The 143,528-nt window shown below is 37.1% G+C and overlaps 4 protein-coding genes and 1 long non-coding RNA gene across 5 annotated transcripts in view; 2 read left to right on the top strand and 3 right to left on the bottom strand.

Moving 5' to 3' along the window:
* Positions 1-23,884: 23,884 nt before the first annotated feature.
* Positions 23,885-42,254, bottom strand: LOC139740863 (dihydroxyacetone phosphate acyltransferase-like). The gene is made up of 15 exons (XM_071651446.1): positions 42,236-42,254; positions 41,300-41,490; positions 40,717-40,893; positions 39,916-40,045; positions 36,701-36,904; positions 34,324-34,475; positions 32,812-32,939; positions 32,160-32,380; positions 30,869-31,132; positions 30,048-30,127; positions 29,142-29,282; positions 28,451-28,556; positions 26,404-26,497; positions 24,527-24,588; positions 23,885-24,204 (listed from the first exon to the last, which is right to left on the bottom strand). Exons 2-15 carry the CDS (start codon positions 41,480-41,482, stop codon positions 24,134-24,136), a joined length of 2,013 nt encoding a protein of 670 aa, XP_071507547.1. The 5' UTR covers positions 41,483-41,490; positions 42,236-42,254; the 3' UTR covers positions 23,885-24,133.
* Positions 42,255-47,028: 4,774 nt separating this feature from the next.
* Positions 47,029-54,396, top strand: LOC139740883 (uncharacterized). The gene is made up of 7 exons (XM_071651467.1): positions 47,029-47,288; positions 48,878-49,761; positions 50,168-50,341; positions 51,259-51,339; positions 52,201-52,274; positions 52,978-53,134; positions 53,851-54,396. The coding sequence occupies exons 2-7, from the start codon at positions 49,003-49,005 to the stop codon at positions 54,394-54,396; spliced, it is 1,791 nt and encodes a 596-aa protein (XP_071507568.1). The 5' UTR covers positions 47,029-47,288; positions 48,878-49,002.
* Positions 54,397-57,965: 3,569 nt separating this feature from the next.
* LOC139740881 (kinetochore-associated protein 1-like) lies at positions 57,966-119,550 on the bottom strand. Its single transcript, XM_071651466.1, has 60 exons — positions 119,236-119,550; positions 114,332-114,452; positions 113,892-114,007; positions 113,198-113,273; positions 112,167-112,247; positions 110,903-110,937; positions 108,045-108,155; positions 106,303-106,387; positions 105,752-105,810; positions 105,026-105,123; positions 104,473-104,623; positions 103,793-104,006; positions 102,541-102,746; positions 100,769-100,828; positions 100,267-100,328; positions 98,550-98,658; positions 97,277-97,420; positions 94,435-94,491; positions 93,923-94,033; positions 92,836-92,958; positions 91,792-91,935; positions 90,799-90,897; positions 90,311-90,414; positions 89,483-89,585; positions 88,557-88,697; positions 87,856-87,981; positions 87,374-87,517; positions 86,819-86,941; positions 86,100-86,164; positions 84,065-84,166; positions 83,275-83,450; positions 83,002-83,099; positions 82,322-82,526; positions 81,721-81,927; positions 80,452-80,540; positions 79,030-79,158; positions 78,334-78,450; positions 78,039-78,145; positions 77,639-77,837; positions 77,095-77,190; positions 76,305-76,400; positions 75,345-75,435; positions 74,813-74,871; positions 73,916-73,997; positions 73,309-73,455; positions 73,060-73,133; positions 72,461-72,668; positions 71,461-71,579; positions 69,761-69,828; positions 69,343-69,412; positions 68,432-68,547; positions 67,959-68,094; positions 67,394-67,489; positions 66,150-66,261; positions 65,548-65,611; positions 61,526-61,655; positions 60,179-60,265; positions 59,569-59,714; positions 58,898-59,006; positions 57,966-58,046 (listed from the first exon to the last, which is right to left on the bottom strand). Exons 1-60 carry the CDS (start codon positions 119,371-119,373, stop codon positions 57,966-57,968), a joined length of 6,822 nt encoding a protein of 2,273 aa, XP_071507567.1. The 5' UTR covers positions 119,374-119,550.
* Positions 119,551-121,127: 1,577 nt separating this feature from the next.
* Positions 121,128-127,520, top strand: LOC139740862 (uncharacterized). The gene is made up of 3 exons (XR_011711593.1): positions 121,128-121,294; positions 126,867-126,898; positions 127,457-127,520. It is a non-coding gene; the product is annotated as an uncharacterized lncRNA (long non-coding RNA).
* Positions 127,521-136,106: 8,586 nt separating this feature from the next.
* The window catches only part of LOC139740861 (radial spoke head protein 9 homolog), a 9,814-nt gene continuing 2,392 nt past the window's right edge, over positions 136,107-143,528 (bottom strand). The window contains exons 2-5 of the mRNA XM_071651445.1: positions 142,996-143,161; positions 142,222-142,351; positions 139,319-139,465; positions 136,107-136,521 (exon numbers count right to left, since the gene is read on the bottom strand). Coding sequence (XP_071507546.1) covers positions 136,361-136,521; positions 139,319-139,465; positions 142,222-142,351; positions 142,996-143,161 — 604 coding nt within the window. The 3' untranslated portion in view covers positions 136,107-136,360. The remainder of the gene's footprint in view (positions 136,522-139,318; positions 139,466-142,221; positions 142,352-142,995; positions 143,162-143,528) is intronic.

Here is a 143,528-nt window from a genome sequence, read left to right as displayed (position 1 = left end):
GTGATTGCGTCATGACCAATCACCCACTAGTATTTATGTTGACCATTTCCATACAGTATGCATATATATATATATATATATATATATATATATGTATGTATATATATATATATATATATGTATATATATATATATATATATATATATATATATATATATATGTATATATACATATATATCTTCAGATTGTATACACGTGTGTGTGCTCATTCATCAGTGATGACTAACGTGTGAATCTATTTTACCACTATAGATACAGTGTTGGCAGAGACAATTCAGAACTTCTTTTTTCTTTTTAGCGCTGTACACGTGAACTGCATTTGCGTTGCTTCGTCTGTTACCATAGCAGCCACACGTCCTGTAAATGTTCAAAGAACTATCAAATCAAAAATGATTCCAAGGGTCCAGACAAATTTGCCTAAAGCAAGGGATTTACCACGTCCTTGATCACTGTTTAAATACGTCTCATGAATAATGAGCGATTTTAACGTTGGGAAATGAAGGAAGTATATTAAAAGTGATGGTTTAATGGCCAGTGTAAGGATTGCGTTGTCACCATGAGACACTTGAGAGAGCAGCACGTTGCTCATGCCGCGAAAGCAGAGGTTAATACGTGAAGCAACTTGTAAATAGGCGAATGCGATGAAATCTCTTCCTCATTTTTGATCACTCAAGTTTGCAAATGCCGAGTGCGATGGCAAGAGATTGATTTGCGTGTCTAACTTCTTAAACATAAAGATTTAAAAAAATACTAATATACTAAGTGATGCACTGTTGAGCCCGTAACACTATTTCATCCGTCATTGTTCAGAGTATTCTAGGATTGGTAAAGAGTGACCAGGTGATGACATCTCCATCTCATGTTACCAGTAAACTATAATCACTGTGATGAAGTACCTCATTCATTCTGAAAGTTTGACCCCCCTAACATCTCTGTAAATCCACTCTTCTCCTTCTTTTTTTAGATAATCTCTATTTGATTTCTATAATTTTACATGACAAAACATTCATCTTGAATATAGACCTACGCAAACTATATACAATCAACAGCAATAATCAAACGAAAAACAATCAATCGGTATGTGACCCACGATACATAATTTATATTCATCTCTCTTTCTCTCACAAACACACACACACACACACACACACACACACACACACACACATACGCACACACACACACACACACACACACACACACAAGCTCTCTCTCTCTGTCTCCTCTTGACACACGCTGGAGGGATAGGATGTCAATTGTTTTACTTCGACCTTTTCCTTTCATCTTTTTTTTTTCCAAGTCAGCGCACGGGAGTGGGCATAACTGCCAGGTATAACAGTTTATCAACACGACATGTTTCCCTTGCAATAAACTTCAACTTCATCTTCGTCAACCTGAGGAAGCAGTTTGTGTCATCGTTTATCCACTCTTTTCGACTCTAAGCAGATTCTGAGGAGCTTGAGATGAAGTGCCAGTCCAGGATCAAGTTGAGTAGAGACATTAGAAACAGAATAACAGAAGTTTTGTTACCATGTGAAAGGACGTAAAATGAGAACATTGTATACTATTTGCTGTTACAGCCCTTTTTTTTTTACCAAACAGAATATTTGTCGACGATAAAGGAAAAACTGAAAATCTGTGGTTGATTGATTTAACGTCTGAATAGTCTTGTATATGTATGATTATATCTATCGATATAATCATATTAAAACATTGCAAAAATCTTCGAGAGGGAAGGGTTCTTAGAAAACGTTTTATTGCACATGGATAATTAATGTTCATTCATAGCTAGAAAATCGCCTAAGAAGGCCTAATTTGTCTATGGCATATAGAAACCATGTATGATCCAATGGACAATGTGTTGCTTCAGAAGGTCGCCAGATTCGCAGTGTGCGAGCAACTTATCTGAAGTCAGGGTTTGTCTGTTCTGTTCTGTTTTGTTTTGTTTTGTCGTGGGTTTTTCTTTGTTGGAAATAAAACGATATTTCAAAAGAGAAATGAATGACGGTAATGATTCTTAGAGAATTAATGAGCGCGTTTACGATAATACAATGAAATCATCCAGAGAGGTCCGCGGGAATTTCTATCACTGATGTAATCATGTCCATCATGATGAGATAACTAACCTGAGTTTCTATCCGGCGTTCGCTACAAAAGGACAACTCTGATACTTTGTAGATGTCATTATATGTATGAGTTCATCAAATAATGTTCGCTGCATTTATTGACGAAAAGCCGCTAAAAGACTTATGAAGTCCAGCTCAAAGCTGTCAAAGATTAGAATCTGCGCGGACGCAAAATAATACTGTTTAGTAGGGTGTATACCTATGACAGTATGTATAGAGGCCTGACGTGGTGGTAGCTATGGTAACGGTCGTACATAGGGAGGGTCTTCAAAACGGCGACATGGGATATGAAATTAGCTCTTCAGTGAAGTTTAACGGACAAAGCTACAGCTCTTTATCTTGGTGGTGACAAGGCAGTCCGAAGTCCAGAGGAGTCTCCAAGGGGTCAGTCACAGCAATGACACGTGTCATTAGTTTTCAATTTGATTGCTCCATGTGATGCTGAAAAATGTTTGACCCAGATCCTGAAAGATGTTATACCATTTGAGTAAGAGAGAGAAAGAAAGAGGAAGGGGGGGGGGGGGGGGTAGGGAAGAAAGAGGAAGAGAGGGAAAGAGAGAAGATGTGCAAAGTAAAGATGAGGTTGAATATAAAACAATGAAAGTGATTTCTTGTTATAGGTTTCACTAAACACCGGCATGCGCACAAGTACATATTCAACAAATTATAGTGATACACATGGGCTTTGAATAGGCACACATTTATAAAATCATTGTGAAAAACATATCTCTATTAATGGTAAAGAGAGAATTCTATTTGAGTGATTAAGGAGATGTTTTGGAAGAAGTGATATTATATATATATATATATATATATATGACTGATTTGTGTATATAGAGGTAATATTTCAGAAGATTGGCATTATATGATATTGCATTATATATTGTTACACATCAGGTTGTTTAGATAATAACTATTCGGTTGGTAGATCCTGATGAAGGCCTGATGACAGGTCGAAAGCTCGACTGATTAAAAGGGCGAACAAGATCGAGAGCAACGTCCGCCTCAGTCTATTTTATGTATGTATATATATATATATATATATATATATATATATATTTATATTCATAACGTCAGGAGTGGCGATAAACGATACCAGGTGAAAACGATATCAGGAGTATGACCGTCCCTGTGTCAGTTACTTGGATATAGGCCTACATTCTTTTCTGCCGGACTATTCATGTTATTGGTTACAAACAGTGATTTTTGTGGAGATGAACGGTGATGATGTTCGTGCCTCGTATTGGAAGATGGTCATAGTTTTGTTTGTTTGTTTGTTTATTTGTTTTTATAATAAAGCGTTTGTTGGCTGTTGTGATGATGTCTGACAAGATCGGGTCGAAAGCTAGGAAGTCTGAACCTCGTGGGACAAAAAAAAAAAAAGTTACGTTCACACGACGTTCCCAATCTTTCAAACTTTGATGATTAACTCGTAGTTTAGCCCCAAGTAAGACGCACTCGAAAGATAACAATCTTTAGATTTAAGACTTTAGGACGACTTCACTATCTATTAAGGAATCTTCAGAGGCAACTCATGGTGACTTGCTTGAGATGTTTGCCATGTAGTCTGCAGACAGTCTGACTGGCAATTCTGCTACAAACTTCGCTCTTAACCTTCATAATAGTGGTGATGCTGATCCTTTTCCGCTCGCAATAACGCAATATTTTTGCAATCCTTAGCGTCGATGTGAGCTATGTATATCACCGTGCAAAGGAGGCAGTGTGGAGCTGGGTGTACATCTTTCCTCGGGAAGACCTGTACATCCCTCAGGTTTCTTGCTGTTGCTTGCAAGCCCGAAGTCGCCCCAAGCTGAGCAGCACCGATTATTCCACATTTCGGACTCGGTGGTGGTATTCAAGGCACTGTCAGCTTTAAGAAGGAGGCTTCACCTCGACTCTTGAGACCGTCTGTCGTTTACCTTGGGTTCCGGAATTAGTTCTGAATCTTACTTCAGACCTTTCGTCGCAGTCGTGGAAAGTAATCATTAGCATGGCAGACAGTATCATTATACTATAATAGTGATCGTTGAAGACTGTAGATGCCAGACAATGATAAAAACACAAACTATGGTCAACTCAATGAAAACATTTGAAGCCAATCAAACCCTTGATATCAAAAAATACCAGTACAGAACAGTCGTGTGGAGTATTTTTACATGATGTAAGTCTTATGAACTAATCGTTAAAAGGGAGATAACATGTATACTTAAATATTTTTCCTATGAACTCAATTACTAATCTATATAATTCCCATATTCAAAACAAGGGAGCTGATTCAATACCAGAGTGATTTTTACCGCAGTCATAATCATGTTCAATGGAATAAGTACTTACGATTGAAATCACAAAAGGTTATTGATGATATAGGGTCAATATTAGGCAAGCCGGCTGTAATAGGCAATACAGTAATATCAAGACTTTTCAGGTAAGATAAGATAAGATAATACAAACAACAAAATAGATAATCAGGAAGGTTCTTGACATTCATATACCAATCTAGAAAAGACATGTCATTTTTCGGCCAAGCAATACAACACACTCTCAGGGGTAGTAATCGAAGTTCAAAGGGTTAAAGCACCCCAATCCTGCGTGCCTATTTGAAAACGTCTCTCTTCATATAACTTTCCTGCATCGCTTTTCGACAAGTCAGCGTTGCATATAACAGGTGATTATTGCCGTGATTGCCCTCCCTTCAAACCTGATGTTACTGATTTAGGTGCATCGAGTCTTGTTAGGGTCTCGGCTACTCAGAGTACCTAATGGATTATTAACCAATCGCATAGCGTCACATCCAATTTGTAGTCACGTTTACATTTTGTATGATTTTTGTTTACTAGAAATACGGATTTAATAAAAATACTCTAATCTGTTCATTCCTTCATTTGCATTCTCTGCAAGTATACTTTTCTGTCATATTCATAATCTGCGTTGGTTGCGATGGTTTTCAAAGTCAAGGGAACTTTAAAGATAAACAAATATGTTGTTATAATATTTGTGTAAGTAGTATAGATTAGTGAACCTCTTCCAATGTTCCTATTGGCTGACTGATGTATCGTCTGTCTGTTTACCACTCTATGCAATTTTGTTGATTTCTAATCGGAATTATATATACAATGGATATCTGAATAAACATCACACACCTTACAGCACTGGAAAGAGACGTGGTGTTGAAGGCAGGCAAAGACAGTCGATCGGAGCCAGGGGTGGTGGATTGTGTAGGCCTATGTGATGTTTACATACCAGCAGCAGTGAATAGATAATGTTGTAGCTGTATTTGTATAAAGACTCAACTTTTGAATTATACAGTAATCTGCTTAATTCGCTGTTTTTTCTCTATACATTTCTCTTTTTTTAACAATATCAAACAAGTACCATTTCTACATAGCATATTGTTGAAGGTGGTGCAATACCATATGGGTTTTAAAAAAAATCTTTTTACAAAACTCTCACCGGCCAAAAGTACAATTTCTTCCTAATGATGATAATAGTAGTAATAATGATAATAATAATACAGTTATGATAATAGGAATGATCACATAATTAAGAGACAAGTGACATGTCCAGCAAACGAAAACATCATTACTCTAAAATTAGGCTTGTATAGTATAGATGCTTCAAAGTGAGAACTGTGGCACTCTTTAATAACTGATAATAAATTTTGAAGAACATGCGTACGATCATGTCATTCAACTGAAACATATTTCTGTATCATTTCTCTTACACTTTCACATGGCCTTAAACAAACAATGCACTCAAACGGTAAAACGAGATAAAACGCATTGCTTCAGTCTATGACATTATTAAAATTATGTGGTGTGATCAGTGGACATCAAGATACAATGTTGTACCTTTCCAAAACGGCGTGAAGGAAAAAGGCAATCCGTATTAGACCTGCCGCCCCCACCCCCCCCCCCCCCAAAAAAAAAAGACGGGAAAGTATAAGGCAAAAGGTATATCATGATGACACAGAGTGACCATATAATGTTGCCCTTATAATTACGTAGTTGTATTCTTAGCATAGGAAATATCTTTACTAATGACGTCAAAGGTTGTATAATCAGTGTATGCAGGGCTCGAAACTAACGGTGGCCCGGTGGCCCGGGGCCACCAAAAATGAAAGTCGGGCCACCAAATTTCAAAAAATGGCAAAAAGGCCATGTCAATAAATTTTTAACTTTTTGCGCAGAAATTAGCTGTTAGATTTGTTTGAAGGATGGATAAAAAGGACTAAATGAGTGCCTGAGAGTGAGTGTTGCGACTTTGTTGAAGTTTATTTATGAGTAGATATGTCCAACTTCCAGTTCTTACTATGATAAAACTTATTGACTCATTAAAAAAAAACAGGACTTTTGATTTTTTTTTATTTGTTTTTTTTTCGGGCCACCAAATTTTTCTCTCGGGCAACCAAAACTTTGAAATTGAGACTTTTGGTGGCCCCATCGGGCCACCAAACAAAGAAGTTAGTATGGAGCCCTGGTGTGTGGATACTTGAACTATTCATGGCAAACGGGTGAATATATCTGTGACATTTGGCTAGTTTGGACAACGCATTCTATTGAATTTTTCACACAAAAAAGTGTTTGTATGTGAGTGCGTGTAACAGCCAAGCAGCACACAGCGATCGTCATAAATTGGGAAGTTTTCGTCACTAAAGGTCCCCTCACTTGCTTGACGTTGGCAGAATGTATCTTCTCCAACTCGGTCATTAAGTTCCTGATTCGAATATAATGTATGCTGCCAGCTGCGGCTGTGCTCCTATAGTAGAGGTCATTATTTCTTAATTGAGTTTTTAACATCTTCAATGTGTTTTTGATGATATTTGCCCCTACATCATATCGTCGGCCGTTTCACGAACCGACGTAAGTGATAAATTTTGAGCAAATTTTCACTTTTGAGTTTTTCATATATTCTTGATATACATACCAAGATCTACATATGAAGTCAATTTGGTAACATAAAAACACCGGGAAATATGAAAAATCGTTTACGTCTCTTTGAAAAAGAGGCCCTAACCTCCCTGGTCGAAGTGAGTGTTTCACGAACTGACGCAAAGCAATGCGTCTATGGGAAATAAGCGTGCGGCATAACTTCGCGCACAGCGAAACGACGTGGACGATGTTTAGCATAAGGCCCTCAAACCCTGACACGTCGAGGCGGCAAAATAATAACTCTACGGCTGACAGTGTGTACAGTTGCTATGCAATCGATGAATAAAAATTCCGTCCGCCAATGCATGATAAATGTCCGCATTATATTGCACACAATCACGTGTTTCGCGCTGTACAACTCGAGTTCCACATAATATTCAGAATGATAATCAAAATTGCTTCATACATTTGAAGAAAAGAGGAACTGAAGAGCTCTTTTTCGCAACATCCGTAAACAGGCATAGGCCTACGTTTAGATAAAATCACTGTTAAATCATTTTTCTGTTAGATGTAATTGGATTAACGGTGCTAAAGATTGTTCTTGTGAATCTAGTTTTAAACACACCGCACAGGAAGAAAGTGAACACTTTTCTTTGTTTTTACTTTCAAGTTTATATTTTTACTGAAATCAGTACCAACCAAATATAGCTTAATAATCATATCAAATTTTAGCACACGTTATACTCTTTTTTGTAGGCCGAGACAGTAAGATGAAATTAGATTTTTTTATGCATTATTGATTTTTCCTCTATAAGGTACAAAAGCAAAGAGTGGGGAAACGGACAATCTGTCATTGCTGTATATACCATCAAATGTAAAAATGGAAACAAAGGATCAAGGTGGAACAATGGCTCGATCTTTGAGTGAGATGCAGATTTCATTGAACTGCAGAATTGAACCTCCGGACTTCAAGAAAAAAAGATCTGTTAATTTACTGCACTGATTGAAAATGATGGTGGCCCAACAAGACATTTAGTTTTAAAGAGAAACGAAAATTATTAAGATAGAAATATGCTGAGTCTAAGAAAACAGGCACCGTAAGTGTCAGTCATAATTTTTTTCTTTTTTCAAAGTGCAACAAAGCATGCAAAGTTTTATCATGCGATTTTTTTTCAACTAACCATGTAATTATTTTTCTTTTGTGTTTAGCTTTTAGTATGAAGATCAAGGTGACCAATCTCGACTAGCTCTTGTGCTAACTTTTGGTTCCCTTGTTAACAACAACAACTTTGTAGAATTATGCTACACGTATCATATTTAAATATAAATCTCTAATGTCATCATTTAATTATGTTATTGTAAAGGAGTAATAGATAAGTATTTTTTTCACATATGTATGTAATTATACAATAATGTTATGATTGAAAATGTACATGTTCAATTGTTGTTGCTAATAAAACTTCAAACTTCAAACTTCAAACTTCAAACGTGTGACAAAACTGCTTTCCAATTTGTTAGGCTTTAGTGTGCATTTAGTGATTTTATTTTTTCTTTTACAAATTCTGTGGAATACAAAAAAGGAATGTGTTCTCTCATACGTTTAGCTTGAATTTGTTTAAAGGCAACTGCATTTCATTTAGATATGATTTATCAATCTCCATTAAAGGACAAGTTCACCCTCATAAACATAAGGATTGAGAGAATGTAGCAATATTAGTAGAACACGTCATTGAAAGTTTGAGGAAAATCAGACAAACCGTTCAAAAGTTATGAATTTTTGAAGTTTTTGTGCAGTACCCGCTGGATGAGAAGACTACTGCAGTGTATGAATAACTTAGATGTCACATGCGTACAACAATATAAGGAAAATATAAAGAGAATTTCACAAAATTCCATCTTTTGAAAAAAGTACACATTCCCCTGACTCGTTACCGATAAATGTTATGGGTAATATTATTCCCCCTGCCTTTAGAAAGAGGCAAGTCAATTGCTCTTTTATTATGCGAAAAAAGTGAAAATATGTTGAATTTTCTTTTATATTTCCTTTATACTGTTGTACGCATATAACTCACAAGCTGTAGTAGTCTCCTCATCCAGCGGTTCCAACACAAAAATTTAAAAAATTCATAACTTTTGCATCGATTGTCCAATTTTCCTCAAACTTTCACTGATGTGTTCTACTAATATTGTTGCATTTTCTCAATCCTTATGTTTATGAAGGTGAACTTGTCCTTTAAGGTCGCCACTATGTGACGTAGATCTATAAGATCTACATAGCATCTGTAATTGTACAGTGAAATAAAAAATAAGAATGCTGCTCATACCTTTAGTTTTCATGTATGTGTGCCTATTCAGATCTATTATTATGTTGACAGGTCTATTTTTTTTTTTGCACTTATCCAAATATAATTGCACATTGAAGGGTTGTAAAGCTTCTAAAAGGGACACTTGAAAATTATGCCCTTTGGGTTTTTTTTTTTTCAAAAATAAATCTTGCAGTGTTGATTAGTTCTTCATAAGATAGATGCAGGCAGTTATCCTTGATTAAGGGGATGTCATCATCACCTTATTGCCTGCAAAGTACTGTAAAAGACTTTGATTTATCAAACATATTAACTTCATGAATTCTGAGCTGTTTTTCAGTGGTAGCCAAAACAAAGAAATACATTAAAATGGTACCACAATCACTCAAAGTTGTGTGATACTGATGACTACTAATGTACTAAGATCTAGTACCACAAGAACATAATAAGAAAACAAATTGTAGTCAAGTAGAGTTGGGGGGGGGGGGGGGCAAGGAGGGGGGGGGGGGGGGGGGGGAGGAAGGGATTTGACAGAATAGATCAACATAAACCAGCAGAGCTTTTATGGGATGAATACTTCCCATTGACTTGTGTGCATTACATGCATACTTTATAGGGCTCACACAGGTAAATAATTCCTCATAGAGACGTGTGTTAAAATTCAAAATTCAAAAAATTCTGTAAAATAGCTGGGAAAAATGAGGTGTTTCATCTCCCCTAACCTGAATAAGTGAGATATACCCTTGCATCCATCAAATTTCCAAGGCGGGTTCTTCAGCTCAAACTTTGTCCAAGGGTCCGCAAAGCCAGACTACGAGTTCTTTTCACTAAAAAAAGAAAATCACCTATTTTCTGTACTTGCACCCAAATGTATAGTCCCTCCAAATTCCATGAGGAAAGCTTTCATCTTCCAACCAAAATGCAGTTTGTAGAGGAATTCATGCTCAATATCTGCAGCTGTTCAGTTTTTTTTTTTCAAACTGCATCATTGATTTTTGATAACTTTTTTTCTTCATTTATTTTGGTATCTTTGGTACGATTTTGTGAAGGGGTATGGGACATTCCATTTTATTTACAGGTGTGAGTCCTATATTGTATATACTGGCCGTCCCGTAAGGGCTCCCCCTTTATCAGCTTTCCTTTTAACATTTAAGTGATTCCTTTGTGCATGTATATTTATGTCCACGTAAAACGAATACAAATACACACGCGCACACACAAATCAAACATCAATAATAGGATTCTCGCAAATACCGTTACATTCACACGTGCTAATGACAAAATATGATGTGACTCGTACCTCAAGGTTTTGTTGGTAAAATATAATTTTCAAATTGACTGAACCATGGACCTATCCTACAACATGACTGAATTTACCTTCACTCTTCAATGTGTTCTTGGCCGGGGTTCCTGGCCATTGAACTGTATGTATTCAATGTTAGTATCATTTGAGCTATTCGTAAATGGATAAAGCTTAACTCTCCGTTGAAAGTGGGTAAGTGATAATTAATATTCTAACAATTAGTTGAATACAAATGATGCAACATAATTTAAGACATTCCCGACACAGAATATGGGTTGAACTAGCCTCGAATGGCTGAAATTTCAAAGGCTGGCCAGATATTCATCACCCGTCGATTAGTTTGTTTGAGTTACATGGAGCCTACATGGCATTCTTTCTGTTCGTTATAGAGTTGAGAAGGGTAAAGAGTATGTGTTAAGCTGTAATATAGGCTCATGTATCAATCAGATATCTACGGGTGAAGTGTTTTAGTTGATTGTATGTGAGTATAGTAAACAGTAATTAATAACGACAAACAAACTTTGATAACTTTTGTTATGACTACTTGTCTGATGTGAAAATCTTATTGACACATCTTTCATGTGCACTATACGAGTTGAGGATGGTGGCACTTACTTTTTTCCCCTTTCAAATCGTCTTTACTATACATTATCGGCGATTGGCTAGTCTATAATCTGGGTTTCATTTAAAAAAAAGTCTTGGGAGAAACTGGAAATGACGAATGTGAATCCTGAGTGCGATTTCACAGATAGAAGAGGGAAATTTCCACATGAGTAGATCTGTGAATTTATGTCGTGAAGAAATAACGACAGCGGAAAATCTCGCAATATGGATTTCATTCTCCTTGCCGTGCAGATGGAAAACATTGATATTCCTCGTATTCTTCTCCCGAGGACACTGGCAGAGGATTCTCATAAATTAGGACGGAGACGAATTTCAGAATTCATCACTTTCAATCAGACCCACTCCAGTCCCGTGCCAGCCCCCCCCCCATCCTCTGTCTTCCCCTCTTACACCCACACACACATACGCGCGCACACACGCACACACACACGCACACGCACACACCCTCTCCCCCTCTCTCCCCCCTCTCTCTCCATCACCCGGTAAACCAAATCTAATTACAGCGTAGGTTTGTCGTTCTTAACTCTTCTTGCGCCTTATTAAAAATCCATGAAATGTTTTGGGATTCATCCTCGTCTGAAAGAAATATTTTACGGTAAGCTGATATCATTGAAGTTTCAAATTTCCCATCCCAAGGCAAACCACTAATTAACAAACAAATAAATCATCTTCATAACAAAAATAACAACTGTGTAGGCCTTCCTTGCTCCCTGGGATCGTATACTTTTGGGACCTAACTTCAGGTTTCCTTGAGAAACCTCTTATAAAACATCAATGAGCATGCAATTCCAAGAGGGATTAAACGTTTATTTGATGAAAATTGGTTTTGAAATGGATGGGATATCCAAAACAGAGCAGTTCTCAAAAGGTGGGACTCACCGTTTATTAGGATCGCATTGTTTTGCTTTGTTTTTGGATGTCTCAGCCATTTCAAAACCGATTTTTATCTTATGAACTTTGAGTTCCTCTAGAATTAATGGTATGCTCTGTATTTCATGGATGGTTTCTTGGGATCTCACAGAAACTCAACTCCACTAATACTATACCATCCCTTTAATATTCCTTTCAGCTCTGTTCTTTACCTCTGATGGGTAAGAATGATTGGCAACATGCTGGAAAATAAGAGGGCAGTCATACAATGCACAATACTAAAAACCATATCAAATCTATTTACACCATTGTCATTGTCAAGACTCCTGAAGAAGGCGGAGGCCGCTGAAAACTCGAGTCGAATAAACTCATATTGGCAAAAAAAAATGCATTACCAGTTTATTTCTTCATTTCTTTATATATATATATATATATATATATATATATATATATATATATGTGTGTGTGTGTGTGTGTGTGTGTGTGTGTGTGTGTGTGTGTGTGTGTGTGTATAGGCCTATATATATATATAATACATACATACATACATAGAAAGGTGTTAACAAAGAGTCTATTCCTGTATCTTTGCGTGTACTACATGCATTGTATGTTTAATTATGTGTGTATGTATGAGTGAGGAAGGAAAGCAAGTGAAAAGAAATATGCATACACTCATATCTTCTAAAGATCGCTCGGCTCAGCACAGTAACATTTATCCATATTGGGTTTAGAACAGGGGAAGGAATACCGATGACTCGTTAAAGAGGGGAAGAGCAATTGGCTAGACGTGTTTATAATTATTTGCGTTTGGGCGTGTGTCTCTCTGTCTGTCTGACGGTGGAGGAGGCTTCGATGGAAGGTATGACAAGTAAGGGACAAATAATGGGACATCTGGACCCATATGGGATGCCGGTCATGCATGGCCAGGCCCTTACTTCGCATCGCTTCCTCTTACACACATCGTTGCGAGGATGATTGCATTCGTCACCATGGTAACCCAAATTTGGCGCGCTCGGCAATATAGGATGAAAGTGAAGAGAACATGATAGAGGTAGCATATGGGTTTGCTATAACATGGTCCAAGTGGCACCATCAGTTCATTTGTCTGCACTGAATGACCGGACTCATTTTAGAGGAGTTCGCTTGGCTCTATATGGTCACAGGGTAGTACCAAATAAATATATTTACAATTAAGGCATACTGAACAACGTAACGTCAGTAGTTGACATGGAAATTATCATATTCGCAGCAATCATTTTAAGCGAATTAAAGACATACTTTTGATACACCGAAATAAACATGATAGATTATGGTTAATCAGAACCAGACACATTTTTTTTTTTATAATTACTTAATCAGCATTAAATCAGTAGTGTTATGAATGATTGCGCATAACTTCCGTCTCTTTGAGAATACACTGAAATCCGCCTCTGTGATTTGAAATATGACTCGGGATATTGATGATATGATATATCAATCAGCATCTCCCCTGTAGTCACAACAAGAAACAAACGTGCTGATTCTAGGAATGAACCAGGTGGTATCTATCATTCTCTCTTTTTGAAATGGGAATGGATGGAGATAGTATAGAGGTTACATTCTTAATGTATCAGACAAAAGTTTGATAATTATACAAGTCTTAATTGTAGAATTAACATACAAATGCTCGATCTGTGCAATTGCGTAAATTGGTTGGAAACAAGTAACAAAGCTGCTTGTTTTCTGAACAGGACAATAATGAGACATGAATGATTTTGTATCACCAAAAGTAGTTTACTCATGATAACATGAACCTAATCATCAGCTAATGTTGCAATCACGAACATTCTGCCCTCGGGCTAAAAGGCATGATGGTCACTAATTTCATTTCGTCGGGAAAACTTTGAATTGTCTCAAAAGGCGTGGCAGATTGGAATTCACACCCTTTCGAATTTTAAATGGTCATCTATAGCAGACAAGACGACGCTCACTCATTTTTAAAGACCTTCGAGCTAGCGTGGAAGCTAATTTGAATATTTCACACTCTCACACCATTTTCTTCACGCTTGCGGAATATCTGATGAGACCAATAAGAATCATTCAGTCTGTTTCCACTATGGGATGTCAGTTTTCGTCCCGGGTCGACGTAGCTGCAGGGTCTGACGGATAATTCGAACCAGTGTGCTTCGTAAGGGGATTAATCCGCTGGACTCGTGACTGCAACGCGGCCTATAATCAGGTTGGACACACGCAGAAAAAAAAAGTAAATGAGAAAGAGGTTTAGTGGTAAATGAAAATGACTAAGCGTGAAAAGTATGAATAACAATGCTCTCTCGATTATCAAAAGACAGGATATTTCGTCTCAAATTAGGAAAAAGATAAAGAAGACTTGGATTACAAAAGAGGACATGTACATATGGATGTAATTTCACGGTATCACAATTCATTGACGTTTGCCTGAGATTCCCACAAGTTAAACGAGTCTGAGAACAATGTATTACATGTCAATAGTTTCACCTCCACTCCTCTCTAATAACATTATTCAAATGAAGTTATACAACACACACCCTGAGAGTCTTTTCTATTGTGCATACTGCATTTCCAGGCGGAAACTATACCGAGGGCAGGCTGAATTTCATTTATAATTTCGAGTAAGATCTTTTTTCTTTTTCTGTATGACGATGTATGACAGACATTCAAGTTGTCATTACGAATTACGAATGTTAATGTTATATCTATACTCCTGGCAGTTCAGTCACATTACAGTAAATTTTGTGTAAACCTGCACTTATCATAATCGCGTTCAAATTGTGAAACAATCAGTATAGTAAGCCACCTTCATAGGACGCTATGAGTTTAGCGATGAAGTATGCCGTTGTCAAAAATATAAAACACCCCAAATTGGATTCGATGTTAATATCAAACTAATTATTATCATTACTGACCTGCTGATGAGCAGCTTCTAAAAAATGTCGGATTTCGTGTTATTTCTTTCCTACACACTCACTTCCAGTCTTCGTGCTACGATTCGGTATGCAACGTGTGTGACTGAGAGGATGGGATGTCGTGAAACTTGTCTAAAAACAGTTGAAATGTCATTTAAATCTTTTGGTCTTACTGTATTCTTGATCTTGATAGACAGTATATCTTATATGTTTCATAGTTCCACTTTTAATTAAATGCTACGTGACTTACTTACTGCATATTGATCACTGTGACAGTCTCCATCTGTATCTTAAAAGGGCAGATTTCAAAATCTTGTACACCAATGTAATTATATACTGGTCTATTAAGAAACGTGTAGCTGATTAACATCGTCGCGACATTCCGAGTCTATGAAGCAATGTCATGATTCCGATAGGGGGCGCTAGATAATGTCAGTAACGCAGTACTCGTGGTTGGGAAGCTTTTTTTTTTCTGAGGCAGTAGGACAAGGAGAGATTATTCCATAGCTTTGCCGCAGGAACTGTGAAGGTCCTATTGCTGCCAAGATTTCGGTCTAATAGTTATTCGAGGATCGAAGTTTCCACCAGGGGTTTATAAGGTTAAGCATTCAGATCTTAAAGCCTGGTTGTCGAGAGATTTATATTACAATCATGTACCATACAGAAATAGTTTAAAGGTACCATGCTGTTGAATATAGATAGGTATAGCCAGAGAAAGGCGTATGAATTAGAGACCGAGAAGAATGACACTTTTCCCAACCTCGAACACGAGACGCACTGTCTAATTCTGTAGGCACTGTAGACATACATGAGACTTCAGAACAACAACAACAACAACAACAACAACAACAACAACAACAACAACAACAACAACAACAACATACAAAAAACAACAGCAACAACAAACCCAGGAGCTATACCAGCCTTTGTTTGTTTGTTTTTGTTTGTATGTAATTCCATTCCCGACGATAAACAAAATGATCCAATGACGTTTATTGTCATGATTTGCGTTCATGGCCATATATCGTGAAAATAAATACAATGATGAACATGCGGCTCGCGTATGCGGTTATTCCGAAGGTTCGTTGATCCGAAAATGAAATAAGGTTCGTTATAATTCCGACGTTCATTAATCCGAAAATGAAACAGTTCGTTAATCCGAAACCGAAAAAAATGGTTTGTTACCCGAAGATTCGTTGATCCGAAAATCAGTTAAGGTGCGTAATATTCCGAAAATGAAATAAACCTCATTCACTGACAAAATACGGTGCTGTTATAGTCTAGAAATGGGAGGATATCTCGCAATGAAGACACGAGCACACACATCCATACACGCACTGACATGTATTAATACGCACACAAATACTATCAGTAAACACGCACATGCAACATATATAATTATACTTATTGACGAACTGGAATACAAACGTTATTTGTAATGATTATTGGTGAAAAAGAAGTACAGTGTATTTTCCACTTTCTCCTCTGTGTGGCACCCTTCCCCTCTTCCTTATTATCATAAGGATGAACCACGCATGACGTAGAAACAATGTTATAAGAGGTCAGTCAAAGGGATAACACGCCACAAATTATTCAATCTTGGGATTAATGAACCTTATTTTTTATTTTCTGATCAACGAACCTTATTTCATTTCCAGATTAACGAATCTTCGGAATAGCGGACCTTATTTCGTTTTAGGATAACGAAACTTTGGAATAACGAACCTTCGGAATACCGACTCTTATTTCATTTTGGGATTAACGAACCTACGGAATGTCGAACATCATCCTATTTCTTTAAGGAATGACCTAAATAATGAAGACAATGCATAACCGAACATACCGTCTTCGTACAACAAAAGTAAATAAACACAAATACTATGACATGCTTTTCAAATAATATAAAACATTATTTACAATCTCCATTTCGAGGACAATAAATCAAATTCCATTGTTAAAGTGAAAGGATAGTTGATAGAATATCTTGCGCCCAGTAGGTACATTTCGTGTGTGTTTGTTGGTCCATTTTTAAAGCTATTCAGTACCGTTTTAATGTCAAAAATTCAAACGACAACAATTAACTAATTAACATATTTGATCTACCAGCTCATTATCTCTAGAGAAAAAAGTCATCAAGAAGTTGGTTGCCTATAAAATCTCCACAAAAGATTCTCCATTGAGCTTTCTATAATTAGGTACTCAAAGTGATGCACTTTGATCGCTAAATATCGTTTTTACTACTAAACAAATGAACTTACAATTTATTTCACGAGATTGTATTGATAGTATGGTGTGTCAGGTCGCTGCCTTACTTCTGTGAGCTCAGGTGGACAACCAGTTGATATGAAGTAACCTGTTTGAGTAGGTTGGTAACATCGTTGCTCGAAACAGTGGTGAAAAAAAAAATGATTTCTCCGATCATTAACAATAAATTGTACACTTTTTAGCTTGATGGATAACGAGGAAAAGAAGAGGAAGAAACTGGTTTGTGAAAAGTGAAAATTATTTCTTTGCTTGAATCAGTGAAAGTGGTCGTACATCTTAGACCCATTCATGGAAATGCAGGCAAATCAATCTTGCGTCCTCTTTACCCTTTCTGGGCGCGGACTTCACTAATCGTCTCCCATGACGATCTAAAGTCAATATTGGTAGCGGACGACTCGTACATTATCGACTTTCTCAGTTTGTTGTATTTGGATATTCCCTCGTGGAATCACAAACGAAACGACTTATTTTTCTTTTTTCTTTTTCAATCTCCCACCTCCCTTTCCTTTCACTCCTCTTTTTATCTATGTCAAATAAACCCTTCTTTCCCTCCAGTGCCGCCATCTTGTCTCTATCCATATTTTTATGCACTGTCCCCTTTGTTATTTCCTCCGACGAAGTAGGACATGTACTAATTTTACCCGGAGCAAACAACGAAACTAGGAACAGGACACCATTGCGCAACTTAGTTCTCTCTAAATTGATAATAGTTACGATCTCATGCAGATGGATTGCATGTCTCATGGAATGTTTTCAGTGGGCAAATACATAGAAGAGAATTATTGCAGTTTGAATAACATAAATGTGTATAGAATTATTCTCATCATTTCTTTTTCGTCTCATGCAACTAATTAATTTAAAGCTTATACGTGAAGGAACGGTGCGCAGTATCAGTCCTCATTCCATCTAAATAATGATTACTAGTACGCGCTAAGTTCGAAAAAGTTAGGGACCGGTCACATGGCCAAGAGCAAACGAGACCGAAACAATCAAACGGGCAATTACAAAAAAACCACGACAAAACTTCGTCACTAGAGGGCGCTGGTCACATTTGACAGATGATCTACTATGACGAGACGATCGCAAGTTGAAGGAAAATCGGCTGCGACGTCTGACGTTAGCAAGGCCTCATCGTTGAATAAGTGTACCATTGCTATTTGCTCCATACTACATTTTGGAAGACTTTTGTATGGAGATGTATTCCCACATCCGAGGTAGAATTAACACTTGTGGAACTGTGGCTTGTATTGCATAGAAGACTAATGTATTCTGACCTGGAATAAACAGCCAAACGAATATTTTTCCCCTCCAACACACGCACACTGTCAATTCGACAAACTGATCACATCATTCAAGTTTTTCATTATAGCAACAGCCTTAGTTAACAGCGTGTGCACTGGTGTGAATGACAGTTACAAAGAACCACATACATTCCCATTCAAAATGTCACATTACAATGTGCTATGTAATGTTTGGAAAAGAAAGATTTTGTGGTTAATGTCATATACATTGCAGGGGCGGATCAAATTCCGTAAAGGGGAGGCGCCTTTGAAAATTAAAGGGGTGCATGCGCACCCCCCCCCCCATTTTTACTTTTTATTTCTTTTGTTTTAACCAAAAATAAAGAGGGGGCTCGCGCTCGGTGCGCCTCCCTCTGGATACGCCACTGCATTGTAGTATGATTCTCTTGTTCAGTGAAAGATTTCCTGTTACATGTACATGCTTTGACAAACCCAATAAAACCAAATTAAACACTCCCACTGAAGTCAATCAACAGAAATTTTGGAGGGTTCTTTGAGAAGACAATGATTTAAAAATTTAGAGTAATTTGCCCTGTCACTGGCATTAGAAGTTTTGTCTTTTCTGAGTTCTGTTTTAAACTGGATGATGAATTCACTGAATGCATGGATATTGTACATTTTACAAGGTGACACACAGCAATGCTTCACACACTATTTTGATAGGAACATGTACATACATGCATATTTATTCCACGAGAGCAACTTTTTAAATTGCTGCACTGAATTATTTGATACATAACCACGATACAAAGATACATACACCTGTAGTTTTAAAATCATTTTCACTGTCATAAATACTGACGAATGTACTGCACAGAGATGCAACATAAAAATGAAATAAAGAAAACATTCTAGAAATTAGAATGTTTTCTTGCATTCCTATATCAAACAAGTGTACATCAAACAAGAGCACTTTGTCATCTGTATTTGTGACTGTGCATCACAAAACCAACAAAAAGTCACACGCCCTGATTTTACGCCAGGACTCAAAATAGGAGAAATGGGTCAACCTATTCAATCTTGAGTTTCTCATGTTGTTTGAAAGAACAATTCTTTTTCTACATTATTCTAAAGGTTGGAATCATAAAATGAGTGGAAAATTGTGTTTTTAGCAGTTTTTCTTGAACACTTATTTTGTAGAATAGTTGATTAGGTATATCTTACAGGCTCTTTTTCATTTCTTCAAAATATATGCATACTCTTCACTTTCAACTCCAACAATTCTTAAAAGAAACATGCTACTGCTTTGAAAGTTGGGTACTAGTAATGGATAGAATGTGTTAATAGTGCATGCTCAATATCAGTTTAATCTGGTAATACCTTCACTGTTGTTGCTATGGTGTTTGACATCCTGTGTTTGTCCCTTTCATCCCATAGCCAGCACGGCTTTCTATTATTAAGTGCTTTAATAGACCCTATACTCAGGAGCCTCTTTTCTCAGTACACAGTTTTCCAGTATATAGATAGGAGAGTCAATTTCATTTGATTTATACATCATTTTAAAGCTAGAAGTCTGCTCTTTCAGAATCTGTTCTTAACTTAAAATACAGATCTGGCAATTTTTTGTTGGTTTTGTGATGCAAGGTCACATTTGACTGCAATTACACTTTTACACATTGAAATATCATGATTTACATTATAATCATATTTGAGATATAAATTAAAAAATACTTCAAAGGAGTTTAATACTGTGTCTGCACAATTTGTTGAGTCATCTGTCTATGTCTGGAAACATTCTTGGCATCCCAATACAGCAAAGTACACAGACGAACGACACACTCACGTTTTAATCCAGATTATAGATGTTATCACAAAAACAAGGAAATAGTCTGAACTTGATGCAGTCACATTGGTACTTCAAGACATGTCCAATTACAAACTAAACTTTAAAGTTTGTATAAAAAAAGATGTATGATCACAAACTACAGTACAGCTATCTCCTATATTGACTTCCTCAAGCCCGAATGATATTCGCTAGAAATATATCTGAGTTTTCTTTGATGTAGTTGCTACCTGGTATACATTTAGTTTTCTTAGGAAAACCAAGATGACAAACCAAACATGAAAAGGATTGTATAATGAAACATCCTCATTTTGAAGTCAAATACATTCAGAGTGGTGTTCTTAATCTGCATCTTTAGTTACCTGACAGGTAATCATGGATCAACAAGAAAAACTGCCCACAGATTGGCAGAAGTAGCATTTCAACATCGTGCTTCCCTCACCTCAGTGTAAAAACTTATAAAACTGAAACAACATCATGTGAAAAATAATAAAAGCAATGTCACTGTCACAACACAGACATACATATCTCAAGAGTTTGTCCATACATCATTTGCACAATACATATCTCTTGCATTTGACTTATTACTGTCCAGAAAAACAAAGATAGAATGACTTCTGCAACTTTTCCTTTCCACATTATTCAATAAGATATAATGACAGAATACATATTTTGAACAAGTGATTCCCCATAGGTCCTAATTCCAGGAGAAGATGTCAAACTAGTCAATAAATAAGAAAGTGAGTGGCTGCATTGCATGGCGAGGCAAACAGTCTTACACATGCTTGTGGCCTTCAAATTTCTCTTCATCTGGTTTTCTTCAAACAGCTTGCAAGTCTCACATTTGTGTGAAAGGTTACATTAATTACGCACACAAAGCTCTACCAGCTCAAGTTGTAAACTTGGCACACACACAAACAATTGCAAAGAGAAGTGGTTGAACTTACACACGTTTGTATACTCTGTCTATGTCTGTATTTACACCCACAGAAATAGACATAGACACACACATAATAAATACGCACACACAAGCACATTAAGAAGGAATAAAGTAACATTCACTTCTTAATACTGTACCCTCACTCCACTGGGACTATTTTGAGATGTATATTAAACAACTCTGCTTTTTTTTTTTGGGGGGGGGGGGGTAAAAGGGCCTCAGTGTGAAAAAAGTATATACATTTGTATTTTATTATTACTATTTTTTAATCTAGGTTTTTAAGGCTGAATTTATCTATCTAATTCTTACATATAAGCGAGCTTTTGTTGTCAAGATACTTATAAAGGGCTATTTCTAACCTTTTTAGCAATTTTATTCCTCTTGATTTGGCAAGAAGGTATATCTTTCGATACACTCCTAAATTTGGAAGAAGGGTGTCTATAAAGATACACCCTTTTGCCAAGTTTATCAATACATGTGTAGAGTGCTTGAGAACTTGGCAGAAGGGCATACCTCTTGGTATGCCCTTTGTCAAATATAGCGGAATAGACAGGGAAGGGTTTGAAAATTTGGCAGAAGGGCCCATCTCTCACAAGATATGCCTATCTGCTATATCAATCACTTGCACGTTGCCACTGATTTGGCAGAAAGGCATATCTGTAACTAGATAAACCGTTCTGGCGAGACAATCTCGTGTACATTGCCAATTCATTAATTTGACAGACAGGTGTATCTCTACAAACACCCTTCTGCTGAATAAAATGGGTTGCAGTACTTGTAAATATAGCTAGGCAAATAAAGTGTATGTGAATAAAGCCACTGATTCAAAAATATTTTGGGTAGTTTGAGACAAGAAAATTATCAGATAATGAAATTTGAAGTACAATAAACATTCTACAAGATAACTGACTGCCAACATGAAGTTTAATGACTTCTACAGTTAATCAAAATACCAAAACTTCAAGACCAATTTTCTCTGTTTTTCAGCTATCGTAAGGTTTAGAGAGGCCCTTTTACCAAAACATGGCCCAGCTGGAAAAGAAGTTGTATATACTGTACATACCATATATTTAGCGAGTCTATCTTTCATGAATTGGGACTTCCCAACCATTTCTTAAGTGGTTAAATTCTGATTGTGGATTACCATAGTGAATGCAAAATGTATGTGTGCACGTCACATTCATGTCAGGTTTAGACTCAATATTTTCGTGTGTTTTTAAATTTGCGAGTAGCACCTGACTAGCAAAATTTGCAAAAATAGAAACATTGCAAAATATTTGCTGTATACAGTACCAAGTATGCAATGATTCAGGCCAAAGTGATGTAAATGCTTTCTCAAATATACATTGGACCTGTCTTTCACAGACTCTCAAACTTTGCTTCAAATTTGTAAATTGTGTGTTTGTCTGCATGATTATAAAATTCTCACTATTATTCCAGGACATTAACAAGTCTTATGTTTGTGAAAAAAAAAAAACCCAAAACGTTTTGTATGACTACCTGTAGTCACTCCCTTACCCACATCTTATACTTTCTACAAGTTCACTAGTCAGTAATATTTCCTCTTCACATGAGTGTGAAGTGGATTATGCCACAATGATCAACACATATACAGGTCTGCTGTCAATCTCTGTCTCAAAGCATAGAGTCCTACACTTTACCTACATGTACCATGGAGAGCACACACAAATCTACAGACCAATTCATGTGCCCTTTGAATGACATTTAGTTCACAGTGACGATGAGGTATGTAGGCATTTCTTGCCTGTTGACTGGAGCCTCATACATGCAGTAAATAACTGGTCATCCGCTACCATGCTTTGATATCTAGTGTATACACCATATCGTAATCACTTTTGCTCTTACAACTACAAAGCTTAGCTATATTGCACAATATCTATTCATTTGTGAGCAATTCTCTGATATTGGTACAACTTACCTATTCATACTTTTATGATCATAAAAACCTTAGGGGAAGAACCTCCCTCATAAATACAAGAGAAGAAAACAATTGCTGCTATGTATTTCACTTCTGGAACAATATTCATATTGTGAATCAAATCATATACTAGAAAAATATCATATGAGCAGTAACCTCATAACTGGAGTAAATTCTGCCATTGCTGGAATCATTACTTTCTCCTTTAAACTAAAAACATAATTACACATTGTATACATTGTTTAAAAAAATACATGCATTTCTTGACTCAAGCAAAAGGAATTTTGTTCCCTTGGTTACCACGTACAGCTTACACCAAATATACCAGGAATGGTACAGATTGAGAAGCTATAGTCCCTTACACCAAATATACCAGGAATGGTACAGATTGAGAAGCTATAGTCCCATGTATAATATATCATGAAATTTTGGCTACTGGTAGCATTATGTAATTTTATGCATAATACATTCAAATACAAACCCAGACACAGTACAATACAAACAAGCCCAATGGATGTTTGAGAAAAATATAAATTTGTAAATGTGGCAAGGGACTGCCTAGATATACCTTTTATGCTCCAAATGACAAAGAAATTTGGTTTTCCAGTTGCAGAAAGGATCCTGTTACAGTGGCAAAATACATGTTTGGTAATATTTTCACTCAATACCACCTGGTATAATCCTGTCTCACATAGACAGTGGACATACATGCACTGAACATTTGTGACTTTGCCTTTGTCTGTTTGAATGACATGATTGTTTTCTCTCTACCTCAGGAAAAAGACACATATGGTGATGAAAGCATGAGAGATCAGCTACCATTCCTTCTAATGTGACATTTTACCCTGCAAACGATGAATAGACTGTAATAGATGATGGTGAAGGACTAGAGTTTGGCTGGCACAGACATATCTCCAACACTCAATGGGACACCAACTGGTACCTGGATGAACTCCCCTGTACCAAGGAAGGAAACATGAGAGACAAATGGGAGACAAGGATAAGAGATAATCACTCTTCTCAGTCTTCTGCCACAAATCTTGTACAGGAGTAGAAATGAAAGCAAATATTTTCCATTATGCACAAAAGCAATACTTATTCCTTCAGAAAATTCAAAACTTTATACATACGTGTATGGTGAAAGTCAGTGAATAATAACACAATTTCTATATCGTGGTTTGTTTTACAATTTTTTTTTGGATACTTATTGCACAATATGTCAAGAGAGACAGGAGAGAAAAAAACCAAAACAAACCACAAAAGAAAAGGAAAATCTCACCAATCTTATCTGCCACTCTTGAGACTGCATCTGTAGTCCATGAAATTATTGCTCCATTGGTGCTAAATTGAAGAAAAAAAAATCTACTGAGTGCATAGGAAGGGTAAATATATAAACAGAATGCTATGACAGTGCATCACAAATCCAAATAAACTTGCACATGTTGTTTTTGCAGTAGTCCCCAAAATTTGTGTAGACTTATTTTTTTTTTCTTTTGGGGTATAATCTGAAAGAGTAACCTTTCTATCTTTATCTGAAGCTAGGAATAGCGAAGGAATTAAGGTAGAGTTTGTACATATCTTTCAACTTTCCATTCTCCATTTTCTACCCATATGTTGCATATTGTACATGAAAATCCTTAAAAAAGAAATAGATAAAATGAAAAAAAAAACCCTCTAAAGAACAGCCAGCACTGATTGTTATCATGCTTAGAACATAGGATTTGCTTGTGCATAAGCATGCCAAGTTGTTGTTGTTTTAAATCCATCATTTTTTCTTTTTTTGGTCCCATGTATTACAAGGAGTCAGTCAATGCACTTCAATAGATTCTCAGCTTCAGTCCTTTCTCCTTACAGTAACTTTCCTTGTGGCTGGATTGTCACCTCTTGTTTCAGTGGGTTAAGGACATCAAATTTGGACAGACTATATATCATGCTATGGCAGAGAGTCTCTCTTTATTTGACTGCCACTTGACTTTTTGTTGGTTTTGTGATGCAAAGTAATATTTCACAATGCAGAGACACATCATTCCTCCACAATCAATGTAAGAATGCATGGAATGTATCTTCTCTTCTCATTAGTATTCACACTGAGTGTGAAGAAACTTTGTCTGTCTTCAAACCTTATCTTTTCATATTTATGAAAGATATTTCTAATCATGTGAGAGTTATAAACTGTTTGGGTACTCCTCACTGACTTCAAACTCCAAATAACATTCAATACAATAAGCCAGTTTAGGGTTCCACTTTGCACATGGGCAGAAAAGGATCATTCATACCAACAAGGCACATTGGTTTTTAAACGCACTGAGGTAAGCATTTGTGATGTAATGATTATTCAAGTAATCCTTATAATTGGTGCTCACCAGCACAACCACCTGACAGCAGAAGTACTATTTGGCAATATCAACAGAAAAATATTGTTGATACATTCAATGCAAAAGAATAAAAACAGATGTTTCCAAAGTCTTGATTGATGGACCAATCAGGGGCCTGTCTTATAAAGACTTGTGATAGAAATCAATCACAAGTTTCTTGTGAGCTGCAATGCAAGTTGCGATCGATTTAGGGACTTGTGATTGATTTGAAGGCTTTATAAGACGGGGGCCAGGTCACCTGGTCCATGCAAATTTATCCGTTGTTTGAACATGACTGGTGAATTTCATTAACTGCTACATCGGGCAAGCTCATTCAATTTGTCACTTTGAAAACAAGTGAAGTGCCTAACCAAGTGGGAAAAAAGAAAAGTCATTTGTACCCACGTACACATAAGCTACTCTGAACTGGCTTATATATGTGTGATAGCTCCTTGACAAGTCAATCTAAAAAGCAGCTCTCAACAAACATTCACACTGGATTATGCACACATTTAAAGGAGAAATACTTTGTCATGGAAGTGAATACACATCAAGCTTAGTTGTTATTGGGCAAATTTGATTTGAAAAATATAGATGGACAAACATGATAATGGTTTGCTTTTGGGAAGGCAAAAATAGGCTCCATTAGCTATATGTTCTTGTAAACACATTGAAAAATGAGATAAAATGGCCATCTGAAAGGCCTCATGGTGTATTTACACACAACTTCTAAATCTAAGCAGCTGGTGTATTCACTTGTCAGTCATGGTGATTGTACAAAAAATGACAGAATTCCACTCACCTCTTTTCCCTCAGGACAACACCCATTTGGATGAGAGCGGTCAAGGCATTGGTCAATAGATTGAGGGACAACACCTCATAATGATGAAGCTTTCCTATGAATGTAGATCATCAAGTTTGAATGTGTAAGCTTGTAGCTGAAGCTTCCATGCCTTAACTGAATTCTTTACACTTTATCTTTGAAACTGCATGTAAAGAATATATTTTGTGCAGATACTTTTAGCATGCAAATAAATTTATCATTTACATCATTGAGTTGAGTGTAAGTGAAAATACTGGGAAAGTAACATACTTGCTCTATAACCTCTGTACAGATAGATGAATAGATTAATGGATTACTGGTATACAGGGGAATCCCGTTATAACGAGATCGTCGGTTTCGGGTGATGTTTCTCGTTATATCTGGATTCTCGTTGTATCCGAACACTTGTGGAATGCACACTTTATATAAACATGCTCTGTTTAAATTGGGTTACATGCATTAAATGATATGATGACGTCATATCGATGAACAGAAAAACAACAAATGCGACAGGAAAATGCGAGAGCATTCTCGCGATAATTACAATAATTTTTTTTTCTTGACGCTTGTTATCGAATGTTTCAGATGGGCCTGCCTTTTGTTATCCCCATGCTGATCAATCTGCACATCTGAGAAGAGAGATGAAGCAAAATTTATGCAACTAAAGGTAATGTAATCGCGCTATCAATGTTGCGTTTAGCGTAACTCCCGTGGATGAATAAGCTGTGAGTAAAATCTGAATTTATCTTTCATTCTATGACAAATTATTGATATAAACCACGCACCACAATTTATACTCTTGTTTTTCATTTCCTCCAGGGAAACCGTGCCCAACATCCTATTTATTCTCTCGCTATTACTGTACAGTGCGATGAGCGAAAAGTGAACTAATTTTACTGCGAGAGCGCCAAGTGCTTCCAGCTTGTTGTGATGCATCAGGTTGAATGTGTGCTTTGCGTGAATGTTTTACCCGATGAGATTGACGGGTGAATGCCGTTTACGAAAACAAGAACCAGTACCGGGTAACTGTGGATTGCAAAATTGACTGAAATAGCACTTGTATTTCGATAAGCTAAGAGTTGAGTTAGTTCAAATTTTAGCATACGACCCCGTCGTATTTTAATTTGGACATCTAATTCAATTTATCTTATAATAAAAGTTACGTGAATGGGTATCTAACTGAGCGGCTAATGTTTGCGAAAGCAACGAATAATAGCAGATTCTAACTTTCTTTAGGGTTCGGTAACAGTTGCGATCAAACTCAAAAACAGTTTTCATTTTTACAACCAGTTTTTCTTAATGGAAAGGATATTTGAACATGTTCAAAATTTCTCCCAAAACATACAATTCGCTGTGTTCGCCGCTCACAGTTAGATACTTCCGTTACGTATCTCTGGAAACATTTCGGATACGTAAATACATGTTAACCATTTTTTCTTGTTTAAGCCATTAAAGAATGTTAATTCGAATTGTAGTGTTTGTGATAACATTTCGGCATAAATAGCGAAGGCTACAGCTTCTAAATATTCTGATGTTGTTCCATCACGTCCCTTGGAAAGAGACTTTATGAACTTGCGGCACGTTACCTTGACTGCGTTCTGTTTGGCACTAGCAGATGGTAGTCTCTGCTTGCACGCAATGATAATTCAGACAATTCGCGGAGAATTAACCTTTTCTGGTTTTGAAATAAAGCGTGATTTTGCCCGTTGTTAAGTTCGGTTTAAAAAAAAAAAGTTGTCGTTATATCGGCACAAATTCGTCTTTGTTTTTAGGCCCGAAAATTATCTCGCAGTGATTCTCGTTGTATCCAATCTCGTTATAATGGGATTCCCCTATATTGAATTTTGATTATTTCGTCTGCATCACTACATTTTTTTATGAAACACAGAATCATAAAACTTAGATAATATGACTTGGAGACTTGAATCTTTAAATCTAATATGATTCAGTTCCGTAATAAATCGTCTCTTTAGAAGTAAAGTACAAACAATACAATGACAGTAAATAATCATGATCTTAGATTTACCTTGTGAAACAATGGTTGCTATGGTAAGCTGGATGTCTTTTGCTGTCTGCTTCAGCGATACACCTTGTGGTGGTGAGGGATGGGCCATAAGATGCTGACAAACCAGCTACAGCCACATGACAAAAAGACACAAGATTCAGTCTGGAAAATATGGACATACTGTCAACAGAGACAATAAACAAATATATACATTATAAAGGGAGAAAGATTGCACAAGCATCCTTTGACCTTCACCCAATTTATCTCAGATAGACTACAAATTAACCTTGTCTAACCCATTGAGGACGAGTCCCGAGTATACTTGGGCAAGTGTCTATGGGAAATGTGTGTTGTAGCAAAATCAGCCCATCCTCAACAGGTTAACATACATTTTGAGGCAAGTTTGATGCCCTTTCAGTCAAGTGCTTCAAAAGTTTCTCCATGATTGGCTGGTTTGTTCATCCTTAGACTTGGACTTCACAATGTCAACTTTAAATGGTAACAACCTACCACACTATTGGTGTGTGGCAAAACTCACTTCATGTATATAAACACATTTCAAAGAATACCTGTTGTCATTTTCACAAGTTATGATGTCCATAATAGTTATTTCATATGACAGACTATCAAAACCATGCTGCCTCATCCATCAAATACTGGTGCAGGAGAGAGAGAGAAAAAAAAAGGGGGGGGGGGGAGAGAAAAGTCTTACCCAGTATCCAAGGAGGAAAGGAGACATCAAACCAGTAAGAAATGCCATCTCTCTCTCTCCCTTTGCTGTTATCCTGATGTCATCTCTACTCACATCCACTGCTCCACTGGCCACAAGCTTGGCAAGCACACTCTCAAATCTCTGTCAATTGAGATGGTAGTGACATGTTACTTCATTGATTCAGTGTTACTTGAATACTGACAGGGACCAAAAAGCATATTTCTAAAGGCCAAGCATCAATATGCATTATGTTATTTTACTTTCAAGATCCACAGGTCTGTATATCACAGTTGCTTTCTCCCTGACTACACCAAAAGGCTACACAGGACTGAGATGCAGAAATGTCAATGTAATCAATGTCCACGTAGAATTACAAAATATAATCACATGAAGGAAAGTAGAGCAGTTTCATTTGTCCAACTCCTTGCATGTATCAAACAGATGTGAAAACCACCCACATGTTTGTTTACTCATTTCAACAACATTGTTCTCCCATAAAAACAAATTGTGTCTTGTCTGGGATACATTTTGTATAGAATGAAATGTTTGGCTAAAAAAAAAAGAAGGTCATGCTGCATTCTGGACAATTCAAGTAAACAGAGCACTTTTAAATAATAATAATAACATGGTCTTCTTTATCCAGGGTAGCCTCTTCATTGTTGCCACTGCTCTACCAGAGGGCCCTGCCATTATTATCACCCTAGCATTGTCAGGTACCCATTTACACACCTGGGTCAAGAGGAACATGGTGGGTAAAAAATCTTGTCCAAGGATGGAGGCACTGGGCACACTTTTGACATATTCCATCAATATACAAGCCCCAAAATACTTTTAACGACACTTTTTTTTCCAATGTATGTGACACTGATACTTGAAAGATGATGAAGAAGAAAGTTGTAACCACACCTGGTGACTGCCTTTAGGCTGTGATGGGAATTCCTCAGACAGCAGTGCAGCCATGAATTCATACTGTGCAAAGAGTTCATCTACAACATAAACAAAGTTCAAATTAATAGCTAGACTTATGAATGATAAACAAGTGTATGATTCACTTTAAGTCAAAACGAACTCATTATCAACAGAGTGAATTTGTCACTTCATCTACTATGAACAATCACTCATGCATTAATCAATTCTTGAAATGGTGAAGGAGTCAAAGAATTTAGTCTGAAAACAGTGCTGCTTCCAAAGAATCATCAAGGAGGGTCCAGACAATACTAGTATGCCAAAATTTAGGCTAAAATTAGTGTGCCTAGAGTTAGGTTAGAATCATGTTTCCAGTATGTAGAGGGTCAGAGTATCTGTCTCCTCTCCTCCCTGCCCCACCCTGAGGGCTACCCATCTTCTTCTCCTCCCTGCCCCGCCCTGAGGGCTACCCATCTTCTTCTCCTCCCTGCCCCGCCCTGAGGGCTACCCATCTACTTCTCCTCCCTGCCCCGCCCTGAGGGCTACCCATCTTCTTCTCTTTGGGCCAATTTCTCTCACTTCTCGTCCTTTGCCCTATCCTAAAGGCCTTGTAATCTTTTTCCTTGTGGGCTAGTCATCCTCACCTCTCTGGGATAGTCATCTTCTCCTCTCTTGGCTAGTAATTCTCACCTCTTTTCTCTTACTCTGGCCCTTGAGGGCTAGCCATTCTCAAATCTTAGTCCCTACCCTGCCCTTAGGGCTAGTCATCCTTACCTTTCAGTCCCTACCGTGCCCCTAGGGTTACCGGTAGTCATCCTTACCTTTCCTGCACTGCTCCAGACCACAAAAGGCCAGTGATAACATCCCATACACAGCCATGGATGCTGCCAGGTAGTTTCGATACATGGCAACATTGACGTGAACGGCTGCATGTGTCAAGACACCCTCTATAGTTGAGGTGTCCACGCTGCCACTGTTGTCATAGAGAGACCTGTTAAAGGTGAGTCTGCCGTCCCTGTGATGTCTAACCAGAGTCTGATGAACACCCAGGTTGGTTTGGATGGTCAGCAGAGCTTCTGAACCTCCTGACACAATCAAGCAAAGATAATCATGGTATCATCATTGTCACTGCAATATTGAGTTAGTACTGTTACAATAAAACAGCCTTGGTACCAACTACTCAGCTGTATGTAAACAATAATTTTTTCATTTTATTTTTTGATTTAAGTGATTATCCCCTGACAAGACAATTGCTCATGTACACAGCAGAAAACACTTGGATTTAACAACCCTGATGCTTGTCATGAACATGTAAACTACTACATATTATGCTCTATCTATCTTTGGGTATTGATTTATAATGTATAGTTCTTTTTTTTAACAATTAATCAGTCCATTATCGTGCTGTACTGTGCTTATGGACAAACTTGACAAAATTAAAGTTACATATGGTCACTGTCAGAATGTGAAATTATATTCATGATATCTTACATACAATGTAGAAATTGCATTAAAGTGTCGACCATTCATACTACATATATATGAATTTGAAGATGATGTGCCTATTTTTCATGTTATTTACAACTGTATAACATTAAGTGCTTAATTTCAGAGTTTTACATTTAATCTTAACCCCCTGATCTTCCCAAGACACCCTTAAAAATGAAAAATTAATAGCCCCAAACTACATATGGACCTACATAAATTCATACTTCTATGTTTTTTCCACCAGTTGTGAAAATGAAATATGAAGGATGGCAAGCTTCAGATGAAATAGCCCTGGCAATAATTGATATAATAGTCTAAAACAACATCAAATTCATAAACGACATGCAGTGAAAACACAATGCTACAGATTCTCTCTTAATCAAGCTCCTTAGATTAGCCTTAAAGTTTGAATTCATCAGCTTTCAAGGCTTGCAAATATCAAGGTAGCATTCAGGTGTTTATTGTTAAACTTCCAATCAAAACATTGTGGACAAAATGAAAGATCATATTCTTCTCCTTCTAATACTGTGCAGACCCTCCTTGGAGCATACTTGCATACCCCCCCTTTTTTTTTTTTTTAATATGAAATCTAAATAGTGCTGGGGTTGAAGGTTTAAATCCTACCTGGCCAACGTACTTGGACCCCGTACTGAGAGACCATGTCCCTCAGCCATACTACCTCTCTGGTCAGCTCAGTGATAACATACATGTCAGGACGCTGCATGAGGCAGGCAGCACACAGTGTCCATGGTGACAAGATTATGTGATCTCGCTGAATCTGTTGAACTTCATGTGCAATGTTTTCTATTGCTTGCTGCTCCTCAGGTACCAATGAGAACAGGAATCTAAGATTTGAAAAGGAATCATATCAAACATTTCAATATTTTCTTGCATTGAGTACTACTGAACTTGTCATTTGTAGTCAAATCATTACTATCATAAGTTATTCTATTATTTCTAATATCATTGTCATTATTATTGCCATATCCAGTCTAATCATAACTAAACAGCCATCAGCGATACAATCACTATCACTCTCAGAGCCTTTGTCATTACACAAATCAAAACTCATTTCATAAAATTCACGAACACTAGTGAAATTGTCATCTGTTCCATAACTACAAGCTGTCAAACTAAAGATGATATGTAAGGCATAGAAGACATTGGTATGAAATTCAACCAGTTAAGTTACAAGTCTTTCACGCGATATTTCAATCCTGCAAACTAGTTATATATTCTATAACATCTGGATGTTTTTCAGGGAGAGTTGACCCACCGGGGAGAGAGGTTGTGGGCTGATCGGTCTAAGGATGACAGATGATCTCTCAGAGAAATTGGATCACAGAAGTGAACTGTTATATTGCCAAAGTCTTCCTGGAAAATCTTTCTAGCTTTCACCAGACCCTGGGAAAGAATATAATACAGAGAGACAGACAAGACTGAACTTTAGAGAAGTGAAATATCTACATGTATCAGAACACAAGCCATGTATCATTGGACATATCATGTACACTTCATATGGATTTATGACAGTATGACATTTAATCATGATGAAAGTTTGACAAATGCTTTATACTAAAACATTATAAAGAGTAATATGATAGAGGAACATTGAACTCATACTTAGTAAACTCAGGAGAAAGATTTGTTATAATGTAGGAGCTCACTGTATGCTACATGTCAGGAAGATATTCTTCTAAGTTCTATCACCTAAATATTGGTATGTTTCAACAACAATTACAGTATATACAGTGAAGCTGTATTAGCATTTCAAATGGAACAAAAATACAGCATATGGTAAAGAATACAAGACTTTTAACAGCTTAAAGGGACTGTACAGTTCTGGTTGAAATGAAGATTTAGCTTTTAACGTTTTGCGAGATATTCAAAAACCACTCTATGAGATGTCAGAGAGCATGCAATTCTAAGGGGAATCAAAAGTTTATTTGATGAAAATCGGTTTTGAAATGGCTGAGATATCCAAAAACAAGGTGAAACAAAGAGATCCTAATAAACGGCGTGGCCTGTCGCCTTTTATTATTATCACTTTTTTGGATATCTCAGCCATTTGAAAACCAATTTTCATCAAATAAATGTTGAATCCTTCTTAAAATTACATGCTCTTTATATTTCATAAAAGATTTCTCATTATCTCACTTAGGAATGTTATAAACCTGTGTAAATCCTCACCTTAACCCAGTACTGTACAGTCCCTTTAAGAATAATCTTGTTATCCTGTAAATAAATTGTCATTTTGATTCTAATACTATGACACAATGTGGCAGACAACATGAAATACACTCATAAGGATGATTATCAGATTGATATCACAGTATGACTGCATAGTTGATGTTCGCTGGCTGGTGTGTCACAATAGGTACAGTACCAGTTAACAATTCACTTGGCTCTCATCCAATCGATACTAATACAGTTTAAATCATATTACTGGTAACTATCATATAACAAGGTACGCTGTAACCAAAAACCTCTGTTGACCATCTGAACTTGTGTCCCATTTTGGGGATGTAACTTCATAAGGCTCTCATGTACAGACTTACAGTGTTGAATATTCAAGCCCTTTTTTCTCGTTGCTGGTGGTCATTTTTTTTTTTTTCTCTCCTTTTTTCATAAGGAGACATTATCTATGAGGAAAATACCTGTGGTCCTCTTGAACATGAACACGGTTCACCAGTAGCCATGTTTACAAGATGAATGTCTTGTTGGATCAAAAGCGTATGACTTATTGTGAACAGGAAAGTGATTTCAAACAATTATCTGCAATGATTACCGAGGTAGACTCCTTTGGCTTGGGTGTTCCAAGCATTTCCTGAGCGTGGAGCTTCTCTTCTACAATCCTGTCATAGCTGATACTAATGGGAACCAGTGTCACATCTGTCACTTTGCCCTTCAGAAATGGCTCCACAACAACAGAGAGTAGGCCTAGGCAAACAGGAGATAAGATATCAGTCATTCTCAAAGGACACAACTAGCAAGGGGCAGATGAGTGGTCAGGGCAGGTGAACATTGTGTCCAATTTCTATTCTCTGTATTGTACAACGATGAATGATTCTCTGTGAATTTCAGACATACTGAAGACCCTCAGTTATAGCTGACATAGACATTAGCATAAAAAAGTACCTACATTGAAATAGTCTATATATGGTTTCACAGCTCATCATTACTTGCAACAACTGTTCACAGAAATTCCCTGTTTCTTTATTTCACTAGCTGTACCGTAAGAACTTTCATTTTGGGAAGTATTCAATGCATTCCATATATTTTGGTGTGAGAATATTTTATGCTATACATGGAAATTGCCCACGAGTTACAATTCTGGTAAAGTTTCAAATCTACTTGCATTGCTCACAGAAAACAAAAAATGCCTCATTGTGCAGAGTTTAAAGAAAACACGGCCTCAGTAATTTGTTAGTTTTCATTTCTCTGATAACTGCAGAAGTTATGTTTTCTCTACAAAAAATACAAAGAAGAGGGTTGACAAAAAAATCAATTAGATGTGACTTCCCACAAGAAATTCTGAAAAAAAAAACCCTACTTGGTTGCAGTGAGGATATCAAAGTGCCTTTGAACGGTGTAATCTGTATAATCAACACATTTCTTCCAAGGGACCACAATCAGATAGGGCATATTGACATAAACTGTGGTAAGGACACACAAATGACAAAGACATGACAAATCAATACACTGTCTATATAAGGCTAAGTCTTTTCGCATTTCAAGCCTATCAGAGGTATGATGATGTACAATGTCAATGGTGTTTCATGAATACAGTCTTTGGAGGGTTAAGCAACAATCCACACTCTTCAGAACAGCTTAAACTCGTGTTGACATTTCTACACTGTAAGTTCTCTGAGAGTTCATTGACAAGTGATGTATGTAATGTATTATGCTGAAGTAGATTAAGCACCACATGCATCACATCATTTCTTTAAAATCCAGTCAAACCTGCCTTAGCAGTCACCTATCTGTAACAGCCACTAAAAAGAAAATATCTTCTTAGAAAAAAGAAGAAGCTATGTTAAAGAATCTGTCTGCAATGGCCATCTGTCAATAGCAACCACTACATGTACTTTTTTTTTTTTTTTTTTTTTGGGGGGGGGGGGGGGGTCTCCCTTGGGTGGCCGCTAAGATAGACAGGTTTGGCTGTATATGACACTGATGTGGAACAGACAATGGTACACAATAGACTGAGATTCATGTATAATGTGCAAAGTTATCACACTTCTATAAATTGCCACTAATGTCATATCTTGCATAAAGGAAGCAAAGGATAAACTATACTTCTCTTTCAAACAGATTGACACATGAAGAACTTGAATGGTTTTCTGCCCCTGCTCCAGAAAACACATACTGACACACACACACATACTGTACTGACATAGGAAAAATGTATCCAGTGCCCATTCAAGCTATAACCATAACATAACAAATATTCAGACCTAATTCATGCAAAGAATGAAGAGGTGTGATAGATAATAGCAAAGATTTATAGGTCACCAATCATTTTCGCTTTTCTTTGAAAAAATATAAGACGATTAATTGACTCTCTGCTACAAGATGTTCACAGGGTACCCTACTATACCGCTCAGTATCTATATACCGGTACTATCTCACTATGAATACCAGCTTATTTTACTGACAATGTATGAACAACTTGATAGATTTAAGCATTGTTTTTACATGTCCTGTATTCACAATATTCAGATCCCTCCCTTGCACTACATGTATGTACAGAGTCAAAATGACTTAATTTCCTATAGGAGGTTAAACCTGCTTTTACTGGCAAAGAATAGATTACTTTAGGCATAAAAACATTCTTATCTTTTGTTTTATAATATCAACACACACACACATGTAAATGATAGGACAACCCCCCCCCCCCTCCACACACACACACAATACAACCATAACATCATACTGTATATTCACAAGATTTTTGCAGTCAGTTCTATGCCTTTGAAGAAGACTGCATTGAGCTAACAGTGACATCAATCAAAACCGAAATTGAATCATTGCATATGGTACATGTATCATCAAAATAGTCCATGATATGAATACTGTACATTCACAGTGCTGGATAAGAAAGAGTTCTCAACCTCTTTGTATGATTGCATCAGCCTGAGGGAAAGAAGATGATTTTTCCTTACCCAACTTTGGAGAGAGAAACTTTCCAATTCGACTTCGTGTCCCCTCAACAAAGAATTCAATAGGAGCTTCACCATTGACAAGGGTAACCTGCGTGTATTCTGTGAATATTGCCCAGTAGAGTTTGTCCGAACCAAATGACCTTCGGATGTAGAAAGCACCAGCTCTTCTCAAGATCTCTCCAACAAACTTCATGTGCATAAAATCTGTTAAATCAGAAGAAGAGAAGTGCTGCATAACCAGTGGATACAATGTACAGTTGTTTGTGCAAATTATCTCATATGTCTATAGACAAAACATACTTTTCAGATTCTCTTTAATCTTCATTTAGGTACACTTCTACCATGTAATGGACCAATCCTAAACAGGTTTATTTTGCTCAGGTTATACTTTACTAACTTTTGAATATCAAAATCAATTTTCTGATAAATTTGGTAAATACAAAGTAGGAAAGTACATGCTAAAATGATAATTGATTTAATATCATCTTATTACAGATTGAATTCACTCATGAAGAAAAAAGCACCAAAACAGCAATGACAATGAAAGATAACTAAAGCATTTTGGCTAGCTTAGAAGTTCACAAGGGATTTGCTGAAAAAACAACTATGTTAATGTTTGGATATGCAATGTACAATTGTAAAGGGAATTCCAATCAGAAATAAAATTGTTATAAACAAAACAAGGCAAGTGCCATATTGTGCACGCCAATTCGCATAGAAAAAAATTAATGTTTTTCTAACTCGCAGAAGTTCATTGACCCACCTACGACCTTGGACCTTGTGGTGACCTTCAACTCCCCAATGGACATTTACCATCCAAGTTTGGTCACAAACGGACAAAGGATCAAAAGTTATGAGCTATAATCGAAACGCGCCATAAAAACTTAACAATGGGCCCTAACAGTTCGTTGACCCCTGTCTGTGACCTTTGACCTTGTGATGACCTTCAACTCCCCAAGGGATATCTACCATCCAGGTTTAGTCACAAACGGACATAGGAATTAAAACTTATGAGCCATAATCGAAACGCGCCGTAAAAACTTAACATTGGGCCCTAACAGTTCGTTGACCCCTGTCTGTGACCTTTGACCTTGTGGTGACCTTCAACTCCCCAAGGGACATCTACCATCCAAGTTTGGGCACAAATGGACATAGGTATCAAAAGTTATGAGCCATAATTGAAATGCACCGTAAAAACTTAACATTGGGCCCTAAAAGTTCATTGACCCCTGTCTGTGACCTTTAATCTTCTGGTGACCTTCAACTCCCCAAGGGACATTTAACATCCAAGTTTGGTCACAAACGGACAAAGGGATCAAAAGTTATGAGCCATAATCAAAACAAGCCGTAAAAACATAACATTGGGCCTTAAAAGTTCGTTGACACCTGTCTGTGACCTTTGACCTTGTGGTGACCTTCAACTCCCAAAGGGACATCTAACATCCAAGTTTGGTCACAAACGGACCTAGACCCCGTTTACAGTGTGAGGCTCGGCCGCGGCTCAGCTGCTACCTTCATTTCAGTGTAAACGCGCAAAAGGCCAATGCGAGGCCCAAATTGGCCTCGCATTTGGCCATGCTCTGGAGGTGGTCTCGGCCGCGGCCAAGCCGCGGCCAAGCCCGGCCTTTTCTCAGCGTAAACTGGGCCAAATGCGCGGCCAATTTTAGTCTGGCTTCCAAACCCTCTGCCTGTATTATTTCGCTATTCAGGATATTAACCCCCTCAACATCAAAAACTAGTATAGTTTAAGTTGGTTTTGTCCTGCAAAGGATCTTTTCCCTCGGCAAAGGCCTTTGCCAGAACGGCGACTTCGTCACCACGGAATTCAGTTGGCACAGGGTCTGAAATACCAAATTGCATTTGTTTACAAGCAGAGCGCCACTATGACAAAATATTGAAAGGTTTGAATCAAAAGTGCGGCTGAGCCTGGCAGTGTAAACGGACAAAATTGAGGCTGGGCTCGTCCGCGGCTCGGCTGCTGCTTGGCCCAGCCCCGCACTGTAAACGGGGTCCTATACATCAAAAGTTACACCAGGCCTCGAATTTCGCCAGTTTTAGGGACAGGCAATTTTTGGTTTTAGGGGCACTCTCTCTCAAAATTTTCTAAGGGCAGCAAGGTCCAAAAGTTGCAGTAAGCACGGTAATTTTGAGAGAGGCACTGCGGCAAGTAGATAGGGCAGTGCGGCAAATTGCCTTCTGCCTCCCGGGTAATTCGAGGCCTGTTACACTTGTATGAGCCATAATTGAAACGCGCTGTAAAAACTTAACATTGGGCCCTAAAGTTCATTGACCTCTGCCTGTGACCTTTGACCTTGAGGTGACCTTCATGTTTGGTAAAATGTGTAACTTTGTATAACCACTCTTCCCTCCAAGTTTGATTGAAATTGAAGTCCTCAGTAGAGAGTTATTCAAGTTTTTGTAGCATTACGGATGGACGGACGGACAGACGCCGCAGGCGATCCCTTAGTCTCCCCACACCTCCAGAGGGCTCAACAACAAAACAGCATAAAAAGGCACCCAACAAGTGACACATATACTCAGTCCCATATCCAAGTTTATGTTTAGATTAAGTAACATTTTTTTTTGCCTGATATATTTAAATTATTTTACTTGGAATTGTTCATTTCATAATCACAACACTAGAATACCTGTAATATCCATCCTCCTTTCAATCACATTTATTAAAATGTTATAATCTTCCATTCTTTTTTTAAGATAATGGTCCAATCCTTTGGAATAATTAAATTCAGTCAAAGGTAGTAAGTCCTTAAAACAATTAATGAGACTTTATTAAAAAGATTGTTTGGATAAACTTGAAACTCAGTGTAATTTATGAGACTGATAGTAGGTATTCCTTCTTTTCCTTCTCTTGCACCCTTCGTATTTGGAATGTATTTTTTGTACTTTTGTGTGTGTATCACCAATGTTTTAATGTCTGATAAGGAAATAACCTCAATTCAATTCAATTCAATTCTTAGAGGCAAAAATCAGCAGAAACTTGCTGTAATGATCATACCAGATTACAAGTTTTGTTTTTTAGCGTGCCATGTTAGATCATACAATGTTGACCTATCTCATGAATAATACAGTCACATCACGCAGTCATATATTCTTCACATCAAGTCAAATTAATGCTACAAGTGTATATCACATCACAATATATCAAATACAAACTGACATCACATCATCTGAAGTCAAAACCTGACTTTACTCACCAGCCCCAGCAGCGATGACTGGAAGTGGAAGATGGTAGTGAAATAAGATGTAGGACATGAGAAGGAAGTCGAGGTAGCTCCGATGAGTTGGAAGAAGGACAACTGGCGTCTCTCTCATTCTTGTCTTCATCTGAAATAAAAGAACTAAAATCATGAAGTACAAAAAACCTATACTTCTGATTAAAAACAAACTATCAAACAAACAACCCCCCCCCCCAAAAAAAAAAAACCCACAAAAAACAAAAACCCAACAAAACAAAACAAAACAAAAAATCAATAATGAATTTGCTTGGAGTTACATAGGGCCTACTTGTACCACATTGTTCTGACTGGTCTTTTCAGACAAAGAATCAACTGCTGATACTAGGTATTACATTGTTTATAACAAGTCTTTATGAAAGGAAATCATCAAATGTCATTCAGAGCAGGTATTGGACATATTTGACGTCATAATTGTTTTGCTTTTAAAATCTGATTCTATCACTGTATCTTTGTGTTTGCAAAGGTGATAATTCTCTGACTTGATATTAGGTCATCACAACTGAGACTGAGAGTCACTACCTTTATCACATCAAATTTACACATGTTTACAGGAAAGAACTTTATTAGCATTCTAACCAGGTATCATTCAAGAAAATTATACACCACCCATATGACCATTAACAATTCAGCAAAAATGTAAGGAAAAATAACTACAACTTTTAAAGAATGACCACACATGCACTAATGTTGGAAAAATTTACAAGTGAGAACAAGTTCATAATCCATAAATCTTGCACACAAATAGAGAGTGAACCTAACCTTTTGAACGCCAGCTGGGTTGACATAGACATGTTGAAAGAGTTGTTGGAAGACTTTTGAGAAGATGACTGCCAGACATCGCAGGTTGGTCATGTTGAGATTGTGACCCATCTCTACAAGGATGGCATCTGCTTCCTTGTACACCACCTCTGGCTCCACTCCCTTCTCAGAGACAAGCTAGATGACAGAGAAGATGCAAGCATGGAGAACAGAGCTGGAGAAAACATCACACTGAAGGTATGAGTCATGGGCTGTAGAACCAGGAACAGGATGAAAACCCTTTATGGACTGGTCAGCCTTCTAAATAACAATGTTCTGTGGACCCTGCATGTAATCTTACTGAACTGGGACAAATGTACCAGTAATATCCATAAGGGCCTACTTGGTATCATCAATGCCTCCAAATGTCACTAATTTCTGTCTGATGGCCCTTAGCATAATACTGGCTATAGACATTTTGGAGGGAAATAGCAGCAATTCAACATGTGTTATGACATTGTTTATTAATGACAGCAATATACATATATACACAAATAGAAGTTAAGAAATTAGATGGGGAAAAGAAATTGAGATAACTTCTTACCTCTTCAATGACATGTCTTAGTCGCTGTGACTTCAAGACATGTTCTTTCACTTCATGAGGAGTCTGTTTCTTCATGTGCCTGTATTCTGGCACACCTCGTAATGTCTGCAACCCAAACCTGATGTCCGAGCCAACCCTCCTAGGCTCCAGGATGTCATCATATTCACATCTCAGTCTTGCCATTTCTCCTCCTGGCATGCAAGTAAAGATCAAAGCAAATGTCTTTACAAGCTGCAAATATGTTGAAGTGTATAATTGTGGTACTCAGTTCAGGTGACATTCACATGTTCAGGTTACTCTCTGCTGAACTTGCACATTAATATGCTCAAAATGAAGAAAATAAACTTAGTTATATCATAGAGCCAAAATACAGGTGGAAATTACCTTAAAAGCCTGCTTCAAGGATCTATGTCCCATGCCACAATTTGACCACACGCAGAAGCATAGATTCGTAATACAAGAAGTTAGTTGGTGGTCAAAGTTTGGACGGCATCATGGGTGGCTTGCTTTATCTGGCATCTTGGGTTTGTGGAGGCTATCGATGAGAATACCATTCTTTAAATTAAAATATCAATGTAAATTAGATCTACATCCTGCAGTTTATGGCCGTAAAAGTAACTGCAATTGGTCCCTGATCTAGTCATCTGACGAAATCAACATGGACACACATGTCCAAATACACATTCTAGCAGAGTGTTTAGTCAAGGAGTCCAGGCCGGTAGAGTCGGCTTGGAGCTTCCTTCACGTCCCGCTGGCGCTGATTATTGCCAGCTGTCGAATAAAATGTAACAGTTATATCTAATTACGGACGGCCGACAGGTACGTATGTCAGTCCGGCGATTCTTAAACTATAATTTCCAAAGAGGTAGAGATCTAACAAGAGTCAGTGTTGGATATTTCACGAGAATCGCTAACCCTTAAATTTCCAAGCCTTACCTTTCTTTACTTACTTTTATTTCTCAACAAGCTGCAGTGCGAAGAACGGTCCACAGCCACTTCATCCGAGGCCGTCACTTTCGTATCACAGCGAGGGTCGTCAGCCAAGCGACCCTGCACCACCCTGGCCTGCGTGCCCGTCGTAATAGCTCCATGCATACATTGACAAAGGAACGTAGAATCGTACGATCTTCGCTCACGCATAGTCTTGGATACCAGAAGATTTCATAAATTGGTTGATAGCTCATGTCTGGAGTACATAAGCGTCAAAGCGACGATGTAGTGAAGGAATTTGCTGCTATGTTACATACAAGTACTAGTAATCAATTGACTGGTACATAAGACTCAGGAAGGGGTGTGACACCTGCACGTGGAATTGCTATCGCCATGTGAATGACTGGGTTCATGGACTGAGAATAATTGCCAGGAGGGAGATTCCTGAGGGAGAGACCGTAGACGAATTATGTTATTTCTATGATGAGAGAAATCGACCTCGACGGAGATTGTTTTCACCACCAATTCAAACTCATGAAATGCTTTGATAAAAATATGAATAAAACAAACATTTGATGTCGTGGCGAAGCATGCAGTGAAAGCAAAAATCCTGCTAATAGCTATGTGCTCGTTGTAAATGTACTGTGGTATTACTTTGCCCCTTCTTTTTCTTATTGTTTTATCTTTTTCTATTTTTTTTTAAATGTGTGTCATTCTTGTTTTTTTTTAACACTGTGATATATATCACATCAGGCATTCAAAGACAAGTTACGATTTGTGTAACTGCTCGAGAATTTCTCTCCTTATCATATCACCGTTTGTTAGCTATGCTCCATGTATACTCTTGTTGGATTGATCTGATTGGAATACGTGTTGATTGATTGAATGAATTGAATGAAAATGTGAACAGATTATTCTGACGTTGAATGTAGGTCTAACAATCTGTTTCAGTGAAGTGCATATTATTTCATATTGATTCCAGATTCCGCGGCTTATACAGACCTACCACTGAACTATTAAACGCATAAAGAATGATAAGTCTACAAGCAAAGAAGCAAAGAAGCAATCAAAACAGACGTAAAACACTGACAATCAACAATAGTTGCAAAATAAATTCTGATTGCTAACAAACACCCAAACAAACAAACAAACAAACAAAACCCGCGTAACAATTATGGACTTGCTGCCCTTATCGCATTTTCTGGACTAAAGGTAAAATTATGGTCCCTGTCCCTATTCTCTCCAACCTTCTATATCATCATCTCCCTCGTCGCCGTTTTAATCATCTTCATCCGATCATTACCATGACAATATCATTCTTATAATCATCATCATTATCAGAACACATCAGAAATAAAAGCATAGGGTATACAGTCGTTCGCTTTCCAAGATTTGTTTCCAGAAGATAAATACTCACTCAGGATAGCCTCTCAGAGTAACTTACCACTGAGTCCAGCACAGGACCCCGCCATTATTAGTACTCTATAATAGCGTTGTCAGGTGTATCTCATTTATGCACCTGGGGAGTGGGTTGAGAGGAGCAGACCAGTGAGTACCTCTAAAGGTGTTCACTGGTCTGAAAGGTGCAATATTGCACCCGTTAAGGTGCTCCAATTGTGTCACATGTATAGGTGCACAGATGAACATAATTTCTTTGAGTGTAGGCCCACTGTTCACTAGAATGATATCCTCACTTGCTGTTTTGGAATGGCATCGCACTCCTAAAGCTGGTCCTCAATCGTGGAGATCGTCTTAATGCGGTCTGGTTACCATGGTTACAGTACCTTCGAACGGCTCAGCTAAGTTTATCCCACAAATGCTCTATGGGATCAAAGAGTCGAATAAAATCTAAAATCTAAAATCTGAAAATTTAGGTCGTCTGCATGCTATTCCATGATATAAGGTTGGTCTTTTCCGGCCGACGACATCTATAACACTAACACCAATCACACACACCATCAAAGGGAGTTGTATGCCAGTGGTGACGCAAGAATCGACAAATCGGTATAATCGGCATCACGTGGTACTGTCGGATAGAAGATTCTTAAACTTAAGATGATACCACAAATGGTGACTGCTATTCTAATACATGTACTGCAGAAATATAATAAATCAAAGTAGTGTTTCCCTGCTTTTTGTTCTGCACGATGCATGCATATATTATTGACTGACTAAGAGGTAGCAATCTACAATTAACTTTGTTGCGAAGTCATAGCAATTTGCGTTGGTCACTGTGTTCACTGGAGCTCGTCATGACGGAAAGGAAAAGAGAAAAGAAATCAAATTAGTCACTCAGCCGACATTAGTTTTCACTGCATGTTCAAGTTTGCGTCAGATAAAATTCAAATTCTGACACACTGAATGGAAGAAATTCATTAAAATAGGACTTTATAAGGAAATGTACGGAAAATGTCGCATTTTTTCAAAGGATGTGTGAGTGATACCAGTAGTACATGTCACAAAGCAACGTCAACGTATCGTGAAACAAACATTACTTTCTTATCTCGCATGTACGTAAAAAAAAATAACAAAACTGCAACTCATAATGTTTCATTGGCAAATCGTGCAGTGGATCTATTGATACGTCAGAAAAAATCTGATAGATGAATTCTGGACAATATTACACGACTTCATTGATGCAAGACAATTTGAATATGGTGTGGAATGGTAATTGAATATATGTGTGACTCTAAACTATAGCCGCTACGCTATGTCGTATTGTGCCGTATCCGTTGATAGAACCGGGATCACGGAAGGCGGGCCATACGGGAAACATCATTTGCATTGCTGTCGCTGCGCAGGGACGAATCTATGCTAAGGGGGTTGAACCAATGACGATGGGTCATGAGAAGCGAAAGGAGGAGAGAAGAAGAAGAATATGGTGCAAAAATGTTATATCACACAATTATCCAATCTCATTTTGATTATTGTTCTTGTGTATGAACCAAAGCTAATAAGTCCCATCTGAATATGCTTTTCATTCCACAGAAAAGAGCTCTGAGAATTATTCCAAATGCTGATATGTTTGCACGAAGTGATGAATTAACAACCAGTCAGGAATCGAACCTCTTCAAAGGAGATGGAAAAGAATGAATCTTATTCTTCTGTTTGAATGTGTCTATCACACTGCGCTTGAATACCTTGCCAATCGAATATCCATGCAAACTCCACAATATTCTCTTCGAAATACTTTATGTAAAATATTTTTGCCAAAACCAAACACAAATTTTAAACGGAACAGTTTTTTATATTCTAGTGCAATATCATTTAATAATCTACCGTATGACATTCGATCGAGTGATACAATCTGTATTTTCAAACAGAATATTAGAAGACACGATTCGTTTTGAGGCTGCGTTTTAAATATACATATCTTTTGTTGTTACATTGATTAATACTCATATCATGACTGATTATTTGCATACTCTGGCATAGAATTCAATTTATCTAGGGACACTTTCCATGCTTTTGAAGTGAAAAAGTATACATATATTTATTATGTTGAGTACTTTTATTCTTGTTTGTTTTGTTGTATATAGTTATTTATGTAATTTGTATTTGTTGTTTTACCCTGTACACCATTGTATTTTTACGTGGACCCCTTTGAAAATCAGCCTCGTACTGAAAGGGCTATCCACCCTGTGAATGGAAATAAATAAATAAATAAATAAATGAATAAATAAATAAATAAATAAATAAATAAATGAATAAATAAATAAATAAATAAATAAATAAATGAATGAATAAATAAAGAAGAAGAACAAGAAGAAGAACAGACTGAGAAAAAAAAGTGGTCTTCACATTTTTTTCTGCCACCTCTCTCCCCAAATCAGCTGACGAGCAAAAATAAATAAATGGATAGATAGCTAAATGAATGAATGAATAAATAAATCAATAAATGAAATAAAATAGCGGGGGGGGGGAGGGGCGGAGATTTATAACTTCCTCAACCTCCCACCCAAAAAAAGAGAGCCTTGAGGGGAGGGGGGGGGGGATGTTACAACCCCTAACAACCACCCCCTTAGATCCGCCACTGCTGTCAACATATTACATGGCTCATGCACTTTAAAACAAGCTAATCAATTTTAATAGGAATCATAATATGGGGACTTACAAAGTTTCCATATTCACAATCTATTCAAATTTTGAATGGGTTCTGTATATAGATTCCTATCATATTTGAATAAAATGTAATCAAAATTTGAGCAGATTAAAAGTAGAAATCTCGAGAGTCCCCATTTTAAACGATTCTTATATCTAAACTGATCTATATATAATTATGTTCCTGTCGAATTAATTTTTTCTCTCACAGAAAGGAAAATATGCAAAGACATTCAACATTCATCAGCTATGTACTTTAAAGTAACCCTCACTCTGATGTAGGTCATTCTAAGTATTTTTGCTATAACCACTTTATTTTCTACAACCACGACGCACCTATACGCTATCTATACATGTATCTACTTGGCAAGATGTCGAGATTCTGCGTGTGTGCATTTAACTTATTTAGTCCTTAGGGCGATGACGCATAAAAGCATTAGTAATTAGGCGTTGCACTTCGCACAGGGGTCATTGAACATTATAGTATACAAACGGACAGTCTCATATCACTCGGTGACCATTGCATTGAAATAGGCAACAAAGGGGATTTGGACAAGTTTTCGACCTCAATACACAGTCATAGAACAGGGTCACACACCAGTAACTCCCCAAGCCTCACTACATAGCAACCAGCCTCAGTCATGCTAATTACTTGCTATAGCGTCCGTTCCTGTCCACAGAATGGGTCCCACTACATTGCTGCAGGACACTTACTCAAATGTATCAGCTGAAAACGGTCTTCGCTGTTGTCTGTCGGAGGTAAACTTATGATAATTTAATCTGCATTGCAATCAGCGTTATGAAACATGACCTTTTGCGCCAAATTCAGTAACGATTGCTGTTAAAAACAGACGCGTTAAAGTGCGGAAGTCTAAAAATCTGTCACAGTGGGTCTGTACGCCAGAAGACACATTGTGCAAGCCGATGTGAAATGGGATTTAATCTTACTGTATACAAGGTACGTATACTTAGTTTCTAATTTGATCAAAATCGTTCCTGAGATATAGCTTTAACTCGCAAAATTTGACGAATTTGTGTATTCCACTGCAGGATAAATGTTGTAGCGATGATTACCTTCGTGCTTTCAATCTTCAACCCAAATTGTCTTCGTTTATGTACATGTATATAGTTCTCAGCACTCGATGCCCCCACGTATTCATGTCATGATAAATAACTATTCATAGCATGGATGGAGATGTCAAATATCATAGAATTAAAGCGTATGTTTTCTAGCGTAAGAAAAAGGAACTTAATTTTACGATATGATGTGTGAAACATTTGTTACCCTGAACACACACTGCTTGTGTGTGTGTGTTATCTGTATTATCTATGTAAAATACGCGTGAATTATAGGTACAAATTATAATCGAATCATGAGTGGCCTGTGTTCATGCAATTACTGAGAAAGCCCTCCTCTATGTTTTTCGCCCATTTATTCATTTAAACTTAAGAAGACAGTGTAATGCTTCGAGGAAGATAATTTGCAGATCCCTCTTACATGGATTAAATACTGACATCAACCGTCCATAAAGCTCTCTGGTTATATTCCCATAACCGCATAAGGGCCTACAACAATGTCTTGTCTCCATCGTGGATTTTAAGCAGAGAGAAAGAAATATAATGCTGACCGACTTCAACATTTATTTTCTCAAATTCAGTAATTTAAAAATCGATTCAGCTTTCGTCTAAATTTCATATTCTGAATTCATGCTTTAGCTGCTATAACATGTATAGGCCCAACATCAGACAAACTACTACTCTTTCGTTGGACAATTCATTCACGATAGAACACGGCATTCAGTTGATTTTCTGCTACTGGGATTAAACACGAAATCATAGTATTTACATTTCTCTTATGATTGCAAATAATGTGGGACCTACCAGTTTTCGCGTCAAGGAGCAAAGGTTGTATTTGCATGCTGGTATGGTGCTTGAGCGAAATCCTTTGTGTTTACATGTATTATTACCAACCACCTTCCATGGTCGCAAGCCTACGTGCGGATATCATCTAAAATTCACAATTTAATGGATTAATTCATGAAGGGACCATAACTCCCGTGTTTCAGCGGTGGTTGTAGTCAAATGCGATACTCATGTACGCGCCTCTAATGAATTAGGCTCCGTCTATTATCAAGGCGTTTTCTGTCATTATATCAGACATGATATAGATCTGACTCCCACTTTCTGAACCAACATTACTCATATTTCTCTTCAAGACAAAAGAAATAAAAATGTCATGTTATATCGATGTACATTCAGTTACGTTAACACGCGCTGAAAAATGGGGTGAATGTACTTTAATACAGTATACACGAACCAATAATAATCCACCATTGTTACATTTATTACAATATTCTCTCTTTCATTCCATGCTATTGTATTCTTATTGCAAATTAATATTTCAAAATTGGAGGACAAATGTTAGGCTGTTAAGCATTCATTTTATCTCAGTACAGGAGAGCGAACAGGATATTGCAGCGCTGAATGTTATGTATTATCGACATGTTGCACAACGTTGACGATTATTTTCTATCTCTTCTCACTCAGATCTTGCGGACATGAATCACTGTCGCCAGAGCAGTCAGCGAACCAAGTCTTTTTTGACGATTTTGAAGGAAACTGTTCTTGTTTTATGGAATACGATGTCATAGCTAAGACGAAATATCACAAAGATGGCTGATCATAGTGAAACTAATGCAGAAAACAAGATTAAAGAAAAACATAGTGAGGGAAAAATGGCAGAAAACGAGACAGCTTCTCTTGAAGCAGACCTAAGCAAAGAAAAAAGTGGACATCGCCATCGGAAGAAGAAACGACATCGGCATAGAAGCAGGGGTAACACCGACTCTTTCCAAGAGTCTGGTGGTCATGAGGGTGCCGTCCATACGGATGATGATGTTGGTGATGAGAGGAGCGAAGATAATGAAAATATTGTCATGTCTTCGTCCATCAGGAGGAAAAGATCAAAAAGTTCGTCGAGGAAATCTAAGGACGCTGAGTTGGGACATGACTCGGGACTCAGTTTGGGAAACTCTCTCAGCGAAGCGTCGCCAGTAGAAGCTGCCGCTGATCCCGCTGAAGTTAAGACAAATGCCGCGGAGAAGGGAGAAAACAATGAGGCAAAAGCCGCATCCATTATTGAGTCCAAGGAAGGTGATATCACCGACAGTGCAGTTGAAAAACAAACATCTTCGTCCTCGCAAAGAATACATCACTCGAAAGTATCCGATGGTTGTGATGAGGTGACAAACGATGAAGACCAGCATCGTGCCTCTAAAGAGGAAGAACCCCACGACGCAATGGATGTTGAGGAAACACGGAAAGCGAATCGGATACATAGGAGGCTAGAAAGACAAAAGACTCAATATAAACTGGAGAAACAAGCCCTGAAGAAGCGACTTGATGACACTAAGGCTAAATTTGAAAAAGAGGTAAATATCAAATGAATGGTCCAAAATCTCTAGAACAGGTTTATTCACGTTTTGTCGTTCAGTCGTACGGAAATTAAAGGGGTGTAAATCTTACTCTGAAATTAAAATCAAGCAAAGACATTTCTGATTTGTTGAAGGGCATGATAGTGAATATAAATCCTTGTAGAATTGGAAGGATATTTACCTCGTATATCAGAAGTTATCATTATTATTATTATCTTTTAATGTTTTCTCCAATTGTCTTTTTGAGGTAGCAGAGAGCATAGTAGTGTACTGAAGGCAGTAAACTGGATTACATCAAAAGACTTGATATGAAGTGATAATATAAAATGTGTGTTTGTGTCTGCAAGACTGAACACAAATGTGTATAGTCGATCGTGTAATCGTTGTTGAAAATTTTCCTTAGATTTCGAGATACGAGCAGGACCTGACGGAGCAGCGACACCAGTTTCTGGAGCAGCTGAGTACGCTTCGTCTTCAGGAGCAATATGAGAGCCTCAGTGGGCGGATCCACGATTTGGGTGAACTCGAGACCGAGTTGAATGACCGATTCAGAGAATGCCAAGAACAAGAGACCGATGTAAATATACGCTTCGCCTTTTAATGTCACAGGAGTAAAACTAAATTATACGAAAACCTGGCGAGTTTGGTTTGGATTGTACAGTATAAGTTTAAAAATATTGATTGCTGATTAGACAAATACAAGTAAAATTCTGGAATTGCAGGTGATTTCGTCAGCATGTCGACTTTATCCACACACGATATCTGTACAGTCTTCCCAATTTCCCCGTTGTTTCAATCTATATCAAGGAGTATAGAATACTGACTTTTTACATAAAGCGTTAGTGGTTAATTCACTTCCGGCCCTCCCAGTTGAGGACTACTTAAGTATGAGAGTGGTAAATGAAATTTGTTTCCAAGTGGGACACATGATAGTTAGCATCAGATGCCTCCATAAAATAATGTGACTAACTTTGAAGCTGACCATGATATGAGGCTTGATGTTTGTCATTACTGACCTGAAAACGTTTTGAGAAAAATCCCCGACATGATACATCTCGTAATCTCACGGAAATTTTCTGCCCAATCGAATATAAAGTAACTACAAATTACATCAGTGTACTGTATAAGTTATATAACGGCGAAGATCACTTTTAGAGAGTGCCTGTTTTAAAAGAATCTAAACCTGAAACAAAATTGAAGAGGCCCCCTCACATCAACAATTCCCTCCGAGAGAGAAAAAAAACCTGTTATAGACACTGTCTATAGCGGCCATCTGTCTACAACGGCCACTTTTTCGTCTCCCTTGAATGGCCGCTGTTATAGACAGGCTTGACTGTACATGAACACCGCCACTGCTGGAGTTTTATTCTTTATCGTATATTGTACATGTAGGCCAATTTTAATTCGTAGTTGTACGTGATGTCAATGAATGCAGAATTTCAAAGTATGGAGTGATATTGTGAGCTGAAGAAAGTTACTTTCTTGTGTTTGTAGATCGAGGAAGTGGAAAGGTTCCTCAACCTCCGAGAAGAGTTGTGCAAAAGCAAAGAAAGGGATCTCAGTAAACTGGACGACGTAAGTATTGTTAGGTATTTATCATTTTGGTTTCATGAATGTAACTTCGTTTGACTATTGTTGAGGCAGATTGTCCTATACTAAATATGAAACGTGAATCATGTCCAGTTACGTAGAAACAATTTCAAGCAACACTGGGTTTACGTGTATTTAGCTGAGGTGAAAGTGAAGATCATAAAGAGGGGAAAGGACGCATACTTTAATGATGCCGCCAAAGTCAATCGTGTTGAGCTTTTTTTTTCACTACTGTATTGTGTATGACATTATTTTATCTTACTCAAACTAAAAACACCAATGCCATATAGTCGGCACCAGGACATCGACAAATGTGATTCTTTCGTCCCTCTAATCGTGCTAATCGTCAAAACTATGTGATGCGCATGTGGTCATAGGAACTATTCTGCAATGCTTCATCCCGCATGATCCAGACATGGATAACATCCGCCACCTTTTGTTCTTTAACCAAAGTGACTGAAGCATTCCATATAATCCTGGAAATATGCTCTAAGGATTGCAATCTTACAAATTGTCATTGAGCATTTATATGTTGAAGATTTCTACATGAAATGCATTTCTGTAAGTTCGTACTCACGTTGGTTTCGTTGCATTCTCTTCGGCATTCCGAAATGCTACCTCAATCTCTGATAACCAACAGCATATGCCTACTAAGTCAATTGCTATTAACAAAAATTTACTACTGTACTGGGCCATTGAATATGAACGTAAAAAAAAAAAAAACAAAAAAAAAAAAAAAAACAACAACAACAAAAAAAACACAAAACAAAACAAAACAAAACAAAGCAAGAAAGACATGTCTAAGAGGGAAGTGTATCGCCGATGTCTCATTGTTCCATGTTTCAGGAACTAGATGCTTGGCGGACAGAGCTGGATATTAAGAAGCGACAACTGGAAATGGAGGACCCTTACAGGAAGAGGTAGGCTACCAAATGTTTGCGGTCCTAAGCAGATTCTCCGTCTTTCAAACATAATCTATTAGAACGGATTGTTTTTGTTTCTCTTCAGTTCTTGTCAATCGATGAATACACTGTCAATGTACGAGTGACGCACTTACTGTAAGGGGGTTGGGCAATGTGATCGCCGATAGGGAGTATATTATCAGTGCTAAACACTAACCCCTTCTTCTCTCTCTCTCTCTCCTTCTTTTGGTCTGGTGGCTAAAAACTTTAGATCTGAAGTTTTGGTGGCCCGAAAAAAAAAAACCCAACAAAAACAAAAGTAACAATCCATTTTGAATGTAACCCTAATCGAATCGGGCCACCAAAAAGTACGTTTTTAGTGGTCCCGGGTCACTGGTGGTGGTCACGACAAAAGTGCAGTGGAAGGTGTTCATGAGCTGTGAGTGATTGTGAAATCACGTTGCATCGTTCCAACCTGTGTATTATGCCTGTCCAAGTTGCCTCATGATGACTTCTCTAGTGAAAATTTCACATATTAAGTGGCGTATACCACCGAGTCACGATATGCTATTTATCTAACGAGACACGAAATGTGAAAAGACCTATTTTGCCCATCTTTTTACATGCCAAAATATATAATGTTGATAGATATTACTGTATCACTTTGTGTAGTCTTTTCATATGTCATACATAAAGCCCTTCTATCGTTTGTTCGACACAGAAATGAATCCATGGGTAACACAAGCTACTCTAAACCAACAACGGAAGAAGAAGACTACATTCTGAAGAAGAATCTGATCAAATGTCAGGCTGATTTATCGCAGTCACAGGAAGAAAACACTGCTTTGCGGAATGAGATGATGTCTATGAAGAAACAGGTATCATTCAAGGTTATTCTTTAAGCACGACACGAATGACAAAACAGACGGCAATTCAACAAAAAACTTCCAAAACAAGTCAATCTTACAGGGGAAGCCTCCTTACATTGGAATTTATCTAAAATGAAACAAATCCTACTGAGCCACACACGGGTAAAAGATCACGCACTGTAAGATCTTATATCGTTATACTGTACCTGAAAATGATTTTACTGTATCATGATTATATGATCTTACCAAAGAATATAATGAAAAATTGAAATCGTTTCTTCTCAACCCATCCCATCTCTTCCCCCAAACCCTAAAACAAACTTAAGTTGCTGACCACAATTACCAGCTTCCCGCTCGTCAAAACTTGTCCCCAGTACATATATGTACAACCAGTACAGTGTATCTGAATAAAAGGATCGTATAGAAATTCCTTGAATATGTTCTTCCAGTAACAGGTGACATCGTAAGTTTTTAAAGTACTGTACATGTATATCACCATAAAAAAATTGAAGGTATGACTCGAGTTTGGCAATTCAACTGATTTCAGCATGCCGATGTACTGTAATATAAAGTCATTAATCTCTTTCCATCTACATGTATTTTACTTAGTGTATCTGCACTGAATACTAGTATGTATAAAAGTTATCTACACAATGACTTAAGCAGACTCATGTTGACGTTACCCACTTACACTATTTGATTCCCCTAATTTTTTTTTTTTTTAGCTGGAGGAGAGTCAACTCCAGAGACGAAACCAGGAGAAGAAGATCAAACAACTCGAGAGTCAGCTGGCCATCACTGTGAGCCAACTCAATCATAAATCCAGTGGCTTTCGACGGGATTCGCTCCCACCAATCAGCGACCATCATTCTCAGCGTGACACGAATAGAATCGAAGAGCTGCGGCGGGAGAGGGAAAGCGCAAGATCACACATGATGTTACAGCGACTCAACAACACGTCGGGCGATCAGCAGCTGAGTATTAACCAACAAGCAGCACTACGGAGAAAACTGGCAGGGAAAGACGGGGGTACTACACGCTCAGCATCAAGTACACGTGTGTCTAGTAGACTGAATCCACATGATGATGGGCTAGGACTGGCCAGAAAGACATCGGCAAGTGCAGGGAGTTCGCGATCTACCGAAGAAGGTACATGTAGTGGTGCCGGACAAAATAATCCTGAAGATTTAGAAAGCAGAAAAAACTCTTCCATGTCGTTGCCCAAACCGTCAACAGAGGGCAAGTCGTCGACGGTTTGTGTCATCATGTAGACTGTCTTGTTGGAAACCATGGTTTGTGTAAGCATGTTTCAGTGGGAACCAACAACCCATGCTTGGTGTTTTGAAGTAGGCATGTCTCACTAAGAACCAAACAACCTGTGGTTGGTGTCATCATGTAGGCATGTATCAGGGGAACCAACAAATATTGGGAATACCTGCCTGATACTTGGGTACAGTCTATTGCTGAATTAGATTTCATCTTGCAAGAACTGTGTATCACATCACATCTCGCTTAAGGTTTTAGCCACAACAATCAACCCACATATCATACCTCAATACATCAAAACAGTTGTAATTTATGCTCAGAACACGATCAACATGTTTAATGGTATTACATTTTATTGAGATTACCTATGCATCATTTCCTGTATAGCATGAAATGGCACCTTAGTACTTATTCTATAACTTCATTTGATCTCAGGGTCGCACCCATGGAATACACAAAATGTTGCTGCTGTTGAAATGTTGCCATGTCATGGAAAAAATGTACATGTATTCTGAACTTGGAACTTTTATATGAACAATGATTTTATATTTTCAGTGGTAGTTATGATCAACATTGCCATTACGTCCTATAACTTTCCTAATAGGGATAAACATGTTTCACAGTTTAGGAAAAAAATTGATCTTCCTCATAATGTGATAATTTCATGAATGCAAAATGTAAGGTCTATTGTGAGGAATACTTTTACCCCTCCAAGGCAAAAGAGCCACTGAAAAGAAATTAAATCTCATATGCATGACAAGAAATTCCAATGCAGCTTTGTATCACATATAAGTGTATGTGCGCTATCAAAATATTTTGTCTGTGTGCTCTGAGCAATTTCATACTTAATCACAGTAATGTAAATTGATATATGATCAGTACATTGTGTGCAACTTAATAAAGTATTTAATCATACAACAAAATATTTGAAGTGTTATCTTCCTTATTGTTAAACTATCATTGTTGGAACTAGAAATGTCGCTATGGCGACTGGTATGCCTCTGCCATAATGCATAATTCTCCGAATAGGTCTATAGTACAATGTCTTGACAATGTGTGAGAACAGCTTCACACAAATGGCAAAATATTAAAATGACAGGTTTCTCACAAATGCATTGACTATTCACTATCCTTGAACAAGGTTTATTTCGAACGGCTATACTGTCTAAGAGTGCAGGTATTTGGGGATTTGAGGATTTTCGTACCCAACTTTTGACCCTTTTATAAGTTTAAAGAAGAAGTGAAATTTAGCACTTTCACTTGACATTTGACATTTTGACCTTTGACCTTTAGGCAAGAAACTTCCAAGAAAATCTGTATTGGGTAATATATGCATGGTAAGTTTCAAGAAAAAATCCTGCAGGCATTGCATAGATAAGAGAGAAATAATGACATTTTGATGAGTTGACCTTGACCTTTCACCCTTGACCTTTGACCCATGACCCCTAAATTCCCTACATGATCACTGCCAGTCAGTACATGCATAGATACTAAGTTTCATGAAGATACCTTGAAATATTTGTGAGACATGGAGAAAAATGTACAATTTTAACATTTTCACTTGACCTTTGACCCTTGACCTTTGACCTCATGACCTAAAGCTCTCTCTGGGGAATCGTTGTTTGGTAGTTCTTGTATACACCGAGTTTCAAGAAAATATCTCCTGGCATTGCATAGATATAGGGGAAATAGTGAAATTTTGAGCATTTGACCTTGACCTTTTGACCTTTGACCTTGAGCATGTGCACCCAAAAGTTGATTGGCACAACTTCGCCTACTCATACATGTACATGCCAAGTTTCATTAGGATACCTCTGACAGTTTTTTAGATATGCTATCCACAAAATAACATTATGGACGGAAGGACGGACGGACGGACAACCCGAAAACATAATGCCTCCGGCGACACTTCGTGGCGGAGGCATAATAAAAAAGAGAGTAAAGAGTCACAAATGATTTCAGCAGAATTTGGACATAACTGGATATTCTTGTACCTAGTCTAGCAAAAGTCCTTTTTTTTTGTTTACCTGTACATTATCCTATAAACTTCTTTGTGTTATGCAATTGACTGACATTTTCAGATGTCTCATAGCTCTGATACTCCTATTACAAGAAGAAGAAGTGCACTGGTTCAACATGGTAGGGACCAAGGTTGTACAAAAAGATGTAAACAGAGCTGATCTTCTGTATTGGCCTGTGAATACTTCAATCTACTTTTTGTGGCTGTGGCTGAATTTGCCTTCCTATCTATTTCAAAGGTCATATCATCTTACAACCATGTCAAAGGTCATATCATCTTACAACCATGTCAAAGGTCATATCATCTTACAACCATGTCAAAGGTCATATCATCTTACAACCATGTTCATCCACAACAAACAAGGACTGAAGAATCCACATGGGTACTGTAAAAGTGGATATTTTTGCGCAACTAATTTTCACGCTCAGGCGGGTAAGAAGAGTTTCGCGTGTTTTTAATTCCGTGGAATCAAGACATCAACTACTGGAACATACGGCAAGCAAAAATATTCGCTTGCTTTTATTTTCGCGCTAGTTTCTGGTTGCGCGAAAATTTCCACTTCTACAGTATATAACTCTTACACAGATTATACAGTATATACATGTACAGATTTTCTAAGGTCTCATGTTTGTGGACTTACATGTACACGATGTATGCTAGGTTTACTCTATACTTCGACAGCTTTACATGCAAAACAATGTACATACATGTATATGTGTACATTTTGTAACATAGAGAAATGTAGTCAGGCACTTCTCAACCTCCCTTCTTCCTCTCAACAAGAAGCTCTAGATTTTGATGACATGAATCCCAGTACAACAAGAAATAGTTTGGAAAATGTAGAATAGGTATTTACATGTACATGAGTAAAGGCACTTCATTTGGTTGATGTATTGTGACAGGCACATAAAGTTTTGCACCACATACTGAGCAATCTCTTCTTGGTTCTCATAAACATAATCACTATTCTAACTGACCAGGGACACATAATATACATGTAGGTCAACACTTGATTCTTAGTTTGGAATTTGATAAGACTAAGCTTTTTATTTGATTCTAACAATGACCTTAAATCTTCGCTCACTTTCTTGAACCCATAAACCAAACCAGCAAAATCCTCAAGTTGCATGTAATGACCTTGATATCCTGGTTTAACAATACTGTAAAACAAGAAATGTTCGCGTGCATTTTAATTTCGCGAACTTCGCGAGCGCCAAGATTCGCGAAATTAAAATGCACGCGAAATTTCTTATCTACACTATATGCATTGAACGCAAGAGGCAATTCGCGAAAATTTCTTGCCACGAAAAAGGCCGTCGGCTCCAATTCGCGAAAATTCGTGCCGCGAATATATCATGTTTTACAGTACTCGTGTGGTACTCCATGAACAGGCACTTAACTGGATGCTGTATCAATAAACCATGGAGAAACTGTTCGCTGGGTTGTTATATGGACTAATAAATCTACAACTGTACATATGAGATACAATAAATAAAATTCAAATAGGTCACATGACCATGACAAATCACAAGGGGAATTCCGTTCCTGACCATCCTACAATTCTGGTTCTGATGATTCCACAAGATTTTCCAAGTTCCTGGCCTCCTCTTCAAGACCATGAGCTCTAAGGTAGGCCTGGATTTGGGAAAGACAAAGACAAGCTAAGACATGAAGGCTATATTTAAACACAGTGCATTCTTAGGTACTTCTGCATCAACTGGAAAAACAGAATATGAACACCACAAATGGTCACAGTTCATTGAAATCTGTGGAGATATGCATTCTTTTTTTAGGGCTATGAGAGAATTTTGATGGCTAATAGCAGGATGGTAAAAGAGAGAATTTGATAGAAAAATTCTAAAGTGATGTACCGTACACAAAGGACAAATGCATGCAGTGTAATTACAACTTAAATACAAAAGGAGAAAGAAAAATCAGACATTTAGATTACCATACTTTCCAATGATAGGTATTCAATAATCCATTTATTAGACCCCACATTTCATTTGCAAACATATTAAAGGAAAGATTGCCAAAATTGTCTTTATCTTTGTTGACTGTTCTTAACCAGAAATATAACACTCCCTAACATTCTCTGCATAATCCACTAGTTACACAAAGTTTGATACAGCCCTCATCATTCTCAAAGTTCAGCAAATCTCACACAGCTGATTTTGAATACCTATAAGTAACATAAATACAATGTATGTTTGGAGATTGGCTGCAAAACTTTCCTCCCTTCTTCAAACTGCTGGGGAGGGGGAGGGGGTAGGGTGTAGTGCTTATGGTTTGTAAGGTCAGAGGTCAATGTTCCCTCATCTTAGAGTGGAATCCTTGAGTTTCATTTATTTTTTTCCCAAAGAGCCAAAATTGTGAGGCTGCAGTCCCCCCCCCCCCCCCCCCCCCCCCCCCCCCCCCCCCCCCCCCCCCCCCGCCCCAAGAGGAACCACAACCCAGTTTAAATATACAAAACCAAAATGACTCACATGCAGAAGTTCAACGTCGGCTGACCTGTTGGTGTGGACACTCTGAATGGCAGGCGATTGTGGGTAGTAGCAGTGAAATACGTTCACCAACTTCACAGCATCAGATATACTTTGATAAAACAAAGAAGAATGATTTTATACACTAGTTTTTATTACTCTTTGAGATATTTTTGCAGGTGGTTAATAACCAATCACTCTAATTCATGACACATGGTTCATACATGCCCATTTATAAGAACTAGTTTTAAATGAGTACACTCATGGTTAATAATAATTACACTTACAGACATTTATTACTGGCTTTCGTTTACATGTACTTCATGTACTGAATACTAGGATTAAATACTAATTCACTTCAGACAGACTATTCACTTTTTATTTTTCAATGAAACATATTGGCAAAGGGACAGGCGGATAGCAAATAAAGTGAATGCAATGAAATCTCTGCTTTGTGAGAAGAAGATTTTGCTCATAATTTGAAATTTGCCTGATTACACCTTGACTCATGATGTTTACTGCCAAGTCCTACACTTCTACTCCTTTCAATGGCCAGCATATAAACCAGAGTTATTTTCATCTTTTTATAAAGACAAACACTGAGCAATAAGATCAAAGAGTATGGAAATAATGTAATGCAGAGATCAAAAAGTGCACTTAAAGACAAATCCTACCGATCGGATTCTAGTGTCTCCCTGACGAGACCTTCAAGCTGATCCTGTTTGGCCAGAAAATGGACCAGGCTCAAGAAGTGAGGTGTACCAAGCAGCAGCTCATAACACTCAGTCCCTGCTATGTGTCTGTACACCGCTGACAGTACCTGTCAACACAGAATGACACAATACTTAGATTAGTGACAATGTCAAAACAATCGTATTGTTTTTTATCTAAACATGCCATAGGATAAGAATTGTATGAAAATTGAAATGAGATCAGTTAGGTCAGGAAGACAAGACCAAAGTACTGTATTAAAGATCTCCCTTAAATACATGATGACTCCACAAAAGCAGTCAACCTTGCTCAAGTCAACCAACCTTGCATAAGTCAAATAATCGCCTTAGTTCAGGGTCTTTTCAAGTCCTCTTCTCTTAACATTTTGATTTGAATCCCTCATAAGTCACATTTTCTATTAGTCAAAGCCATTTCTTTAGTCCAAAATAGATGCGACTTGGGCAATGTTGACTGTCTCAATTAAACTCTTGTTAGCCATGATACTGAGTGATCTTCATGGAGCCTTGTAGAGAACTGAAATGAAGAGAACCAATGACCTTGATCCCTCTTTACCTGATCATGTTCATGAAGTGGTTCTTTCCTCTCCTTCAGTGCCATCAGAGAGTTAAGGATTGTTACCAAGTGGGAGTCCAACAAGGTCTGAATAATAAACACATATACCATTAACTTCACTAGATTGCACATACAAACTTTTATATGATACAAAAGCAATCAAAGCTTGTCTTTTTCTTCTTTTAGTTAGATAGAGAATGAGAAGCTTCTGACAAGAATAAGATTTGAACTACTCAGGAAACTGTCAAAATGGTGAATTAAACTGTCCAAGATCACAGATCAAAACAGTGTATTAATAGTAAACTGCATATTAAAGGACAAGTTCACCTTCATAGACATGTGGGTTTAGTGAATGCAGCAATATTAGTAGAACACATTGAGAGTTTGAGGAAAATCGGACAATCCGTTCAAAAGTTATGAATTTTTGAAGTTTCTGCTCACTCAAGGCTGGATGAGAAGACTACTATAGCTTGTGATGTCACATGAGTACAACGATACGAAGAAAGAATAAAGAAAATTCAACATATTTTCACTTTTCTCGCATAACAAAAGAACATGTGATTTCTCTCTTTCAGAAGGCAGGGGGAATGATATTACCCTTAACATATGTCAGTAACAAGTCGAAGAAATGTGCACTTTATTCAAAAAGTAAAGTTTTGTGAAATTCTCTTTTTATTTTCCTTATATGGTTGTACGCATATGACATCATACACTGTAGTAGTCTTCTCATCCAGCACTGACTACGCAGATACTTCAAAAATTCATAACTTTTGAACGGATTGTCCGATTTTCCCCAAAGTTTCACTGATGTGTTCTACTAATATTGCTGCATTCACTCAATCCACATGTATATGAAGGTGGACTTGTCCTTTAAACAAGTTGAGGTCTAATGAAATCAGAATTATATCCTCAACAAAGACTACACTAGCAAATATGAAGAAAATCAATATGGGGGGGGGGGGGGGGGGCTTTTCTAAACATGAATAATAATCACTTGAGGAGAACATGCTCAGGTAAAATGCCTGGGTGGATTTAATGGGTACGCTTCATGTACCACAAAATGTTGATAATCTTATAATAAGCACATTTGGTGTAATCCACAAAATCAATTTAGGAGAATTCAAACCAATTCTGTGGCAAATCCTCATACCCAATCTAATCAAGCAATTGTTGTTTACATTGCATGATACAGGATTTAGTAATCAGTCAAAATATGTGTTGATAATGATCAGAAGCACGGTTTACAATTCTTTTTTTGTACAATTGCCTGTTTGTTGTTGTTTTTGTTTTTGTTTTTGTCTAAGAAAAGTCTTGGTATGTGTATGCACACTACAAGCAGAATTCTACCTTGATTTGGGACTCTCTCTTAGTTTTGTCCAAGGTGTGAAGAAGGCATGCCAGAGCCTCGGCATACATCTCCACCCGAATAAACTGGCAGCTAAGACGGACTAAGTCTAGATCAAACAGCACTGGACATCTGTTTAAAATGGAAGAAAAATCTACATTCAGAAGTGTGATGCTTCAACCATTCATGAATGCATTGTAAAAGTGGAAATTTTCACATATTTTGCGCAACCCGAAACTAGTGCAAAAATAAAAGCATGCGAATATGTACGCTTGCCATATGTTCTAGTAGTTGATGTCTTGATTCAGCAGAATTAAAAACATGCAAAACTCTTCTCATACCACCGAGCGCAAAAAATTAGTCGCGCGAAAATATCCACTTTTACAGTATACTATAAGCCACTGCACATTTGGTACAGTATGCCGGCATCACATTTCACGTATGGGCTACAGTTATATTGTGTGTCACTGCTAAATGAGTGGAAATTCTTTATCCTTCAGATGAGCTGTGTGAATAATTGATGCCATACTTTAGACATACATCATAGCTGGCTTCCAACAAGTGACTGGTTTTCCACTTAGTCTAATCAATGTATAAATGTTACATCATTTTTGGGGGCTTACTGACAGGAATGAATAGGCAGCTCAAACAATGATAGTATTAGTCATCTATAACAATACTGTAGCCTGGAGAGTTATGAGCATCCAATGTGTATCCAATAGATATCAGCTATAATTAATATAAATCAAATCTATTTATATCGCAAGTTTGGTGGAAAAGAAGAATACACACTGAAATTCTTGTGTGCACAGCAAATATCAGAATTTTGCCGTAACTTCCATGTCAATTAAATATTTCAAAAATCTTTCCAGTGCATTTTCTTAATACACTTCATTACAGACATGCACTAGGCAAAACTAGCATATCTGCAAATCATGAAGCATGATAAAGATAAACAAATTAGAATGAATTTGGCTAAATATATATCTCATCAATCTCCCATATTTCAATAATACTAGATGTTCATAGAACAGGAACTAAAGAAGCAACTTCTTAAAAAAATAAAAGAAAAATGCTCCCTACTGAGTACAAAAAAACAAAACAGAAAAATTTGACCATGACTTCAATGCCTGCACCCATATATATGTGTGTGTGTGTGTGTGTGTATACATATATACACATATATATATATATTCTTTTTTTTTAAACCAAATTGGTAGATTGAATATAAGCTTCAGGAATTCCAATAAAATTCTGAAAAACTGCACAAGGTTTCATACATCAAATGAAATAAAATGTGGGAGAAATGACATTTAAATGGATGGAAAGAAAACAACAAACAAACTTTTATATGGTATCCTTGGGGCTGAAGCACAAAGAGAATCATAAAACAAGTAAAATATGATGTCATAATAATATACCTAACATGGTAGGTAGAGTGAAAACTTGGTATGTCGAGTGAAAACTTGGTAGGTAGAGTGAAAACTTGGTAAGTTGAGTGAAAACTTGGTAAGTAGAGTGAAAACTTGGTAGGTAGAGTGAAAACTTGGTAGGTCGAGTGAAAACTTGGTAGGTAGAGTGAAAACTTGGTAAGTTGAGTGAAAACTTGGTAAGTAGAGTGAAAACTTGGTAGGTAGAGTGAAAACTTGGTAGGTCGAGTGAAAACTTGGTAGGTAGAGTGAAAACTTGGTAGGTAGAGTGAAAACTTGGTAAGTTGAGTGAAAACTTGGTAAGTAGAGTGAAAACTTGGTAGGTAGAGTGAAAACTTGGTAGGTCGAGTGAAAACTTGGTAGGTAGAGTGAAAACTTGGTAAGTTGAGTGAAAACTTGGTAAGTAGAGTGAAAACTTGGTAGGTAGAGTGAAAACTTGGTAGGTAGAGTGAAAAACTTGGTAAGTAGAGTGAAAACTTGGTAGGTAGAGTGAAAACTTGGTAGGTAGAGTGAAAACTTGGTAGGTAGAGTGAAAACTTGGTAGGTAGAGTGAAAACTTGGTAAGTAGAGTGAAAACTTGGTAGGTAGAGTGAAAACTTGGTAGGTAGAGTGAAAACTTGGTAGGTAGAGTGAAAACTTGGTAGGTAGAGTGAAAAACTTGGTAAGTAGAGTGAAAACTTGGTAGGTAGAGTGAAAAACTTGGTAGGTAGAGTGAAAACTTGGTAGGTAGAGTGAAAACTTGGTAGGTAGAGTGAAAACTTGGTAAGTAGAGTGAAAACTTGGTAGGTAGAGTGAAAACTTGGTAGGTAGAGTGAAAACTTGGTAGGTAGAGTGAAAACTTGGTAGGTAGAGTGAAAACTTGGTAAGTAGAATGAAAACTTGGTAGGTAGAGTGAAAACTTGGTAGGTAGAGTGAAAACTTGGTAGGTAGAGTGAAAACTTGGTAAGTAGAGTGAAAACTTGGTAGGTCGAGTGAAAACTTGGTAGGTAGAGTGAAAACTTGGTAGGTAGAGTGAAAACTTGGTAGGTAGAGTGAATACTTGGTAGGTAGAGTGAAAACTTGGTAGGTAGAGTGAAAACTTGGTAGGTAGAGTGAAAACTTGGTAGGTAGAGTGAAAAACTTGGTAAGTAGAGTGAAAACTTGGTAGGTAGAGTGAAAAACTTGGTAGGTAGAGTGAAAACTTGGTAAGTAGAGTGAAAACTTGGTAGGTAGAGTGAAAACTTGGTAGGTAGAGTGAAAACTTGGTAGGTAGAGTGAAAACTTGGTAGGTAGAGTGAAAAACTTGGTAAGTAGAGTGAAAACTTGGTAGGTAGAGTGAAAAACTTGGTAGGTAGAGTGAAAACTTGGTAGTTAGAGTGAAAACTTGGTAGGTAGAGTGAAAACTTGGTAAGTAGAGTGAAAACTTGGTAGGTAGAGTGAAAACTTGGTAGGTAGAGTGAAAACTTGGTAGGTAGAGTGAAAACTTGGTAGTTAGAGTGAAAACTTGGTAGGTAGAGTGAAAACTTAGTAGGTAGAGTGAAAAACTTGGTAGGTAGAGTGAAAACTTGGTAGGTAGAGTGAAAAACTTGGTAAGTAGAGTGAAAACTTGGTAGGTAGAGTGAAAACTTGGTAGGTAGAGTGAAAACTTGGTAGGTACGATTTGTAGAGTCAAAACTTGGTAAGTAGAGTGAAAACTTGGTAGGTAGAGTGAAAACTTGGTAGGTAGAGTGAAAACTTGGTAAGTAGAGTGAAAACTTGGTAAGTAGAGTGAAAACTTGGTAGTTAGAGTGAAAACTAGGTAGGTAGAGTGAAAACTTGGTAGGTAGAGTGAAAACTTGGTAAGTAGAGTGAAAACTTGGTAGGTAGAGTGAAAACTTGGTAGGTAGAGTGAAAACTTGGTAGGTAGAGTGAAAACTTGGTAGTTAGAGTGAAAACTTGGTAGGTAGAGTGAAAACTTAGTAGGTAGAGTGAAAAACTTGGTAGGTAGAGTGAAAACTTGGTAGGTAGAGTGAAAAACTTGGTAAGTAGAGTGAAAACTTGGTAGGTAGAGTGAAAACTTGGTAGGTAGAGTGAAAACTTGGTAGGTACGATTTGTAGAGTCAAAACTTGGTAAGTAGAGTGAAAACTTGGTAGGTAGAGTGAAAACTTGGTAGGTAGAGTGAAAACTTGGTAGGTAGAGTGAAAACTTGGTAAGTAGAGTGAAAACTTGGTAGTTAGAGTGAAAACTAGGTAGGTAGAGTGAAAACTTGGTAGGTAGAGTGAAAACTTGGTAGGTAGAGTGAAAACTTGGTAGGTAGAGTGAAAACTTGGTAGGTAGAGTGAAAACTTGGTAAGTAGAGTGAAAACTTGGTAGGTCGAGTGAAAACTGGGTAGGTAGAGTGAAAACTTGGTAGGTAGAGTGAAAACTTGGTAGGTAGAGTGAATACTTGGTAGGTAGAGTGAAAACTTGGTAGGTAGAGTGACAACTTGGTAGGTAGAGTGAAAACTTGGTAGGTAGAGTGAAAAACTTGGTAAGTAGAGTGAAAACTTGGTAGGTAGAGTGAAAAACTTGGTAGGTAGAGTGAAAACTTGGTAGATAGAGTGAAAACTTGGTAAGTAGCGTGAAAAAGACTCACCTGTGTAGGAGAACCAGGACTTCTCTGCACCTACAAGCCTGCTCTTCACTCAGTGGAGGGCAAACTTAATAAAAAAAGAATAGAATTACAAAATGAGAAATAAAATTTCACCTTTTCATTCACTGTTGCCTATATGCAATAAAAGTTTCAAGCAGGATTATGGACGACATCAACTAGATCAACAAATTATTGTTTCAAATGTGAACCTTATAACTAGGCTGGAATAAAATACTCAACAGTGAGTACAAATGTATCTTGTTAATGAACAAAGCATATTCACTTGTCAGTGTGTAACACTGCTGTAGTGTGGGGTAGTCTTTGACTGACAGGTGAATAATGAGGTCATATATTACAAATCTATTACAAGTTATCAGTGTACATTTTGTAAAGCATGCTTTGGGGTCCTTCTTGCTCTTTGCTGAAAGGGAGGAAAGCTCTTTGATTGGAATGATTTGTGATTCTCCTATCCATGAGACCAATGCTACATGCTATGGGAAACTGTGGGAAACTACTAGTAATAAGGAAAGGCATGTTCACATACCAAAAGAAATCTTTATAGAATCTAATTAGGGACCGTCGAGGATAATTTGCCTCTTACTAACCTGATGTGAAAGGGGTCGAAAGGACTGCTGACCACACCCTTGGTAGGCACTGGATGGACCTGAGCTCCACTAGTCCTGCTATCTCACCCAAGACATACTGCAGGTAGGCCAGCTACGCAGGACATGTGGAGAGTACAATGAGCTAATATCATCATCAAACATTCCTGAGTCTACCCATTATGCTAAGGGAAATGTTTCTGACCTGAATTGAAATACCACAAGACAATGGTTACTGACAAACATCTGAAGACAAAAAAACAAACACATCCCCCCAAAACCCCAACAACAACAACCAACACCAAAAAGCAAAACAGAACAAATCCCATTAAAAAATGTGGAAATGTAACAAATAAAATTACTAAGCATGAAAAATAAATTTCAGAAAAAATCATAGCTTTCATTGTAAAAGTGTAATGAAGTAAAAGGAAGTCTCGTGATTGCTTTTGACATACAAGTGTATGATGGCGAGAAGGTGAAACAACTTCCAATACCATCTCTAAGCAGAACAGTAGAAATGGTTGCAACAAATATAAACTAACATCCCATATGAACCATCAGCTAGGAAGTTATTGACTTCTCAACCTGGTTTATAATCCACGAAACACACGTAGGTCTATTGTAAGATTTTGGTAACAAATTGTAAACCTCTTTGTAGGTCCATCTTTTCCTGAGTATAAGTTGTTTACCTGTGCATGTATGTGATGAGAGTAGAAATGAGGAAAAGTTGGTGCATGCAAGAAGTAGCATGGTGTGAATGGTGTGAACATGTCTTATTTAAAAAAAATTAACTTGCTTGAGAGAAAGGACCAGATTGTCAGAAGATTGAAGAGCATTCATTAGCTACATTGTAAGTAAGCCAAGTGTCCAGACAAAGATCTTCATAGAGGAGAGGTATCAAAATAAGCACACAGGGACAGTACAACCAGTCATCCAGAAAGTACTGTTTGCTGACAGGCTCACATTCACAACATCTTTGTTTTGTCTCAAATTTAAAGAAAGAAAAATAAAAGAGGACATTCCTGATTCATCTGATTTCTACATACATGAACTGTATTGAATGGTTACTGGAATAGTTAGATACCAACGGGTGATAGGTAGTTGCAAAGTAACTCCTTGAAGTCTGTGTTCTAGTTATCTAGCATTCTATCTTTTCTTTAATAGTATTGAGTATGCTGAGATTGCTCTGTTCAAAGTTCCTGCAGATGCAAATTTGGCAGACAAGATCTCACAGACATGACACTCACAAGTCCAAATTTCTGTAACTGCTGCAGAATGCTGTTCCACAGATTCTTATCATGAACCTTGTACTCCAAACACAGGTTGGCAATAAGGCGTATACTCTGTAATACAAGAATAGAATTGTCAATGATTGGAGAACAAATAAACATCACTCAGTCATGCACCATCAATAAAGACACACCAGACAGTAGCATACACTCTCATTTCAATTCTAATACAGGGACAAAATTATGTATTGCTAGATTGATTTGATTTTGGAAAAACAAAACAGAAAACAGAAAACAAGCAGATGAGTCAAGCATTTTTCAACTGTCCACTAAATACACAGGAGTAATTATATCCACTATGAGCTCTTCAGCTATAGATAGATATTCCAAAGCTTCTCCCAACAAGATATTCATGGTAGGATATAAATCATGTGGCATTTAGTAAGGATTTGTGTAGACCAGACTTAAGTTTAATTGTCATTTTTTAAAGGAAAATAATGTTTAATACTGTGCATCTTACACATCTTTCAAATGTGCATTGAACTATGACTTTTTAAGTCTCACTATCACCATGGGAACTTACTCTTGGCTCGTGATTGTGATTTCTCCATAGTCCTTTCACTAGTCCCTCCTTGTTTGAAGAAGTGAATGTAGATAGATCCATAGCCACATTTAGTGCTTCGAACTCTCTCACATACACAAGGTTCTTCAGGTAGTCTCTGTTACAACATAATGCAATGTAATGAAAAATGGCATGACACTTTCATTAACAGTAAAAGTTGCTGACTTATTAAAAAATACAGGTTTCGTGGAAAGAGGCCACACATTTACAATATTTCTCAAATCACGAGATGACAAACTTTGTCTAAGAGACAACAATTCCTCTGAAGGACATTCAAGAGTTTTGTCTCAAGAGTTTGTTTTTCCTTCTCCTGCCTTTATAATGGAAGACATCTCTCACAAATTCCTTGACATACAATTTCTGGTACCACAGGGTACTTTGTATGAAATATTGCTCAACTATAACCACAAGGCATCACTGGTGTATGCACTGACCTTAAGTCTGCCATTTTTCTGTTTGATGCAGTTTCAATCAGTTTGTCATCTGCAAGTGAGAAGAGGCAACGCAGAGCTCTGATTTGGCAACCAGTTGTCATGTGGGTAGAAGATTCCTGGGAAAAGACGGTATAATACATTACTCCAAGATGTCATGGTCCGGTATTACACAAATTGACAAAGCATTTTTGGCCACTGTATGATGGTTTGGATGTCATATGCCATTAATCAACAATAATTAAACTTCTATTGGCACTTGTTAAGTGTTTGTAAGCTTGGCATATTTCATGTAAACAGTTGAATATTTTGACACACATATGTGATTCACCATTTTTTATGAAAGGCACATTTTTGCTATAATATGCATTTCCCATAGACACCTGCCCGAGTATACTCGGGACTCCTCCTCAACGGGTTAACCAGTGCTTGGCAGTAATCACTATTTGCTTTACTTTCTCTCTCTCTGAAAATGATCATTACTTCATACTTTTCCCCCCATTAGTGGGTGGGTGAAGTGTTCCATGAAACATTTAGGGTTACTGACATCATTCCTGCGACTGAAAATTTTTTGTGGATTACTGAAGGAAGATCTGTCACTGCACACAGTCGATGTCTCCGAAACCTGCATTGAATGAACAACATGCTCTACACAAACTAGAAAGTTGATATACCCTGTTGTACTTGGTAAATGGTCAAATCTATAAAAAAAAGAAAAAGAAAAAAAAAAAAGTCAAATCAGGACATAGATTACTTGTTTATAAACATTCACAATGTAAAAGCATAAAACATCCCCTGAAGACTATCAAGGTTTGACAAAAACAGAAAAGAGACATACTTTAGAATTTGAAGTTTATGGGTCTACTGAACATACTCATCTTGGATTCTACACTTACTTTGAAAGCTTCACTCACCTTGAAGGCTACGCTCAGTAGGAAAAGGACAGTGTTTTCTTTCTTCTCACTTTGCAGAAGATATTTCAGTCTAAAAATCAGAAAATAAAAATAGAATGACATTTCAACATATTTACTGACAAATAAAGAGTTATCCATTTGTCCACGACAATACAGAAAGCTGATTTTTGTTGTCATGAATAGGCACATTTCATCCTTTCACCTGAAGCATCTTAGAGAGAAAAAATGCACCCATACACAGCACCAAATGACATGAATTATACAGTGACTTTAATAAAGAATAATAAAAAAATCTCAACATTGGTGCTGTCATATGTGAAGAATATACAGCCTTACATTTTGAATTGTTAGTTGATAACTGTGCACTCTGTAATGTGGGATTATCTCCATTCCAGGGATGACTCCAAAGCACACTCACCTCATCAAAGTTTGTTCTCCCTCTGATATTTCATCTTCAGCAAGTGATCCGAAGGAAAAGTTCATAGTCTGTCAAAGAAAATCATACATACATTCTCTCTGAGACTAAAAAGAATGATACATACATTCTCTCAGAGGCTAAAAAGAATGATACATACATTCTCTCAGAGGCTAAAAAGAATGATACATACATTCTCTCAGAGACAAAAAAGAATGATACACACATTCTCTCTGAGACTAAAAAGAATGATACACACTTCCTCTCAGAGGTTAAAAAGAATGATACACACATTCTCTCAGAGGCTAAAAAGAATGATACATACAGTATCTCACAGGTCAAAGAGTATAATATGCACATCCTCTCAGAGGTCATGAAGAATGATACGCACATTCTCTCACAGATCAAAAAGAATAATACGCATGTTCTCTCTCAGAACTGATATTCTGTCAGTTTAATAAGGGATAATACATTTGTACACACAGAGGTAAAAAAGAATAATAATAATGATAATAATAACAATAATAACAACAACAACAACAATAATAACAACAACAATAATAATAATAATAACTATTTCTTATTGAGCGCTTTTACAGGACCTGATCAAAGCACTGTACATACATCAACATACAATATTCACAAAGTATAGGAACATCGTAATTACAATTGAAACAGTTCAGTCTTGAGTTTCCTTCTAACATTACTTCTGAATCACATAGGCGGAGCTGTTTTGGTAGAGCGTTCCAGACAACAGATCCAGCATATGAAAATGTACATTCGAAAGCTTTGGATTTTGCTTGTGGGATTTGTAGGACTGTCTTATCATTTTATGACCGGAGTTGATATCTGGAGGCTGTAGGGGTGGTTAGTAGGTTGGATAGGTATTGGGGAGCGGTATTCATCATGCACTTGTAGACAAGAAGGGCTAGTTTGAAATCGATACACTCTTTGATGGGGAGCCAGTGTAACTGCTTCAGTAAAGGAGCACTCGGTGATCTCCTCTTTACACCAAGCACCAGAATGATACACACATACTCTTAGGGGAAAAGTTAATCAATATTGATCATGACAACTACTGTTATTCAAAGATAGTGATATCTAAACTGAAATACGTAGGTAAATAAGAATGGTAGTATAAATAAGTGGGGGGGGGGGGGGGGGGTGAGGATGAAGTTCATCTGATTGCATGCTGCCATGGGGACCATGTTAAACATCTTAAATAATGCTGCATTCCCTACCACTAAGGATGATTCCTGCCAAATCTCATCATACACTTTGAGGAAAATAATGCAAGGTTTAATTTTCAATAGGGGGCCCAATAGGGTCACTAGCAGAAACTGCAATAAATAACAATTGCTTCCTTTCCCCTAAACAGGTATCTGCAGGAAAAAACAACACCAAAATACAGTATCATTACCAGTATTAAAAGTCTTTGGGGGCTCTGCTACCACCCCCCTCCTCACCCCCGATTAGGCAATGGGGAAAAAGCACACAAAGTGCCAACAAGAACCCTAGTGCTCAGGTTCAGCAAATGACACTCAACACCAGCCCCGACATTACCTACACTGAATATGTCATAACATTCAGGTCAACAGACCACATTAACTTATGTCACATTTGGGATTATCACTGGTGCCAAAGTTGTAATAGCACAAACACTAGATCTAGTATCAAACTTGAAATCATGCATTGTATCTCACTGTTTCATCTTGTTTGTCGTCGACAGGCTGTGGTATCCATTTTTCCACCAGTTGAGCTCTAATCCGGTCTAGATTACAGTTGTTGATCTGGGCAATCTCATCAGCGGCACAATTGATATCTTACAAATAAATCAAAAATTCATCACAGAAGTTTGTAATACAAGTTTTGATACTTGAATTCACATTTATACATTCTTAATAACTATGATCCATCCCTATCTATTCATTATAATAACGAAGGAAATACCTAAGAAATCATGTTCTAATGAAAGCGAGTCCTGGTTTTATATGGGGATAGGTAAGTGCTGGTAGGGGTACAAAGTAAGTAATATTGGAGAATTGTTATTTTGAACACTTTTAATATTGATTAAAAATGCATGTATCAATTTCTTGCACACAGACACACGGCAAACTCTGCTGCATCATTATACGCAATAAAACTGAACGATAGAATCAGACAAATAAAGTTGATTGATATTTTTAGGCTGAAGTCAGCACAGGTCAGCACATATGAGTTTCTTGTGCACTTTCATTACAAAACAGGACATTCTTTGGTTGGTCATGGAGGGCCCTTCTTGAATTTATTCAGAAGGTAGCATAACGATCACCTTCATACACATGCTAGCAAAGCCAAACAAATATGGACTTCAAAACCTATTTTGTATTGTTTTCTTTTCAACAAATTTGTCAAATATTGAATGGTGCTGGTGAAATGTGCTTTACATCATAATAATATTTCTTGCATCTATTTTCACTTACAAATATATATTTTGACTGACAGGTGCACACAATATGCCACAAGTCATTTACTACAGATCTCTCTTTTTTTTTTCTTTTTTTTTTTAAGTCCAGGTTTTTACATTTTAGTAATGGCTGACGAGGAATATCAACTTGAATATAGTATCAGAGATATGAAATGACATAACACATGTCTAGATTCATAAATAATTTCTGTCAGAGTGATAGAGATATTTGTGCAAGTCTTTGTTGCTATGCCAACCTGGAGCATCAAGTTGATAGCCCTGCATCCTGCTCTCAATGCTGGAGTGTTCATACAAGGCAAAGATGAGTTTAGCAGGGGTAGCAATCATCTGTGTGTAGGGGAGCTCTGCTAGGCCATGTCTGTGTAAAATCTCCTCTGTACTCACTGCTCGGTGCTCCACTGTCAGTCGTTTGTGCATTGTGGAAGCCTTCTGATTCTCAGCTGTCTGCAAGATCACATGACACAAAGACTGCTAAAATGCATGTTAACTCACTTCTACTGCAAAACAGTAAATTAAACCATAAGATGGAGAACATCTGTCCTTTATTCTCAAATGATTTTTTTTTCTTTGACATGACAAGTTTACATGGCTGCTATGACAGACTTACTAGAGAATGAGAGTATTATCAAAATACAATAAACATACTGTATAAAGAGGACATACAGAAGACAAATATCAGATTCAGTTAGATTTGAGTTATGCTATGAATACTTTGACAACTACCACAAATAAGTTTTAAACTAAAGGTTTATCACTCTTTCATAACACGAGTGTCTACGCAGGAACTATTGCCATCTATGAAAGATGGCCAGCTATTTCAGCTTGGTATACTTACACCTTCCTCACATAGTGCTTTCCATCGTTGGGCCAGAAGCACACAGATCTTTAGTGCCATCACCTTCTCCTTGCCTGTAATAGAGGACAAAAGACATTGAAGTACAAATTGTATACAGCACTCTCAATCTTTCAATGATACTGCAACCTATATTATATATCATCACATTACTGCCATGACCAATTTGAAATGCTTTGAATAAAATTCTTCCAGTGAATGACTGTTATTTGAAACATTTGTTTGACTAACCAGAAGGAAGCTCCTTGGCGATGAACCTGGCTGTTGCTACGGCCATCTCTGGATGTTGCACCTTCAGTAGCAGATTCTTGACGGTATTTAGTGTGTCAAGATCAACCCTTCTGGTCATCTGGATTGGGTTGCATTGGTCTTGACCACCTGGCACATTTGAGCACAAACATACATACAAACACAAACAAAACAAAACAAAACAAAACATGAAATGACAAATATCACAAATGAGAAATCCAATAGTGAAGTGTTATTTTGTTCAGCTGATTAACTTTCAATCTAAACTCAGAGTAACGGACATTTGTACAAAGGCTCCTGGCCTACAGCTTTTTCTCTCTCTCTCCTTTTTTTGTTAAATTGCAGCTAAGTTTGTTAAATGTCATTCTACGTTCTCATCGAGGTGGCAATGACCTGCTTTATGGCAGACTACATGGGTCTTGTGAATGTTAGCAGACTACATGGGTCTCGGGAATGTTAGCAGCAAAGACATGAGAATCTAATAGTCTTGGCTTAAACATGGTAGGGAGAGGAGATATGAAAAAAAAAGTCTACACTGACTAAAAGATGCCAGTGTAATAAACTTCAAAACATGGTGTGTTATTCTTACCTGATGTCAGGTCCCTTTGAGCCTGTTGATGAGTCTTGATAATGTTCTGGATAGCTGTCACATAGAGCTGGTCAGTGGAAAGCTGTATGGGGGGTACAACAGAATCCTTATGACAATGAAATCTTCTTTCACATGCTTAAATAACTTTAGCTTATAACAGACTAACAAGAGCAATGTACTACACCTTCAATTAACACCTATCAAATATAAATGCTACATACTATTAACTGAAGTGAAGGCATTTACTTATCACACAAGTTCCAGTCATGAAATGGAAGAAAGGAAAACAGTGTTGTTGTTTTTTTAATGCTTTTTAAATCAAAGTAACCGTCAACATGATACACCAAGAAACACACCAGCATACTAAATATATTTAGAAAGATATCAAACACACACATACACCCACAGATAAAAAAGAAAAGAAAAGAAGGAAAAGTCAAAGGAATATGACACAATTTCAGATTTCTGTCCTGGCAAAAGTTTACCTTGAAGAGTTCCTACTCTTTGAAGGAAGTCTACACGAGTAATTTCTGAAATTGAGAGAAGTTTACCTTGAGTTGTTCCTACCCCTTAAGTTTATCTTGAATAATTCCTACCCTTTGAGAGACGTCTATCTTGAGTAGCTTTAACTCTTTGAAAAAAAAAGAAGAGTAAATTGTATGAGTAGTTCCTATATTTTGGAAGAAGTTTACCTTTCGTAATTCCTACCCTTTGAAGGAAATTTACCTTGAGTAATTCTTACCTTTTGCCAGAAGTGTACCTTGAATAGTTTTTACCCTTTAAGAAAAGTATGTCAAGAATAGCTCCTATCTTTTGGAAGATGTTTACCTTGAGTAGTTCCTACCCTTTAATGCAAGTTTACCTTGGGTAATTCCTACCCTTTGAAGGCAAGTTTACCTTGAGTAGTTCTGCAATGGGAAGTATCTGCTCCACTGTATCTTCATGAAGCTCACGAGCTGAAAGTATAAACATACAAAGTTTTTCAATCATCTTATTGGAAAGTGCAGACTGAAAGCTAAAGAACAAGTTTTTGTTGATAGTTTTTAATCTATCTTTTCCCTCTTTTGGAGCCAACCAACTTCTACATGAAGAAAACATATATCTTCATGAAAGGGAATGAAATGAAGGGAAAAGACACTCCCTAGGAATGATATTGTGTTTAATTCCTCGAGAAATATTCCTCACAAATATAGTACAGTGAATTACAGAAACTTGCCTGTCATTCATGACAGTGATATCAACCAGACTTCCCAACCTTTCTAACTAAAAAATAGGGATGGTTTGGCTCAAAAGTAGGAAAGAAAGAGCAGTGTGTAGTAAAATCATTAGGAAAAATAAGAAACTCCTATTGACACAAGAGCTGGGAATGGTCAAAATTCAGATTCTCTCTTCTAAATTTACCATGGTTGGAAGGTCTGTATGAACTTACATAGAATCTTCCACTGTCCTCCTTTAATCAGTGGATGGAATGGTAGTCTGGTTTTGGAGAGAGGTGACAGTGGCTTGCTGCTCAGCATACCCTGACAGGAATGAAAAAGAAGAAGCCCAAAACATACAATATGTAGCTACATAGCTTTGATACAAAGATTTCATACCACACTAAAGAGGAAAACTGATAACTCAAATCAGTACAGTTACATCTGTAAACTGTAACGAACAAAAGTTAGTCTCAATGCTTTCTTGAAGAAATGTAATTAATATATTGTAATGGGAAATGTCATACCTTTGGGCACTTTAATTGACATAACTTTTATGTCGAACTAGACTTGTTCTATGGACAACAGATGTTTAGAATGTAATAAGGAGTTTGTCAAATGGAATACACCTGGGTAAGTATCTGAATATCTATTCAAAGGAATAAACACAAAAATACAGCATACTATATTTGTACATGGTAACCTGTGGAACTCTCTTGACAACACACCAATAATTCACAAAAACCATGCTGAAGCAGCATAGTTTGAAGTGATCTCTAATTACCTTTTGTCCTGAGCAGATGACAGAGTAAAAGCTCTTTGTGATGGAAGCTTATAATTCTTGATCAGTAGGCTGCTTAATCAGACATTCAGAAGACATCTCTAGCTCATTAAAAGTTTGCAAAGAAGCTAGAAACAGTGATAATTAACAATACAATTCTTTACCAGTACATTATACTTTATTTCAAATTTATTAACATGTTTAAATCATTACAGGATAAATAGTCATTTTACATTTTTAACAATTTATCCTGAAGGGAGTTACCCACAGTTGTTCAATGAAATTTGAAAGCAGCTGCATTCCTTTCGTTTCTTGGCTGCATAAGATCGTCATGAAATGCACTGACATGTCAACACATTAGTGAAGTGAGAGACACTAGGGTGAAAGTTTCCATGTGAAAGTATGTCCATACCCCTTCTTCCTCCTGACTTTGCTGGAATGAGAGTTCATAATCTGAAGGTGGCTTGGTGCGCCTGTAAGTGTTGAGGTAGTCAAGTAACTCCAAACCCTGATGCAATAGAGTAAAAAGCAATATGACAAGTTTCAAGACATGTAAGCAATGGAGATGAATGTCCATATGCCACATCCTCCCTTGGATGAAAATCTAGCTCACTCTGCCCACAATGTGTTGGCAATTCTACATTGTCTGTAAATTGTATCATTTCTGCTCATCAAACGTGTTCTTTTGAGGAACAAGAACTGGACAAAGTAAAAGTTCAAATCTCTTCAGACAATTACTATGCACTGGGCACTGCGGCAACATGTTTCATTTCTCCCATTTGAATAATAGGTGTCTAATTTGTGTGACATGCATTTAGATACTACCACCTTATTGCCTGCCGATGAGATCTCCAAGTGTATTTCAACCTGTCTTTTGGACTCAAACTGTAACATGCTGCCAGATATAGCTAGTATTCAATGGAGATACCTTTCAACAATGGGTAGTAACTCGACTGCACAGAGGCATTTTATTACAAGACCATTTGTATACCTACAGATGTACATCAAAGAAAGACAAAATATCTAAATATTAGTAAATTATGACTTTCTTTCCTACTTGTATATGTACACCCAGAATCACTCTTATGTGATAATATGTGAATGGACTTTAAATACTTTGCAATATCTCCTCACACAATCTTTCTTATCTTTCTATGTATCATAGTCATAACTTAATCAAATGGACCAATGAGTTTACTCACAACTTGAGTTGATTGTGTCTGATCTGTCAAGTCCAGGCCACTCATCTTTATGATTTTCAGCACAATCTGAAGTCTCTCATAGTCGTAGCAATCGATCTTAGCAAAATAATGAAGACATCACAAATTATCATTTATACTTGATATCCCTCTTTGCAAAAAAAAAAAAAAAAAATGATAAGAGTTACTATAAATACTGCCAGTTCATTGGGCATTCATTTCTTTGCTAATCACTACCCTGGCCAACAGGTGTCACCAACAATCTGCCATCACAACCCTTTGCAATAAATTCTGACATTCCTCAAAATGCAAGCCCATATCAAATATACCAAAAAGAAAAAAGAAAAAAAGATGTCAGATGCAATCAGTCAACAATGATATTGTGAAGGAATGACTTGCCATGGGTACTCACTAAAAACTTACACATTTCTCAAAGTGACTTTGAAGTCAAACTTTTCTGGTAAATAGACAAAATGTGTAATTGATGTCTATCATACAGTTCTGACAACATTTGTCAGAAGTAAATAACAGAAAGAATGTCAGCTACCTTGTCAAGATTCTCCTTGAGCATAGTGAACAAGGCTGAGCTTCTCGTGCTCATACACATTGTTGCTGCTGACATGATAACCTTCTCATCCAGAGATTTGGGTTGAGTGCTGTGTCCACCTTCTGGCATACTGTCATCCGGGAACAGGAGTAGGCGAATGTACATCAACAGTGCCTGTTTTTCATCCATGTTGAAATCTCTGTACAAAGGCAATGTACCAGGTGAGGGATGTTTGAAATGTGTTTTCCATTATCATTTGCTGTTTGGATGCTATTATGACTACCTTATAACTTTCTAATAAGTTGTGTATGTTGAATCAAAATACTGTCTTCTGGTGACTCCATTTCTGAACTCCTAACATGTTCTTTGTTGTCACATAGTGTGAGTCAAGTGAATATACCTGCAGTAATCTGTAATGAGATCGAGTCCTGTCTGTGGGTGGGTGATGAGCTGAGGTAGCAGCAGCCGCTTCTTCTCTGCACTGTTGAAGGCCTCCTTGAAGGATATCTGAGGATTTCAAGTAGAAATGAAAACCCAGAGATTAATTATTGTGATGCAATATCTGTACACAACTACACTGCTATCTCACCTATTCTGGTGATAAAAACATATTTACTTAAATCTTTCTCATGTTTATCATCATCAGGACAATTAGCAGAACAATGGTGTCACTCGAGGAAAGAAGAGATGCTCACCTTGATCTTGAGGAGACGGTCTCCCCAGCAGGCATTGGTGTTGAGTTGCTGGAAAACTCCTAGCATCCTGCTGTCAGCATTCAGCTTAGCCAGCTCACAGCCAACCAGGGCAATAGCCTGAAAACAATATCAGAAGAAAATAGCCTGAAAACAATATCAGAGGAAAATCCCTCTCCTAAAGGGAGTGTAAACTAATCAGCCCATATTGTATTGTAATGATCAGTTTACTAGCTGAATTGTACTTCTAACATGACTTGTACAAAGTCTGACAAGACCTGTTGTAGGGAGACTACAGGTTGCTGATATTTGCAATGTGTGATGATGAGTAACTCAGATATGAGTAAAGAACTGGTAGTGCATTCACTCAGCTGCTTGCTAAGTCTTTGTCAGAAGAATCGTACAAAGTAGGATTCCAGTAACTTTGAAAGAAAGAGTACATTCTCAAAAATGTTAACAACTAGTTAACACATGGTGGCTGGTAAGTAAATACTTGTGATGTCATACCAAAATATTGTCACACTCTTCCTCTTCAAGCCACACAGAGGTCAGAAGCTACACTATTCTGTGAGAGCTGCAGATAAAATGGGATCAATACACTTGTAAGATTTGAAGACCAAGTTTCCTGAAACTGATCAGTCATCTGTACTGGGTTTGTTGGATGAAAATTATCCCCTTTAGTGGGTTCAATGAACTTACAATGATCCTTTGATAGTTCTGTCCAGCATTGTAGACGAGCTTCTTGATCTGATCCACAGCAACCTTGGTAGGGAGGATGGACAGGAAACACAGGGCTTGGAATGTGTCCACATTCTTGCAGCTGAAAATCTGCAGCAGGCATGGGTGGTAAAAAGAATAATAAATAAGTAAAAATGAAAGGAAATGAGAGTACTTCAATATTTGACATGACATGCTTCCAAAACTGCATTCCTTCAAGAAGGGTGTTAACAGTATCATTTGGCAGCTACATATGAGACTCCTAGTTCAGTTGTACTTGTTCCTAAATAAGGAAACTTGCTCAGCCTGAATCCATCTTAACCCTAACTGCACTGGGGGGGCGCCTCGGAGGCCCCCCCCCCTCGACATTTCGCACGATTACTCTGCAACACGCAATGCTCTCGCTGCGATGCGTCATGACTTTTTTCTTTTGAGTTTCCCGCACATTTTGACACCAAATTTGTGACGCCTGGGGGTACGGTTCTGAAGTTACATGACTTTATGTACATGCACGTGAGGCCAAATATGGCTAAAAAATGTGATTTTGTGTACAAAGTCAATGCAAATTGAGTTTTTTCGCATGGTTCATATAAATATGCTTATTTTTACTCTCAATGGCTAAAATTAGTTTGTTTTAGGAGTATTATGCTTCAAAAAGTGTCTGTGACAAATTTTGTTACAAAAAACAACAAAAACAAAAGGTCGAAAAAACAAAGAAATACATAAGAAATTCATGAAACAATAAAATAAATAACAAATTAATTTTGATACCGAATTTTTTTTTCAAGTACATTTGCTAAGAATGCCACAAAGAATAATTATACCAAAAATGAGCACTTTTGGAGCTTTATTTACTGATTTAGATGAAAGATTCTGATTTCTCGCATAAATTATAATAATTAATCAAAATAAAATAAAAGAAGACTATTTTCTAAAATTTAAAAACACAATCTTGTAGATTACATCGCACACTACCATTGTGCAAAGTTCCGCGGCGATCGCGCGATCCACGGCCGAGATCTTGGGGGGGGGGGCCCTTGAGGCGCCCCCCCCAGTCTTTCGAGCTACCAAAATAGTTTTTAGGGTTAATCTTCAATGGTAAATGACACCAATTCCGTAGATTGAAGACAGTAAAATTGGAGTATAATAGACAAAAAAAAATTATTGCTTTCTAATTGCCTCAAACCATTCTAAAAATTATTTTGTGATGTTTTAGATGTGTGCTGTACACTTTATGAACATGGTGCAGGACACTGTAAGATGTAAACAGTAATTTCTGTTTTGAGACAATGACTTTGCAGCAAGGTTGTTTCATCTTTTGTTGTTTCATATTATCATGTCCCAAAAGTCCATTCCACTCACAGAGTAATGCTTGTGGTTTTCATTTGTCTTGTGAATTCTTACCTTATTGAGCAGAGCTGCAGCCAGATCTGTGATGCTTTGCTTTGCCAGCTGGACCATTTGTGCAGTCTTCTGAATGTCTCTTCTTATAGCTTCTTGCTTGACCTGAGAGGGAGGAGCAGATGACATAAAAGCATCATGGGTTTGCATTTATCACCATCACCACTCTATTTACATGGTGGTGGCCCAAGATTGCACTGTTTGCATGAAAACACTAAACAAACAACTATGTGAAACACTCTGGATTTGGCATCATTATCATAACATTTTATATCTCATATGTGACCTGCTGCAACAAAAGGATCCGAAAGTCGGGGGAGGACAATTTTCTGAAAATGACATGACATTATTCCCTTACTCTTCCACTTTAATGTCACATAAGACATGACTCATAAAAGTACTCCGTTGTGGAGATGTCGATGATTTTATTAGCACATGTCGATTGGTTTAGGAAATCAGCGTTTCGAGAAAACCGCCTTCAAAGTTTTCCTTCCGATGCTATCATGATCAAGGGGATGCAAAACAGTTTTCACCGTTTGACAATAGAAGGTACGCTCCTAGCAACCTCCGCGATGTTCATTCCAGCTTAGCGCCAGCGGTCTACGCATGACCAATCAGCGACCAGGATGCCACGCACTGACCAATGAGATCACTCCCTCGTTGCTAGGGGCGGAGTCTAGCTGCGGCGCTAAATCCAAATCTTCGGACATGTTTCTTTTCGGTGAAAGTCGAAAATCAAGGCCCAGAAAAACGCTATTTTTTGGGCTTTCCGTTGATCATTTAGCTTCGAAAAGATGATAGAAGATACATTCAACTACAAAATTATGTCAAAAACAGAAATCCGAACGTTTTGACGGATTTTGATGATCTGACTTCAAACTCGATTTTCTCGGGTCAACCGCCAGCGACTTTAGGATCCTTTTGTTGTAGCGGGTCACATATTTCCTTTCATTTCTCTCAAGTACTTCAGCTAACATTGCTGATAGATATCTCTTTACACATATTACTCTCACAACATTGAACTTCGTTGCAGTGTGGGTAGTCATAGAAACAAAAGCAACAAAGTAAAATCAAAACCTTTTAAGGACAAGTATGTGTTCATAACTCCAAGACAACTTATTAATGTGCATTTTAGTAAGCATGAAGTATCTATATCCAAATTTAACCCATTGAGGATAGGCTGATTTTTCTATAACATGCATTTCCCACAGACACCAGCCCGAGTATTCTTGGGACTCGTCTTCAAGAGGTTAAAAGGTGATGGCTTTGCACATGAACAACTCACCTGATTCTCCTGAGGATTAGGCAGATTATTTGCTGCGAGATGAACAAGAGTAGAGGCCAGCGACTCCATGATGACATGAAAGGCCAGCTCACATTGGTTGTGCTCTCTCAGATACTGGTAGAGAAGGTTGGTGGACTGACCAATGCTGGTCACATGACTCACTTGTGTTTCATCCAAATCTTTCTCATCACTCTCTTTAGAGTCTGTCAGTGAAAAGTCATACCTGGTTAGCTAGAGAGGGATTCAAACACTATCACATTCACAGATCACATGTAGGCTACACACTCACTCGGTTTTTAAAGGCATTTTACCTAAATTACCTTACAGCACACACTGTCAATGCAATGTTATTCTGGTTTTCATGCAAGGCAAACTCATGCAATGTGTTTTTGTTAGTCACATGTGGCGACATTAACTGTTGAGGCTTTTACAGTCATTATACTAAGCCAGATACATTCCCTTCTGAGTGAAAATTGGAGAGAAAAAGAAGTTTGTAAATGATGCCTCTGTGAAACAAAGAATGAGACATGACTGATGTAAGAAGTTTGTCTCCATTTCAACTGAAATCAAGCCAACTTTGACACCCACCTACTACCATCACTGACTGCCCTGCCACTCTAGCTTGCTGAAGGGGTGGGGCTTCCTTAGGCCTGTAGGTAGGCTGACAAGCCATGGTCATGTGAGCCACCAAAGGAATGGCTTCTTGGGAGTTCAACACTAGGGAATCCTCCTTGAAGAAAGCTTCCATGGTGTATTCCTGATAGGGATCTTTCTTACTCTCTACACCTCCTACCTAGAGTAAAGACAGAAACAAATACAGCCATCAAACTCCACCCACTATGACAATAAAATCTTTCCAACATCATGAGGCTTTCGTCTTGTCTTGCTATTCTGATGGTGTGGTTATTCAACTATAGCAAAAGTTTGCATTTGTTACTACCATACAAGAGCTGCACTTTTGTTCTTTGTTCTAACCAATCAAATTCCCATCCTTTCATTCATTTCAAGACATACAGTGTATACTGTTCTCATGATTTTTACATTGTATCTTATTTTATTTTTTTAATGAGATGTGACACATTACCCTGATGTAGTGTTGTCCTGAATGCTTAAATCATGCACAAATATTCTTTGCTCCCCCAGATATTAGGAGGTGGATGCCATCATAAAATGGAGTTGACTTTTTGACATAATTTTCCATTCTGGAAGTTATCCAAAACCAGCATCAAACAATCATGCCAGGGTCCGCAGCCTTCCCATCGCCTCACCTGGACAGAGAAATCATAGTCCCCATGTTCACACTGGTCACTGATCCTTCTCATTGACTGAAGCCTGGTACACAGATCCAGGCAGTCAGGTAGGAGATCTGGAGCAAGAAAACAAGTAAACCTTGACAGCTCAGTTACACATTGTTCACTCAAGAATTCATGAAGGACAGGAATTCTTGACAGTACCAGATACAGAAATGTATTAAATCAATGCCTGGTGTGTGCTCAAGACTGTTTGTATGAAAGCATCAATTCCTTAACCACATACTTTACCTGGATGACATGATGAACATGCCTTCTGCATGAGGCTATGAAGGTTCTTGATGAGGTCACTGCAGCTAAGACTTGTGGGACTGCCATGATCTTGGAGCCACTGACTGCAGACTGTGTGACTCACTTTGTACAGTGTGTAAGCTACTTCTGATGAGCAGTCTGGTTCAGACAACTCTCTATGAAAGAAATGTACCAAAGAGAAGTTGTGTCTTGAGATCACTAGTGAAGGGGGTAAAACTTAAGAATTATATTGACTTTGATTATAAAATAAGGGTAGAAAGACAGAATGGAGTTTATCAATAGGCAAGTTTGTAGTGGATTTAATGAACATCAAGTTTAAGCACATGTGAAAGACAGCAAGATGCTAAATTCTACACCTTTAGACCTTCTTCCTTCAATATGTGGTCCATCATACACCAATCCGATGACAATTTGACATTCCTTCTTTTCTTTACTGTGATGAATTACACACAGCTACATGAAGATACCGTGTGAAGTTTATTCAGATATAAGACAATGGGGTCAGACTATGGTATAGCAGTGTATGAAGATAGTAATAACCACTATTTATACAGCACCTGTTCAAAATAGATTCAAAGCGCTAACATTAATACATGTACAACAAAATACAAGAAATTGACAATACATCTACTGAACAAGAGAGAAAGAGAGAGAGAAAAAAAAGAAGAAGAAGAAGCAAATCAGGACAAAACAAAAAGATATCCAGCTATAATCAATGAACAGAGAGAAAATGAATAAGTGCTGTGAAAGGTTACAGGTATGGACTCACCTGCACATGTGGATGGCATTGGCAATCTCACCTAGCTTGGCAGCTTCAACAGCTACCTGTCCCTGTAGCTCCTTGGCTGACACTCCCAACAACTCTCCCAACCTATTGTCAATACATATGCACATAGATGCTGACATATCATAGAAATCCTCCCTTGGTATACCAGGGTTTGATATATTTAAAGGGATGTTATAACTGAGGGAGTTGAAGTGAAATTCAACATCATGATTAGCTTGATCTTAGTGAATAGAGAAAACAAATAAACCAAACAGGAAGAGTTTCATAAATATGAAATGTGAATTAGGAAAATTAGTTAATTTTGAATCATCACGTTCAATGAATGGTGAAATTGGACACAACATAAATAGACAAATTAGTTCAGGTAATGACGTCAATGACAATTTTCCCTTCAACTTGTGCACAAAAACATAATACAAATTTTAAGACAATTTAGCAACGACAACCTTGTCTCAAACATCATTACTAAAAAACTCAATCACAACCATGATTGGATGTGAAGGATTCATGTTTTTCTAAATGTCATGTTTAAAAAGAAAATATAAAGATAGTTTTTGTGCAGGTCAATGGGAGGCTTGTGAGGCCAAAACATAAACAGCTATTAATTTGCATATTCCAGAACTGTCCTATCTCAGGTCTAATTTTGATTTAAATCTTTACCATTATCTGTCATGTATCATATATATACGGTGTACATCATATATCTTGCGAGTACCAATTATTGTCAATTTGCCATAAAGAACCACATCGATGGCATGAAAAAGAAGTACAATATTCTCTACCCCCCATAACAATCTACAAAGCATCTGTGTCATGGAAGACAATACTTCTGTAATTCATGTTGAGAATATTGGTCGACTTATGTAAATAAAACACAGTGAAATATATCATGTATACAGTAGTGTATATTTCAACCCTTAAGGCGGACAGTTTGGAATGTTACAAACAACCCCTTATGTTCCACATCACAATGTAACATACAATGTATTTCCCATTGCTAAGTTTCCTTGTATTACATGTCACTGCCAAGTGTCACAGTTGATCTTAATACAGGGACTGAATGGACCTAGGCACACACACACAGCTTGCAGGGTTTCACCTTTCTATTCCTTACTGTGGCACCAACTAGCAATGATGCCTCAATTTGGATGGCTCTGTCCTTTCAATTGAACATCACATTATCAAATTATGGCCTTTCATTTCAGTGAAGGCTGCTTGTGACTCTGATATATGAAATTTCCTTGATAGTCTTTTATTTACAATGATTACTTCTTGTTCTTTCCCTAAATGCATAGGAATACTAAAAAAGGTCATCACCATAATCCTGATAACTTGCCCTCCATTGATGACTCTTCATTTTAATTAACTCGTTTACATATTTCAAATTATTTAACAGGAAATTATAACATCTAATGAAGAGAGAAAAAATGATGGGAAAGTCTCTAATAATTTTCATAGTTCACTTTCAACTGAGCCAATTGACAAGTCAAGCTTAAAATACTGTATACGCTATATATTTTCGCGAGTCTAAATTTTTGCGAATTGGGAATTCCCGACGATTTCACAAGTGGTTAAATTCGCGATCATGGAGTCTTGCATTGAACAGAGAAAATGTACATGTGTACGTCACATTCACATAGGGATCAGAGTCAATATTTTCGTGTGTCTTTAATTTCGCGAATAGCACCCGACTCGCGAAATTCGCGAAATTAAAAACTTTGCGAAATATTCAACGTATACAGTACATTAACATAGGTATGATCATAGTTGGGCCAATAACTACCCCAGTAAACTTGATCAGATTTCATTGAAATCTGTAATGAAATTTTGTTTTCAATGGACAAATGCACACTTAAACATTAAATATGCATTAAATATGTACTACTAGCCACTCTAATATTCTTATCATTTGTTCATGAAAAAAAAATTCCATGCTGGTGGAAACATAAGAAAATGAATTACTGTTTGTGTTACCTCTGGATAAACTTCAAACATAGTAAAGTAAAAAGAAGCAAACCTTAAGACTCTGATGAAGTTACCAGCCTGTAACTCTCCTGCCTTTCTTTCATCCAAACATGGTTGCTGCATAAGAGCATAGGACACAAACTTAGGCTTACCCAGGTAATCAAAATGAAGCTCACTGAATATGTGAAAGAGTTATGACAGCTAATTTGTACAACTAATGCATCTTGCATGTTTATTTGATTGCAATAAACTTTGATAAACATGTAACAAATGGCTACAAAAAGTAGCTGCACTTGCACCTTAATCAGTTGAATATCACATTACCTGTACTATCATTCTCTGCTTTTATGTACAATGTATTAGACATAAGGAGTGAAATGTTACCAAAGCTCTCTAAATTAAAAAATATGTTTTTTGTTCATGATCATATATTTCACATTCTCAAACAGATAAGTATTTTTTCTTCGTATGAATATAGAACACATCATGTATTTCTTCTATAATTAGTAAACAATATCCATGTGAACAAGTAACAGTTTGACAAAGTTGGCTCTTTTAAAATTTGCATTGAATGTTATCTTAGACGGTATCTACAATGCAGTAATATTCTTTGATTGTTCCCTCCCTCATTTAAACTCTTTTGGGTCTATTGAAAATTAATTTCACTAGATTATTTCATTACATCGTTATTGAAGCTTATACCCAAGTGGCACAAGTCCAATACTTTCTGGTTACTGAGCACTTAAGTTTTCTTCAATTGAGCGGACAAACCTCGTGACCCCTGACCCCAGATTTCTTGGCCTTGTAGTACTCAATCACGTGTTTCTTTAGCAGCTGCGTTCGGAAATCCTTGTCTTTGTAGCAGCTCAGAGGAAGAATGAGATCATACTCCATCTGCAAATGATGACCATAATCATTACTGATAATTACCTGTATCATGCACAGCCCAGCAAATTGCAGTAGCACGTCAGTGAAGTAAGTACCATATGACACAAACACTCATTATTGAAACATCTTGTGCAGCGCTTAGAGATATTTCATGTCATCGGTTGAGAATGATAAGGGCGTTAAGTTGTCACTAAACCCATAGTGTTCAAGACCACTTAACGCCCTTCTCATTCTCAACAGACAATGTGATAATGCGCTATATAAATATTGTGAATTATTATCATTATTAGCATTACCATGGGGCTCTTTTATACACATCATAATCGGTGCTATTACAAACATTACTTTGGATCAATCTTGTATAGATGGTAGAATATAAAGGGCTATGTGAGGGATAGAAAGCAGTAATGAAGAGAAAAGATCAGACAACGTTCTTACCTGGAGATGAAGAATATTCTGTGTGTCTTCCTGCAGTCTGTGACTGAGAGCCTTTTCTGCGTCATTCATGTGTAGTTCTTTCTTACGCTGTGTCTCTAGAAGGTGAATCAGAGCCTGACCAGTCAGCTGTCGAAGTCCTTTACTCTGGGTATCAACAATTGGGCAACACAATACTGAAACCATGCATCTTACTTCTGATCTACTCTTTCTTACTGGATTAACCTGCAGCCATATCTCAAATCTTTCTCTCTTTTTTTTATCTTTTATTTTTTTGTTTACTTATCTGGGAATTTTCTAAATATGCAAAAGAAGATGTAGAATGATCTCATATCTTCAGTATTATCAAATCAAAATCTGTCAGTTCAGCTGATCAGAGTCCTCGTATAGGAATATGAAGTACGACCAAAAAAAAAAAAAGAAAGAAAGAAAGAAAGAAAGAAAAAAGAAGGAAGTTATATTCACTGAATCAACTTGATATTTACCTCAAGATCAGAGAATCTGTCTGCAGGATCATTCATGACGAGTTCTGTCCAGGAAAGAATTCTTGAGAGGCAGAGAATCTCTTCACTGTCAGACAAACTAGTAAGTAAACTGAGGCACTGGTCAATCTACAGTAAACAGATGGAAACCACAAACAAGATGATAATGAAAAGACTTTACATTCAGATATTCATGAACCTGATGGAACAAGTGAGTAATTACGTTTCTCTGAAACTGAAAAGAACAATCATATCATATTTTAACCAGACAGATCTTTTGATCATACATCCCATAACTGTAGTTGTAAATTGCATGTGTAATCTTGGCTCACATCCCCCCCCCCCATTACTGTAAATATCCTCCTGGAAGTTCCATGAAGTCATAACTTGAGTGGTTCATGAATAGAGAAAATGAGATGTCCTAAACAATGAAACATTAGTATTGTGTGAAGTAGGTGGCCTGCCTTTTCTCTAGTCATAACTTTCTATTCATCTCTCAAAATTGCTTTCTTATTTTTCCCCCAATCGTATCTGCTGCGTTCATTAGCTATGGTAGCTTTACATACATGGAGATGGATATACTATTTGTTGTGTCCTGGCTATATTGTAAATACACTTGTTACATATGAATGTCACTTTTTTGTCATTAGGCATTGTCTATGTGTTCTGCATACAGTGATGAATTTGACATATTTGAGTCTGACCTGGTTGGTCTTAATGAGGTGTTGTAGTCTGAACAGATACACATCAATGGCTGACAGGTCGTATGGCTGAGCTTTCACTACTCGAAGGGCATCCTCCAAAACAGATGGCTCATTTTGGCTTAATATGTGTTGCACTGCAATCTGGAGGGAAAAAAATTAAGGAATATAATTCTGTTACAAAACACAATTTTGAGTACTCCAGACATAGCATGGTACACGCAGCATTCAAATCTAACACCTGTAAAGTCAGATATGGGAAAATGTGTCTGAACTGTGTTGATTGTCCAGTTAACCAGGTCATAATGCACACATCATTTTTTTGAATGAAAGGGTGGTCCTGTCTGTGGCAGAAGCCAACAATGCAGTGTTAGAGTGCCAACATACAGTGTGATTTATGAGAGGGTACAATGTGAGTATCTGCAAATCACAAACATAGTAAAATATATAGTGCACATCTTACACATGAATGAGCTATATTTTGATATGGAGCTGAAACACTTTCCAATAACTGACAAATTCATAATTTTTTTTCTGACTTTACAAGGTTAAACATACAATATGAATTTGATGTGTTTTTAGAAGTTAAAAAGTCATTATCAAAGATCATTATAAATCATTATAAATTAGCATCGTGCACTGGAACGGGGGGGGGGGGGGGGGGGGTGTTTCATAAAGCTGTTCTTAAAGTTACGAACGACTTAAGAACGACAGGTGATCAGTTCTTGTGCTGAATTATTGAAATTCTGATAAGTATAGCACATCAGAAAGTGTTCCAGTAGTTCTTAAGTTGTTTGTAACTTTAAGATCAGCTTTATAAACACCCCTCTGATTCTACTATAGTTGCCAAACACTAGTAGATGGAGTATCCATTAATGCAGAACACCATCATCACTGCACAGAATTTTTCAAGTCCTTATTTTCTGTACCTTCACACTGTCTGAATCTCCCAGAGTGGCTGATCTCAGGTCGTACCTCAGGAACATGTCACGCAGCTCCACAAGCTGAAAGTGTTCTTGTAGGGATGTTACCCTTGGAAAAACACATTCAGAATGTATTTACTTAACCTGGTCATGATTCATGCTGTGTATGCATATTATTATATATTTTTTTTTAATTTCACAAGGAAGTGCAAATAAAAGTGGTGGTGATGGAGGTGGTGGTTGGGGGGGGGGGGGGGGGTATGTATAGCAGTTTTTAAAAGTATGACAAAAGAGATCTTCCATACACATCCAGGGTTCTGTTATGATCTTGTTTCATAATGCTGACCGCTTCAGGAAGATATCACTGGTCATCAGTAATGCTGGTAGAGTAACAGTTTTTAAAATAACATTCTTCTAATCCACATGCTGACAGGTGATCTGATTGCACAGAAATGTTACTGAAAAACTGTGCACTAGCTACACTTACTGTTTAAAGTTGAAATTTGATGAAATTCAAGTTGCCTGTAATGAGTCATCTCACCAGTCATCTGCATAAGCATTGAATTAATTGCCATTACATATGCCTCTCAACAGCTTTTAGAGACTCACGTGCCTACATGTGATTCACACAGGGTATTTGTGACTCCCCTACCTACATGTGATTCACACAGGGTATTTGTGACTCCCCTACCTACATGTTAATCATATTGGGTATTTGAGACTCATATACATATAGGTTACCAATATTGGATAGTTGAAACTCACATTCTCACAAATGACTCACATATCTATAAATGGCTGCTACGAAACCCACAAATCCACAGGTGAACTCACATTGGATGTTTGAGGCTGAGACCATGTTGAACAAGCTGTTCCATTCCTCTGCTCCATGGAACTGGGGCTTTCTCCATCAGAAGTAAGATGGCCTGGCAGTGGCTCTATGAGGGACAAACAAACATGCTACTGTGACATAATGTACCATCAACTCTTTCATTCATGACTGACAAAAATAACAGTGCACTTTTTTTAAAGGAATAGCTTAAAGTTGTACTGACTTTAGAAATATGAATTTAGACATGACTGTAATTGCCACTGCAAAACCAGAAGACAACACTTCAAACATTATACATATGTATACACCATAGATATGCTTGCATGACAATAACATTCAGTTGATTTACCTTCATAATCGCAAATAACTACAGTCTGTATTATGAGGTCTATTTGATAGACCAATTTATGAGAAGCTCATCAGAAAGCATAGATTTTTTATTTGACCGTCTGGTTGAGTGCTTACCTGAAGAGACAAAAATCAGACTGACCTGTAAATCGCTGATACACCTGATGACAGTGATAGCCTTGGCTTCCCATGATGCTTCATAAACAGCCAGAAGATGATGGCTTGTATCACTCAGCAGGTCCTACAGGAAGCATGATAAACAACATTAAACAATACAGATTGCAGAGACTCGTGTGTTGCCATGACATGATCCTTCGTAGCATAGAGTATGGAGGTTGTAATTAATGTTCCACAATCCCTAATTAGTTCCTCAAAAAAAATCTGATGTCATACTCAATGATTCTGACCAGTATGTGCCTGCATAGCCAGCACAGAGACTACAGGTATATGTGAAAATATATGGTAAGGTGGTTTATCAGTCCGAGTAAAATCACCAAAAAAAAGAGAAAAAGCTTACATTTGATTCTATATATATGGTAAATGCCAGAGTTGTGCAAGTAATGGTTAGTTGCCATCATGATAACAAAGTTTGATTTCAAGATTTATGCTTACAAGGGCACTACAATCTGCAGTTATCACTGTTAGCAACTAAATATAACATGCAAGCATATGTTGCCAGAGAATCAGTTTTTTTGTTGGTCATGTGATGTGCAGCATGGTTAATAATGAGGAAGATGAACTTTTTTCTCTCTTATTTTGCATAGACAAAACATCTGCCAATCTCCTCAGGGCTACACAAAATTGTGCGGTGTGGTCTTTCCATTGCTTGACTACAATGAGACAGAAAAATGATTACAACTTCTTTCACATTTATTGACATGTGCTTATTGACCTGTGCATGGATAAGTTGGCATCTTACCAGTTGAAGAGGGCACATTTTAAATAATTACTATTATTCTTCAGTTATTATTAGAACAGATTAGTGTAGATAAAAGAACAAAAAGCATTAAGCCAAAACAAAAAGCTTTGACTGAAGACTTATAAGTTTCACACGATATTAGACCTCGGACATAATCACAGTTAAAAAACTAATGCCATGCATGTTAGGACTGGGTCTTGTTGTGTGTCCTCTTACCTTGATGTAATTAAGGAGGAGTGCGTTGACCTCAAGATTGTGATCTTTGGCATACGGTGAGATGTTTTTTGCAATGACACCTGGAACTAGTTCAGGGGCAGCCACTCTCTCCAGCATCCGAAATGAAATACTCTCCGTAGATTCCTGTCACACGAGGGTAAGATTACATTTGCTTCCTTGTTTTAATCCTTGATTGTGAAAGTTACATTTTTCTTCACATGGGTTTCCAGCCATGCTTTCTTCCTCCACTTACTTTTTGTTGACACATATATATCAACAGCTAGCACCTGTTTGTTAGTTTGCTTGCTTCAACTATGCTTTCTAGAATGTACCTTTCTAAGCAGCAGCAAACTGCTTGATTAGCCTAGTTTTGAACTCTCCTATGCAGAGACACCTGTATTAGATATACTTTGATTTTGCACAATATATCTAAAAAAAAACAAAAAAACAAACAAACAAACAAACAAACAAACAAACAAACAAACAAACCAACCAACCAACCACAGTCTTCAAGATCTCAACTGAGCTAAACATAATGGAATATTTTGAGAAAGTCAACTGGAAAAATGCACCTTTTACTGTTATAGTAAGTCCATGCTCAATTCGGCTGAGTAAACATTTTTTTTTTTTCACACATGAGGTTGCAATGTACCAATTCCTTCAGGGAAAATTCATCTTTATTCACTTGTGTTCAATGATGCCATTGCATGAAGGAGTGCTACAAGATGCCAACAACATGCACTGTGTGCTCATGGCGCTAGTTTAAAAGATTCATGAAATATATGCTGATGACCTAACTCCATCACATAAGCAGATGTTTTATCTGTGGTACATGTTACTTGTTGTTGCTGTCTGAAAGTATGGAAAGGTCATATACAATGTTAAGTATATGCAACGTATATACAATGTTAACATCTACAACACCTTTTATTCAATCAAAAGTAATAAATGATTAGCAATGCCTATGGCCATTTGAAGAACGAACTTGTTCACAATGGCATTTCTGCATTATGAACCCAAAGAGCTTATCAAGAGAAGTCTTACATTACGGAACTGGTCAAGGGTGAGGTAGCAGCGGTAGCGAGAGTGAAGCTGCTTGAGTTCCTTCAGAGAATGGACCAACTCTTTCAGCCTCTTCATGGACTCTGTACAGTCACTGTCATTGAGCTGACACTGTCAAGAGGCACAAAGAATTCAATATCAAGCAAACTTATCTTATGCCTGGCTTTTGTATAAGCATCCTTTAACTGATGCTTGCATGACCTTGCAATAACAAATAATAATAATGAAGCTTCTATAGCGCATATAACAAATTAATGTTCCCCATGCGCTTTACAATATCATCACAAAACATAATCAACAAATTACATTCAACACACACACACACACACACACAAGAAATGTTCAGTTCACAAATAATAAGTCTTCAAAGAGGATTTGAATGAAACCAATGAAGACAACTGAGTGATATGCTGTGGTAATGAGTTCTACAATCTTGGGACAGCAACCAAAAAAGACCGGTCACCATAAAATTTTGTATTAGCTCTAGGAAGACAGAGAAGAGATTGATGTTGTGATCTATGACTATGTGTGGGGTCAGGTGAGGTAATAATTCCTTGAGATATTGTGGACTGTCATTTTGTACTTTGTAAAATGATGAGAACAAAAGCAGAGAATATAAACAGCTCAGAACTACGCATTTACGCTGGAAACAAAAATAATTATAAGCAAACTGATCTGCTCATATCTATGAATGAAAAACGCATTATTTAAAATGCATCTTTAGTCTAAGAATCCATCCATATGCAAAAATATTGCAGAATGTATCGGAAACAAAATCAGGGAGGTAAATGGTATCATAAAAACCCAAAATAAACATTAGCATGGCACTTAGGAATGTTGAGAGATTACTGGAGACACAAACAAGCATATCTGCACAGAAAAAGATATGAATACTACTCATAAACACCTACAGATGTATCAATGCTTGACATTGTAAACTAATGAGGGAAGAAGTTCAATGGTAAATGTCGGCGAGAGCGACTACTGGTGAATCATTGGTTATAGTTGTACATAGAGCAAGGTATGTCCATACAGGTAGCAGAAGGGTAAGGTAAGCATCAATGCATACTTCTGAGAGTAAGTAGGCGTCACTTATTCCACTGCTTGATCCACGAGATTTTGGGTTGGATGATCTCAGCATCAACTCAGCAAGCTCCAGGCCATTTCCTGGCCACTGCGCCTGAAAACGAATTCAGAACATGGTGTACTTCAGAGGAACACTTTGGTTGACGTGACAAAACTCAAATTTACAAGCCTCCATACTCAGAGTGTTTCTTGGTCCTTTTCTCTCTTACAGTACAACATACTAGACTGATAATGTTTGTCTATCCTTGTCCATTTGAGTGAGAAATGAGTACAACTCTTTTATCTAGTCAGTGGAGGGTACATGACAATTTCAATGAGATTTAATGAACTTATGTTGTTTTTTTTCTTTTAAATTTCTTTTCATGTGACTTGATAACACCATCTTAGTGACAAAGTGGTTCACTAAAACAACATCTGCCACAATCAAAAAAGGAACTTCATCATCAGTGCCATGAACAGTGACTTGATATGTATACTAGACTGAGACAAACTTACCTTTTCTGTCACTTCCAAACAGACTGCCCTTTCTTCAATCCAACATATGATGAATTTCTGAGTGGAGGAAAAGACACACACACACACAAACATACAATACACAAAAGAAAAAGGAATTGGGGAATCAGCTTGAAATAACACAAATATCATATGAAAGTGAGATTCATGAGGACATAGGCTGGCCTTATGTTGCCTTTCCCTACTCTGCCGTAGGAGCGCCCTTTAGATAAACAAACATTTCGCTTGGTACTTGTAGATTTGTTTTGATACTCTACTGCACCCTCGCCCATGCAGAAGGTCATGTGACCAGTCAACCGCAGCTCCGAAAGCTGGCCTCAGACCACCTCCAGAGTTGGCCTGAAGTGGAGTCTGCCTGAGGCTGGCCCCAGTTTTGTGTGACTGTTTACACATACAAGAAAGCCGGCCTCAAATCTGCTTTCTTGTATGTGTAACAGGGGTCTATGTGAGATCACACTTCTTAAAGGACAGGAACATATTCAAACCAGAGGGTTGACATGAAGTTAGCATGGTAGAAGCAGTCATTGCATATGCAAAGTCTTACATCTCTAATGAAGAAAGTCAAAAATGAATTGATGACAGACATTACAGGAAATGCTATCAGTGATGTTTGAAGTACTCAGGTGCACAAACTTGAATTCAAATAGAATTCAATGTAAGAGACTTAAACTCACCCAACATTTGGGTTTTAATACTTCCGTAAATAATACATGAAGACTCTGAGAGATTGTTGTAAACTTTCTTTCAAACATAAGTTAAAAGGAACATGCAGCTGAATATCATCTGCATGTATAATCGCTAATGATCTGGGACACAGGAGTAAAAGTGAAGCAACATATTTAGTCTTCAAGACATTATGATTATATACAGGAATGCATACATTCATACATACACGTTTGTACACACACATAATGTTCAGAAAAGGGCTTTGAAATAAATTACAAGTCTGTTAACTCGAACTCACTTGTTATTGTGTCGAACTAAAAGGGATCCTAAACTCCATAGTAACTGCTAAAAAAGGATTACAAGATTAACCTGAATCTGAGCATATTCATTATCTTAACCCTAACTAGGCCGGGCTATTTTGGTAGTTGATAGAGCCGGGGGGGGGGGGGGGGGGGGGGGGGGGCCTCCCAGGCCCCCCTCCAGATCTCGGCCATCGACCGCGCGATCGCAACGAAAATTGGCACACACATTGCCTATGATGTAATCTAAAATACCATGAAGTTAATTTTTCAAAAAATTATCATTTATGCTAAATTATGCTAATTTATGCATAATGATGCATGAAATCAGACTATTTGGTATAAATCACAAAATAAAGCTCAAAACAGGCACATTTTTTGTGTAAATACAGTATTCATCGCATAATCGGGACAGGTTGGGAGTAGCAAACACGGCCCCTTTAAGCGAGGTGCCCGATTTCGCGATGAGCATTCACCATACACTAACGGCATACGACATGTACATGTAGTGCACACACACATACACACACACACGTGTGCATGAATACACTACCACGCTACCCCTCGGCGCGACCCTCTAGCTCATTCACAACTGAGGAAGATTGTGACGTACGCACAGATCACAGTGTATTGAAAGTTGAAACACTCAGAGACGAGGAATTTGGACTTTGCCCTCAAAGTGTATGAATGAGATTAAACAACGTACACAGCCTGAGTTGTGTGAGCGAGGCATGTATTTTAAATACATGTATCAACAAAATCAAAGATCGCTTGAAGAAAAATTGGCCCGTTTATCAGAGGTCCCCGCCCGATTATCCAGTGAAAATAACGTGCACTGGAAATGTTTCTGGGAAGCGTATGTCATTTAAGCGAGTTCCCGATTATCAGATGCCCGATTATGCGATGAATACTGTACTCTTTTTAGTGTCCTTAGCAAATGTAATAAAAAAAAATTGTGATATCAGAAAAAATTCTGAAGTATTTTATTGTTTTTTGAATTTCTTATGTATTTCCTTGTTTTTTGACTTTATGTTTTTCATTGTTTTTACGATGGAATTTGTTCGCGACATCGCTCCGAACAAGAAAATATGTTATTCATTGATTTTAATCAATAAAACACCAAAATAATCATGCTTTTATGAAATTTGCCTGCAAGCACAGTTTGCATTGAAATTGTACACGAATTCACGTTTTTGAGCAATTTTTGGTGTGACATGCATGTACAAATTTATGTGTAACTTCGGAACCGCGCGCCCGGGCGTCGCAAATTTGGCGTTAAAAGATGCGGGAGACTCGAAAGAAAAAAGTCATGAAACGTCGCGGCGATAGCTTTTTGCGATTGCAATACATCGCATGGAACGTCGAGGGGGGGGCCTCGGAGGCCCCCCCCCCCCCCCCCCCCCCCCCCCCCGGCCTAGTTAGGGTTAAAATGTAACTGCTATGCCGATTGAGTTTCACAGTTTAACTAGGATTTGCATGCACATTTTTGCCTGCCACATCAGAGGAAGAAAGAGCAAATAGACTTCAGGTTAAAAGCAAAACGAATGCAAGAACTTCTATCCCAATTTGAATAAAACGCTTTCAAACTTCAGCTGTAGAAAAAAGGAGAAGAAACAGAAGATGAGTTACTCTTCAAGAAATACTTGTCTTCAAAATTGGCCCTGTCCACCTAACATATTTTTTCAAGCCTATAAAAAAGTTTTACCCTTTTTACCTTTTTGGGGGTTTTGAGATGCATGGTCATATTACATTTGTGGACTGAAAAATCTCCAAACAGACCCTTCATTTTGACGATTACAAATGAAAACAATTGCATCACTTGGTATACAGTAGAGGAATAATTTGGTGGTTCTTGGTACCTTTCCCTGGGGAAATCCCTCACACACAAAGGGAATGATGTCATCTCTCAACCAGGGAATGATGTCATGGGATGGGGCATCCCCTGGGATGGATCTCAAAAGGTTTTCAAGCAAGTCTGTTGACATCAGTTTCTCAAAGGTCTCCTGGAATCAAGGTGGAACAGAGAAACAATGTTATGATGATGCTACAATAGGGAGGCAAGGTCTTCTCACCCATGCGTATGGATAAAAAAAAAAAAAAAATTCTTTATGGTCATTTCATTTTCATCTCAAATAGACATGGTTCATATGGGGAATCATGTTGTACAATCTTATATTTCATGAATGCAGTCTATGTAGAGTAAATAAATACAGATTATGCATAAGAAAATTTGCAAATTTCTGTCACTAATGTAATTTTGGTATACTTTTTCTTCTTGCGTATGAGGCAGCGGCAGATAAGTAACTTCTCTCAGTTGTTCTAGCCAAGTTGCAGTCTCAGGAGTAGGGTGTGTGAGGTTTAAATATTTTGGTATACTATATGCACTGTCTATTATTTCCTATATATTTAAGTGATATCAAATCAAAGTGCATAGAAAGAATTAAGCATGCTGTAAATACGATTATCACTAACAGAGTAGTGAATCTCAGGGCTGCCAACTCTCACGCATTGAGCGTGAGACTCACGCAATTCAACCAATTTTGACTGTCTCACTCTGATAAACGAAATCTCACGCTAAACCCCCTAAATGGACTGTACATGACTACAAAAATAAATATATCTCTAAATTCTCTGATATTCCGAATATCGATATGCCCAAGCCCAAAATGTCGAGATTTTCCAGCGCGGGTGTAAAGCTTAACCAATAATAATTGTTTTCGGTTCGCGCGCAAAGACGAGCTATTGGATTACGATTGGCTTCTACCTATACCACGTGAGCGTAGCGTGTACTTTTGGCAAATTACAGTACATATTGTATGGCTATGACGTGTGCTTTACATCGCTTTACATACACTGACTGTGTACGTAGTACGTACGTACGTACGTACGTACGGCCGCACAGCAGGCCGCCAGGTGCTAGCCAGCGAGGTCGCTCCGCTCCCTCGTAGTGTCTCACGCCAAACTCTCACTCAAGGTTGGCAGCCCTGGAATCTCAGTGTTGCATTCACACATTAAGTATACAATACACTGCTCATTAAGTATGTTACCATAAACTTTTGTGTGTATACAGGAGCTCTTTGGTTGCCTTTGTACATGGCAGGCATGAGGACTATAAAATGGAATAATATAAACCTTGTATCTGTTCCAAACCAGAGAAGCTCTAGCCAGGTTGGCCTGAGTGAGGTGACACCTCAGTTCATTCACCATGTCACCATTCAAAAAGGCTTCCCACATGCTGGAACTGGATATACAGAAAGTGAAGAAACTCTCATACCCAGTATCACGAATCTCTCTGTTGATCATTGACACCTTTAAGATTACATCATCTGATCTTTTTTTTATTTTATTTTTTCTTTTAACAAGAAATTTTCAACATTATATCTCAGACTGTTTTTCAAACATATAAGTGGTTATAAAAATAAGTGTAAAACTTTTGTGAATAATCAACTCTGCATGAGTTAAAGTCACATGTGCAGAATAATTGCCTAAGATGTCAAACGATAATGATAAGTCCCAATTAATCTGCAAAGGCTTACCACTTCATTGTTGCATACAAGTACAGTATATCAATTTTTGCATATTGTAGCATTACTGCCCAAGTCTTACAATTCCCCAAAACAATTACAAAGAGAGAAAAAATAGCCCCAAAGTACACCACAATGTGTTATCAATAAGTACTAAACAAATATGCCAGATTTTCTTCACATGATTTGCCACTTTCAGAGGATCCCCCATCCTCAGTTCCACTGTAATAACCATGACAAAAATCATGGCCATACATATTTTGGTGGGAGTATATGTGCCTATGACACATCACTCAAAACACTGAATAATCAGCATCACGTCGCTGAAGGGCAATTTGTCAATTAATTGCTATAAAACTCAATTACTGTTGCCTGTGTTACCTTTATTATTTTATTGATGGTCATTTAATTATTGTGTCAACATTGTAATAAGACTTTTGAAAAACCAAACTACACTGTTTGATGCCTGCACAACTATCAATTAAAATAATGATATATGAAGTGGAACCCTGATTATTCTACTAGCTGTGCTGTTGCGATGATTCAAAGTGACGTCATGGACATCATATCCTACAGTCAAATTTTCTTAAAGGACAAGTTCACCTTCATAGACATGTGGGTTGAGTGAATGCAAGAATATTAGTAGAACACATGTCATCAGTTAGAGTTTGAGGAAAATTGGACAATCCATTCAAGTTATGAATTTTTTAAGTTTCTGCTCAGTCACGGCTGGATGAAAATACTACTATCGCTTGTGATGTCACATGTGTACAATGATATAAAGCAAGAATAAAGAAAATTCAACATATTTCCATTTTTCTCGCATAACAAAACATTCAAGTTCTCTCTTTCAGAATGCAGGGGGAATAATATTACCCTTAACATACGTCAGTAACAAGTCAAAGAAATGTGCACTTTATTCAAAAAGTAAAGTTTTGTGAAATTCTCTTTTTATTTTCCTTATATCATTGTACGCATGTGACATCATACACTGTAGTAGTCTTCTCATCCAGCAGTGACTGTGCAGAAACCTTAAAAATTCATAACTTTTGAACGGATTTTTCGATTTTCCTCAAACTTTCACTGATGTGTTTTACTAATATTGCTGCATTCTCTCAATTCTTATGTATATGAAGGTGGTCTTGTCCTTTAAACGGATGCACAAGCAGAACATCGCCTTAGTTCTCAGCTTTCATGAAGTCTTGCTTATAATATAAACTACTGTTCTCTGGTGTAGAATTATTTCTTCAACTCCAGATTACCATCATTTTGCAATATACATCAATTGGCCATTAACAGTCAACAATATACTTGGCTTCACTTACGTGTACTGGTTGCTGCCATACACTAAACCATAGGTGGCAAGTCTGTGTAGGATTTCTACAATCTAGTATACAAAGAAATAAGCAACAAAGCAAAATAAATAAAAACCTCTCTCACGTCAATAAACGTGCAAACTTTTAATTTCAAAAACTAATCTAAATACTCCATTGAGGATCTATTGTGTATCATATTACTTTGCATCAAACTACAAGGACATTTCTGATGATTTAGAAATTAAGTGCATCAAATGGGATTACACTGCACATAAACGATACCTTGTTAATAGCAGTGGTTTTGCAACCAACCAAAATCTGATCAAGTCTGAAGAATTGTATGTACAAGAGTGGATTAATGCAATTGCCCATTTCCATCTTTCTGCCATAGTATTCCATTGAGTTTTTTCTCACACTGGTTTTTTTTTATCGTTTGTTGGTTTGTTGCATTGCCAGAAGATCTATATTGGCATTAAAAAAAAACACTGAAAAAAACAATCAATCTACATACCTTTGCTAGGAAAAGCTGGATTTGAGACTCCATTTCTCCCTTCCCTTTCATTTTGGCCAACTGCAAAGAGGCAAAGTATAAATTCCATTAAACCCAATAACATTTGCTGAGAGTAGGAGCGCAAATACAAGACTATTGCCTTTCCAGAGGCCCGACAAGGCAGGTGAATAAAGGTGAACATCTTTAAAGTACTTTAATCTTGAAAGGACTTGGGATGGGTGACCACGTCCTCTTCACTACTAGTATTTCATTCATCCATTTTTATTACTATTAATTTCATTTATTTATTCATTCTATTTTTTATTATTATCATTATTTTTGTTTCTTTTACATCTTAGTACCGCATTTGTTGGGGTCAGATGCAGAATGCTAGTGGTTGATGAAAATAACTGATCACATGTCAATTATGTGTCTGTTTGCCATTTACTTGCATTGTAAAGTTGCATGCTGCTTTACACGCATATCATTGTACGTATACAGTAATCTTCGCGTAATCGGGTACCGCTTAAACGGGTACTCCGTTTAATTGGGTAGTAATGTCAAATTCAGTTCCAATGCACATTAAAATTACCTGTTAATTGGGTTGCCACTTCGCATAAATGGGTAAACAATTTTCTTCTTATGTAATATCTACTCACATTTTATCGCAGATATAACACTTGAAAAAATCATGAATCTCAAATTTTCCACAGCGAATCGCATTCTCTGCTTAATTTGCAAAGAAGATGGATCAATTGGACAGTGACTTAAATGAAAACACATGTACATGTACCAGTACTGACTTGCCACAAGTAAATGAACATTACACATGTACATTCAATTTGTAGCTGGCACTCACGAACGCATAAACAGACAGAAGTTGAACACACTTGCGCTCCTCCCTTGCTCCGCAACAACATTCACAATACGAGAAATTTGCCACAAAAATCAGACCATGCACCATAATTTTGCTTTTCCCCAGTCACTTCTCGAAAAGTAACCTGACGTTCTATGTGACTAGTGCAAGCAAAGAGACGTGTTCATTTTGGAAAACGCTTGCGTGTTAGCTAGGAGTCTATAGTAAAACGACAAAGTTTTCTGAAGACATATTTGTCCGTAAAAAGTGTGAAAAATCATTGCTCGTGACTGAGCAAGTGTAAGGTATGTAATGTGCCTTGCAAGCACGCGTGTAAAGCATACAGTGTAGGTGTTTGGCAAAGTGTACAATGCATGCACATACACATTGTGTGTGTCAATTGTGAATGAGACGTGTTCTTCTTTTAATCGGGTACTCCGCTTTATCGGGTAAAAAACGCTCTGCCCGAGCCTACCCAATTATGCGGAGAGTACTGTATTACCAGGATCCATACTAGTTTTTCACATTTGCTTGAACTTTTAAGAACAGATTTGTTACAATGCTATTTCAATTAAGCAGTCAAAATAAAACAATGGCTATCAAAATTAAGGAAATATATTACACTTTGAAAATATGGATAAAAAGAGTTAAAAATTGTAGGATTTTTCACTCATTCTTAATGGCCACTTTTTTAAAGTGAAAACCCACAAAATAGCCAAATATTGGGATATTGAAAAAGAGATAGTGCAAACTAACAATTACGGAGCATTTTAATAAAATCTGGACTTCACCAAAACCATAAATGCAGAGCTTAATGATTAATGATTTACCACCATGGTTGTAACACATGTAGAATGATTTGAATGCACATCACACAAGGCTCAAACCAAATAAAACTGAACTGTACAGTGTAATAGAAAAATGAAATGAAGATTACCTTTCCTCTGGCATACTGTAGGAGCTTGGCAATGTCCTCATAGGTCGGCATAGAAGCAGTGGAGCATAGATTGAAGACAAAGGCTACGTCACTGATGTTCTCTAGACAAGTGATGAGGTCATCACATCTACTGGTCTCAGCTCCACTGTCTTCCTCTCCCACAAGGGAGGCCTGATTTAGCATGAAGATAGCCTTGCTCTTGTACACTGGCTGCCATTGGTAGCATATACATTGGAGAGATTCAAAACAATTCAAATATTAAAGTTAATTTGTATTTTCTGCAGTTTTGTAAGAGGAAATACTCTATCCCATTTGAAAGTACCATCAAAGCAGCATGCCGAGTGCTCCTTTGTCACCCACATGATGTGTTACACTACGTATCCTGGAGGTTTGAGGCTCTTGTGGCAAGACCAGTCCTCTATAATGGATAACCTTCAACAATCTTTTTTATACAGCATGTACCTCATGAACAAAGTTTCAATTTCACTGTCTGTCTTCACAGCCACTGATATCCAACAACAGACAGTCCTCTCTTTATCAATGTCATGGGCCACTCTAATGTAGCAACCCACAAAAATATAGTGCAATTCTACTCCATGCTCAAGTCATGGCTTTAATAAATACTAGATTACAATTGAATAAAATTGAAGATTCATCATTATGAATATAAAAAGGCCTATAAGGAGCATGTTATGCAATTTGACAGTTTCAAATTGTTCTTCAAAACTGTAATATAACATGTGATTAGATTTACAGTTTATTAGGTGAGATGCCATTCACTGACAAGACACCCATATGGCCTGCACTGAAATCTTAATCACAAACTAAAACAGGATTTTAATAGTATTGTGTACAAACCCATGAGAGTAAAGTGAGGTGATATGAGGTGATGACGTCATCATGTAATATACATATGAGGTTGTGTACAACTTTGCTACTCATTGAAAACACATGAAAATTTCAATCATAAATTTGACTGTTTTACATTGTGCTAAAAGTTATGCAATTCTGCTTTTTATGTTTTCAAAATTGTTAAAACTCTTTAATTTCTGTTTTCATTCTGTCCACTTCTGATGAATTGACTACAGTTCAATTTGAACAATTTTTACAGTTAATTTGAACATGGAATGATTACACACTCTAAGTTATCATTCATAAATGCTGATTGTAATTGCAGTTAGTGAGTTCTAATCAATACTTTGCATACAGGTTCAACTGAAATCTTTGCCAGCATAAAATTGATCAGTAATACTCACTTCCATGTCAAGATGAAAGAGCTTGGCAAATTTCTCAGCTTCATCAAACTGCTTCTTGTGTAGGAGACGATGAAGTCTAGTCTCAGGAAGGGATTCTGTCAGGCAACGTATCATCAACATGTTCACCTGGCTGCTACTCTCACTTTGTTCATCAACATTGAACACCATTTCACTGTCCTTGAAGCCACCTTCAATCAGGAAGATAGCTTCCTACAGGAGTATAAAATAGGAAAAAAGAGAAATGTCTGTTCTTTTTACGTTCACATCAGTGAGCAAGCTGAGATTTTTCTTGGTGATAAATATGTGTAAACATGGGATTATTCAGTCTTCCTCATCTTTGAAGTTATATATATATTTTTTTTTTCTTTTTTTTTTTTCTTTTTTAACCTGCATTCACACCTACAACAATGAATCATGTTAGGAAAAAGCAGTTTAGCAAATGTAAAACCAAAACCAATAAGAAATGTTTTCTGATATAAATGAGGCATTGTGTTTTGTACATTTATCTCATGAATGATGATTGAAAGTTGATTGGTTGGGGGTTTACATGTGAATCACAAAGATTGCTATCCTGAACTTGAAAGACTTTACTAAAGTAGTGACTAAAGAAGACTAGTGCAATATCAAATTTCATCACATAAAATGAATTATTTTGTAAAAAGTAATTTTCTCTTACCTGATTGAATGGCATGTTGGTTAATGCAGTGACATGGCTCACTGCCAGGGAATAGGTACACTGGAATCCAGGCAGGGTGTAGACCCTAAGGAAAGCACCTGTCTTATTGGGGATAGTTAGGACTATCAGCTGGTACTCTGGCCTAGATTCTCTGAAAAAGTTAAAAAGACAGAATGAAAATTGGGAAAGAGTTTTTATGATGCACTTGCCATCAATGATGCTCTGATTAAATGATTACAGCCAATTTCAAGACTGCCATCTTTCCTAGGGAGGTGTCAAAGAGTATTCAGGAAGATATTTGTGTAGCACATTCATGTCAGTAGGCAAAAATAATTCAGCATTATCCATCCATCCTTTCAGGTATGTAGTAATCCCCTACTTTGACAAAATGAAGAATGACATGTCATTAGAAATTTGCCTACCTGTTTTCATCAAAAAAAGTGCTTTGATATTATTTTCTCATACTTTCAGTATGAGTGCTTTGTCAATGTTATGGTGTGATTGTTGAATTCTGAAAATTTCTCTCTGTCATTGTAAGGCAAGACTAACTCACCTAGTGGTGCTGCTCCCTCCAGCTATCATGAAATCTTTCACATTTACAGGCCACACAGACAAGAGAAGAGGGGTGGTATTCCACAGACAGAGTTTGTGCTGAAAGGAATGAAACACATCAAAACATCATACATGCCAACTTATGTTACATCATATGTTATAGGTAACATTGTTTAATGGTCAGAGTCAATAAATCTTACAAGTTGTTATCATGATACTCTGGTTATGTTACATTGTGACAATCACTCTGTTCTCCCTATATTTTCATGAGAATGGCTTTACCAAACTACATAACAAAGTGAACCAAAAGATGCATATCATTAGAAGATTGATCAAAATCTGGAAAAAATGTTCAAAAACTTAGATTTAGTGTCTCTTCTACCCTGTCAAGCCCCCCCCCCCCCCCCCCACCCCCCGGATCCCAGGCAGAAAGATGGAACATATCCTTTTATGGTACACTCCAACAAGGAATTTATGTGAGATTTGTAGTCTATGTTCCAAGCAACTTTATAATTGGGATAATTTTACTATCACTGAAAGATCAGATGCATTGAAAAAGCAGCTGCTTATTCTAAAAGCAAATCACTATTCTTTCTGAATAATGAAAAATGAACTAATAGTCATTGGCATCTTACAGATTATTATTTGGCAGAAACTGCTGCCGTAAAATCCCCAGTAATGTTCATCTCATAGTATAGAGAATTTTGGGTTACTACAAGATCAATACCTCTTCATCAAGTGTGAAGATGTATTGTCCATGAGCAACACACTTAGTGACATGTCCACCTGTAAGAAAAAGGGAATGATGACAATGTGAGGTTACGCATTGAAAAAGTGTGAGACAACAAACAGGAGTTAAAATTCATTCTCAAAGTTTATTTATGTCTACATTCTACACACTTGATATAAATCACAATAAAACAATGACTGGCTGGACCAAAGACTAACATAATCTAGGACACTTCATAGTGAACATTTACTTTTTTTTTTGTTTACTTTCTGCTGTGAAATTTCTCCCAACAATAATCATTTTTCAAAAGCTATGTCACATAACTTTCATGTGCTCTATTTTTTAAGGGTTTCAAAGAACTTAAAGCACCAAGAGCAAATCAAATTACAAAATTTGTCTTTTCCCCTGAAAGTCACCCTACGATTTCATTTTCTTGGTTTTTCATTTTTGCATATTTAATGAAACAATGTCATGATTGCACAAATATATAATGCATTGGACATCTTCTCAAGCACTGAAGTAGTTTGTGATAAACATAACATACTCACCTACAAACACACTTGCTTTTACCTTCCTCAAGATTTCTACTTTGGTTCCACACTTCCACACTGCCAGCACATTTGTGCCTCTGCCCTGAACAAAAAAAGAAGAAGAAAAAGAAAAAAAGTTGAACAGAATGGATACTGGTAATACATACCGTACTACTTCTTCTCCTTCTTCTTGTTCTTCTTTTTTTTTTTTTTTAGATCTAGAACTTCATTTTGAGACAAAAGCAGCAAAGACCTCTCTTCAATAAAAACCTTGAACTGATGAAAGCATGAATTCACACTGAGCTCACACAACAGAACTGTAAGTATCCTTTTTTTTTTTCAGAAGTAACATTAACATACAGTGTATATCACTATCTATTCGTATTCAGCAAAGTATTGAACTATTGTCAAAAGTAATTCATAATCCCTGTAAATCCAACGGGAATTCATGTCATGCACTTTTCTGACATGACATCTACTTCTTAAATTGGAAACACTACTGACACTTTAGAAAAGTATCTTAAATAGAAGAGAATGTCTGACTAGACAAAACATTTGATTCCTGTGTTCTGTGACACATATTCATGATTTAAAGGCTCTAGTCTCATTTGATTGTGTTCTAGCTGTTTGATATCAAGGACAGAGATACATTCTAATGCTTGTAGATATCTCAAACCCTTCAAGCTTGTGTTAAGTGTCTCCAGACAAGACGAGATTTGTTGCAAATCTACTGGGTATCTGATATCACCTAGATTCATTATTTTGTTATTATCTTTTGTTTAATGTACACAAAAAAGGAACAAAAATATTGAAAACAAGGAAAAGTAGAAATTACGCGGTGCGTAATATATGTCCCTGCCGGAAGTAGCATTTTGTAGCAAAATGTACAATATAGGTCAAAATCAAGGTCAAAGGTCAAAGAAGTCAAAGGTCAAAATTCTGTGTAGAAGTTTTGAAGCCCTCACCTAGTGCCATCACATAAAGCAAACGGAATCAAAATCGGGTTAGAAATGGCGAAGGAGTAGCATTTTGTAGCAAAATGTACAATACAGTTCAAAAATCAAGGTCAAAGGTCAAAGAAGTCAAAGGTCAACATTCTGTGTAGAAGTTTTGAAGCCCTCACCTAGTGCCATCACACAAAGCAAATGGAATCAAAATCGGGTTAGAAATGGCGAAGGAGTAGCATTTTGTAGCAAAATGTACAATATAGGTCAAAGGTCAAAGACAGGTCAAAGGTCACAACTGAAATTCCGTGTAGAAGTTTCAAAGCTCCCATGTAGTGCTATCATATAAAGCAAACAGAATCAAAATTGGCTCATAAATGACAGAGAAGTAGCAAATTGAAGATTTTGATCACACACGGACGCACACACGGACAGACGGACAGACACACGGACACACACATGTACGGAGCCCGTTTCATAGTCCCCTGCTCGAACTCGTTCAGCGGGGACAAAAAATGACAACATGAATTCACTGTTTCATATAAACAAATTGTATGTTATTTTGGTTGTTGTAGTTAAGAATCATGAACATACCTTTTTTTCTTAGGAATCTTGTATCAATTACCTGATTATTGACATATTGACAATGAATGACACATTTTTTCATAAAACCCTAATTTACGACAAATCACATGACATGATACTTGATCAGTTCAGGAGCATTGAAAGGTAGTTGTTCATATCACTGAACTCTACATCAGCAAACTATACTCTGTGAGCTGCTGACAAGGCTGCCAGCATGTCCAACAAACTTACTGACGTCACAAGATGAGGCTGGCCAGCAATAGTAATAGGAGTAATATCTGTCACTGCCTCTGTGTGAATACTGGACAGGTCTACCGTTTCAGTTGATATCTGGTTCTGAAACTGAAAATTACATGCAAAATGGTGATAGCTCAGAGAGTGGGTCAATATCACATTCTATTATTGGGTAGAATGTATATACAGTATTTTTCAGATTTCAGGTGTACTAACGAATAAAAGAGGGTATTTCAACCAGGTTCTGACAATTCAATAACTTTACTATCAACATAACAGACTGAAACACCTTATTTAACCCAAAAAGGGCTTGGGGGGGTTCAATCAACCCCCCCTCAACATTTTCTGTGACCATTCTGCCGCGCGATTTTTTTTTGACTGCGCCGCTTGTGACTTTTTACTTTCAAGTCTCGCAAATCTTATGACACCATTTTCGCGAAAATCGGACATACTGCTACGACACTGCACGACCTTTTGTACATGTTTGTCATATCGAAAATGGTTCAAAAACGTGATTTTGTGCACAAAGTCTATGCAAATAGTTTTCTCACCTTATTAAAAAAGATATGATTATTTTCACTTTCTATGGCTGAAATCTGAGTTTGAGTTTGAGTTTATTTATAACAACAACATATGTACAGGAAAGTTTGAATACATGTTTATACATCAATATTAATACATACTACATGTAAATGTCTAAACGATCTAAACAAAACATATTGAATATAGTCTATAATATAAAATTATAAATGATTATGTAATCTAAAACTATTAATCTAAAAAAGATCTACAATATGGCAATGTTGTACACAATGAGGTTGCTAAAAGAACCAAGAGGTAGCACAGGTGCTAGTACAATTTGTAGGTGTCAATTAATTAAGTAATTAATTCTAGCACAGTTATGCTTAAAATAGGTTCTGTAATAAATTTTGTGGAAAAAATGGAAAAAAAAAGTCGAAAAACAAAGAAATACATAAGAAATTCATAAAACAATTGAATACAATACGAAATTAACTTTGATACCAGATTTTTTTTTTCAAGTACATTTGTTAGGAATGCTGTTGTGTTGGGATCGGTTAATATTTTGGGAGGTACACAGTAAGAATGACTTGCGACACAGTTCAGTTTAATGTTCCAAGAGCACTTTATTGGAGAGGCGTTTGGGGGCGATCCTCTCTCTTAGAGTGTCAGAATCCAAGTCCTCTTCTCTGCATGTTATACACCTTGTAATTCTCTTCATACATTCAATCATGAGGATTACACATTGGTTCCTGATACACTGTTGTAACACATTATGGATGGGTGAATGGGGGTGGAGTCTTCGTGTTAAAGAGGGATTTTAATTGGGCAAAACTTTGGTTGTTATAGGAACAAAGGCGGGACTAGTTTTATAAAGGAGGTAGTATTCTTGGTTTTGGGTTCAACAACAATTCTAAGTAATCAATGGGGGAAGGGCAGCATGTTTAGGTTTGACTTAGTCTGGTCGTAAATTAGATGGGGCTAGAAGTACAATGTATACTCGAGGGATGATGAAGGTCGATGACTCACTGGAGGTGGAGAGTATTGGTAGGGGTCATTGACTGGTGGAGGTGAACTGGTATATCCAGTCATCATTGTGGACTAGGAGGGGGTAAAGTGATAACTTTGTGTATCACTACACAACAGTGCTACAAGGAATAATGTTAGCAAACATTAGGATGCCATTAGCTTTATTTTCTGAAGAGAAAAATTAATGATTTCACGCATATTAATTGATATGAAATATAAAAATGAAAAATTCAATTTTTTCTATTATAGTTTGGTAGATTACGTGACAAGTAATGTATGTGCCAATTTTCAGGGAGATTGCGCGATTGATGGCTGAGATCTCGGGGGTGGGTGGGTGGGGATTGAATCGACCCTCCCCCGGCCACAGAACAGGCCAAAAAGCCCCGCCTGGTTAGGGTTAAATTTTGTTTTTAGACCCTGTAGTATTTCTGACACCCCTTTCAGTAATGACTTTTAAAGTGCATGCACGTGTCATATCATGTAACTACAAGTACCTGAAAATATATTCCTCAGGGAAAGTCATTTGGAATAAAGACAATAATAAAAAAGAATAAAGTGAGTTGAGGTGGAGGAAGGGAAGGGGGTTCAACCTTGATGTAACCTAATTGTGCCTCTCCATGGTAGCCACCTCTTAAAAGGCCCCCAAAACACTAAGAAACTGGCTTTGTTTTTGCTCTTGATGCCTGCCATAATCTACTTGTGTTATAGAATGGAGAGATGATTGAAATTCATAGTATTTCAGCTCCTTTGAAGGTAACACATGGGTATTTTGAAGGGGTTACCCCTAGAAATGCAGTAGCAACTGTCATCTTTTCCCTTCATATGCACCCACAAAAAATAGCACTACTCTAAAAAAAAGTTGATCTTTGAAATATTTTATGTGTTTTCAGCACTGCTTTGAATCTATGGGGCATTAGTGAGGATGAAAACTTCAAAGAATAATCAACTTTAATATCTGGTGTGCAGGTCAGTATCAAAGAGGGGACTGTATATCTTTGCAATCTCTCCCATCTCAAAAACATGTTATCAACTTAGGGACCCAACTGAGCTGTCACTGCCACTATCATTGATTTGTTTGTTTGTTGTTGTTGTTGTTGTTGTTGTTTGTTTGTTTGTTTGTTTGTTGTTGTTTTTTTTTGGGGGGGGGGTTGTTGTTGCAAAACATGAGAATAAAGTCCTCCTTTGTTATATTACTTTTGGATTTGAAAAATATATATGTGCACTACACACTGATTTGGCCTTATGTCCCTAGTCTTGTCTACATGTACAGGATGGATTACAGACTTTTATTGTTGTTTTTGCCTCACCTCCTTTGCTGTTGCCAGGTTTCCTGCTTGTATGGCTATAACAAGCGAAAAACAAAGCAATAAAAGAAAAATTATTATCTTGATTCAAATGATACCAAGGAGGGCATTATAAACCTAAAAACTCACATACCTCTATAAACCAAAACTCTTCAGTGATTAGCAAGTACAATTCTAGAGATCAGACTTCATTGCAACAAAAAGCACAGCAAGTATTCAAACTAACCTGTTGAGGACTGACTAATTTTGTTACAACATGCATTTCCCACTGACACTTGCCCGGTTCTTGTTCTTAAAGGGTTAAAGAATGTTTTGTCGAGTTGCTTTATTGCAACTGATAAACAAATTGCTGTTCATTGACATAAACAAACTGATTATTCAGTGTTTTAGTAGTAGCCATGATACAAAATCATGGCCATTGGATTCCAACAAATGATATCCTAATTACTTGCTAGGTGTCACATCCACTAGACTACTGAGTTTCTGCTTGACAATTAATGCTGGTTCGAAACCTTTATAGCGACTATGACAGTACTGTAAAAGTGGATATTTTCGCGCAACTAATTTTTCGCACTTGGCCTGGTAAGAAGAATTTCGCGCGTTTTTAATTCCGCAGAATCAAGACATCACGCACAGGAACATATATATGGCTAGCAAAAATATTCGCATGCTTTTATTTTTGCAGTAGTTTCTGGTTGCGTGAAATGCGTGAAAATTTCAACACCGAGAAAATTTCCACTTTTACAGTATTGCATAATTATTCAAATTAACAAATTCTTGCGATAAGTTGTTCTTATTGCAACTGGTTAGCAAATTGCTCTTCATCAATGTAAAGGATTAGAATCAGCAACAAGAATAAAGCTAATGCTAAATTTTGGCAATATAACAATAGTAAAACTCACTTAAATTGCCAAAGACTGTGGTGGAAAAATTTCCAACATAGATATTTTCAACTGTGACAAAATCTGGAACATTTTGCTTTTTTTATGTAGAAAAAAATGTACCATATTTTCTGAGATTCTATTTCTAAAATTCTGGTCTTTCAGTCATTCATTCATATTCATTTCATTCAGACAATAATGACATACATAGAATGACTATTTTAATGGTTCCAGTGGATCCATAATGTTAGACAGAGGCACCCCGGAATTACTACATGAAATACTGCATTCTAGTCTTGGATGATTTCTGAATAGATTACATGTAAGTGCTTGAAACTGGATCCCTCAAATGAAATAATATTCAGCCCGCACAAACTCAATATCACCTTCAGTGAGCCTCTTCAGGTTTAAGTTGGAAAATTTGTACAGCACGCTCCTAGCAGTCAGAAGTAGCAGGATGTAGTTGCCTGGAGAGAGAGAGAGAGAAAAAAAAAGTAGTTATACAAGCTCAAACTAGGATTTGTGATTTTTTTGTCTCAACAGGTATTCAGAATGTCACTTGTGCAATGAACTCCATAATGTATTTTTCAGCATGTCCTTCCTAGGTATCAAAATGCATTCTATTCACAGAAAAATGAGTTTCTTTGAGTCAATGTCTTATCTTAAAAATCAAATTAATGTAGCTGAAATGGAAACAACAAACTATAAAATCCAGCAATGCTAAAGGTTGATAAATTATGGTCCCTGCATTACATCGCAAAGTGAAGCCTCACAGCAAATCTTGGGTATGGAAGGCTTTACGTACATGTTCCCTTTTATTCCAACTTACAGTCACAAAAGAAGTCTACAAAAGAATACATGTTTTTTTTTTAAATTTGTGTTGTTGTTTTTTAACGTATGAAGTAACCTACAAAGGCAATTCAATTATGCCAGCTAACAAATAGTGACTAATTTGGAAAACATGAAAAAACACTGAACGTATAGTCAGAGGGTTTCAGTTCGTGGCAAATATACTTCATCTTAAGGTGACTACGATGCCTTAAGTATTCAGAAAATTTAAAATTTAAACTCTGAATTCAAATTTTTGAACTCCAATTACTCAGAGTAGTGATGATTTGAAATATATGTAGTGCTTTTGAAGAACTTACAGTTGAAGGTGCTTTTTTATAAATTACATTTAAAAAAAAAGATACAGGATGAACTCGCACTCAGAACTTACAGGCTACATGAATAAATTAAGGTACGCAATTTAATAAATACACAAAATTAGTAAGTGTTCCAGTGGAACAATGTCCAAATGGATTCTTTAATTACATTTGTGTTCATACAGATTGTTTACTCCGAAGACATATTACATTCAAATAAATCCTTTGTGGACATGTGTACTTAACTGGGCTCATTACATGTCACATGTTACCTTCATTGTCTTCTACAATGCAGATCCCATGAAAGAACTTCTGGTCAGGGTCACCCTCATTTCCTGGTAGAAGTGACTGAAATCAATCAGAAAGAGCATACCAATACCATGATAAATCACACAAAACATACCACTAGTTTCCAATCAACTAATCTTACATTTGATCTGAAGACATTTAACTCTGTCACAAAATTAATAGTATTTTATCATCAAAACACATTCACTTAATCTCTTCTCTGCCATATCAGGCATCTTTGTGTATTGAACAATCATTTTAAATGAAGTACTGTATTTTCATCTTTTGATTTAACAATGAATAATGATGGAGAATGTTTTAAAAAGATTGTGACAGGAACACATTCTTCACCTTTCTATATCACTTGGACTGTGTAGTGAAAGTCTGATATCACAAAGACCTTGTACTCTCAGTGACTATCAGGCCATTGCCATTTCAAACACTTGCACTTGCAAGGTTTTCATTCGTGCATCCTTGAACATTTTGATACTTAGACAAAATACACCGATGTACACATTGCATGACACACAGCTATACAAAGCAAGAAAGTGATATCTGTATTATATCTAATTACAAGTATTTACTTACTGGTGAGCAGTTTTGGTGAAGACACATATAGAAACATCTTTTCTATAAATACCCCATATAATCAGACTAATTTTGCAGCAGACTAAGCACCTGTGAAAAGATGACTCTGCTCAATCCAGTGTGAATGAAGTGAATAGAACCATTCCTTTCACCAGTTACCAAAAGGGGAAGGTTGTCCGTCCATGAGGTAACATCAATGAGAGATTCTACATACAAAGTAAATGGGGAAAGAAAGAATGACTAAAATCAGTCTGCATCTAATGCAAATATGCAAGCATTCACCTTCCATGTCATGATGTTGATATCAACTACTAATTGCTTCTTGTCCTATCATAACGGACAAGATACTCAAAAATATAGCAGAAAATCCTTATCTGAAAGGTCTGTTGTAAATGTGGCAAAATGAAGAGAACTCTCACTCTACCAACCCCCCCCCTCAAAAAAAAACAACTAAAAAAACAAAAAAACACAAAAAAACCACAAAAAAACCACCAAAACTACCATCATATGCTTAAATTCAATGACTTTACCAAGACTTATTGTACTGTTCAGTCTTTGGCATCCTTCATCAAAGAATGTTGCCTGGTTGTCCACACCAACACACATGCCCAGTGGTGATGCACATGCGGCTATTTCAGGAACCGGGATGCTCTACATACATGAATGACACAAGAACAGAAAGATGAATAGGTCTATACAAATCAAGACAAAAAGTAAAAGTAAGACATTCCAATGTGCTGTGAAGGCAGTGATTAATCTTAAAATAAAAAGACTCCATGGCCATACCCATGTAAAAATTGTTTGAAGGCAATGTAAAATGTTCAGAGTGAAAATGGCAGTTAAGATTTGGGTGGGGGTTTTCATGTTGTATAGACTAGTAGGGGATAATCACACAAATTGGATGAAAATAAGATCTATATAATGTTTAATGGAACTTTAGGGGGCTACCCCCTCCCCCCTCCTCATAATCTGAAACCGCAACCTCCATAACTCCCCACAGCACAGCGACAGAACTGACACTGCACATTCGAAGGCCGACACTCGTTTTCTAGTAGAGACTAGAAATCTAGACCGACGATGCTAGCTGTCTCTTCACGGTACTCAGTAGGCTTCTTATCTGACATTGGAATATGTATGGTCAGCCCTCTCTGTTTTGTCCCATCAGATAAGCCCACCGGGAGACAGATACCATCAGTCTAACAGTTAGATATAGAAATCTACACTTGTCATGAGAATTCCAGAATCGAACTACGTCAGTACGTGGGCTAGATTCTAGATAGAACTAGAAAGAATTCTTTCACTCAGTGTGGTTCTCTAGCTATTGCACGTACACTGGATGGAGACTACACTACTAGTGAGTGTGAATACGATACCCGACCTACAAATGTAGGCCCTACATAAGAATCTTAAGATGCATGATGATTCAAAATGATTGCCCAACTGGATTAGATCTAACACGTTATAACGTTAGTTGCCTCCTAAAATTTAATTGCCTCCTAACAGTACACTAACATGTTACACAGCCTAAATTCATTTTTGCAACTAACTTACTAGCGTTACTTAAAGTTTACTAACGTAACTTAGAGTAGACAGCAGTACGTAGACACATCTACTTAAAAGTTAAAATTTGAAGACTAAGGGCAGTAACGTTTGTTAGTTTCTAACGTTAGACGTATTTCATTAAATTTCACTTTCTATCAGTTAGACCCAAGGGCAAGTCAAGCATGTCAAGTGAATGTGAAGACAGTTAGCCTAACTACATGTTGAACTAGCACTGCCTGGGTGCACAGCACAGCATGTAGCAGGGCAATTCCGCGGTAACGGAATTACAAATCAGAGAATTTTGGCTCATATTCTTTCACCCTGTATACGGGATTGATTACTTTGCCTTCTCTTGATACATTTAAAAGATGCAGAGGTACGCACACTATCACCCCAAATACAAATTTGTTAAATGTTCTCACTTGGGTGGTTACAAAGGAGGTCTATGTGCGATGGTAACGGAATTACCAGAAAATTTAGTCACAACTTCAACTCTGACTTTGGGAGTTGTTTCTCTGAAATCTATAACACATACACTGTAGGTTGTTGTCTGATTTCATCTTTGATTGTGTCAACTTCAATTTAGTTGTATTGTTTTTCAAATATTTCATCACATTTTTCAAGCAGCAGGCTTTTTCCCTGTAAAGTCAGTGGTAACGGAATTACACAAATGGTAACGGAATTACGCCTTCTGAAATACACTGGAAAAAATACACATTCTTGGTACTCATGTATTCTGAAATGTCTTGATAAAGATTGTTTATGCCTTTAGCTATAATATAACCACTAAATAAGTACTCTCTAGCCTTTGACCTTGAACTACTACAAGTGTATAGGTGCCAAATGAGTTTTTATTTTCAAAAAAACATAAAATGTTCATGCTAACGACTGTGATTTGAAGTTGTAACTATGTCAATCAAGATCTTGTAACTTCTAAGTACCACATCCATCAAAATTTGTCTACTTTCAAGTTAAGAATTTCACACTCTGCAGGTAAATGACATCTAAGACACATGGTAACGGAATTACGCTAGAATAGCCCTACACAAGTACAATTCTATAAATCCAGTTAACAATACTCAAATTTTCTTGTATTTCTTTTGTTGATATCATGCAAGACAGATTTCTCTGTTTTCTTCTTCCTAAATATGCCAATAATTGACAATATGTGTGAATTACTTACAAGTATGGTACATAAATATTATGTGCACATGCGTAAGAAAATAATAAATAACTGTCCGGATTGACACTGAATTTAAATCTAAATCATAAAGTGCCAATTTACAGTGCAAGAGCACAGTGTGCAGCCCCATCATTGAACACAATGTTTAATATTAAGGATGAACACTAAGGATGCTTGAAACTTTTAATTTGTTAAGTGAAAAGATGCTGTTGTGGTTCAACGACAAATATATCAAATTACAATTCAATCATAAATTGAAAAGAAAATTTTCTTATGATTATGGTACTGCACCAGTGATTAATCATTATCATCTATATGTTGTGGCATATATTAATCACTAAAAATTTGTGACATTTTACTAATAGCTGAAGTTGCCCCCTGGTAATAGTGGTATATAATGTAGTGCATAATTTGATAATTCCCTTACAGTGTAAGTCCTACTTAAGCCCACCAAAATAAAATGAACTAGACTAAAAGGAAATAGAAAACAGCAAAATAACTTTAACAAACTACAACTTTTTGAACCATAAGAGTGAGTCCACCAAATTCTGTTAATTCATAGAAAGGTAAGAGAGCCTCTTTTATCCATCTGCAGCTCACTGCGTTAGAGTTAGATTAATCAACCTGTGAATAATGTTAGTATTTCCTTCTGACCACACAAAATTTCCAAATGACGTCTTCAGAAACACAATCATGACTTGGCCTATACATTTCTTACAAGTTTCCTGTCTCTGTCTTTCTTCTTTGACTTTGTCTATTTTCTCATCCTGAGTGTTGCCATATTACTCACAAGAAGTGTGCATCTTCTCTTTTGCAGTAAGTTGTATTTTGACTGCCTGAAAGCAAATTATATAATACACTGTAATGGCACTTGTATGAAAGGAAACTGGATTGTAAAGCAAATGGTAACATGAAGAGTAAAGGTAGAAGCAGAAGCCCATTGACTATTTAAAATCTTCTTAGGACGGGAAGTATAGGCCTAAATGTTACATTTTAGAGCTGTATCGCAATTACTGACTGGGTAAATGTTCATCACAAATGGTGTTTTTGTCTTTATTCCTTTTAAAACAAATTTCAAAGGGTAGCAGATGCTCTGTATCAAATAGGTGTGAAAATCAAAATACGTCTCTGTGGAGGAAAGATCTACGAAACAGATGAAAGAAGGTCATAGTCATACGCTTACCATTAAAGATAAAGCACTTGAGGATGAAAACAGGACATGTTCAATAAAAGGTCAGACTATCGACTTGGTGATAATAAAGTCTTTAGCATACAGAAAGATCAAAGGTGTCACATTCAGTGGGCATCCCGTGTCAAGTAATGACTTCTATCACATTGTGTATGATCCTTCTCTTAAATTCTTGATCTTTCCTCAAAAAAATTATCCTGTTCATTTCTCTCTGTCAGTAGCAGTGCTCTCTTTTCCTTTTAAAGAAATTTTATGTCCTTCCTCTTTTTTCTAACCTTTGTTCAATTTATGCTGCATCACACTCATTCAATAGTCCCTCATCACTATACTTAGATTTTGTATGAAACCATGAGACTTTTTAGCAAGAAAGTATACATTGATATTTCAGAATTCAGTATGATTTTTAACATTTGAGAATGAGTAACTGTAGGAAACCTTATAAAGTTATCAGTTAGCACAGTCTCCACGTAGTTCTTGTACAAATGTATGAGAAAAGGTGAAAGAAGGGAGGAGACTTTCAGCACAAGAAGTCTTGACAAGCATGTACCCTGATGTCAGGACTCACTGTCGGAGGCATCCAGCTACTGTATGCTGTCAGAGTCATGTCAGTGTATCATACTATACACATATTTCAACTTTCACTCCTTCACTGCCAATCACTAACACTGTTAAGCTCAATAATAATGCCCTGAAGCTATTTCATGAACAGTTCACATACATATTGGCACAAAAGTAGGATATGTCATTCTCTTCCATATTAGATGTGCATGTAATTCCGTTACCATGTAATTCCGTTACCACAATTACAGAAGAACTGAAGGAGATATTTCACAAAATGTTTTGTGACTTTTCAGGGAGTCACATGTAGAGAAAAAATTTACAAGGGGAGAAAAAATCAGTGATTAGTTTGTTCAGGAGAAAACGTTTTTCAATTTTATGGTAACGGAATTACGTCAATTTGTCAGTAGATTTTGAAAATTTCTCAAAAAAATACCATAATGAGAGTGACTGAATGATTCATTATATGTGATTGTTGAAGCATAGGAAGAAAGATGTGGAAGTATGGATAAAGCAGAGACATATTAGTTGTTTCATTTTAAATTTTCATTTAATATTGTAAAATTTTAGATAAATACAATAAATAGTCTTCCAACTTTAAAAGTGTGTACAACAAAAACGAGGAAAGTTATTGGAAAAGGGTTTTTTGTTTCCGTAAATACAACAATTCGTCTGTACGGGAAACTTAAATTTCTGAGCATTTACTTAACTTTGAATTTTGCTGTTTTTGCCCTTCCCATACGGAATTGCCCAGCAGCATGCAGTAGACCCTAAGAATAAGATAGTAATAGATCTAGACCTAGTCTATGCATCTAAATTACTAACGTTAAACCTAACTTTTTACAACTTCAAGATCTCCACAAGTTTAGTTACAACTTTTCTTCTGTATGCATCTTCGACGTCATAATTAGGATGTCGGCTTTTCAATTCCGTAACCTGTTACAGGGTTCCGTACGATTTACCTTTCCATTATGACCGGAATGTGATATTGTCGCCAAAGTGTTGACTTGGAAGAGGGCAGTCCCGGAGTCATGCCTTGTTCCAAAGTTGGCAGTTTCTCCTCCAAGACCAAAGTCAAGCTCAATCAGGTCCCAGCTCATGATACTCAACAGTCAGTGAGTAACCATAATAATCATGTAAAAAGATAAAATACTATTATAAAGGATGGCCTAAGGATGTACCAATTCAAGTGGGACCAATTAAATTTGGACAATTTGGTAATACGCAGCAGGAGTAGAGATATGAGAGCAGAGCTACGCTTACGTTTACATACATCAAACGGGTACTTGATCGTACTATACTCGATCACAATTGTACGTAAAAACATGCGAAGCTCATCAGCAGCGCAGCGAGCGCGCTACGAATTTAATTCCCGCGAGAACGAGCCTGAAAACAACGTAAGTAGGTTTTCATCGCTTAAAAATCACTCTGACTGAAAGCCTATTCACAACATACTAAAGTAAAATTTACATTGGCATTATTTACCCAAATTATTTGATACGGTGGATAGATCTATTTCAAGTCATTAAAAATTACTCGTGATCAAAACACTTGCTCCGTCTTCCGTCCTCTTCAAATTGGCAATAAGCCAATGCCGCATGAACATAAGAAAAAAAGAAAAAGAAAAAAGGTATCTTTCTGACCGACATGCCTACTGAAAGTTTGAAAGTTTATTTACTCAACAACCCAAACTCTGGGTATCGGAGTCAAATGAAAAACATATAGCACATTAAAATATCAATAAATAATAATTGCAAATAACTCTGAAAAGTGCACAAAACAACTATAACAAAGAAAATAAGAATGAAATGCGATTGATGAAAAGAAAAAAAAATGTACAGAAATATACAATATATACACGATATATGGTGAAAAAACCCAAAACAAAACAAAGAAAGGGAAATATGACGAGAGAGGGAGAGAGAGAGAGAGAGAGAGAGGGGGGGGGGGGGGGGAGAGAGAGAGAGAGAAGGGATATGGAGGTGAAGAGGCCGGAGAGTGAGGAGGACACAAGACTGGTGAATTAACAAAAGATATACGAGTGACTTTTGGTTCAGGAAAAAAAAAATGGAAACAGATAAAAGAAAAACGCAAAGACATACGGAAATGTATTCATACGCTAAGTGAACAAGAATAAAGGAAATATGGAGACGGGAACGAGAAGAAGAAGAAGTATAGAGAGATGGAAGAAAAAAGGAGGAGAGAGTGAAAAGACAAATAAGTTATATATCAATTGTAAAGAAGGCACAGCCTGTAAAAAAGGCATGCAGTATTTGCAAAAAGGATAAAAAATACTAGCAATCTGAACATGTGTCATTATATAACTACAAAACTTGGTTAAATAGGAAATTAGGACTGTTTTCTTTTAACAATTAAATAATTGATCCATCTTCATAGTGTTTGGGTATTTCCAGTAATATTTCTTTAAGTATTTCGTTGTTCATTAAAAAGTGTACACTGAAAAAGGTAGTGAAATTCATCACCAATTTTCTCTTCATTACAATGGGTACAAAATATTTCGTTTCTTGGAATCTGATTGTATCTTCCAGAAACAATTGGCAGTTTATGATTAGCGCAACGGAAATTACATAAAATTTTTGCATGTGAATCATTAAGGTGTCGAAAGTACTTCACAAAATGAAGATCCAGCTTAAAAATTCGATAATTTAAACATCGAGAGTACATTAAACTGTACTTATCCTTGCCAATTGCGTGCGCGCAGATTATTAGCTTGGCATGACCACCGCGTTTACTACTACAAGTGTACTTGTACAATAATTGTATACCAAGTACAGTATACCCAGGGAGCTGAGGTTGAATCCTCACGTACCTCATTTTACGTTGTATCTACTGTTATAATCATGGCTAACCCGGCACTGAGCTTCGCGAAACATGCCCGTAGTATATCGCGCTCAGCACACAAGTTAATGCAAATGAAGGCATTATCTACGTCAAAAGCAGTAATGGTATCGTCCAAGCATATTTCTACTTGCTGTGTTCATTCCGAAAAGTACCGGAAAGGTGAGCACAATTGACTGACTTTCCAGCTTATTGAATAGTGAATCGAAGCCTCATTGTAATGTAATAGTCCCAGGCATAGAATTCTATGTGTAACTACTGTATACGACTGAACTTGTTTACACAATATCACAGCTACTGGCTACGCTGCGCTTACGGCCTACGGTTCGGTAAACAGCATAAAACACTCATCTTCATCATTTTAACCTGACCACCATATGAGGCCATACACATCCCTGTCGCTGTAAATTTACACATGTAAATTTTACGCAAAAAAAGCAAGTGTCTTATTGAAGTTTCTGCTCAGTCACTAAAATTAAATTTACTAGATCTGTAGTATACTACTACAAAGATCTAACGGTTAACAACATAGAGTTAGTCACTTAGTGCTGTGCCTAGCGTTAGAAATATCTAGTAGTAGTGAGAACCTAAACTCAGCTCAAGTTGTGATGTACTGATGTCCGATGAGTGATGTTACATTAATTTACTCGTGTAATTAAAGCGATACTATTACCATACCATTGCTATAGGCCCCATAAAGAATTCAACATACAGCCAGGTACAGTAGTACTCAGTAGTCTGTACTACTTCCAGGTACTTAAAGTAATTTACTGTAGACTAGACCACCAAGCTTAATTCTTCCGCCCGACACTCGACAGCATGCAAGTGTTGGTTCTAATCGGGTGCTGCGTTATTATTCAAATTCATGAAATTCTCCCGCCGAGATGTTTTCATCGCAACTGATTATGATTGTCAATCAGTTGCAATATTCTCACTTTTCTCGCGTAAATTTAACCATGACTTATATGACAACAGAAGCTGTCAGAACACTTGGTCTTGACTTTGCCTCTTTCAGAAGACAAGGGGAATAATAATATTACCCTTACCCTTAACATATGCCATGTGCCAGTGACAAGTCTAAGAAATGTGCGCTTTTTTCAAAAAATAAAATTTTGTGAAATTGCCTGTAGGCGGAGGCCCTATAAATTATTTTCGGTATTGTTCTACGCAAGTTTTAATACACTGTAGTCTTCTCATTCAGCGGTGACTGCACAGTCCACAGAGCGGACAGAAAGATCCGTCTGTCTGGAGGAGTCTTTTATTTTTTTGACATTATCGCTCTATGATCCGTGAAGCCAGACACAGCCTCCGTGGAAAAAATCCCTGACGACCAGATATAGACCGATCTTTCGGTCAAAGTCCACAGATACTTAAGAGTGGATTCTATTCACAATCTTAACTTTTGTCTTGAACAGATTGTCCAATTTTCCCAAAACTTTTAGTTTCACTGATTTGTTATACCAATATTGCATTGACTCAATCCAGGCAATGTACACTATGCAAAAGAAAAAAGAAAAAAAGTAAACACTTTTTCAAGTTTATATTTCTTAGATTGGTTAGAAATTAATGCCGATGTATTATATGCATGTACCATATGAAAGATAATTTAAGTGGCTGCAACCTGATAGGTCAATAGAAAGGGAAAACTTCAGACATGAGTGAGCACATTTATATTTCTCTTCCAAGACACAAAAGTAAAAATTTCAAAAATGAGCAAGTTGTCATTTTATGTGTAAGTGCCCTTCCATGTAACAATAAGAACAAAAGACCAATTGAACACAATAAAAAACATGAGCTAAGTTGCAAAAATGATCCTGTGATCTCAATAGTATTCACTGAAGCCCAAAAGATCAATGAAAGCTAAAAGTATGAAAAAATGGAGGAAAATGAAGAATCTTCTGTCAAATCCAAATTCAAATGAAGTTAGAGAAGAAATGATCAAAAATGGTAAGAATATGAATTGATTTATCATATTAGGAAGATTGTAAATAATTAGTTCATTAATTTTCTCATGAATTCTTAAATTACTGAATTAGAGAATGAAATAAAGATATTCTGGTCATTACTTACTTACTTACTCCTTATTTCATTTAAGGTTTTAGTTGACAGAAAATTCTTAATATTTTTCCCCTTGTAGTTTCCCACTTTGATTTTGTTTGAGGTTATAAAGAGATAGAATGAAAACTTATTTTTTGCTATAATTTGATTCATATCTCTCATTGTGTTACAATGCTGGTCTTTTCTTATCATTGTTATCTTGAAAGGCATTTATATGAAAGACAAAATGTCAATTTTTGCAATTTTTACTTTTGTGCCTTGGAGAATAAAAACAAATGTGTTCACTTATGTGTAAAGTTTCCATTTATAGTCACCTACTAGGGTGATATCTAATTGAATTACATTATACCTTTAATATGGCATATACTACATTGATTCTCATCAAAGTCTTCTATGAAAGATACGAACTCGAAAAAGTGTTTACTCTCTTCTTTTTTTTTGTGCCGAGTGTATACAACTGTATGATCATAATGATGGTGGACTTGTCCTTTAAAGGGGCATAGTCGCGGTAGTGTAGAGGGCGCTGTTGATAATACTGCCAATCACCATTAGCATTGATACGAAGATTACCGAAGTTGAGCTGTCATCAAGAGTAAAGTGCGTAGCTGTTGCTAAGTAACGTTTCCTTCGTTGTCTTCTCTGTGCATTGTGTAGTCTGTAGTAATGCCAGGGTGCGTGCATTTATGTGCTTGTTATTATGACATCACAAAAGAAATTTGCTAAAGCTGTCATCCCCCTCAGCCGAATCATGAGCCGAACTGTGATCCGACCACTGACTACAGTGAATCGGACTTCATCGGACTCGGGGAAGTGGGCCAAAGCGTAAGCGCTAAAGAGGAGTCGATAGCGTAGGTCTCTATAGGAAACTTGCGCCGTGCGCCCGTGTACGCATTTGACTATTAACACGGGGACCATGCACCTTTAACACTAGGGCCTAGACTACATGTACAGGTGTATGTACATGTATAACAATTGACATTACATTTTTATGCCTCCGCCAACGAAGTGGCCGGAGGCATTATGTTTTCGGGTCGTCCGTCCGTCCGTCCGTCCGTCTGTCCGTCCGTACGTACGTCCGTCCCGTTTTGTTTTTGTCGATATCTCAAGAACCGTGTGGTGGTTTTACATCAAACTTGGTATGAGGGTATATCCTGGGGGGATAATACTTTGTTTGGATTTTAGGGTCACTTGGTCAAAGGTCAAAGGTCACAGGTTATTTTGTGAAAAAAAAGGTTGAAAATTCATGTTTTTCTCCATATCTCGCAAAAGGTTCAAGGTATCTTCATGGAACTTAGTATATATGCTTGTTCTAATGGGCAGTGATTATCTAGGGAAGTTGGGGGTCATGGTTCAAAGGTCATGGGGTCAAAGGTTAAGGTCAACTCCTCGAAATATCACTACGTTCCTTATATTCATGCAATGCCTGAAGGTGTTTTTTTTTACAACTTGATGTATGCATGTATTACCCGATATATATTCTGTGGGAAGTTTCTTGCTCAAAGGTCAAAATGTCAAAGGTCAAGTGAAAGTGTTGAATTGCACTTTTTCCTCCATATCTCAAAAGTGACTCAAGGTATCATCATGAAACTTACATATTTATGCGTGTTCAACCTAACTGTGATTCTCTTTGGAACTGTGAGGTCAAAGGTCAAAGGCCAGGTTTAGATAATGCTATTTTCCCATTTGATACTGAAATTATACTTTTTCTCAATACCTTGAAAATTACTCAATGCCTAAACTTATAAAAGGGTCAAAAGTCAAGTAAAAATCATCAGTTCCCCAAATACCTGCACTGTGACATTTTAATCATTCATCCAATTGAACCTAGTTCTAGGAAAGTGAACATTCAGCACATTTGTGGCAAACCTGTCATTTTAATATTTTGCCAATTGTGTGAAACTGTCAACTGTCATCACACATTGTCAAGACATTGTACTATAGACCTATTAGGAGAACCATGCATTATGGCGGAGGCATATCAGTCGCCGTAGCGATATATCTAGTTTGTACATGTAGGGTAAATTATCGGTTCCAGATCTGCGATCAAAGCATGTTTAATAGTCATGGCAATCATGCACTTTACGACCCTATCGGTACCGGTACCTCATTCCCCATGTATCAAGGTGATATCCCATGGATCACAATCTACTCTTGTCTTGTCTTTAGTTGTGTATTGAAACTTAAATTTACTGTTTGTTTAGATCTGTAATAGGAGCCAAGGCCATTTTGATTTTGGCATGGGTTGCTGTGACATGGCGGATAAATTCAATTGTTATTTGTATGGTACACTGTATACTGTAATTACATTGTATTATGTACAAGAAATCGTGTACACCGTAGTATGATAATTTGTAATTGTATGGCAGGGCCGGCAGAGTGTTTTCAAAAGTGTTGGGGCCCACTTCCGAGTTTCATGAGCTAACAAGCAAAAAAAAAAAAAAAAAAGAGAGAAAGGTCCTCAGCTCATCTCTCCCCTTCCATTTCCAGGTTTCTTCAGCTGACAAGCAGAAAAAAAAAAGGTCCTCAGCTCAAAAAAAAGCCAAACAAACAAACAAAAAATAAAGGTCTTCATTGAAAAACAACCTTACCATGCTCACACTTCAATATCTCTATCTATTTCTATTAAGTGCCATTTACGTACTTCTGGGTTAAAAAATGTGTGGGGGCCCAAAGTGATGACACCTTATGTATTCCTTTGTATGGTGCACAAAAAATGTGGGGGCCCGAGCCCCCACGGCCCCTACGGTTCCGTCGGCCATGTATGGTACCAGAGCCCTGACTGTCTGACAAATAACCGACAGTAGACCTGCTTGTCAAAGAAAATATGCAATGAGGTCTTTCCACTCAGTTTCTTATGACAGCTGTAGAACAAATACATCCTGTTTGCCTTTTTAATTCAGCAGATATTGGAATGATTTAAAGCAAACTAGGGCTGGACATTGATTAGCAGTGACCCAAAGCCACTAAAATTCAAGAATTGATATTGCCCCCATCCCCAACTTCCAGAAAAGCTTTGGGGCCTGATTGGGCAACTAAAAATCATAATCTGTACATTTCATTCTATTTTAAGCCACTGCATTTCTTTCTTTTTTTTTGCCATCAAAACTGCAAATCTAATGAAAGAATTTAAGTTTAGTAGTGGCCCTAGAAATGAGCCACCAGAGAAAAAAAATAGTGTCATGCTCTGCCCTGTAATGTGAAAAGTATCAAAAACATAAAACTCCTTTAGCACACATGAAGTCAACAAATTGCATACCATAAGCCAAGGTATCAAAATTATTTGTGATTTAAATGTTAATTCTCGTGAAACTGTTTTTGTAAATCAACAGTCATAACTGCACAAATTAACTACAAGTGTATGTCAGCATGATTTCTTGGTGGCATCATGGGAAATCCTGTAAGTCAACAAGGTGACTTTCAACAACTTTATGTAAGTTTTGTATGGTGTTCACTAAGACCCACAAATAAACAGTTTTTTCCCTTCACATTTATTTACGTATCATGTTAACTTTTGCAAGATTTACTGTATTCATTGTCAATCAGCATGATATTCTCAATGCTGAGGTGAGCAAAGATGAGGAAGTTTGAAGTAACTTCTACAGAGCTAATGTATTATACCCAACATGTTCCTTTTTTTCTACTTTCTTTTCGATGTTCCCAACTCTGTCCTGCTCAGTTTATGAGAAGAAAGATGGAGATACAATAGAAGTGAGTAAATGTTTTGTAGATTTTACATTCTATACAGGAAGTTGAGCTATATATCACAGTTTAAGCAGAATTTCATTTATTCGTAGAGTGATAGCTTCAAGATGATTGATAAAATGCTGGTCATTAAAAGTGTGCTTTCTCATTAAAACACTGATTGATAGTCAGCATACAAAATGATTTCTAGATTCCCCATGATGGATTAATGCATCTTTCCATCAAAGCACTTCAGAATTTTATCCACATTTTCACTCTGCTTTGCTGTTAAAATGCCTTTCATTTCTTTCATGATAATGTACAAAGAAATCAATGGATGATAATGTTGTTAGTATCCTCATGTAGTTATACACTTGAAATACATGTACTGCTATATTGTAGTTCTACCATGAATCAGAGCACTGGGCAATTTCAAAAATGAGTAACATTGTCAAAAGATGATTTTGATGAGTGAACAGGCAGCAAAATGATAATCCCGCTTTTTGATATTTGCTAACCAGGAGAATCATCACATCAGCAATTCTCTTTGTAGAAGCTGAACTTCTGTTTTGCTTTCTTTGTCAGCTTGATGCATCATTTCTCGAAACTGACAGTAGATACTCAGCAATTGAAAATCCACATGGTGCTTGTCCAATACGCAGTCGCAATTTACGGATTACGTATAAGGTAAGATGTCATGTCTATGAAGTAATTAAAACAAACAGAATTGAGCTTTTTTTGAGTCATTAAGATATCTGTTAATCACCTGCTGCAAACTAGAATGATTCCTGAAGGTGGCCTGTGTCATGAAACCTAAGTATGTCAGATATCCTAAGTTGAGGTATTTTCTTCGGAGTGCCCCACTGATGGAGTTACAATTGTCCGTGTACACCTAATCATGAAGTATCTCACTTTAATACTAAGATAGTATGCAATGCATTATGGACAGTTTTGCTAGAAAGTTCTTTCTATTTAACCCGTTCCTTACGGGAACCTGGTTTAGCAGGTTCCCGTGGGAGCAACTGATATACGGGAACCTGGTTTACCAGGTTCCCAAAATGAAGACAAGGGTGTCTGCTTCAGTGGCCTAAATTCATGTTTCTTTGTGTTAAAATGCTCAGAAAAGTGGGTTTGATAAAAAGATCAGAGTTTATTCTATCAGGATTTGTTCTCCTGCTGTTTAAAAAAGGGGGTTTTACAGTATTATGTACCTTTTCCTGATTTAGTTTTTTGCTTGTTCTGCTGTAAACTCGTACGAACATGTACATAATGATCAAGGCTGAGATCAGTTAGAAATGCGGGTTCGCTGACCCCAGTCACCTCCTTCAGGTGCCTGATTTTGTGTAGAACAAAAAGATTCTGAGAGCTCATCAGCGCACGCTCTATTCATACCTCGCACCCGATCGATATTTCCATTATTCACGGGCACATGTAGTTGACTGTAGAAAGGGGGACACAATGAACCGCTTGACTGCCTTCACACAGCTGGATTACCAACCTGTGTGCCTCTCTGTAGACGGGCGAAAAGAATCTCGTTTGGGGGCATTAAAGGCACTCAGAGAATTGCGGAAGGAACGGGTTAATTCTAGTAAATAGTGGGCTACCAATAACCAGTGATTACAAAATACCTAACTGTGTATTAAAGGAAACAAGATGATAAGCAGGAAGTGATTCCAGTACAGAGATGTTGTACTCATTTTCTGTTTGCTGTACATGCTACTTGATTTGATTTGTTCCTTAAAAAGAAGTCAGGCATTTAGTGCCAGGCTCAACTTCGAGCTCAACATCAATGGTGGCTTAGTGGCCCAGGGCCACTAAGAATTAGTGGCAGGCCACCAACATTTCAGATTTAAAGATTTTAGTGGCCTGAACAAGCCACCAGACAAAAAAAGTTAGTGTTGAGCCATGATGTATATATATATATGTATGTATGTATGTATGTATGTATGTATGTATGTATGTATATATATGTACGTTTTTTATACATTATACACACACATGTCATCTTATTGCTAAGTCATCAATTCTTGTATCATACTCATACATACGATTATACATTTCTGTATCTTATTCTTTTTCAGGATGTGCTTATTTTGAGTCAGTTTGTGGACAAAGATGGCACACTTCTTCCTCGTTCACTTACAGGAGTTTGTTCCAAACAGCAACGTGTTTTACAAGAGTGTGTGGAGAGAGCATTAGAAGCAGGTAATGTACTGTAGGATCCAGATAGTAATCTCAGGCATTCAGCTCTCTAAACCTGGAAATTTTTGTGGTGCATTGATTTTTTATATTGCACTACTTTTTGATGGTATGAATGGCAGGCTAGTAATCCAGAGGTCTCGGGTTTGAATCCCGATGGAATCCCATTTTCTTTGCTCAGTTTTTCACGGTTTAAAATTCTGTTACAATTCATTATTCCAAAGGTTCGTTATTTCGAAGGTTTGTCATTCTGAATGCTTGTGATGATAACGGTTTACTATTCTCAAGATTTGTGATTTCAAATTTGTTACTCTGAAGTTATTTTGGTTATTCCAAAGGCCTATTATTATGAAGGCTTGGTATGCCGAACATGTGTTATTCCAGAAGTTTGTGATTTCAAAAATGAAATGAGGTTTGTTATTCCACAGGTCCATTATTCCGAAGGTTCACTGATCCAACAATGAAAAAAAAAAAAGGTTCATTAATCTGAAGGTTGGTAATTTTGAAAGTGAAACAAGGGTTGTTATCGAGCCCACTGGAGATGTGGGGAGACTAAGGGATCGCCTGCGGTGTCTGTCCGTCCGTCGTCCGTCCGTCCGTCGTATGTTCGTAATGCTACAAAAACTTGAATAACTCTCTACTGAGGATTTCAATTTCAATCAAACTTGGAGGGCAGAGTGGTTATACAAAGTTACACATTTTACCAAACATGAAGGGCACCTCAAGGTCAAAGGTCACAGACAGAGGTCAATGAACTTTAGGGCCCAATGTTAAGTTTTTAGGGCGCGTTTCGTTTATGGCTTGCAACTTTTGATGTATCTGTCTGTTTGTGACCAAACTTAGATGGTAGATGTCCCTTGGGATGTTGAAGGTTACCACAAGGTCAAAGGTCACAGACAGGGGTCAACGAACTTTTAGGGCCCAATGTTAAGTTTTTATGGTGCGTTTTGATTATGGCTCATAACTTTTGATCCCTTTGTCTGTTTGTGACCAAACTTGGATGGTAGATGTCCCTTGGGGAGGTGAAGGTCATCACAAGGTCAAAGGTCACATACAGAGGTCAACGAACTTTTAGGGCCCAATGTTAAGGTTTTAGGGCGTGTTTTGATTATGGCTCATAACTTTTGATCCCTATGTCCGTTTGTGACCAAACTTGGACGGTAGATGTCCCTTTTGGAATTAAAGGTCATCACAAGGTCAAAGGTCACAGAAAGGGGACAACAAATTTTTAGGGCCCATTAAGTTTTTATGGCGCATTTCGATTATGGCTCATAACTTTTGATCCCTATGTCCGTTTGTGACCAAATTTGGATGGTAAATGTCCCTTGGGGAGTTGAAGGTCATCACCGGTCAAAGGTCATAGGCGGGTCAATTAACTTCTGGGAGTTAGAAAAATATTAATTTCTTGTACGCGAATGGGCGAGACACAATTTGGCATTTGCCTTGTTTTTCTGAAGGTTCATTAATCCTCTATCAGATTAATGAACCTTATTTTATTGTCTGATTGTAACCTTCCAAATAATGAACCTTCAGAATGATGGACGTTACCTTCGGATTTCATATTAATTTCCTTGTTGCTACCCACTTCACATTAATCATGCAAACCAATCATCATTCGAAATGGGCTATTTCTATTTGAACTCTCTGAAACTTAAAAGGTTTGCCCGTGCAGAGATGCTCTATAAATGTCTGTTCTATGTAATTTCAAATTAAAAGAGCAGTCCGCATTTCGAGGTAACAAAGCACAATTCTTTTATTTTTCTTTATCAGTGGTGCTTACAAGTAACTTTGTTATATCAAATATTTTGCTATAACTGTGTTCATTGTAAGTGAACTGCTAAATGATTTATCCCAAGGTATTTCCCTGGCTGACAGGACAATAAGATTTAATGTCTACGTTAAATGTCATTCTTTAAAACAGGTCTTCTTCCAGATCATCGTCCACCAAAGGCAGTGAAAGAAAAAGGGGTAGCTGCCTTCCATCGCTTCTAATTCCTAGCGTGATCTAAGCCGCCCAGGAAGTCCTCTTTGGGAAAATGGACACATCTTACTGACTGCAGGGATGAACATTTTTGATGGCACAAAATGTGACCAGCACATGAAGGAGAAATACCATTCCATCAACGTCATTAAACTGACAGACTGTATGGAATATTTCATTGACCTTGATGTGTTGAACCCTTGTGGAATAGAACTTAAAGGGATGATATTGTATAGTACAGTGCACTCCCTTTACAACGAACATGGTTATAATGAAATTTCGTTATAACGAAATAAAACTTCTGGCCCAAAATTATTGCCATTAAAGTCTATGGTAAAAAATTTGCTTATAACGAACACTGTTATAACGAAATTTCCGTTATAATGAAGACATTTCCGAGCACCATCAATAAAGAAAAACAAAAGAAATGTGCTTTGCTATAACGAAATGTGGATCGCTTTCGTAAATACATAGCGGAACAAGCATTTTTAGCGTCTCTGCATCATGGGCGATAGCGAACGCTTCAATCACTGTGTGTTTGCTCCGTGTGTCACGTACAGTTTTTCGAGGGAACTTGCGTTATTGTAATACAATAATCTGAAATTGAATATGGCTCGTTTTATTGTTCTGAAGGTTCTTATTGCAAAAACACACAGATTCTGATACAATTGTACACCTAAATGTCCGTTACTTCGGAAATGAAATATGGTTTGCTATAACGAACATTTTGGCGTTATTCCAAAGGTTTGTTAAACCAAAAATGATATGAATTCCAAACGTTTGTTAATCAGAATGTTAAAAAAATAGTTTCGTTAATCCAAAAGTGAAAAAGATGACTCCACTAACAAAACTTAGAAATAGCAAACCTTATAATCGTCTTTAAAATGTAACTGAACCTTCGAAAAACTAAGCTTTCTCAGGAATAACGAACCTTATTTCATTTTCGGATTAAAAAACCTTTGGAACAGCGAACCTTTGGAATAGTGAACCTTTCTCATTTTATGATTTACAAACCTTCGGAATGACGAACCTCATTTCATTTTCCGGTCAACGAACCTTTGGAAAACAAACAATATATTAATATCTAAATTATGAACTTTCGGAATAACAAATCTTCGGAAGAGCGAAGCTTCAAATGAACAAACCTTCGGAATCCCGGGAATGGCGAAACTTTGCAATAAGGAACCTTCGGAGTAACGAACTTTTGTAAGAAACGAACATTTTGACATAGCGAATTGTAACCGAATCCTTAACTGTCATTTTCTATACATGTGTGACAGTACAAGCAACTGTATAATTATGCTCTCTTTTAAATGAAATATTCAGTGAAATTAAAAAGGTAACATCCCATTTCACATAGCTTTCTTGTGTATGATGAGTATTCAACAAACAGTATATGACATATATATTCGTGGTTTCCTTAGTTCGTCATATATTGTATTTGTTCAGTTATAACGAAATTTCGTTATAATGAAAGAAAACTGCCGGTCCTGAGCATTTCGTTATAACGGGAGTGCACTGTATTGGTGGAGATGAAAATTGGGCTTTTGTGAGATACCAAGAAACCACTTAGGAAATACATTGTTGTACAGACCATACCATTTTGAGAGAAATTCAAAGTTTAATTGATGAAAATCAGTTTTCTAGTTGCTGAGTCCTCCAATGCCAAAGTAAAACAAAGGAATGGTAATAAAAGTCGGGTCCCATCTTTTATGTGGATTGCTCTGTTTTGGATATCTCGGCCATTTCAAAACCAATTTTCATCAAATCAACATTGAATTCCTTTTGAATTACTTGCTCTTTCACATTTCATTTGAGGTTTCTCATTATCTTACCAGAAAATGTTAGAAACTTGAAGTTAGGTCTCAACCAAAACTATACGATCCCTTTAATACCATGGTTTTTCCGTGATGACAACTGATAACACTGGCCACAGTTAATTAGTAGAGTTCTTAATTCTGAGATTTGTGTGACACATAGTTCTCACTCAAGCAATTCCCACAAAAACAGGACTTTAAGTTGACATTTGAACCTGGAAATTTTAGACGAAATATATTTATTTTGGCAATAAATGCATCATGATTTCAAAGAGAAATACAGTTGTACACTGTATCTTGAATCTGCTTGTGCAGTCTCTACAACTGTACTGCATGGTGCAAGCATTAATGCTTACTACTTTCATAGGTGTCATAATTTGGAATGTTTGCCTAAATGCTTAATGGGGAACTTAAAAAAAAAATGTGTACACCCCCAAAGGGGACTCCAAATATGTGTAATGTATTCAGATCTTCTGTCCCTTGTCCTGATCTTTACAACTATTCTGATTCATGATACATGTACATGTACTTAGCCAAGACATGTGACACTTCGTGTAGGGCATGGTGACTAGATTTTGGGCAAAGTTTTTTTTACTTTGGCTGAAAGTGTTGTGTCTAATCGTGATTTTGGTTGGGAATTTCAGTGATAATACAGTAAAATTGAAAATGATTTTTTTTTTTTGATTTTATGAATTGTAGGGCAAGTATCAAGGATTCATTGAAGTAACCTGGTACATTTGACCTGTATGGAAGAAGGATCAGGACCACAGATATTTCCTTGTAACAATAACATCTATCTTGTCATACATGTACAGGTAAAAACCTTCTAGCATACAAACCTACATACAGAAATTACACCATGAAGACAAAATATCTTTCATGCTGAACCGTTTTTCTTGAAAATCAAGTTTACACTTCAATTTTTTAATGTTTGTATTACCTCAGTACAGGTTCCAATGACGTCATGCTGTGGGGCAAAAACTGTGTATGGGGGCCTTAATACGCATGGGCAAGTGCGTAAAGCATTACATTCAGCCTCTCATAATAGGCAGGCACCGCGTAGTGTGTGCCAGAGCTATGCGCGTAACACACAAGTGATTCGTTTCTGCCCTCATTTGACATCATAGAACCTTGTCTTTAGAACAAATTCCTAAGACGGTACATATAATTAATTTGCCATGAAGTGGCATTTATCATACTCAGACCATTGCATTACAGAAAGAAAACACAAGGAAACATGAGATTATTTGGAGTGATGATTTATTTGTACTGAATTAACAGATAACTCTTAAGCAGGCGTGAAATCTGACAGGTACAGTGTACGTATCAAGGAACACAAATCAAATTATGCTCCAGAGCACATGTGGAATTGAAGTAGTTTGACCTTCATAAAATAGGATCTATAATACAGTGAAATCATATTCCATATAAACGCAAGTTTTTTTGTTTTTTTTTGTTTTTTGTAAGCCTTTCTCTGAGATGAATGTGTTTGTTTTCCTCTGGTTTGCTTATGAGATACTGTACATGTGCAATGGAGATACAGTACATTATAAAACCTTTGAAAGGTCTTACATCATTTATGGCTACTGAATCAAGAGAGGTTGAAGAACTGGTTCAGAGAACGAGTGTGCTGTACATGAAATTTCTATTTGTACACTTTATTCTTATTGTGGGATGTTTTACTTTTACGCACTGTAAATCTTGCAGTGAATAAAAAGTTTGAATATGAAGATTATGACAGTGCTCACTCTATTTCATGAACTTTTGTCAGTTTTATATTATATACAATATTTACAAGAGAGAGAGAGAGAGAGAGAGAGAATGGGGAAGAGAAAGAAAAAAGAACAGCCTTCTTTAACAGTTTTTAAAACTAGTGCAAAGATACCTCAGTTTTGCCTTTGGTCACTTCAAAAAATGTCTTGTGAAAGCGTAGCTATCAAGATTATGGATATGACACGCTCGCTGCAAAGGAGTATGTGGTACATGAACAAATATATCCAACTGTAATACTTGTGCTGCCAAAGTTTTGAAGCAAGCAAACTGAAATGGTGCAATGTCACATAACATTTTCTCATTTTGTACCTTGCCAGTGTATATGCCCTAATGTCATTTACATACCAAACTTGAACCATGTCTGGCACTAACTACACAATGTACATGTATAATAAAGCAGAACACAAAACTGGATAAAAAGTAAGTGAGGCAAGTGTAAACGAAAGCACTGGGCAGACGCTGACATTAAACCCGACAACATTGTACTCGGCATCTGAACAATTAGTTGCCTTGTCTTGTCTATTCACATGCTATGTGAGATTTATGTACATTTATGTACATCCAGTACTCCTTAGGTTCAAATGCTAATAAAAGAACTTGGCTCTAACTCTTGTACATTGTACACCCAACATCTGTTCTTACATTTCTTCAAATACACTGTACAGTGACCCGACAGTCAAATCATACATTATCATTCCTACCAACTTCAAGGAAACGATGAAAACTCTATGCATAAATATCCAGAACTTGATCACCACCCTGACCCCATAACGTTCTGTAAAGATGACTGAATTCTCCTTACTACCTGGTTGTGTTACTCCACATTTCCAATATTAAAGTTGATGAAATCATGCAAAAGTGACATTTTAGGATTAGACATTGACACTTAAAACCCAACCTTCATTAGATACCACTGGTATTTCCCACACTTGTAAGTAGTTGATTGCTCAACCATAATCCTTGTGCCAAGCTTTATGAAATAAGGATGAACAGTAGAATAAATAAATGGCAAATTATATAGGAAGTCGTACCATGTAATAACTAAAAGTTTTACGATGGCAGAATGGTAATAAGGGTTCATTATTTGATATTCCTTCTGTTGCAAGTTCAATGTAAACTGTATGTGCAAATGCTAAGGTTTTATTTATTTATTTATTTTTTTGCTATGTCCGAGTATGTTTGTACAGCGTACAAGCATATACGTGTATATAATTATAATATACACATGTATATATAAATATATATATGTATATATACATAATACTTTCACACATCACAAGAGATGCCAGACCTGTATAAGAGACTAAAAATGTACTTTATGATGCACCTTTGTGAAAGTAAGTTACAGCATTTCTTCAAACAGTCCTTCTTTCCAGCTAATGTCATGCTTGATATTGGGATGGTGATGCCAATAAACAAAACAAAACAAGGCATGTATTTATCATTGAACATGTATACATATATGTTCTTTGCTGAGGGGCATTTTATCAGTATTGACTTACAAATTAAAAAAAAGAAAAAAAATGTTCTTACAAGTGACAGCAGGACCTCATTTTGTTGCTGCCATAGGGTGACAAATGAATAACCTATCACAAAGTATATAATCCTCCAGTATACAACAGTTCATTCATTCACATCTCTTTTATGTCTTTTACTGCAAAACCGCTGGATATGGAGTGTCAAGTAATTCTGCGGTGGTGAGACCTGAACAATGCACAACTACAACATGAACGGCAGGTCTTTGTTTTGCTCTCCCGTGCCAACATAGATGTAGCCAAACTTGCGTGTCTGTGGAACATGATAGAAGTTCAGGCCAGGCCATAAAAGGCTTCGAATGGTCACCAATCCACTGCCACGGACAAAATCCAAAGACCAGGATCCTGGAAGATGATGAAAAATGAAAACAGATTGTCATTACAAAAAAAAAAAAAAAAAAAAAAAAAAAAAAAAAGACCAAAAAAACAGACCAAAAAGAAAAAAAGAAAGAGAGCAAATGAACAAGCTTAAAGGTCCAGTTTACCTTTGGGAGCAGTGATTTCAAAAATGTTCAAGATATCACATTTGATGCATATGTGTAGGCCAGTTGTATCACAAAACATCCTACCATATATCATTTTTGCAATAAAGCCTAAAATATAAGGAGATATCAGTGTTTTTCTCAATAAAGCGTAACTGTACATGGTTTAGTCTGGAAACATTTTAATTATAACTATTGTTCACATTTTGTGTATCTATTAACAGCACTTAACATTGATTATACAGATTCAAATTTTTACAGTGATTGTTTCTATCCCTAACTCACATTTTAGAACTATTTTAAAGCGCCAATGCTGGGTTTTTGTTTCATCTGCAAATGGTAAATTATGCCTTTAAGTCAGCTTAATTTTTTGATGCCAGCAAAAGTCAAATGCATGAAGGCACCTGTGAGGTGCATGTGAACATTACTTTGTAACGAACAACACTTGCACACAAATTAAACTCTATTCATGTACCAATAAACCAAAATACACCATGAATAGTGCGACTCTGTCCTTTCCCAGAACTTGAAATTTGCATGGATACGGAGGGCAACTATTCCCCAATTTTAATTCAGCCTTTATCTTTGAAAAAGAGCTAGCATAATATACAATACCTTAGTTCAAGCTATCAAATAACACAACTGGATTGGACTGGCCCTTTATAAACATGACGAAGTTTTGGTTTCCAGTTAGATTAAATGGACAATTACTATGGATGAAATTTCCTCACTGCTAAAATATTGAGTATTCAAAGCACTTTAATTTGACATCCATGACCTGTCAGAAATGACATCTATAAATATTACTCTCTTTTTTTTTTTTGGCCAATGATGTTTGATAAAACACCATAACTTATGTTTCCAAATTGTGAGCAATGACTTAGCCATTGTAAAATCAAGTCAAGTTGTCATCTACTGTATTTGGGGGGAAAATGACATCAGTTGGGAGGCAAAACTACGTTGTAAATGTACATTGTCTCTCCTGGAAAATGTATGCAAAGTAAAGCTACACCATGTACATGCAGGGCCATGGAATTGTGGGGGGGGGGGGGGGGGTAACATTCCTCCATTAAGATAGCTTGTGCGGCCGACTTATTTCCAGTTACATAGTACAGTACTCTCCGCATAATCGGGTAGGCTTGGGCAGAGCGTTTCTTACCCGATTAAACAGAGTACCCAATTAACAGAAGAACATGTCCTATTCACAATTTACACACATAATGTGTATGTATATATGCATTGTACACTGCACCAAACACCTACATTAACACGCTCCTTGCGCGGCACATTATACACACCTTACACTTGGTCAGTCACGAGCAATAATTTACACTCTTTTTATGGAAAAATATGTCTTCAGAAAACTTTGTCGTTTGACTATAGACTTCTCTCTAACACGCAGGCATTTTCTGAAATGAACACGTCTCTTTGTGTGCGCTAGTCTTATGTAGAACGTTGGGTTACTTTTCGGGAAGTAACGGGGGAAAAGTAAAATCATGGAGCTGGTACACAGCCTGATTTTCGTTGCAAACTTCTGTTATTGTGGATGTTGTTGAGGAGCAAGGAAGGAGTGCAAGTGCATTCAACTCCTGTCTGTCTATGCAGTTGTGAGTGCCAGCTACATGTGTAATGTTCGTTGACGTGTGGCAAATCAGAACTGGTAGGCCTATGTGTTTTCATGTTTAATCACTCCCCAAATGATCGGTCTTCTTTGCAAATCAAGCAGAGCTGAATGCGATTAGCCGTGGAAAATTTAACATTAATAATTTCTTAATATGTTTCATCTGCGATAAAATGTGGGTCTAAATTATATAAGAAGAAAATTGTTTACCCATTTATGCGGAGAGGCAACCCGATTATCAGGTAATTTAAATGTGCATTGGAACTGATTTTGACATTACTACCCAATTAAACGGAGTACCCATTTAAGCGATACCCGATTACGCGGAGAGTACTGTATTAGCATACCACTTGGGCTGCACTAAAAATATCTATGGGATTTTAATGGTCTGTCACAACAATATCTTCCCAGTTACATACCATGTGTACTGAACTTTAAAAGCACAATCCATCTTGTTCTACCACTTAATAGTAAAAATGCAATCCTAGTGGCAGAAAATTGGGATCTTGTAACAGTAAAGTGGCAAAACTGTGTATTTCAAAGTAACATAGTTGTGCTAGATAATCATGTCGATGAGTATTCTATCCCATCTGTCAGCAATATGTATCTTTGAAAATACTGCAAGATATCTTTGAAGAGACAAGTGTTTGTTTGAATGATAGGCAAAAATATAACTGCTTGACGTAATAAAAGCACAATTTCAAATTACCCGGTATATAAATTCCTACATATGATACATGACAAGCAATTAAACTTCAAATCAAGAACCTTAATACACTGTATTGCCAAAATGGGAAGTCAGATCTTACCACATACAGCTGAATACAGCAATGGGTATATATACAGGTATCAAATTGTTTACTTTTGCTACTTATTATATTCAGCTGCATCTATGAAATGCATACTTGAAATGGAATATATCACAGCTAACTTCAGTATTTTCCTTAAGAAAACCCCTATCACTGTTCAGGACAAACAATTGTCCACATTATTCTCATATTTTTATGAGCTTAGGGGTTGTCAGTACACTCTTTCTAACCTCTTGGGATGTCCTCGTGGATGGGATCAAGAAAATCTGTTGATTTGTCAAGATCAGCCTTCTCAAGGAGAGTCTTCTCATTCAGTCTGACTGGTTCCCGGAAGTGAAAATAGTTATGAAGTTTGCCAGACTCTGCCACAGAAAGACCTTTGGGAGGAAGATCAGCAAAGTAAAATACTGATAAGCTAATTATAAAGCTAAAGGAAAAAAAAGGCTTAGTATTTTTCAGGTGCCACTTCCGGGGTTAATCAACCACAAGCAATTCAACAACAACAGCAACGACAACAACAAAAACACACAAAACATACAAATGTATGCCTCCACCATAATGAATGATTCTCCTTAATAGGCCTATAGTATGTCTTGACATAGTGTGATGACAGTTTAACATAACTGGCAAAATATTAAAATGACATACATATATGTATTTGTCACAAATGTGTTGAATGTTTACTTTCCTTGAACTACATATTATAGGTTTAATTAGATGAATGGCTGTATTTTCTAAGACACATGCACAGTACATTGTATATGGGGATTTGAAAATGTTTACTTGACTTTTGACCCTCAGATATCCACTGAGTAATTTTCAAGGTATGGAGAAAAAGTGTAATTTCAGTATCAAATAGTAAATTGTTATCACTTTAACCTGGCCTTTGACCCTTGACCTTTCATCCTGTGACCCTAAAATTTCTAAGAGAATCACTGTCAGGCAGAATATGCATATATAAGTCTCATGACGATACTTCGAGCCACTTCCTAGATAGAAGTGAAATTTAGCACTTTCACATGACCTTTGATCTTTTGACCTTTGACCTTTTTGACAAAAACTTCCAAGAGAATCTTTATTGTGTACCACATGCATGTATACGCTAAGTTTCAAGAAAAACCCTGCAGGTATTGCATAAGTGTGAGGGAAAAGTGAAATTTTGAGGAGTCAACCTTGACCACTGACAACATGACCCCAACATTTCTTAGATAATCACTGCCAATCAGTCCATGCATATTTGGTTCCAAGAAGATACCCTGAACTATTAGAGGAAAAAAAAAAAGAAATTAAAAAACTTTCACTTGACCTTCGACCTCATGACCCAAAATTCTGTCTACACATTGTAGAGAATCTTTATTTGGTAGTACATGTACATGCATACACTAAGTTTCAAGAAAATACCCTCCTTCAGGCACTGCATAGATATATGAGGAAAATAATGAAATTTTGCAATTTGACATTGACCTGTGACCTTGAGCATGTGCACCCAAAAGTTGATAGGCACAACTTTGCCCACTCATATATATATATATATATACATGCCAAGTTTCATTTGGATACCTCAATGCTGTCCACAAAATTGATTGCGGAAGGACAGACAAACGGAAGGATGGATGGAAGGAGAGACGGATCCCTGAGGGATGGACAACCTGAAAACATACTGCCTCTGGTGACACTTTGTGGAAGATGCATAAAAACAGCATCAAAAAAGTTAACACACTTTTGGATACCATTTCCCTACCAAAATCGGCTGACAAACTTCAGTTTTTGGTGCCACCCCTTTAACAACATCTGTTGCTGACAAGTGACAAGCAAAGATAAACAAAAAAAAGTCAAACCCGCTATTTTCTGCCAAAAGAGTTGGGGGGGGGGGGGGGGCAAGTGGTAAGATCCTAATAGAATATGCATTATGTAAAAAAGCGGGCCCCCTGATTGTGCTGGCCCTACTATTAGGCTATCATTCTTCCTTGTCTCAAGAAGCCCTTTATACTGGATCCCTTGGGACTGAAAGATCTCGAATTATGATATTCTAGAGTTTGAATAAAGACATCAAATCAGTTGTAACATGAAATAACAGCTGCTTCATCAAAATTATGCTGGTATTGTACATGAGGGTCAAAGGTCAGATATACATGTACTTCATCCTGGTTGGGTAACGTGACATGAATCATTTCATAAAATAAAGACTTTTTGCTCAGATGCCATCTTGACCGTGGAAATTATGATCAAAGTTCATAGTACTTCATTTTGTAAGTCTTATAACTCCCTTTTTCTGCACACTTATAGACCATGTTACAGGAATCATTTCTTGAAATACCGACTTCATGACCTGATTTGATCTTGGCCATATGAATCTAGTCAGGGCTCAGAACATTTATTTACGGATATATTGGATCACCTAATTTATCAGTATTGAAAAATTTCCAAATCTAGTTTTCCTTTGTGAAAGTCAGTTTTGTATGGTTGCAGAAAGATGTGATTTTTTTTTGTTTTTTGGCTTGTTTGTCTTAACATATTACTACAGTCTGACCTCTCCTATCCAGCCTCCCTTTATCTGGATTTCTCTATTATCGAAATGTGATCTCGGTGTGATTTTTTTGCAATCTAATAATTACGGGGAAAAGGGGGATTTCGATCACAAACAAAATTCACGCACAAACATATATGAATTATTATTCCCAACATAATTAATATGTATTCATATAAAATTTTCATCTAAATAACATGCATTCAGACATCCACTCCCTCCTTATCACCGCAAGAACATGGACAGGAAACTTTTTATTAAATCAGGGCACAGTACAGGTGATCGTTCATAGAGCAAATTACCAGAGAATTCAGAAGCTGACTGGGTAACAAGGACGTGACATGTTCACAAAAAATTGATACATGTAGCTACATTGTATGATTGGGTAGACAGCTACGTGTGTTAAACATTGAGTCTCCTATATCTGGCCAAATCCCTTATTCGGATGAACGCCGGTCCCGTCATGTCCGGATAGAAGAGGTCAGACTGTACCTTGAAATATTGGACAGTTAACAAGTACTGGTACTTATCTAATAATGTCATACCACAAGGCTATAACCTCTGGAAGCAAACAAATGTGCAGGGATAATGACAGGCTCATAATACCTTCAAAGCTGCGATTTTTCAGAACAACTCCATGAGGTGTCTTAACGTATGCACCACGGGGCACGATGGCTACTTCTTCATCAATCTTTGCAATAACTGCAGCAAGTCGATCTTCTTCTTTGATCATGATCTGTTGGATGGAAAATAGGACCAGCTCTTGTTTGTAAATACAGCATTTCACACATCAGGCCTAATACAGTGGATCTTATTCTTACATTACTTGTCCACAATAATGAGTATCAACGATCCTTTCTATTTTCAATTGAAGTCTAAGATATTACGGAGAGTTTATTTTTCAGTTTGTCTACCAAAAATTTATGAACAGATCATTGCTCATATTGCTCATTCATACCTTTTTCTTTTCAAATGGGAGCAGCAATTTTACATCTACGCTTTGCATAGACTGTTTCAGTGTCATACGAGTTATTTATGTTTTCACACTTATAATCTCTGCTCAATCCAATAAATAACAATATTTATGCATTAGATATGGTAGAATCAAGACTTGAGAATCATTTTCAAAAAGACTAGTTTTGAAAAACTTGTGTATTATGGCAAAACAAAAATACTATAACATATTCATACACTGCAAATTGCTGATGTGCATATGATTTCTGTGCAGTTTTTTTTTTTCAAATCCTAGAATACATGTCAAAATATTTCATTATCAAGCCATCTGCCTTGGCTTTAAAATTCATTTCTTTACAACAGAACATGCACTGATTCTGGATAAGAGACACAAAAAATGAACTGCAAGGAATTCCATGGACTTACCGTGTTTTCTTCTTCGGTTGCTTCCTCTCCTTCCCCAAGCTTCTGGATCTCAATGTGTTCATACTCGTGTGAAGGATCTCCAATGAATCGACCTTTTACGACCGAGCACTGGTCCCTGATTGCTTGAGTAGCTTGTGGTAGAAGTCCCCATGTGACACAATCAAGACTGTGGAAAATATCAATCAAAAACAGTAAATTTAACAATTTCTCGAATAAGAATACATTTTCAATCATAGGAGTGGTTCTATTGATTACATATATACGTGTACCTATGCTAGCTAGACTATGTGTTCTCAGCATGGTAGTGCCTAACCCTGGGACGCTCCTTGTACACAGTTATACTGTGGGAGCGTCCTTAGTCAATAGAGTGCTATATTGGTAAGCTTGAAAAAGATACACAGTCTGTCACAGATTTTCGCGGCTCTGTAAGTTACGAATATCACTAGAAAAAAGCTTACTTTTGTACTATGCATAAGTTTCTTATCTAATTCCTACCATTCGATCACTTGTTGTTGTTCGTACACTGGTCCAAT

Source organism: Diadema antillarum, unplaced genomic scaffold, assembly GCF_040938485.1.
Source record: "Diadema antillarum isolate AM-2024a unplaced genomic scaffold, OU_Dant_1.0 seq00000889_RagTag, whole genome shotgun sequence".
Classification (NCBI taxonomy): Eukaryota; Metazoa; Echinodermata; class Echinoidea; order Diadematoida; family Diadematidae; genus Diadema; species Diadema antillarum.
The sequence above is the reverse complement of the archived record's forward strand: the minus strand, read 5'-3'. Positions and strand labels throughout refer to the sequence as shown.

Bases quoted from the DNA above. Each gene is read 5' to 3' on its own strand.
- LOC139740863 (XM_071651446.1), bottom strand. From the start codon at position 41,482: ATGGCAAGACTGAGATGTGAATATGATGACATCCTGGAGCCTAGGAGG. The intron at 34,476-36,700 runs GTAAGGAAAAAT...CTGTTTGCCTAG, and splicing joins GTTTCTCTCTCCAAAGTTGG to GCCTACTCTCTGTTGTTGTG. The intron at 31,133-32,159 runs GTAGGATTTAAA...TGATTGTGTCAG, and splicing joins GGTCCAAGTACGTTGGCCAG to GAGGTTCAGAAGCTCTGCTG.
- LOC139740883 (XM_071651467.1), top strand. From the start codon at position 49,003: ATGGCTGATCATAGTGAAACTAATGCAGAAAACAAGATTAAAGAAAAA. The intron at 49,762-50,167 runs GTAAATATCAAA...AATTTTCCTTAG, and splicing joins AGGCTAAATTTGAAAAAGAG to ATTTCGAGATACGAGCAGGA. The intron at 50,342-51,258 runs GTAAATATACGC...TTGTGTTTGTAG, and splicing joins GCCAAGAACAAGAGACCGAT to ATCGAGGAAGTGGAAAGGTT.
- LOC139740881 (XM_071651466.1), bottom strand. From the start codon at position 119,373: ATGAGCTGGGACCTGATTGAGCTTGACTTTGGTCTTGGAGGAGAAACT. The intron at 106,388-108,044 runs GTAAGTTTGTTG...TTTTTTGTTCAG, and splicing joins AGCCTCATCTTGTGACGTCA to GGCAGAGGCACAAATGTGCT. The intron at 88,698-89,482 runs GTACAGAAAATA...TTTTCCCTCCAG, and splicing joins GAGATTCAGACAGTGTGAAG to ATTGCAGTGCAACACATATT.